This window comes from Alexandromys fortis, unplaced genomic scaffold (genome assembly GCF_014885135.2).
Source record: "Alexandromys fortis isolate MF-2015 unplaced genomic scaffold, M_Fortis_MF-2015_v1.1 scaffold_41, whole genome shotgun sequence".
NCBI classification, from domain to species: domain Eukaryota; kingdom Metazoa; phylum Chordata; class Mammalia; order Rodentia; family Cricetidae; genus Alexandromys; species Alexandromys fortis.
Window position 1 is genome coordinate 8,991,904 of NW_026067923.1, and position 144,179 is coordinate 9,136,082.

The following is a 144,179-nucleotide window of genomic DNA, read 5'->3' on the forward strand; positions in this document are numbered from 1 at the left end:
CATAAAAGAAAATAAATAATCTAAAAATGAAATAAATCTTGAAAAATCTGCTGTGTATGAATTCAGCAGCAACTTCAAATAAATTGATATGTATGATAGTTTTTTAAACAATAATTTGTTTAACTTTATTTTACATGCATTGGTGTGAAGGTGTCATATCCCCTGGAACTGGAGTTGGACGGTTATGAGATGCCATGTGGGTACTGGGACTTCAACGCTGGGTCCTCTGGAAGAGCAGCCGGTGCTCTTAACCACTGAGCCATCTCTCCAGCCCCAATGGTTTATTTTTTATTTTAAAACTATATTTCACTTGTGTGTCTGTGCACACTTTTGTCCACACCTAGCCATGTGTGAATGCCTGTACGTGCCACAGTGTATGTTAGAAGTCAAAGCACACCTTGTGGGAATCAGTTCTCCCCCTCCTCCTTTGTCTTCCTGGGACAGAACTGGGGGTCCTCCAGGCAGGCTTGGTGATGAGCACTGTTGCTTTTCTGGCCACAGTGCCCTCCCAGGGATAGCTCTGTATGTATTAGTGAAACAGTAGACACAAAGCTTGCAGTACATTATTCATCTTTGAAAAGTTGATGACGCTGTGTGTTCAGGTACACTTCTTGACTTCTGTGAGTCCGAGTAGAAGCTTGGTTACTTAAGTTAATTAAAATAATACATGGTGCAGCCCTAACAATGACAGACAGCAGAAGCAGCCAGCACAAAACCATCACTTTCTTCACGACCTAATGTGACTTCACCCTTATGGGAGAGAGAAAAGCTGAAGAAGTCAAAGTCAGATTTTTGAAAATATTCCAGAATTTTGCATTCATACTGCCAAACAACATTATCTGTAGGATCATCATAGTGCTGAAGATGAAATAATGAAAATAGAGTTGAATGTGTAGTTTTCTGCAAACATGTCTGAAGATGCTCCCGGCTAAAACATCACCCACTTGGAATACTTATAGTACTATTCTTATTTATTATTTAACAAATAAAGCATCCGTGAATATCAGAGAAGCAAAGCTAGCCACACCAGTCAGCTATACAAGCCAGGCAATGGTGGCACATACCTTTAATCCCAGTAGCTACACTAGGTTGTCATAGAAACTGGGCGGTGGTAGTGTACACCTTTAATTCCAGCACTAGAGAGGAATATATGGCAGGATGAGATAGGAACTCTCTCTCTTTTTAGTCTGAAGATTTCATAGAGGGAAGAGCTTTCTAGTAGTTGGCTGCTTTGCTTTTCCGCTCTTCAGCCAGAACCCTAATAGCTGTCTCTCGGTTTTTGTTAATCTGGCTACAAATACTGGCCACAGAAGGTGATAATCATTTTGGCTCTGGGAATGGATTTTCATCTTAGAACATTCCTCAGACCAGAAAAAGGGTGGAGCAGAATATTCAGTGGGAACCCAAGACTTGATGATGAAGAGGAAGGGTCAAGGAAAAAGTATTAAACGTTGAGTACCCAAGGTGTTCTGGGCTGATCTCTCAGAATAGCCATCTAATAAGGTTGTAACTATTTCTGTCTGTAGCTGAAGAAGGGCTGCCTGATGGAACTGCCAAGGGGAGTGAAAGCTGCACAAATAAACTCCCCGGAGGAGAGATCTTCACCATCTGGACCACATGGCAATGGGAGTCTTGGCTTAGGCACTAACTTAGAATAATAGGTGGAGAATCTCGGCAGCCCTGAAGGGTGGACTCGGCCTTAGCAACGGCACAGCTATTGTGCTGCAGACAAACAACACATAATACAGGGAGGACTGGGCCAAGGGAAAGGCTTTCTGAGCAGAGCCAAAAAGGGAGTAGGCCGAGTGAGAGGTGGCTGCAAGTCCTGAGAAGGTCAGGAGGAGCCCACTGTGGATTTCAATAGGAAAAATCAATAGAGAAGAAGCTAAAAACCCATGTCTCGCACATATTTGGAAATCTTTAAAACCATTAAAGATGAGTGACTATTTATTAAAGACCCCTTAGTCTTGCCTCGTGGACTTTTCCACTTGTATAAGTATGGGAAGAGAGCATAGTCAATAGGCATGAACGCCTCCTACCTTTTTAGTTCTTCCCTCCGTATGTCTTTTGCTTTTGGTTCTTTTTCTTTGAGACTTTGTCATTGTTCAGGACATCCTGTCTGCTTTTGAGAATTTGCTTTCTTTTTGTTCAAATCTATTAGGCAAACACTTTCACTACCTCTAATTAAAATCTCGACTAATATAGGGCAGCTTTTAGAAGCATTACGAACTGCTGAGAGATGCTATCAGATAAGGCAAGCTGCCTGAAAAAAGATGCTGATCTGCCAAGTCAAACTGCAGGGGAGAGGCTCCAGCTGAGCTGCCTGGGGGGGGGGGACACTCTCCTTCCTGGTGGGGACACTCTCCTTCCTGGTGGGGACACTCTCCTTCCTGGTGGGGACACTCTCCTTCCTGGTGGGGACACTCTCCTTCCTGATGGGGACACTCTTCTGCCTGGTGGGGACACTCGCCAGCCTGTTGGGGACACTCTCCTTCCTGGTGGGGACACTCTCCTTCCTGGTGGGGACACTCTCCTTCCTGATGGGGACACTCTTCTGCCTGGTGGGGACACTCGCCAGCCTGTTGTGCCGCCTGCAAGTTGTGCAGTGTGCTCTAGGTCCCCAGCTTCCGTGATCCATCACCCATGCTGTGGTGGGCTTTTGATGACACAGCTGTCTGAGTCATTTCTGCTCCTAAAAGTGACTACCTATCCATTTTTTTGTAAGTAGTGATTATAAATTTAATTGGTTCACCATGTTTGACTTCAGCGATAGCCTTACTTTGGTCTGTTATTAGTTCCCTATCTGGGGTGAGGACACATTTGTTCTTACGTCCCCAGGAATAGTGCCACTGAACAATGGAAGTACAGAGATTCCCCATGTGTCCCTTGACACTGTGTGTATAGTTTTCTCACTACCTGAACCCCTCACTAGAGAGTGGATTATTCACAGTTGATGACCCAATATTAAAATCTCACTGCCACTCAAAGGCCAGAGCTTGCATTTGACTTCATTCTTGGTGTTGTTCGTTCTATGACTTTAGACAGAGGTTTAAGAATCCTTTGTCTATTTTGGACAATAGCCTTTCATTGGCCTTGTCAACATTTTCTCTCCATCTTTGGCTTTTCTTCTTGTTCTCTTACCAGTGTTGATCACAGAACAGGCATTTTAATTTTCTTGAACTCAAGCTTATCCATCCATCTTTCTTCATGTATCCTGTTGTATTTCAGAAGTCATCACAAATCAAGACTGGGGGTAGGTCTCTTTCCTTGACTACTAAAAAGCCGAGATTCCAAGTTTAAGGCCAGACTGGGTACAAGGTGAATTCAAGGTCAGTCTGGGGCAATTTAGTGAGACTTCATCTCAGAATGAAAAGCAAAGAGAGGGTGGGGGATATAACTCACTGTAAAGCCCTTCTTAGTATGACCAGAAACCTAGCTTCCATACCTGTTTCTGTAAATTAATAACAACAACAACATTCTCATTCCACCCAATGGTATCTAGATTTTCCTCTCTATGGGTTTTAGAGTTTTGCATCCGACACTTTGGTTAGTAAAACATTTGAGGTGACTTTTGAGGAGGGTTTAAGATTTTTATATAGATAATTTTTATTTGTTCATCCATTTTGGTACATGGATAATGACCAGCTGTTCCAGCAATGCTTATTGAATAGATATATTTTTCATCATTGTCTAGTCTTAGCTCCTTTGACAAAACTCAGTTGACTACATGTTGGTGGCCCTATTCCTGGTGTTCTGTTAAGCTCCATTGATCTATGTGTGCCTCTTTTCAAAAATTCCATGCTGTCCTTAGCCTCCCAGTAAATCTGAAAGTCGGGTTTACTACCTTATTCTTCTTCAACATTGAATTGACTAATTTTTTTCTTTTCTTTTCATACATGATTTAGTTAGGTTGTTATTATAGACAATATAACTTCATAGAATTTTGACTGAGATTCTATCTAATATGTAGCTGAAGTTGGAGGGAACTTTTTTTTTTATAATATTAAGTGTACCTATCCACGAAAATAAAGCATCTGTCAATCTATTCAGTTTGATTCTTTCAGCAGAATTTTTCATCATATAGTCATATGCATGCATATATACACATGTATGTATGTATCTATCTCTCTATCTCTCATTTGTCTATCATCTATCTATCTATCTATCTATCGATTGATTTATCTACCATTTACCTAATTTTGGGCTTAAGAAATAGTTTAGCATTTAAGAACACTTATTGCTCTTTCAGAAGACCTGGGATCAGCTACCAGCGCCTCCAAGATATCTCACAAATATCTGTTACTTCAGTTCCAAAGGACCCGACACTCTCTGTTGGCCAGTCTAGGTGCCAGAAAAACAAATAATGTACATACATGCAGGCAGGTAAAGCACGCATTCATATAAAGTAAGTTTAAAATATTATTTCATTTGGGTGCTGTTGTGTTTTAGGTCACAAATTCTACTTCTCCATTTTTGGTGAGTTGTAAGGCAGTTAATTTTCATATATTAACCTTGTGTGCTACCATATTCTCAGAATTATTTGCTGATTCCTGAATTACTGTGATGATTCTTTCAGATTTTTCATAGACAATTATATCATCCACATAAAAAGAAGTATTTTTTCCTTTTCCAGTCTGTATTTATTTCATTTTTTATGTCTTATTCTATTAGCTATGGCTTCTAGTATGATGTTAAAAAATAGTCTTAGAGGATATATTTTTGCCTTGTCCTTAAGTTTCACTAGGAAATTTTTAGTTTCTCAGTAAATATTTTATATGAAAGAAATTTAATCATTGAAGCTTCTTGTGACATAATAAAGTATCTATTATCTATCTTCTATTTATCTATCATCTGTCTATCTATAACTATTAATCTATTTACCTTTAAAATTTTCACTAGGAAATTTTGAGTTTCTCAGTAGATATTTTAAATAAAAGGAATTTAATCATCGAAGCTTCATGTGAAGCTTCATAGTAAAGGATAGTTTCCAATTGAACTTCAAAAATATTTTAATTCTCTTACAAGTTACTGTGCATATGAAAGGATCAGCCCTGATGCTCTTGATCCATTTTACTTATAATAATTGAAATGGAAACCAGCAAACGAAGCCATTTTGACTTCTTAAAGAAAAAGAATTCCATTTCCTTCCTATATGACTGTGAGTGGTGTAAAGTCAAACTGATGAACAAAACTGATGTGTCCTTGAGGTACTAGGAAGCAGCCACTTACATTTTAACAATCGCCATGGCAAACATGAGCACACATTCTCAGACACAGAAGCTGTCCACCACGGGTCAGTAGCTGGTGGCTACTGACCGTGGAAGAAGAAGTATGCTGAATACACACCCACTTGGGTTATATTACCATTCAAAGGTTTCTTTTTGCTATTTCTGATAATTCATAGCATTTTCCCCCATAGCAGATGACAGCTGCGGGGAAGGCTTAATGGAAAGACCTGCTTGCTTTGTGAGACACCCACTTAAAAAGGGAAAGAGGATCAAATTTGGATAAGATTAAGTCATTTAAAGAGCTGTACATGCTTTGCTCTCTAGAGCAGAGACGCCATGCTCCTCTCTCCTGATAGCTCTGCTCTCTGAGGCACACGCTATGAAGCTCCGACCCAACATGGACATAGGTTAGAATCTTCCCGGTAAGCACACCTTGGGGTGCTTACACACATCACTAGAAATGGGCTAGTCCAGGTGCGAGAATTAGCCTGTAAGGGCTAGAGTTCATGGGCCAAGCAGTTCTTAAATGAAAAAAAAAAATAAAGAGCTGTACATTAGCTACAATGGCAAGGAAACTCTTTTGTCTGGGTTTAAGTTACCCACTTTTGCTAGTCTGAGTTATGATTCTGTAAGGATGGTATGTTCATATTCCCAGTTCAGTGATTGATTTTTGTTTCTAGAGAGGATCTTACTATGCAACCTGGGCTGGCCTAGGACATGCTGTACCCATCTCTGTCTCCAGAGTGGTGGGGTTAAAGGCATGGGGTGCCATATTTGGCTAGTGGTTGGCCTTGTAAAAACTGAGAATTGTTAATTTGAGCATGTGTGGGATTTCTCCAATTCTTAGACAATAGTTTTGCTTTTGTAAAGGCAGGTGGAAATGCAAGCAGGCACAGAGATTGCTGCAACAAATAAAACACCTTCTACATGCATGCCCCGAGAAGATAACACGTTTCTCCCAACCTACATGTTTGACTCCCTTAATGCTTACCATTAAGGAGAGTGTAAAGTCAGAGCCAAAGTTTGTGAGCATCGTTAGGAAAGGTGGCCAAAATAAAGATGACTTCTATTTGGATTCAATTTATGTTTACTAACTTAGAACTCAAAGGAGCTAAATGTTGGTTAGGTGGCAAGGACTCCTTCAATTGATTGCCACGTGTTCACCAACTTTCTAAGATGGCTAAATTCAACAGCACTCCAAAAGTAGAACACATGTAAAAGAACCTGACATAGAGGCGTCTCCAGTCTAACGGAATAATGAATATACATGAAAACACGCAACATCTGCTTTATCTCAATTACAACCTATCCATCTGCCTTCTCCAAGAAATTTATTCAAATCAGTTTGCCTTCTCCCCGTGGTATCTGTAACCTCCTGCTGTCTTCCCGCACCTTGCCTCAGTTCGGGAGCATGCTGAAAGTGTTGACGTCGAAAATCAGATGTCCACCTTTTTATTTCCTCTAGCTTCAGTTCGGTCCTTTTCCCGCCACGTGTGGGGATTCAAGAAACATCATCTTGTCCTAAAGCAACAGTGGTTCTTAACTCTAAAATTTAACAAAAGGCAGTTGGAATCAATGTTGTCTGGCTGTGGTACTGGCACCTGCTATGAACAATTTCCAGCCGTTATCTCAAGGTGGATGTTCACGTCATGCGCTAGCATGTTTTTCAAATGCTGTTCTGCTGTTCTATGAGCCTCCCTGGCCCTACCTCAGACCGTCTAGCTCCGGCTTTATTTACAACACCGTTTATTCTATGAATTTTATGGGCATGGGTGCTTTTTCTTCCCAACATGTTTTTGTTATTGTTGTTTTTAGATAATCTGATTCTTTCTCATGGTGTAGTTCACAATATATTCTTCTAGACTCTAGACGCGTGAGTGCACACAAACACACACACACAACTACACGAGAAGCCAAAGGTTGACTGTAGGTGCCATTCCTCAGGAGCTGTCCATTTGTCTGTATTGGGACAGGATCTCTGTCTGGGACCTGGGGCTCTCTGATGAGGCAAGGCCAGCTGGCTGGCAGTTCCAGAGTTCTGCCTGTCTTTACATTGCCAGCACCGGAATTATAATATTGAACCATTAATCTCTGCTCCTTGCATTGGTGCTGGGGATTGAGCTTAGGTTCTCATTCTTGTACTGCTTGCACTTTACTGAGTCATTGCTCCAGTGACCTGTTTTTTTTTTTTTTCACTTTTAAATGAGCAGGTTTCGTTGTGGAACTATTTTCTCTAGATTAGAATGTTCTCTTGTGGAGACAGATGGAGGTCTCATGAGGCACGTGAGAGTCACTTTGCCGTGGGGGGCTTTCCAAGAAAGAGGTTGTCTGAGCTGTAAGCAGTGGCTGAGGGAGGTGAGCCTTGTTAGTGGTGTAGCTGCCTGTAGGTAGCATGGGGGGGGTGTCCAGTGACACAGCTTTGGTGAATTGTCATTCATGCTGGGATGAGCCTTGTGGTGAGGCACCTGCCCAAGTCACCCCTCACTCATCTTCTTGTAAGGAACCCCAATAAATTCATTGGTTCAATGAACTGGAGTTGAAGAGAATCTTTCTCTCATCTGTCATTGCCTTCTTTATCTAAGAAGACTAGAGTCAGTTCCTGTAGGAAAAGTCACCACACACACACACACACACACACACACACACACGGGTTGCTTGTAGTTCAGGGTGTTATTAAATTTGCTATATAGCCCACTGATGGGGAATCTCTGTCAGTCAATGAACTATAAGGGGTGGGACCAAGTTAGGGTGTGACTTTTTGGGTACCCGGAGAAAAACACCGGGCAACCCAGGGTTTGTGCTCTCTCTCTGTGGTTCCTGTGCTACACAAGCTGAGCTTGGACTTCTCATTCCTGTTTCATGAGTTTTCCCCTTATAATATATATATCTGTTTTATCTTGTAACCAGACCAGCCTGGTATTTCTCGACCCCTGATAATTCAACAGCCCACAGCTAGCACTGACCTCGAGCTCTTGATCCACCTGCCTCAACTCAACTTTAAAGTGACTGATTGGGGGCTGGAGAGATGGCTCAGCAGTTAAGAGCATTGCCTGCTCTTCCAAAGGTCCTGAGTTTAATTCCCAGTAACCACATGGTGGCTCACAACCATCTGTAATGAGGTCGGGTGCCCTCTTCTGGCCTGAAAGCATATATTGTATACTAAATAAATAAATATTTAAAAAAAGTTTAAAAAATAATAAAGTGATTGATTGTCATGTGATCTGACTGGCCAACCTGCATCTGGATTGCTGGTAACACTGCTGTGGCTTCATAATATGAACAAGAGTTACAGACAATTTTTGGCAACCCCAGTGACAAGGAGGCAGTCTGGTTGGAAGCACAAGTGGTGATAATTTCATCTTGTCATGGAAATTGAATGTGACACAATTAAAACTGTGCGCCTGCTACACATACCAAACCCTGTGTCGAAGTAATGGTGCAAGTGTGAGGGCTGGAATGCTAAGCTTGCTTCGAGGGTATATAAGCCATATAAGCCCGGCAGACTGAATTCGATGTCCAGAACCCACATGAAAAGTTGGATGTGGTGGTGCACAGCTGTAGGAGGTGGAGGCAGGAGAATTGCCCATAGGCTTATAGGCCAGCTGGTCAGGAGTCCACCATATGGCAGAAACAACCAGAGATAAATGAAATAAAATGACAAACTACTTGCTGAACATTTTCCTCTGACTTTCACGTGCCCCGTAGATGCATGTTTGTGCAAACACATACACACACAGAATAGTAATAATAATAATGATGATAATAATAGCAAAAATAATGTGTAGTATTTGCTTCTAAAGGTTTGGGGACTGATCCAATGCCCTTTGGCTAGTATTGACATGCTTCTGGAATTTAGGAACTGCAACCGTGTTATATGGGAAGTGATGTCTTTGCCACCGACAGGATCGTGGTGGGTGGGGGACTGCATAGGGCTATTGTTAGCCTAACACCATCAGTGGACTAGGCCGAGGGATGATTCTCCCAGAAGCCTTTTGTGATTTCTGTAATTCTGCAGCTGGGTTGGCTTAGGTTAAGCTAATCTCAACCCTCATATCTTCCCTTGGGATACCAGATCTCTCATTTTTTAGAGTAAGATATAATTTCTATGTGGTATAATTTACTTCTTTTAGGAATGTGGATTGATGGGTCTCAGCTTGGCATGCAGCACCACCTTCAACATACAGACTCTTCCATGGCTCTAAGGGTTCCCTCCATGGCTCTTGGTGCTCGCCCTCTCTGTCCATCTCTATTCTGAACAACTACTGACCTGATTTATGCCAAGTCTAGAATGTCACATGTAAATGAAAACATATAGTATGAAGCCTTTGTAACTGTCTTTTTTTTCCATTTAACATCATGCTTTGAGATTTGTCCTTGCTGCAAGTATCAGAATTTCATGATTGGTTGAATCCCTTGTGCTGACACGTTCTTTATTCTTTCCCTAGTTGGAAGAACTTTCAGGTGGCTGTAGCTTTGGGAAGCTCACTGAATAAAGCTGTACTTATTTGTTTATTTATTTTCAGAGTACTGTGGTTGAGCCTAGAGTCTCACACACGCTAGGAAAATGAAAACCCCGAGACATAAACCTGCTTTAAGCATTTGTGTACAGGTCTGTATTTGGACCTCTGCTCACATTTCTTTCGGATGAACTCCTATAGAAGAGGCTGCTGGATCATACAATAAGCGAGCACTTAATTTCCTGAGGGAACTTAAGCTGGTGAGATGACTCAATGGTTGAGTATCTTCTGCTCTTCCAGGGACCTGGGCTTGGTCCACAGCACCTACACAATGGCTTGCACCCTTTTGTAACTATAATTCCATGGGACCTGACACCTCCTTCTGCCTGCAAGGGTACCAGGCATGTATGTGGTCATAAACATACATTACACACAGGCAAAATGCTCACACACATAAAATAAATTAAAAACTCAGACCTTTCCAAAGTGATTGTATAATTTCTCATTTCTTCCAGATATTATCCCCCTTCTGTTCCAAAGTTGAGGGTGCTTGGTGGCATCAGAGAACTGCTTCAATTTTTAATTTCTTGATAATTAGTGATCTATCTTTGTCACAGTTCATTGTGTACCTTCCAGCCTGTTGCTTTTGTTGCTTATTTTTATTTATTTATTTATCTATTTATTTTTGTTTTTTTTTTCGAGCAGGGTTTCTCTGTAGCTTTGGAGCCTGTCCTGGAACTAGCTCTATCAACTAGGTTGACCTCTAATTCACAGAGATCCTCCTATTTCTGCCTTCTGAGGGCTGGGATTAAAGGTGTGTACCACCACTGCCCGGTTTCTGCACTTATTTTTATTGTTGAATTCTCTGCCTTTCTTACCCTTTAAGAGTTCTTTGTAGTGTATGGATATAAGTCTTTCCTTCTGCTTGTGCATTGGAAATAGCTCAATCTGTACATTTTTGGCTTAAGCTGGAGAGATGACTCAATGGTTGGGTATCTTCTGTTCTTACAGGGACCTGGGTTTGGTCCACAGCACCTACACAATGGATTGCACCCTTTTGTAAACTAACAATGTGTTTACTATCTATTCACTTAGTGAGACAGATTTATTTACTTATTATTTACATAAGCCTCCATTTACTTAGTGGGACAAGCTTTTACTATGTAGTCCAGGCTAGGGTAGAACTTACTATGTAGCTCCCACTGGCCTTGAACTCATGATCCTCCTGTCTTCATACCTTGAATGCTGGGTTTCGCCACACCTCTGGATAACAGTGTATTATGATAAGCAGAGGCCTTCAAAAGTTTATCACATTCTTTTAGTTTTTTTTTTTTCCTTTGTGGTCTTGAATCCTTGTCCCCTTTCCTATAAACAGACTTGCTATAGATCTCAGGCAGGTGTTGGTCTTTTTGAGACATCCATCAACGCTGTGTATTATAATGAAATGGAAAGCGGGTTAGAACATTTGTTGCGCCCTTGTTGGCAAGTCACGGAAATGGACAAGCACGGGAGTTTATAATGCCTTTGAGTGGTAAAAGGTTCTGTAAAAGTTACATTATTAGCCATCAGTTAAGTTGAGAATGAGAATTGTGCTGGCAGTTCCGAGGACAGAGGTGATCGTCAGATTTTCATGGAGCAAGTGGAGCGTGTGCTTGCTGATGTCACTCTTGGAGGTGACATCTGGATAGATTAAAAGGAGGTGACTGTAGAGTGACTAGTCCACTCTCCTTTGACTTTGGAAACTCGCCCTTGGGGAAACACTGAGGTTCTCTTCCCTTTTCAGCGATCAATGTTCAGTTACCGTCATATCCTTTTGTTGAAACAAGTCCTTGCTCGGCAGCCCTGAGCGGACTTGAACTAGTGACCTTCCAGGTGCCAAGTGCTGAGATTCAGGTAACGCTGTCACACCTGGTGTATGAAGTCCTGGTCAGTACTGCCCCCATCCCTTCTCCGCCAGCCAACATACTATGTACGTAACTGAGGTGCTTATTGTGTTTAGAAAGGAATATCTCCACTCTGTTTCCGTGCCCTGTGCTCTAAGGCAAATAAGCCCAGCTTTCCATAGGACAGTTTCTTCGCTCAGAAAACACAGACTCCTGCTTCCCAGGGTTAGTTGAAAATGTAAACAGAGTGATGTTCACAAAGCAATTCGCATGTGTGAGGTACATGGAGGAGGGGGTGAGCGTTTTCATGCCCTTAACGTGAGCAAAGGCGTGGAGCAGGAAGGCAGAACACAGAGAGAGAAGTTCATAGACATAGACAGCGATGCAGCAGGGCAGACTCCCCCAGGCAGGGACTACCCTTCATTGTAGCTGCTGAAACCACTGCCTTCCCTCTTCTTCAGTTCAATGGATGTCAGTAAAAATCGGAAAATCCCACTGACACTTTGAATTTTAAGTCAGACTTAAAATGCTTCTGCTTAGCTATTTAAGTCGGTTCAAAGTTTTTAAGAGAAAAGAAAAAGAAGCTGAAGCTCTTGCTAGGTTCCCATGAACAGTTCCTACCAAAGCTCTCCAGCTGACTGCGTTAAATAATCAGACACCTGGCGGTGGTGGCGCACACCTTTAATCCCAGCACTCGGGAGGCAGAGGCAGGCGGATCTCTGTGAGTTCGAGGCCCAGCCAGGTCTACGGAGCGAGTTCCAGGACTTGCTCCAAAGCTAGAGAAAAAGGCGTCTTGAAAAAACCAAAAACAACCAAATAAAGAACCCCCCCCCCCAAAAAAAAACATTTTCTGAGAAAAACCTATTCAATTTGGATGTGTAATTGAAACAAGAAAACTGCAACGGTTTAAAAATTCTGAAACATACCGAGGAACAAATTGACAGTGTTCAGAAGGCTGTCCCGGAATGCAGTCATTTAAATTGAGCATTATTGCTAGTGATGCTCACCTGGTTTCAAATCATTTAAATGTATGTGAAAATACTGTGTCTAGCTAAAGATGCTCATGCATGAAAAATAGCAACATTTACGGATACGGAAACCACACGCTAGCATAAGGAATTCTCTGAGTGGGCTGATAAATGTAGACATTGTTATGCAGGAGCAACTGCAACTTCAACTCCTTCCACGGAGCTCCTGTAGTCAGAAAACAGTCAGCTGATACCTGTTCAGCAATGGGTGTGTACTTGTGATTTTGACCACGATTTCCATAAGGAGGAGGGGAAGGCAGAGAGTAGGTAGAGTGAGAGGGAAAGAGGAAGGGGAGAGAGGGAACGGGCATGCTTTTCCCTTTAAAAGCTCTGCAGTTCATGCTTACTGCCTGCAGAAACAGCGGGTGCAAACCTCTTGAGAAGAGCCTGTGGATTATAAACCTAAGACTGAGCGGAACGATGTGATGAGATTCCTTGTCTCTAAGATTCTTAACCAGCCTCTGTAGCGGGGAATCCAGCCTTGTCCACAAAGATGGTGCTTTTGGATGATGTATCTTGCGGCCCAGATCTCATTAGGAAAATAGAATCCGTGACTGTTCCCAGGCCTCTTGCAAAGCCACCAGTCTCTTCACCTGGCCAAACAGGGCTTGTGACGCAACAAGAGAGAGGGCAGCTGAGCATTTGCTGGCCTTGCTGCTAGTGTTGTGTGATTCTTAGTTCCCTCTGCTGAGAACCCTGTGAAATAGGAAGGGAAGTGACTGGCCACAGGGGAGTTTCTGAGTCTCTCTGCTCTCTAGGAAACCTGTTGCCATGTCACAAAAGGCAGCTCCTGGGGCTGGAGAGTGTCTAAGAGCTTTCTGCTCTTCCGGAGGATTTGGTTCAGTTCCCAGCATCTATGCAGAGTGACTTACAGCCATCTGTAACTCCACCTTCAGGAACTCTCACGACTCTGGCCTCCGCAGGCATCAGCATGCACCCACATGCAGACACACATCCACACATAATAATAAAAAACAATATTCTAGAACAAACACCCCGAGAAACCTTACTTAATGCCTCGCACGTCTTACAATTGAAAACTTAGCCAGAAAACAAGCAAGTGGACTGTTGTTAATTACCAAGAATTAACCATGGAAAAGTGACAGGGTTCAGGAAAATGACTGACGTACTATGCCGACTCTCTTCCTGAAAGCATTGTGAAGAACCAAGCACACCAAACTGTTTTTAAACATAAACACGTGCAGATCACAGAATTTAGAGACTATAAAAAAAAATGCAAACGGGTTCTGAAAGAGCATCCTTCTCTTATCTCTTTTATCTGTCTATAAGCTTCTAAATGCTAATAAAACAAACAGATCACCAAGTAGCGCTTTCCCGAAAGCATCCTCTATCCGTTACAGCATCCTGAAGAGACTCGTCTGGAGGTTATAGCTTTATAAAAAGGTCATTATTATCAGCTCAGCACCTTCACTGAGAAAAGCCTTTGGTCAGCAGGCTGTCCTTGTCTCAAGCTCAAAGTGGGCTGCAATGAAACACACAAGGCACTTTCAGGTACCAGAATGTTCCATCCAGCTATGAACTAGATGCTTCTCCTACATGGAAATTCCAGAAGACTCGAAACCAGCTTGGAAGTTAAACAGGTTCTTTTTTTTTTTTTTTTTTTTTTTTTGAAATAATGACGAGATTAATACTGAAAACACCAGCCAGAAAAAAGCCAGGGTCTAGCTCATTCCCCCAAGGTAGGAGAGGGGAAATTTCTAGGGAGATTGGGTTTCGTTTTTTGTGTAATTACACACCCCATTGAATTTAATTATCTTGTAGTTAAATTCCTACAAGACAAATGTCTCCTTGTTATATACCGTCATTTTCCTTGTGTAATCACATTTTTCTTGACTTTTTTTTCCTTCAGGAGAAATCGTGCTTTAGTTTGTTTTAAGAGCACTACCACTACTGCTCGCTCTCTCTCTCTCTCTCTCTCTCTCTCTCTCTTTCTCTCTCTCTCCTTTAGTCCTTTTCTCTTTTTTTTTTTTTTTTTTTTTTTTTTTTTTTTTTTTTTTTGTTTCTGTGTCACGGGCCACTATTCTCATCTCATCTAGCTTTCAGTGGCTACTGTTGGGCTGTTTCCAGCCTGGTTATTAGGTCCTTCCAAGGGTCAGCTCCTGCCCAAGCCACCCCACTGTGCTGGCTGTGCACGGGAAAGGAGGTGCAGCCTGCAAAGATTGAATCCAGGAGCAGGAGATTGCAACATATCTCGAGACATTCTGGAACTTTTCTCCACAGGCGTTTGACAACTTCATCTGTCTAAGTCAGGTCCTAAGTAGATTGTTGCCAAGTGTGGTCATGGGAAGAATGCTGCTAGGAGACCTGTTTTCTCTCTAGGTGCAGCTGGGCCACTAATTTGCTATGTGACACGAACATCCACTCAGCCTTTAGCAGCACGTAAAAGCCCTTCTCCTGTGTAGACTGATGACATGCTTCTTCATCTTCTTCTTCTTCTTCTTCTTCTTCTTCTTCTTCTTCTTCTTCTTCTTCTTCTTCTTCTTCTTCTTCTTCTTCTCCTTCTCCTCCTCCTCCTCCTCCTCCTCCTCCTCCTCCTCCTTCTCCTCCTCCTCCTCTTCTTGGAAAGAATTTTAGCTTGGTAGGCTTAAAACAAGTCTTTCTGAGTCACAGAAAGACTTTGATGCTCAGCTTCGTGATTAAAGAATTTGGTCATGTGCAGTTGCTTGCCCTTTTTGGGCCTCAGTTGTCTTATTTGCAAAATTTATACTTCCCAAATTTGATTGACACCTGTATGGGAAGTGAATGCAAAGCCCCGGGTGCAGTGCCCAGCCAGCTGCTGAGCGCCCTGTGTGGTATTGCTGCCCGGAGGCGAGAGTCCAGGGGCCAGTCCACATGATCACAGGATCTGTTCTCCTTCCTTAGTCTGTCTAGTCCTTGATAGTTGTCTTGAGGAAAGCAATTTACCTTTTTCCTCCTGCGCTTGTATCTCTACTGAGAAGGCTGGTCTTGCCTACCTCAGAGTTCTTTAGTGAATTAAAGTACATGGACGTGAAAGACCCCCTCCTCACATTCTCATGCGACAACACTAGAAAGATTGTTCTAGAATGCAGCATTGATGTGACCATTTGCCAGAGACTCCCAGTTTTCTTCAGCAACTGCTATTCATTAACATACATGTCGTGAGCTGTGAGCTCCGGTCTTTCCTAGGTTCAAACCAGCATTTCCACCCACCTTTTTCTGTCGCCAGTGGATTCACAGCACAGCCCCTTGAGTGTCCCCACCCCGCCCCAACAGTGTTTGGTTCTAGATCGATCCCAGTGACCTGCTCTGGTAAGCAGACACTCCAGCACTGAGCTTACCCTCAGTACTCACTCCAGTACTGAGCCCCCCTTCACCAGGTGGTGTGTGATTTGCTCTGAACTCACGAACTCTCTACAGTCCTACCTGGACGTCCAGTGCTGAGTTATCACTCTCTACTCTCCTCTGATGCAACAAACTGCTGATATCTTTATTCCAGAATGAACAAAAAACCTGGGTATGGTTATTACCAAGTATATTCTTTGAAGAAGAATAGACTTTTATCCATCTTTGCATCCCAAGATGCTAGCAAAATGCAATGTTCAGCATGTCTTTGATACTTAATAAGTTACCTTTAAGTTCATTTTATTTGTTTCATTATTCTGGTGCTAGTGAATGAGCCCCTTGTACATATGAACTCTCTGTTCTATTACGGAACCATTCTCCCAACCCCGTGATGAATTCTTTTTAAAAAGAAAGATGGAAAACATGTAAGTTATTATTTTCAAACTTCTTTCTTCCTTCCTTCCTTCCTTCCTTCCTTCCTTCCTTCCTCCCTCCCTCCCTCCCTCCCTCCCTCCCTCCCTCCCTCTCTCTCTCTCTCTCTCTCTCTCTTTCTTTCTTTCTTCTCTTTCTGTGTGTGCAGGTGCTTATATACGCATATGTGAGTGTGTGTGAATGTTAGAGGTCAATGCTGGTGGTCTTCTGTTGCTCTCTACCTTAGCTTTTGGGACAGGGTCTCTCAGTGAGCTTGGAGCTCACAGACTCAAGGGCCCTCCGGCCTTTGCTTTCTGACCTTCTAGGACAGTGGGTGTGTGCTGCCAGGTCTGGCTTTTTCCTGTTCCTGTGTGGGCCGAGGACCTGATCTCCGGTGTCCATGCTTGTACATAATGCTTTACTAATTAATTTCACCGTAACAGACAAGCCCATAGTTATTTCTGCAAAAATCAGAAAGAACAAAAGAAGCCAGCAGGGTCACAGCTGCTGGGAACATGCTGCTCTATAGGTTTACTATACCATGAGCTGATACTCAGGGTAAGAAGGGAGTCACTAAACTAAAGAATCAAACCACTGTGTATGAAGCACACCTATACACTATCAAAATAACCAAGTGGAGAGCTTTTTCTTTCTACTGGTGTGTATCAGGAATATGGAGATATTCCTGAGGAAAAATCGTTAACTAATTAAAAAATGAATTAAGCACGCCTGGGAAATCAATTTAAGGATTTTTCTTGGTTTGAATCTTAATGGAAAAACCATAACTGATTTTTTTTAATGATTTGAAAACCAACTTCAGTTAGCTGTCATGGAATTTCAATGTAAATGGCTAAAAAAGTAATTACCAACTTTTGATGAATGGGTGATTGATGGGAGGGGAGGGATGTGGCAGATGAAAAACAGAGCCAAGTTTTAGGGTTCGGAAACTTCTCCAACACGATAGGCAATGACACTCTGTCCTGACTTTGGTTCTTCTATAAGACTGAGCCATGTAAAGTCCTGTGATCATCACCACACCGGCTCTCTTTCTTGTCCGTTCTTCACAGCTCGAAATATTTCTGCTGCCTGATCCTTCAACTTTCTAAGTCTTAACTGGCCAGTGACCCAAGATGACCTAACTCCCTGGGATGTTTTTCCTCTGCATTCTCTTCTGGAGTTTTCATCAGCTCTCCAATAAAGCAAACTGCTAAACAAATCCACCCTAGGGTGCTGTCCTCACAGCAAGTGAACCAGGATGCATTTCTAAGGGGTAGAATTTCAGGCACTGCAAGGAGGTGAAGTGTGGAATTTCATGCCTTCTGCAAACAATGTCATCCTGGCTCCCTTTTCAGCAACCTCTCCACTGCACTTTGTTGCCTCGGGGTTTCTTGTCAGTCAGGACACAGAGAAAGATGGGGGAAACGTTGCCTGGAGACGTGCTGGGGGAAGACCCAGTAGCGAACAGTCACACACAGGAGGTAAAAATGGCTTCCTGCCAGCGAGACCAGAGCTGTTGCAGTAGATGCTAAAATCACTCAGAGAGTGCGCCTGAGCATTTTCCTCAACAGTTGTAATATTCCCGGAAGCCCAATATCAACACTACTGTCGTACACTTGAGAAACTTGCTCTTTTTACCTTTCCTTGTGACAGGCATAACGAAAACACACACTGAGCATTGGTTTGTTTGGTTGGCCGGCTGTAGAGGATCCTGTTTGGTCACTAAGCCATTACCATTCTCTTACTGGGGCACTTTAATTGCCGAGGGTTTTATGAAAGAAGGATGCAAAATCACCGTGAAGAAGAACTCCAGGCTAGGGTAGAACCATAGGTTTGAAGTTGAGGGTGCTCGAAGCAATGGGAAGCCAAGATAGAAGCAATCATTGTCTAGAGACCCAAGTAATCTCAATTATCCTCTAATCCTGGGTCTCGCTGTGTGTATGACCCTAGAGAAATCCTCTTCCGTAGGGATGAAGACCTGGCAGCTAGGAAGAAGTGTCACTAGTGGCACACTTTATTTTTCTAGTATTATTTGGAATATCGGACAGTTGCATGCCCAGATGCAAAACTCTGCTTTTGAAAGGAGAGAGAGAGGGAGGAGAGAATTGGTCGATACGGAACTGGATTTTTCACCAGACCATCTTGCTGAAGAAGCATGTGCTATCCTGGTGGCCACTGTCCCAGCCCTGCGCATTTGTTTTGTCTAGCCCAACCCTCTTGCTCCTCTCTCACCTGTGATGGTACCATGTCTGGCTGCGTTTTCTGATTCAGACATCTATATACATCAGTTTCATTATCTGTAAAAGAGAGAGTGAGCAGTATGGGAAACTAGCTCCCAAATACAATTCATTAAAAAAATAACTTAGAAATTCAATAAATACATTTTTTTTTTAGTTTCATTCATGTGGATTCAGATCCCCCACCCCCACCCCAGGGAGGATTAGAGTCCTGTTTATATCATTTTGAAATCCCAGGCTTTAACGTTCTACCAATTCAAGAAACCCTAGATTTTGAGCTTGAGAATTCATTTTCAGGTCAGTGGTTCTCAATGCATTTTTAACTTGTGGTGTAATTATTAAATCCAATTAGCTACTGGGTTAAATTAATTTCAACCAGACTTGGAGTATCGCCGTAACACCCCCCCCCCCCAGCCTCCAATCTGAATGGGAACAAAGGGAGCGGGGAATGACTAATTCCCGTCCATCACATCTACATTAAAGTGCCTGCTTCACGCAGCAGGTAAATATTCACCCAGCCTGGGCCCCAGAACTCTTCTACAGCCAGGCGGGGAAGAGAAGAAATTCTTATCGATGTGCTATTTGACTGTCAGTAACGGAAAGGGACCAGAAGGGCACACAAGGATCAAGGGCCTTCTGGTAACAGCTGCATTTTACATGGGCCTTTGAAACACACGTTAAATACACTTTCTTCGAAACATGAGACAGAAAATACAGGAAGGATTTAAATTTGATGCAGTAGGGTCTTGAACATTTTGGCGCAGGTCCTTTTGTTCTCTCGGCTCCCCCTTCAAGGTATCACAGTATGAGTGAAGGCAGGGGCCTGGCTCCCACTGCCTAACCCTACAAAAAACGCTGTTGACTGATGCTAGGGACAAGAGGCTTGGGGAGCTGAGCGGTTTCTATGGAGATGGGAATTAGGGAGGAAGTGCTTTCCTTCTCATTATTCTCCATCCTAATAGGGACAATTGCCACCATTTATCTTTTTCTCAAAGAATAAGGGCATCTTTGGGAACAATAGCAAGACCTTGATTGAAATTGTTCCTTGTTAAATACCCTGGAGCAGCCGCTTCCTGCTTTCTGCAAAGTAAATCATAAGTTCCCCGACCACCCCTCTGCTATAGCTAGCTGACTTTGAGTTTCGCCAGAGAACAGTCACAAAATCCATATTGATTTGGGTTATATTTTATGACATTTCACTTAACCTAATAATATTCTAGAGTTGAGACATACCCTAAATACTTATAACAATACCAAACAAAATTCATATTTAACATGTAGGCAAAAATACTTTTATTTATATCTAAAAAATATAACCTTCATTGCTATTTTTTCTGGTGGAGAAAGATGACTCTACACATTTGTGGTGAGCAAATGTGTGAATTCAAGTAATCTTTAAAAAATACAAATCTTCCAGCTTTCTCCTCTGTATTCCTTGTCAATTTTTTTTGCCTGATATATATAGTTAAATTAAATAAAAACAGGAAAGCAAAAAGATAAGAGTTATAGTAAATTTTACATCCCAGAGTTAATCACGGTTGTCATTGTGTTGATCTTTCTTCAGACTGTTCTTAACCTGTATGTATTTGCACAAAGACGAGTGGATGGTTCATTTGTTATATTTCATAAGAATAAAGCAAGCTGTATAGTCATGGTCTTTTGTTGTTGTTTTGGGCAGTGACTGTTTGGTAATTCATTCATTATATCACTATACAATACTTGATTTAATCCTATTTTTCTTTTTAATTCTGGGTATTTTACTTGCCTTCCCTTCCCTGCTTTTTATGCTCCTTTCTCTCCCCCCCTTTCTTCTCCAACAACACTGCTGTAATTAGAAATTTGGTAAGTAATTTAGCAAGGACCAGCTTTCATTATAATCAAACATGTGTGAAGGCTCACTCCCAACATGCTGAAAATTCTGATGAGAGAAAAACCATCTTCTAATAATGATAGAGGAAAAAGCAGTAACTTCTGTTCCTAGTGGCTCCTCCTTGGGTCATTGCCAAGTTCAGTTGACAAACAGAGATAGATTTTCTTAAGTTTGCACCGAGAATTTTTTGAATGTTTCTAAGTGCTGCTTCAATGAAATCACATGTCCTGGAGGATTCTTTACGTTGTCAGTGCTGTTACAAGTTCCTTAGTGGGTCCAGCAAACCGGGAGACTTTGTTGCCCACTGCTCAGGAGGAACCGAGGCTCACAAGACTTCTGCCATCCTAGTGAGAGTCATCTTCCCTTTATCTTTGGAAATGAGACGTTGTAAAATGCGGAGCTGACAGTACCGAGCGGAGAGGAACTGACGTGTTCGTCCGCTGGTCCCGGCCTCGCTGTTGGCATCTGGCCTTTACGGTGTCTTTTGTACGTGTAGGCCAGTAACTCCTGGGAGTACAGTGAGACTCACGGTGGGCATGCTCCAGCCTTTACTGAGTGGGCGTGTCCCACCCGTGACTGAGAAGATAGCGCTGTCCTCTCTACTCAGAAGAGAACTTACTGCAGAGAAGGAAAGAAGGCAATGGTGCTTTAACAGCTACGGATGACCAGGGAACCCTGTGAGTGCTGATCTTACTCACTCATGCCACCTTTATACGGAGGAACAAAGGTAGTCCTCTCCTCTTTCGCATTCTTGCCATAAACTGAAAAGAGTTCATAAAATATTGAGATTAAAATATAAAAACAAATAATTTTTTTAAAAAAATGCTTTACTATTCTTGTGTGAGCTATTGTATGTGTGTGTGTGTTACATAGAAGGAAAGGCAAGAAAGGAAATATATGGAAATCAGAGGATGGTTTCGTGGAATAAATTATCTCTTTCCTCTCTTTCCCAGGCTTGAACTCAGGTCTCCTTGGCAAGTTCTTCTATACTGAGCCATCAATCATCCTGGCCCCAAGACCTCTAATTTAGGTTTGTGCAGTATTCCATTTCTCTGAACAAGTTCTTAGTGCAAATCGGGTCACTTTTTAGACTGACTATGTGTTAAATGATCTATTGTTTTTTTTTTTTTTTCTGGTGTCGGACAATATAAAAATGATAATCATGATAATTATTTAAGAGTTTAAAATTTTTTAATGATATCCTGGAATGAGAACATTATTAGAGAGTAAGTAAACATCCCATTGCTAGCTTGTTGTGGTGGTGCACACCTTTAGTCCAAGAGTGTGGGAGGTATAGGCAGACAGATCTCTGTGGGTTTGAGGCCAGCCTGGTTTACAGAGTGAGTTCTAGGCCAGCCAGAGTTGCATAGTGAGACTCTGTCTCAAGACAGGTATGAAAACAGCTGCGGCAAGGACAGCACACGGATGTGGAAGAAAGGAGACAGAATCACGCCTTAGCGTCCTTTGCTTCTGTGTTTGAACAGGAGGCTCCATATGGCGTATCCCAGTGTCCCCAGGAATTTACGTAACTAGCTGTGCCCGCATAGTCGCGTTTGAGAGACCCTGCATATATCCCCTTGGCTCTACCTGCTCACTGATGCCGCTGTGAACTCATTTGCTTGGGTTTTAATTTAACTCCCTTCTCTCCCCCAAGGCAGAGGCTTGAAATCTAAAACTGTGATGTGCGTAGACAAAAATACGCTCTTGTTGCTGTTGTTATAAGTATGTGATAGACTCCAAAATAACTCCATTTCTTTCTTTCTTTAGTTGTTATGGGTAGGATCGAATCCTGGGCCTTGTGCAAGGTACCCTACTTTTGAGCTACATTTCTGGTCCCAGACTGTATTTTAAAAATGATTATAGAATATCTTGTACCATTTTAACCAGTTATGAACTCATCAGGGACAGAATGGGACCAACGCCATTTATAGAGCCTATACTCCTCAGACTACCGAGCCGCTTAATCCGAAAGTTCAAAAAAGTACATATTTTTAAAAAAATTATTAATTAATTAATCGTGGTATGTAGGTCTACTCGTGCATGGAGTGCGCATGTGTATGCGAGTCAGGCTGCGCGCATGCGCATGGGGAGGCCATCTAACAACTATGCTGAGTCGCTTTTCTCCTTTCGCCATCGTGGGTTCAAGGGATCAAACTCATGTTGCCAGACTTGTTCTGTGTTCCAGATTGCTTCTCAGTGGCTGGGATAAAACTCTGACCAAAACCAACCTGGAAAGGGAAGGGTCTTTCTCCTCACACAGTTTTGTAGTCTATCAAGGAGGGAAGTCAAAGTCGGAGCTCCAAGGCAAGGGCTGGAAAAAGAAACCAAGGAGGAACGCTGCTTCCTGGCTTGTCTCCCTGGCTTGCTCAGCTACCTTTCTTGTACAAGCCAGGCCCACCTGCCCAGGCTTGCTGCCACCCACAGTGCTCTGGGCTCACCTCATCGATTAGCAGTAATCCAGAAAGTGCCCTAGTGGCATAATCAATAGGCCAGTCAGATGGAGGTAAGTCCTCGGTTTAGAGTCCCTTTCCCAGGTATGTTTAGGTTTGTGTCAAGTTGACAAGAAGTAGCCAGCACTGGCAGGAGGAGCCTTTGCTGACGGCAGCATCTCACCTACCCAGATGTGAGAGTTTAATATCTATGCCTACTCCCCGATATCTGTGTGCTTTCCCGCGAAATGCGAGCCACCACACCTTTAACTTTCGAACCATCTTTTTTCTTTCTTCATTTTATGAGTGTTCTTATCTGTCAATCTGTGTCTTAGAAGGGAAACGCTTTTTTCTTGGTGGCCGTTCTGAAGTTCCACGGCCTCTCACGGCCTCTCATGATGTGTCCTGGTGATCGCGCTAGAGCAGGCTTGGAGGAATATTTCTAAACAGAAAAGTTTGCTGCTCAGGTGGAAGTTTGTGGTGAGCCTGGGAATTCACAGGAGAAGCGCAGTTAGAATGCCTGGAGCCCGAGGAAGGGGATCCAGGAGGGAGTCTGGGGCTGACCCGCTTGTTCCACTCCTAGATCTGCAGCCGAGGCTGTCGGGGACTCCCCTTTGGTGGATCTGAGCCGGTTACCCCATCCAGTAGACCTGTATCTGGTTTGAAACTGACAACCCAGGTCGTAAGTGAAGGAGCTTGCTGGGGAGTGTCCTGCAAAGCGGGAGGTGATTTGTAAGAAAACAACCCAATCTGAGTGACTTTCGAAAGTCTCAGGTAACAAAGCTAACTTGTTTCTACAAGATTTCCTGGTCTGCCTGACCTCAGCTTCAGGAGCTAGAAGCTTGGGTGGGTGAAATTGGTACAGCAGGTGAAGGAAGGCCCTTGCTGCCAAACTGACAACCTGAAGCGGATCCTGGGACCTCTAAAAATTGTCCTTTGACCCCTGTATCAACTGTCCCCTACGTGCAAACAAGCAAACAAATGTGTACACAAGGGCAGGCGCTTTGTTAATATAGGTGCTTTGTTAATTTCCAAATGCTTCTATAGTTCAAGGACACTGCCTGGCTGTGTTCTCAGCTGGTAAAACTTGGGTTTTGATGTTACATAATCAGATCAAGCGGAGCCATTCCCCTAGAAACTAAAGAGATGAGGATTAGAGCTAGCTTATTTTCAAAACAGTCTTAGTGAGCATCAGAGACATGGATATTAATTTTTTTAAATGAAAAGTAGACTGTTTATCGCGCACAAAGGGTCATTTGTGTGGCTCAGATCTATGCTAATCTCCATTCCAAATCGCTTAGCAACTGTTACTTGGTTAGAGAGTCTCACAGTTCGGGGGAAGAAGGGAAACTTTCTGAACAGGCTGCAGCAGGATTTGCGTTGGGGATATTAAGTTACCCAAAGGAGAAAATAAAAAGTTACAAAATGATCCTTTGCAGCAAGTTGAATTATCTTTTAAATGACATGAATTCTTGTTGAGTTGTAGGAGTGTCTGTCTGTCGTGGGGAGAAGCAGAAAGTGCCGAACATGGATCTAGTTTATGTGCTAAGGAGGATTATAATTATGTGCTGGGAGAATTCAAATGTATGCGCTTAGAAGGAGGAGAATTATAATATTTTTATAGGATGGAAAATTTTATTTCACACATTTGAAAACTTAACTATGTTTATCTGTCTGTCTGCTGTTCTATTTATTTGCTGTTGAGTTAGATATATTTATCAAAACATCATATTCACTTTCTATACAATAACTATATAATTTATTTGTTTTTCTTTTACAGACAGGATTTCATCTATAATCCTAACTGTATTACTATTTCCCATGGGTCTGAGACTGGCCTTGAGTTCATGACAATTCTACCTTAATCTCTAGCTCTTCTTTATTAACTTAAATATTATATTAAAATGAGGACTACTGAGAACTCAAGAACAATGGCAATGGGTTTTTTGATCCTATTGCATGTAATGGCTTTGTGGGAGCCTAGGCAGTTTGGATGCTCACCTTACTAGACCTGGATGGAGGTGGGTGGTCCTTGGACTTCCCACAGGGCAGGGAACCCTGATTGCTCTTTGGGATGAAGAGGGAGGGGGACTAGGTAGGGGGAGGGGGAGGGAAATGGGAGGCAGTGGCAGGGAGGAGGCAGAAATCTTTAATAAATAAATAAATTTAAAAAAGAAAAAAAAGAAAATATCAAATATTAAAAAATGAATAAATTATAATTTTACTGTAATGAAGCAAAACATATCAGATATGCAATAATAAAAATCCTTAAAAACACTGGGAAATTTTTAGGAAACATATATCTTGCTAATATTAAACTAAGAGAAAGGAAACCATTAAATGCTTGATACTGTGGATTAAAAATATAATAGCAGAGGCTTGGGAAACAGCTCATTGGTTAAGAGCTTGTTGTACACACATGAGATCAGAGTTTAATCACTGGTACCCATGTTGAAAAAAGCCAGGCATGGTGGCATACACTTAATCCCGGCTCTGGGTAGTGGGAATGGGGAGGCCCCTGGGGCTTGGTGACTAGTTAGCCTCACCAAATTACCAAGCTTCAGGTTCAGTGCAAGGTCTTTTCTGAAAAAGTAAGGTGGTGTATGATTGAGGAAGACACTTGAAATAAATCTCAGGCCTTCATACAGAAGTGCACATACACACTGGAGCACCCATATATCCAGTAGCATGTGTGTAAATGTGTAATGCATGCACACACTCTCTATATAGTGTAGACATATCTCATATGTCATAGCATGTTCTAAGTAAATATTACTTAAATAAACAGATCATTGAATAAGATGGAAAAACAAAGGAGAAATTCTTCTAATCTTATCTTATGACATAGGAAAGGCTGGAGAGATGGCTCAGCATTTCAGAGCAGGACTGATTTTCCAGAGGACCTGAGTTCAATTCCCAGCAGCCACTCTGAGACTCACAAGTATTTCTAACTTTGGTTCCAGGGGATCTGATGCCTGCTTTTGGCCTCTGCAGGCACTATATGCACCGGGTTCATGGACATACCTGAAGGTAAAATGCCCATACATGTAAACTTATAAAATAAAACAAAAACCAGGTAGGAATATCACCGGGAAGGAATATTTTGATCTGATTATGCTTAGAGAATCGTTATTGGTATTAGATTCATATATGTGTATTTTTTATGTGAGCATTTATGTGACTATGTATATATGTATCATAATATATTATATATATGTATTATAATCATGATGGGTTTAGTACAAAAAGTGAAGATGCTTAACATTTACAACTTCTGTGTAACCCCACAAGTGCACAGTAAATGACATCAAGCCTTTGAGTGTCTCAGCAGGTGCAGAGCAGTCATCTGATAAAATCTTTCATTCTCTCACTATGAAAACCCTCAGAAACATTAAAATACATGACTTTTCTTTCCTTTAAATTGTGTTTACTTACTTCTTTACTCATTGTGTGTGTGTGTGTGTGTGTAGTGTGTGCGCATATGATTGCAGTGCCCAGTCTCACAGTACAGATATGGATGTCAGAAGACAGTTTGCAGAGATCCGTTCTGTCCTTCTACTCTGTGGGTTTTGGTGTTTCCCCTCCGGTCATCAGTCTTGGCAGCAAGCCCCTTGCCCAGTAAGCCACCTCACCAGCTTATCAGTGATTTATTTATTTTTTTACTTGATAAAAATAATTGAGAAAAGCTCTAAAAACAAGTCCTGTACTGGTGGTGAATAGAATTCCCTTTGCCTTCAGGAGCAGGAATCAAGAGCTCATCTGTTATCATACTGGAGGTACCGGGTACTTATGGTAAGACCAGAAAAAAGTCATCTGGATTAAAAAAAAAACACTCAGCGCATTATGATAGTTAGAATTTGCAACATTTATACATTTTTATATTTAAAATTTTAAACCCCAAGAAAATCTAAGAGAATCCAAGAGACTCGTTAGGGCCAATTAGAGAATTTAGTAAAGTGAAAACGAATTATCAGTATGCAAAGGTTCATTGTATTCATGTGCTGTAAAAAATGGAATATGATCTGGCAGGTTTTACCTTGTAACGGTAACACATATTATAATATACTCAGGAATAAATATAATCAAAGATATGGAATGAGGATTTCAGCCACTAGGGAAAAGACACAAATAACAAAGACGTCCCTTGTTTTGCTAAGATGTCTGTAGGCGCGTCGGGTAGCTCAGCAATGTCCACGATAACCTGCCCTTTGTACCTTTTTGTTCTGCCGCGGCAAGGCTGTCTTTGTGGACACACGATCTGTAAACTCACACAGGGCTCACACACCCCCAGAAGGACCCATTGCTTCACTGCTTTGCTGTGTCATTTCAAAGTCTTGGTAATTTCATTTTTCAACTCTGATTTAGTAAATGTAGTTAGAAGAGATGAGGAGACACATGTGAACAGAGGCACTATGTGTAGTGTGGGTATCCATCATTCCCTGCCACTTCATGTGTGTAGTCTTGGCCATGCCCCATGAGCACTGAGGTCTATTGGCCCCGGAGGCATGGAGCTAGCAAGACTCGGGGTGAGCCTGAGTCAGTGTGGTACTAATCTCAGTAAGGCTGGAGGTGACAGCCCTGGGAAGCTATACTTTTTATTTGGGACAGAACTTGCTTTGAACACACGAAAAATGTTTGAACACATGAGGAATGCCATTCTAAGAAATGTAAACAACCCAGGACACTTATCATGCCCTCCCTTTTTTCTTTTTAAAAGTTTATTAACTAATTATTTTATTTATTTTACATCCTGATCGCATATTCTGCTCCCTTCTCTGCTCCCGTTGCCCACCCATCATGCCTTCCTTCTACTTCCCGTCCCTCCACTCCCGTGCACCCCATTCACTCCTCCTCTGTCTCTGTTTAGAAAGGTCCAGGCCTCCTATGGGTATCAACAAAACAAGACTCATCAAGTTGAGGCAGTACAAAGCTATCCCCCTGCATCAAGGATGGACTATAGCCAGCATGGGGAATAACTTCCCCAAACTCAGATCAAGGGCTAGGGGCAGATACTGATCCCACTGCTGGGACCCCCAAAACAGACCAAATTCCACAACTGTTATGCATATACAGAGGGCTCGCCTGGTTCCATGCAGGTTTCTTAGCTGTTGGTCCAGAGTCCATGAGCTCCCAGGAGCTCAGGTGAGTTGCCTCTGTGGGTTCCCCTGTCATCACTGACCTTGGCACCCTCCCCAACCCCTGTCTCCTACAATCCCTCCTCCTTCTCTTCAAAAGGACTTCTGGAGCTCAGCCCAGTGCTTGGCGGTGGATCTCTGCATCTGCTTCCATCAGTAACTGGATGAAGGCTCTCTGATGACAATTGGAGTAGTAAATCACCAATCGAATTAGAGTAGAAGGCCAGTTTAGGCACATTCTCCACTATTGCTAGGAGTCTTACCTGGTGTCATCCTTGTGGATTCCTGGGAGTCTCCCTGGTACCAGGTTTCTCCATAACCCTGAAATATACCCCCGCCCCCTTCAGCCACCCCATCGAGACTTCTCTTCTTTACCTTCCCCCTCCATCCTGCTTCTCTTCTTTTATTTCATTTATGACACAGTGGGCTTCAGAGACTGCTCAGTCAGTATAAGCTCCTCCTGTCTTTCAAGTGAAAAGGTCTGATTTTGACTCCCCATAGCCTATAAAGATGCTGGACATGGCAGTGGGTCTTTGTAATCCCAAAGGATTACAAGGGAGATGGAGACAGAACTCCTGGGGCTCAATAGCCATCTAGCCTTGCCTAATTGTAGAAACACCATCTCTGAGTAGGTGGACGATACCTGAGATTTCCTCTGGCCTCCACTTGTGTGCACACAAGGACACATGCACCTATTCCCACCCCCACCCCCCATTAAAAAATGAGGAAAGGCAGGTCTAGGGTAACGATTGTTCCCTTTCTTTCCTGTCATTTCCATTTGTCAGGGATGTGAAGATAAAGGGTGTTGGCAGGATGTGTGCTCATCAAAACTTGAAACCGTGTGGGTGTGGTACAGTGTTTCCTCAGCTGGGTGAGAATGAAATAGGTGTGCACGCGTGAGCCGTGAGCTATCAGTAACACACCTTTGATTCTTCATATTCACCAAATCCTCTTCTACCATGTTTAGCAGTGGCACCAGGGGCCAGTGACAAGGCTCAACGGATAATGGCATTTGCTGCCAAGCCCGATGACTTGATTTGATCCTTGCATCCCACTTGGATCGTGGGTTAAAGCTGACTCAGGCAAATTGTCTTTTGATTTCCACATGTGTGTTGTTCACGCACACACATACACCAAAATAAATAAACATTAGAAAAAAACTACATAGTTAAAAAATTTTTTCCAAAGCCCAACAACTCGGGTCTGGGGCAGGAGATTTAGCTTCATGATAGAGTGACTGCCTCCATACCAAGGCCCTGGGTTCCATCTCCAGTATTGCAAAAACCAAACAACAAATAAAACACAAATCAAACCAAGAAACTGGTATTGCACAACACAGGGGAAACTGCTGAAATTTGTGCTAAAAATTGATACTTAATTTTTCTTTTCTGAAAATCTTACGTAGAAAATGAAGCACTATGACACACGAGGAAAGAATCTATAGGGGAAAAATGAAAAAGGTTTGTATCGTACTACTTTTAACTAAACTTCTTTCTTAGAGGCCCAGCATTTTCATTTTTGGATTGAGCAATTAGGTAGCCGACCCTGTCTGTTACCTCAGCTTATTGCTCGTCCTTGTGTCCTTCCTCTATTGCAGTCATTCTGAAATGGCAAGGGAGCTTTCTGACTGGAGGCCTCAAATCTTGTAGTTGAGGCATGAAAAGAGTAGGAGAACTGGTGACCGTGAGCTTTTGTGTTTTCACGGCCTTGGCCTTTCTGAAGAATTTCACAGCCTCTCCACAAGCAGTTCGCCAACTCTGGGCCCCACGGATGTTTTCAGCTGAGAAAAAGAACGGAACAGGAAGCATCTGGCAAAGGGAAATAGAACCAACCAATCCAACATCTGGCAGAAAATACCGTCTGAGCAGCTGGCCAGCTTTGTCCTTGGCAGGACCAGGTAGGCTTCGGTGGCTATCTATAGCCAGTGTCCGTCACAACCGATTTGCTCTGCTTTGGCTGTTTAAAGCAGATACAGACGTGTAAACAAATGAGTAGGGCTGTCCTCCAGTATATACTTGCCTTGTAAAAATAAGAAGTGGGTCAGACATGGCCCACGTTAAACACTTAGCTAATTCCTGGATTAGCTTTTGTATTGCTTTGATTAGAAATATCAGGCTAAGGGGAGATGGTACCCAAGTACAGCTATTCACTAAATGCTTACAGTGAAGCTAGGCAAGTTTGTTATCACGGAAGAAAGCAATTTGTTGGGGCATCTGATAGCAAATATGACATCACAATGAAATCTCGATTTAAAGGAAAAGGGCTAAAAATGTATAGATGATAAGCCTTACTGTAAAGCTAAAATTTCTCCCATATTTTACAAATCCTCTGCAATTTCAGTCAAAGTTCCTGTGGAATTTTTTTTCTGAAACTAATGTGGAATAACAACCAACAGGAAGGATTTTTAAAAAGTGTAGACAGTTTTAGAGATGTATGGTGGATACACCAGGGATCTTGACGCAGCTCATGGTGATACTGGTCATGAGGCAAAAACTAAGAGACTGACGTGAGTTCTGGTCTAGAACAAGGACTGATAAAACAGAAAAGAATCTTCAGGACTAGATGTGGCTGTATGTGTCAGAAGAGCTAGGGAAAAGGATAAATGTCACATTCCATCTTTCCAAACCTAAACAGTAAACACCAGGAGAATTAAAGACAAACACACGAAGAAGAAAAGAATAGGTGCTTTTCATAGAAATGTAAACTGGAATGTTAGTGCCACATGTGAGTTACTTCCTTAGGTTCTTTGGAGGTCTCAGAGAACCCAAATTAATATAGATTACTGCTATTTCTCTTGGTTGCCCACCAGAACAGAATGGTAAGATCCTATCTCTGAAGACACCACAGACATCCTGGTCACAGGATGTGGTGAAATCAAGCTGGTAATAATCAGGAATCTCCATTCCTATTGGCTAATATGAACCAAGAAGCTTCATCCCCATTGGCTGGTACTGACCAAAAAGCTTCATCTCTTGTAGGGCCGATGGGTCTACCCCTGCTCCTGGGTTCATTTTGAGGACAGTTTCTGGCCAGCCAGTGTTTCCTGTTTGTTCCTGTGCTCCCTCTGCCCTGCCTGGTGATTAGCTATAGGGCATTGTTTACTCCATCTTGGGTGTGGTTATTTCCCACCTGCCTGTGGGGTATTCCATTGTGCAGCAGCTAGGTATTTAAGGTTTTTCCTAAATTTGAATAAAGGGCATTTGGCTGATCTCCTTTCAAATGACCCAGGTCTCTTCTGTGTTCTTACAATCTCCAGGTCCTTGCCTGGCTCACAAATGGTACAGTGGTGCGTGAACTGTACTGAAAGTAATGCAGAAGTTACAATCTCTATTGGCTGGTACTGACCAAGAAGCTTTATCTCTATTGGCTAGTACTGACCAAGAAGCTTCATCCCTATTGGTTGGTATTGACCAAGAAACTTCATCCCTATTAGTGAGCTTTTATAGTTTTATCCAGTTGTGGACTCTCTGAGATACAATAACAACCGACCTGGCAAGAAACTCTAATTGATACAATCATAGCATGAATGTTTTGAGGTTAGTTACTTTGCTAGTGGACTTCAGGTCTGCTTCATAGTAGGGAACTCATCCTTGGTGCTATACATTTGGCCAAGAACCTGTGAAGGGGGAGGGGTGTCACAGGCCCTAGGGGAGAATGTACTCTAATTATTTTGCTAAGTAATGTATTATCAAACTTTAGATAATTAAAGAATTAAAGTGCGAATGCATTCCAGGGAGTGGGGGATATTAGTAAAGCATATAATGAAAAAACAATTCAATCTGGAATATATCAAAACCATTGGATAAAAGTGGGTGAATGTGAACCAGAGATTTTCAAAACCCAAAAGTCCCACAGCATGCAAAATTGATTTCTGTCTCTGCACTGTTGGGAACCAGAAACAGAGCAACCAACCGCATCCTGTTTTTATTCATCTCTGGTTTCCCAAGACAGAGTCTCACCCACTCGTGTGTGTGTGTGTGTGTGTGTGTGTGTGTGTGTGTGTGTGTGTGTGTGTGAAAATTCAGGAGTTATCAAGCATGTGGAATGACTGAAATTCTCATTCATTGCTGATATAATTTATAATAGCAAATACTTAGAAGCAATTTACCCAGCCAAATAACATTTTAAATCTCTATATCTGTCTTCAATCAGCCAATTATAAACCAATGAATCTATCTACTATCTACCACTTCCGCCTATCTACATATCTTTGTCTATACATATACTATAATGTATACATAGTGGTAATATTCATATAATGAAATTTCAGCTATTGAAATAATGAATTTGAGTTACAAATCAATCTAAAAATCATGTCTAAAATAAAAATATAATGTGGTAAGACAAATCGTTGCAGAGTGCTAAGGATCTTATGACATTTACATAGAAATGTAAAGTCTCATAACCATAATGTATTTGAATGTATTCTTCAGTGTTGTGCAGGAGTTTCCTCCAAGGTTAAAACCTTTCATCTTGCAGAGAAACTTTTTTGTTTTGTTTCGTTTTTGTTTTTAATTTTCGAAGTCAGGGTTTCTTTGTGTAGCTCTGACTGTCCAGGAACTAGCTCTCTATAGACCTAGCTGGCCTGGAACTCACAGAGATCCACCTGCCTCTGTCTCCTGAGTGCTGGGGTTAATTAAAGGCTACCACTGCCACACATAGAAAAACTTCTTAATATCATAAGATGTAATGGAAGTGAAACAACAGAATATTTTAGGACACAAGGTGTAGAAGGAGGTGGAAGCAATAGAAAATCCTGCGGCCGGAAGTGAGATGCTCCATCCTGCAGGGAAGCTCCATTAAGACAGGAAATAAACAATTCAGAATAGCTTAAGGAAGTTCCTGAAACTGACAAGATTCTGTAGGCTCCTTCCTCTTTCAAAAGTATATGAGCAGTAAAGACTGCTGAGAGACACTCTCAGATAAGCTGAGCTGCCTGGAAGAGGGTTAAGTCAACTGGGCTACCTGGACAGGATAGTCTCCAATCTGTTGATCTGCTTGCAGGTTGTACAGTGTGCCTCAGGTTTCTAGTTTCTGTGATCTGTCACTCATGCCGCGGTGGCCCTTAGTGATTCTCTTTTGAGTCCTTTATGTTCCTGAAGTAGCCCCTTACCCATATTTCTGTACATAACCCAATAAAACATACTGGTTTGTGGTCAGTTCCCTACCTGGGGTTGGTGTGGGAGAATTGTCTGTATTCTGTCAATCATGTTATAAATAAACGCTGACTGGCCAGGCAGGAAACATAGGTGGGAAAACAAGACAGGAAGTAGAAATGATGTAATGAGAACAGGAGAATTCTGGGAAGGAGGAAATTGATTCCTCCCGCTCCTGCCCAGACCACCGAAGCAGCAGAATGTGAGCTGCCTCACTGAAAAAAGGTACTGAGCCACATGGCTAACATATATCAGAAAAAATGGGTTAATCAAGATGTGAGAGTTAGCCAGTGAGAGGCTAGAGCTAATGGGCCAATCAGCTTTATAACTTATAGAGATCTATGTGTGATTTTCTTTGGGGTTAAACAGTTGTGGGATACCAGGTGGGGCAGAAACCCCAAACAACAAGCGGGCCTGCTCATGTTACATGGGGTCAGTAGATTCTTGTTCTTGGCCCCTGTAGGGAAAGTGGCACGCAACAATCTGCATTTGTACAGTGTAGAAAAAAATTCTCCACTGAAAGAGGAAATGCAATTGTTGACTAGGGTTATGAAATGGGCTGGGAGCAGAAATTTGTTCCATTCTGTAATGTTTATTTCTGAAACATAAAAGATTGAATGCAAATATTGCAGAATACCAGATTTGATCAAGCTAATTGGAAAGTACAGAGGTGTGTGTGTGTGTGTGTGTGTGTGTGTTTGAAAACACTCCATAATATAAATTTTAACTGGTCTCTGATGGCTGCCTTTGTTGAGTTTTATTTTTTTTATAAATTTTATGTTTTGCTATTTCCTTACATGCAAAACTATGCAGATGTGAGCCTTTTTTTTTTTCTTCAGGCATTAATCCTTGCTGGGACTGCAATGTTCTCAAAGCTCATATTGGCAAACGTGTATTAATTGCTTTTCTTGCCTTAGTGACCTGACCAGAGGCAATGTAGGGAAGGAAGAGTTTATGCCTCCATCATGGCGGGAAGGCCCCGTGTAGGAGCGGGAGGTAGCCTTATATGTTGCACCTGCATTCAGGAAGCAAAGAGTAGACAAGAAGTTGCACCAGGCTAAGAAGACTTTGCTAGCCATTGATTCCTTCCTCCAGGGAAGCTCTACCACCTAAAGGTGTCTGTATTCTTAATCAGCACCATTAGTTGGGGACCAGTTGTTCAAATGTGTGAACCTTTTGGGGACATTGTGTGTAGAAACTATAATACTAAATGACTAGTGTACCAAGAATCCTATCACTCCCAATAATTCAGTAATATGGACATGTTTTTTGCCTTAAGCCACAAGAGGGATTCTGGTGGGACCAAGGAGCAATGACAAGGGCTCTGATACTCTGAGCACTGCTTTAAGACAACCATGTCCCAAATCTTTGTTTTCTTGACCAGACCCCACTTTTGTAATTTCTGTTCTCCAGATTCCACATGGCTCTGCACTAACCCTGAGGCTTTCCTAGAGCGGCAAGTTTTACAGCCTCCACCTGAAGGCTCCTGCTCTCAGGCTCCACCTTTAAGTGAGGGCGCCTATACTACAAACTCAGTGTGGGTTGGCTCTGACTTTGTCATGTCCTTCAAACTTCTTCAGCAGGCTGTAGCTTTGGAATTGACTTGTATTTGTTCCCAGCATGCTCCACAGCATGAATGTCAGGGCCATTCTTGTGCATGTCTTTTGTGCTATCATGATTTTCCTGTTTATAACTACCCCAGGGAGGATGATGAATCATGGACTCACTTTTACGTACACCTCTAAAGAAAGCGCTTGAGTAGACAGCACCAGAAACAGCTACAGCAAAGATCCAAGGTGTGATGGGGAGATTAGGCAACTAATTACTTAATAAGGAAAATCAAAACAAACTCATGCCTGATAAGCGATCTTTTCAAAGGGAGCTTGAGTCTGGGGATGCTGCTCAGTTGATTGAGAGCTGGCCTAATGTGCTTGAATTCCTGAGTTCAATCCTCGCCATGACTCAAAAGTGGCCATAATGGTACATGCCTGTAATCCTAGAACTGGGAAAGTAGAGGCAGGAAGATCAGGAGTTCAAGAGCAATGTGGGCTGCACAAGACTGAGTGTCAAAAAACAATATATAAAACTCAACGAAGATAGTAGCCAGGGTTCTTCAGTATAATTTCCTGTTAGAATAATAACCTCAAGGTAAGGTTGCATTGGGGGAGCAGTAAAAGCTCAATTATTCTGAAGAATTTTAAAAGGTTGTACAGAGATTGGAATGTCTTTATTTTTTTTTATACAAGAACTATTAGTTGTGAGATAACTTATTACCTGATAGTTAAGACAACCACTGTGTTCAATGTTACTTTGTTTTATAAGCTAGAACGGTTAAGGTCCATGGAGCAAGCATCCCACAAAACAAAAAAAGTCACTCACAAATGCAGTCAGCAAGAGTGCTGTTTATACCAGCAAGCTGGGGTCCACCAGTCAGACAACAAAATGGCTGTCACCCCGAACAGAGCCCACAGGCTGCTTTTCTAGGCAGCCAGGAGGGGACTAGGTCATCCTGAACCTGGTTGACTTGGGTTCTTCTTCCTGCTTTAACAGAATACAGAAACTGAAAGAGAAACTAAAGGGAAACTCAGGCCTTAATAGAGCCTGGGACCAGGAGAAGCCTGGCCTTGGAGCTAATGAGGCCTCTCAGAACAAATTGCAGTTCTTGTGATTTTTACATAGTTACTTGTCTTATACTGTACTTTATAGTTTGATTATGGAATTGCACGTAGTAATTTTGTTTTATTCATTGCTAAGAAATGAACCCAGGGCCTTATGTGTGTAGACAAGTACATTACTACTGAGATACCTGCTCAGTGCTTTTAATTTTGTTACAACTCATGGTTCACTACATTGTCAAGTCTAGACTTGCTTGTCACCTCACTTCAGTCTCCCTCAAGACATTGTTTAGTATAGACTTGATTTCACCTTACCTCAGTCTCCCAACCTGTCACCCCACCTCAGTCTCCCTCACTCATTGTCTAGGCTAGACTTGACTTGTCACCTCACCTCAGTCCCCTAAGTACCTGGAATTATAAGCAAGCACTTCTGCCCATGTCCAACTACAGCTGGAAGCTCTGTTCTACTAAGTGTTTGGTCTAATGTACTTGGAATCACCATGGACAGTATTGTTTTAGACACACCCTAAATTGATTTTACTAAAAAATCCATCAGATTGCATCTCATCCGTGACTAAAACTCACCATTTCGACCATTTCCCTCCCTGGTATGAGCCACTACTACAGTCTCCAGAATAACTACAGTACCCACTCCCTAAGTACCTCATTGCCTTTGCCCACAATCTTCTAGAACTATTAACTACACAGTAGCCAGACAGAAGAGATCACATCACTCCTTGTTGCAAACATACCACCAGATTATTATCTTACCATTAAAGGAAATCTTAACATCATCTCCTTCCAGGCTACTCTGGGAGACCGGCTTCCTTGTTCTTTGTCAACCATGTGAAGCTTCTGCCGGTAATCACAGTTCCTCAGCTATCTGGATGGCTGCTTCCTAACTTTCTGCAGGTGTTTTCTGAAATGTTGCACTGTCATCAAGTGTGTCCATGGGGAATTAGTTATCTAACAGCATATCACTTCTTACTCTCCCTCCACAGAATTCTATAACCCCCACCATGTTTTACATTTAATAACACTCCCATCTCTTGGCAAATTATGTGTTGTAGTGGTCTTTATTTATCGTAAGAGAGAGAGCAGAACCCCATATGACTAGAGTGGGAGGTCAGTGAACCATGTGAAATATTAGCTGTATTGTCAAGTCATTTCTCTCATTCCCTACTAAAAACATTTTGTGTGTGTGTGTGTGTGTGTGTGTGTGTACGCACGCGCGTGTGTGCACGCGTGTGCAGTCCAATAGTAGAAGTTGTTCTGTGGCACGTATTGTTTGGGCCTTGGGAAACCCATGGCTCTTTTCCTCATTAGTTGGCAGCGAAGAAGGTGGATTTATTGGCTCTGAAGGCAGCAAGCTGATTGTCCTTCCTGCCACTCCCACTGAAATCTCTGGGAAGCATAAAAATTGATGCAGTGATCCAACAACGCTGAACAACAGGGCTGTCAAATCATAGATTGCTAGACACACAGAACTTCGCTAACCACAACACAGATGGGGCCAGGTCAACAAGCCATTAGTGGCTGACACATACTTTGAAATTGCTGAAATAGAACAGCAGGACCAGACAGGAAAAGGTTAGGGCGCCCAGGTGTCTTGCTTGGAAGCTGACTCTAAGAGCTTTTTTGCCAATAAAATAAAGATGAAATATAAAAAATGAGCATTTCCAAAGATTAAGACCATTTTATTACATGACTTAACACTCGGTTCCAGGCAACATACTCTTTCATTTTATCAAATATCTTTGTCTGTAAGGTGAACTTATAATTTGAAATGAGTATTTTATGTAGTAGATGTAATAGAAGTGGCTTCTTAAATGAATTTTAAGTCTTTATATTCTCTGGGTATATTCTGGCTTACAACCTTGTATCAGCTATGTTTGGTACTTTTGCTGAAGTTGTGTGAGAATCTTAAGATGAGAAGAGATTTCCCATGACACCAAGACTTTGGACTAATTCAGAGGGGAGGCTTGCTAGAGAAGGCTTCCTATCTGTGTGGCCAACATTTCTTGTGGTTGGTCATGTCTGTCTCCAGAACAACTCCCTGGAGGAAACTCCTGTGTGGATACATGGAGTCTCATGCCTAAGAACAATTGGTCTGGTGATTTCTCATTACCCTCTTGCAAGTCTTAATAAAAACTTTACTGATGTTTTCTAAGTGTAGCCTGAGAGGCTTTTCAAAGGTGCATAAATGTGAGATAAGGATATATATACATATATATGTATATATGTGTATGTATATATATACACATATATACATGTATACACACACACACACACACACACACACACACACACATATATATATATATATATATATATATATATGATGTAAGTGCCTATTGCTCATTCACAGTCTTGCAGCATTTGCACTTAGGCTAAGCCAATCCCAGAACATGCTTATCTTCTACCCAGGGTCTTGTTCTCAGAAGAACTTTTATTTGTTTTAATGTTCTGCTGCCTCAGTCTTAAGAGCTGTACATGTGGGAAGTTGGTTGTTTTCCATGTGAAGTCTGATACCCACAGAACCCTAGCATGATTGGGCATATGTGATAGGTAAACTGTATACTCACCTGAATACAGTCTTAGTTAATGCTCCATGAGTACAGAGGCCCAATGGAACCCATTGCGTGAGAGTTAGTGAGACTCGGAATACAAGTGTGTTCTGTTTACAGCTGAGCCTACAGACAATATGGCAACTCCAAGAAGCCATTCTGAAAAGTGTGACCAACTGGGAAACACTAGTGTATCCCTTCTTACTGTTGTGAACTGGATCGTGCTTCCCTAAAGCTATATGTTGAAATATATATATTTCACGCCCCACCAGTACTTCTGGATATGGAGACAGTATTAGTAGAAATAGCTGAGCTGCATGAGACAGTTAGGTTGATTGATGGCTACTATCACTATATGAAGAGAAGGTGAACTAACAGATGGTAACTGCTGAAGAGAGGGGTAAGGTTACTTCCAAAACAAGGACAGCAGCCTACAAAGAAAGCATACCTGTCAGTATCTTGGTATAGACTAGAAGCCTCCAGAACTCTGGGAAGTAAGGGCCCCTTATTTCAGCCCCTGAATTTACAGTGCTTTGTCACGCCAGTGTAGCAAACTGACACACTTACCACGTCGGGTCTCAGTATCGGCCGGTTGCTTACTGCAAATGGCCACACACTGTGTATGAGTTCATGCTCTGAAACTCGGATGAACTACCTGAGGCTGGATGTTGAGGTTTATTCAGCTCTTGTTTCTAGTGAGATCTCAGGGAGTCTGGCAACACTGGCAGGAGCACGTGCAGGAGGGAGTCCTCTCATATCATGACAGGAGTCCAGAGAGACGTGCCACGTGAGGACTACACTAATCTCTTCCAAAAACACACTCCCAATGGGCTAATGTCTGTCTCCTGGTTGAAACTACCTCTTGACATCACTACACAGTGAAACAAGATTCCAACATGAGCTTCAGGGGAACAAAGTGCAAAAAAGAGGAAACTACAAAACCAAAGAAAAGGGAAGCAGAATTTTCTAGTATTTCTTCCTCTCTTATTTGCAAGATGAAGGTTGAGAGCATGATTGGAATGTATACGATCAAGAAACAAAATGGAATCAGCTGCACTGGTCTAATATGGCCTGTCCACTGCTTTGGGAAGAACAAACTATTACTCATTTGTTGGTTTTCAGAAAAAAAAATCACAATCTCTAAATGATGTAACAAATGTAAGCTTATCCCTTAGCAAGCCCTTACAGCTGTGGATGACCGACTATTTTAATTTAAGGTTACATTTATATAATACAAAGGAGGGAACCCTGACTGCTCTTTGGGCTGACGAGGGAGGGGGACTTGATTGGGGGAGGGGGAGGGAAAGGGGAGGCGGCGGTGGGGAAGAGACAGAAATCTTTAATAAATAAATAAATAAATAAAAATAAAAAAAAAAGAAAATCCCCCTTAAAGCAAAGAGTACTGTAAGCAGAGACTACTCATTGTGTCCTGGCTGCCCGACCCGAAATAATCACTCAAAACTTTATTAATTAGAGTACTGTTTGGCCAATAGCTTAAACATATTTCTAGCTAGCTCTTACATCTTAAATTAAACCATTTCTATTAACCTGTGTACCGCCATGTGGCTGTGTTTTACCAGTAAGATTCCATCTGGTGTCTGCCTCCTGCAGTGGCTACATGGCATCTCTCTGACTCTGATTCTTTCTTCCTCTATCTGATTGGAATTCCCGCCTTATTCTATTGTGCCTTATTAACCAATAAAAGCAATAGATATACAGAAGGACTTCCCACATCAGAGTACCATGCTAAAGAAAGCAATCTTCGTGAATGAATATTTGGAAGTTAATAGAAGACGAGTGGAAAAAAGGAAGCGTCTCAAGTTGCTCTTTGGTGATGAGACTTAGCTGCAAAACAGAGAGAATTTTACTTTATTTCTGTGATGTGCTTCTGGTGACTTTTCTAAGCGATGTACTTTGCCTTCCTGTAGAGATATCTTGTTTGTACTCTAATCAATAAAGCTTGCCTGAAGATCAGAGAGTGGAGCCAGCCACTAGTAAACCACAGAAATCTGGAGGTCTGTATAAATAGCCTTGTACAGACAGACAGGACGTAATATGCCTGGAAGGAGAGTGGAAATGATAAGGTGGGGTGGAGAGAGGAGCTGGGTCTCTTTTTAGACAGAGAGTCATAGAGGTAAGATCTCTAGTGGATGGCTGTTCTGCTTCTCTGATCTTTCAGCTTTTATCCTCTAATATCTGTCTTCAGGTTTTTATTATTAATACCAATTAGAACTTGTGCAACCCTTTTCTTTCTTATAAGTTCATAAACAGTACCCTCTCTGCTGCATTGTTTATGTTAGCAGATGCCTCTACCTTGTGATTCATGCTAAAAGGCCATAAGGACAGAAGTGAAGCAAGCTCTCTTGGAATCTGTTGTATTTATCTGTTAAGGGGGCTCTTCTACCTCTACCTTTGACCTCTGAGGCAGTTCAGTATCTGGTTCCATGTCACCTCTGTCTCTTTTTCACTTCTCTCACATCTTTACTTCCTTTTGTTGGCTTGGTTTTCTCTCTACATGATTCTAGGCAACACCAGGACATTGGAGAGCATCTGAAAGTTGTTTATCTGCACACTGTAACATTCTGTCTAGGCTGGGACTGGCATCTAACCAGTGCTGGCCAACTTTGCCAGTACATCTTGAAGGCATATCAAGGACAGCCTGTTCAATGCCAAATATTATTTCTACTGTTAGCCCTACTCTTCCTCTTCTAGTCATCTTTGCAGCTAGGAAGCACTGAGGTAAGTGTTATGGCTCTGAGGGGAAAGGTATCCCCAACACATGCAGTGATACCTTCGTGGAAAGGAAAAGGCTTCTGCAGGGAAAGATTTCCTGGCAGTTGGGAACCAAGAGATATCACAAAGTCACACTGCACAACAAACCTCACACAAGAGTTTCTTTCCGTCCAATCTTAGGCTTATCTTTTCCTTCCACTTAATTTCTCTTGAAAGTAATGAGATATTTCAGTCATCTCCTTGTCCTCCAGTTATCATCATCATCATCATCATCATCATCATCATCATCATCATCACTATCATTACCGCCCCCTCTTCCTCCAGCATCATCATCACCATCATCATCACCATCACCACTGCCCTCTAGTCCTCCAATCATTCTCATCATCACCATCATCACCACTGCCTCTTTCCCTAATCATCATCATCATCATCATCATCATCATCATCATCATCACCATCATCATCATCACCCCCTTCTCCAGTCATCACCATCACCACTGCCCTCTCATCTTCCAATCATTAGCATCATCACAACCACCCTCTCCTTATTTTCTTCTCTTCTGCAGTAAAGAGTCTTTCCTCTGGCACCTCTTATACCTTGGCTCTATCTTCAGATGGGTCTTCCCTAGGCATGCCTTAGTGCCTCTAGAACTCATTGCTCTGTTGAGATTCCATGGTGATTAGCATAGAAAGCCCATTACTTCCTTCTAACCTATTCAGTACTTATGTGTCTCTTCCTGGAAAGTTCCTGTGCATCGACTGTTATTTTGCTCTATCACACTTTTAGTCTGGCATTGAAAATAAAATAAACAAGTATATTGGTAAGTAGTTTCTAAAATTGAACTGCTATGTAGAGAAATGTACAATGCTGCGTGTATATTTATTCAATAGAGAAAATTGCTAAGAAACATGTTCAAGATAGTAAAGTATAGGAAATAAAAACAAGGACAAGCGAGAACATAGAGTAAAAAAAATTAGATCTGTAGCAACATGTTATTCATCACAACAACCAAAAGCATGTTTAATCATTCAACTGAGAGTCAAGCGAGAAAGAATTTAAGTAACTACTAATATTTTATGTGGGATCCCATGTGTGACTCAGTTTCCATATGGAATCCATTCTGACTTATAAGTCATTTGTGTTCAAGCTTGCCTGCTCTGCTTTTTCCAATAAACTTGAGGGCTGTGAGAGACTTCTTATTTAGCTCATGGGAAAGAGCATTTTGCCCATGAGAAAAGAACACACTATCTAGTAGAAAGAATACGGCTGACGCCAAACTTCAGGAACATCCAGATAGAAAGCAAGGCTGCTTCTGAGCTGCAAGCGTGTGTTAGAGAGGAGGCTGCTCACTCAAGGACAGGAATGGCCTTGTGGTTAGATACTGACTGACTGTGCTGTGCTTTGTTCTGCTTTTGTATATGAGCAAGCTCTGAAATGAAGTCGAGACTCATCAGAATAAGCTGGCAGTTCCCTGAATCCATTCTGTGTTTTCTGCCTCAGTTTCTCTCAGTCTAAGGTTTCTTTAGCTTCAATGTCCCATCCCAGACACCCCCTGCTGATTTCTGTCGGAGCAGGCTCCAATGATTTTGATTATGAGATATATATAAACTATATGGCATGTGTGAATTTAACTTTTATTTAGATCATAAGTCTCATTGTAGATATTTTAAAAATGACTAAAGAGTAATTATTCTATGAATTATGCCTTTCAAATAAATGTTATCAAGTTTTACTTGCTATCGAGTTTTATCTTAAAAGTATGGGAAGCTATGAGGCTGTGAGCATGGTAAGAGAGAGAAGGCTTAAATCCAGACCCTTTTTTGTTTGCTTGCTTGTTTGCTTTGCTTTTTGAAACAGGTCCTTGCAATGTAATCCAGGCTTGTCTCAGACTTGCCGTACCTCCTAGGCTAGCCAAAAACTCACCTGCTCTTTCGGAATTTACCTTCTGCCTGTTGGGATTACAGGTATGTGCCACCACACCTGAGCCAAAAATGATGCTAACGCATAAGGATGAGTCTGGCTTCAAAGTTCTATCTGCTGCTTGTGAGTGGGCAAACTGTCCCTTTTTCCTGGACATTCACTCAAATAGCTGAGGGGGACCTTCCATAAATGTCAAGTCCCTGGCTCTGGTAAAAGTCTTGAAGTAATGTTTTAGTTCTCTGTTACCATAACAAAATACTCGGGGCTGGGTATTTTGAGGAAAACAAAGAAGCAAACACAAAACAGGTGTGTGTGTGTGTGTGTGTGTGTGTGTGCACGTGCGTGCGTGTGCAAGCCAGAGGTCAACCTCAGGTGTCATTTCTCAGAAGCTGTCTGCCTTGTCTTTGAGACAGGTTCCTTCCTTGGCCTTGTGCTCAGATTAGGTTAGCCTGCCAAGTCAGCGAATCCCAGAGATCTTCTGCTTTCTGCGCCAATGCTGGGTTTACAAACATATGTACCATCATGTCTGTCTAAAAAGACTTGTTTAGGAAACAGTTACAGACTTGAAGTCCAAGGTTGAGCATCCTGTCTGTTTGTGTTGGGCAAGGGTCTCTGGCTTCATCAAAACATGGCAGATAGCATTGAAGTATGAGGGTACATGTAAGGACCACATGGAAGATAGGAACCCTGAGGGACCAGGGACCATGCTAACCCTTCTATCAATTCACTGTCTTGGATGCTGACAGAGGCCTTTAAGAATCACATTAATCACGTTTTGGATAGTACTCCCAGGGTACCATTCACTAGTCTCCACATCTTAAAGGCCCCACCTCCTCTACACATTACAATTGGGGTTCAGAGTTCCAGTGCATGAACCTTTGGGGGATGTTGAAATAGGAGCGGCAGGGCTGCGTCCCTGGCACCCGGCCGCCCACATGGCTAGCTTATGCCCGAAATAATTACATGGAAACTGTATTCTTTCAAACACTGCCTGGCCCGGCTAGTTCCAGCTTCTTATTGGCTAGCTCTTACATATTGTTCTAACCCATTTCTAATATTCTGTGTAGCCCATGAGGTGGCTTACCAGGGAGGATCTTAACCTGCGTCTGTCTGGAGCGGGAGAATCATGGCGACTCCTCACTCAGCTTCTTTCTCCCAGAATTCTGTTCTGCTTTCTCCACCTACCTAAGGGTTGGCCTATCAAATGGGCCTAGGCAGTTTCTTTATTAGTAAGAAATCACTCCCACATCAGGGGGAAGCATTCAAACCATATCCTAACCACACCAGATACAATGCAACCCTTCCCGCTGGTGTTGCCTTACTTCTGTGAGGATCCAGAGGGAGCACTCGTGTCAACTCCTAAGCAAGAGATAGACCTTGGAAGCTTCTTAGATTTAGGCTGCTTCTCTTTCCCTTACCTTTCTGCTAAACTAATACAATCCCTAACCTTTTACCCACACTCTGACTAGGGATTCTATTATGCCACAAGATTCATGGGCAGGGGCTGGCAGTCAGTCCGCCTCCTCCTACAAAAAGAAGTTGATTTTAGCTTTAAAAAGAGTGCCTCTTGCTCATCTCTCTGAAAGGCTATAACCCAGTCCCAGGAGCTCTGGATCTACTAGGTTAGACCCAAGAGAAGGCAGCGTCATCCTTCAGTTAGCCATAACTGGTTCACGTTGGCAACCCCAACGAGGTATAAAGAGGGTTCCTGAATGTGGAGGGAGGAAAGTGTTAGTTCTCAAAGAAACCAGAAACAAATGGCTAACTGAGGCATCTATTTAACAAATCAAAGTGGATACTGGCAGCTGGGCTCTCAGCCCCATAAATATGTGTACCAGAGTCATCATGGCTGGCACCACCCTGCCCCCACCCTGAATCTCCCCAGCTCCAGAGCTTCATTTCCCTTCCCAAGCTTCTCTGACTCCTATATAACCCAGCCATTTTGGCTATACATCCTGGTCTCTTGGTCTCCTAGATCCCCCACCTCCACTCCAACTCTTCTTCCAGCCTGGCCCCTAACTAATGCCTCTGGCTCTGCTTCTCCTCAACAAATCCTTAAGCAGTCAGGTTCTTTCTTTCTTTCTTTCTTTCTTTCTTTCTTTCTTTCTTTCTTCCTTCCTTCCTTCCTTCCTTCCTTCCTTCCTTCCTTCCTTCCTTTCTTTTTCTGTTTGGAGAAACGGAGACAGAGGCAGATAGAGAATCAGGGAAATGCAGTGGAGAACACCTTGTTTGTTCTGACTTTGAAGACTGAGGGACATAAGCCAAGGACTGGGAATGGGCTCTCAAAGCTGAAAGAGAAACCAAGGAAGTCCATCTCTATCGAGTCTTCATTACAGAAGGAATTTAGCTCTAGTAACTGTCACATGGAAGTTCTTATTGTTTCAAGTCCCAAGTCTCTAAGGTTGTTGTGCTGGCTAGTTTTTTGTTGTTGTTATTTTTTGTTTGTTTCTATTTTTTGAGACAGAGATTCTCTCTGTAGCCCGGGACATCTGGGAAGTAGAGCAGGCTGACCTTGAACTCACAGAGATCTGCTTGCCTCTGCTTCCCAAGTGCTGGGATTACAGGCATGTGTAACCAATGCCTGGCAATTGGCTAGTTTTTTTTTTTTGAACAAATATTTATTTATTGCATTTACCAATAATGTTGTTATGGAAAATAAATGGCCTAGTGTATTATTCTTGCCAGGCAATTTTACAATTTTCTCTGTATGACTAGTGTTTGAAATTGTAAAAATTCTAGCAAGTAACCTTCTTCTAAAGCTTTAAAAATTCTTATTACATCACCTTCTCATTTTCCTTTTTCCCTCTAGAATTGGCTAGTTTTATGTCAACCTGACACAAACTAGAATCATCTGACAGGAAGGAGCCTCAGTTAAGATGTCTCTATAAGATCAGGCTGTACGCAAGCCTGTAGGATATTTTAAGTAGGGTGATTGATGGGTGAGGGTCCAGCCCATTGTGGGTGGTACCATCCCTGCTCTGGTGGTTCTGGGATCTATAAGGAAGCAGGCTGAGCAAGCTAGTAATCAGTACTCATCCACTGTCTCTGCATCAGCTCCTGCTTCTAGGTTCCTGCTTGAGTTCCTGTCCTGACTTCCTTCAGTGGTGGGCTACGATATAGAAGTGTAAGCCAAATAAACCCTTCCCTCCCTAACTTGCTTTTGGCCATGGTGTTTTATCACAGCAACGATAACCCTAAGATATGTATGGCAATTTCTTACTACAGCAATGCACACACACAATCCACATATAACCTGGATTAGAAATGGTTCACTTTCGTAAGAACCCTCTGTGTAGCTTCCCACAGTGAAAGTCTACATTGAAGTTTCTCACACAGCATAGATAGCTAACCATCTTACAGAGATGGATCTGTTCTCATTTTCTTTTCAAGAACTGCAATTCCATGGAAGAGTTTCTCTGTTTGATGTCTCACGCCTTGATTCTCTGTACAGCTGGGAGCAATAAATTGAGGCAATTTTTCTGCAGGCTTCAGAGGTCACCTGGTGTCTTTAATGTCCACTTGGTGTCTCTTGAAATTTGAGGGGGAGAAAAAAAAGAGTTACTTTTTGAATGGTGAACACAAACACTACTGGTATATGTATTTGATTTTATTTCTAATTAGTCTCCTGAAGGACTGGGGAAAAAATGAAGGGAACAGATGTCCTGCAAACTTTTTCTGGAGAATGTAATACATGCATTTAATTTGGAGAGTAAGAGAGGACACTGGAGAGCCATCCCCCCCAGGACCACACCTGACTTGTGGAGCAGCTGCAGCTTCGGTTTGAAGAACTCCGCAGACAAAGGTCACAGGGGCCCTCTTGGTCAGTAGATAGATTCTATCCCATGGTGCCGTTTCTGCCCCAACATGTGTGAGTAAACATGTCTCAGAATGTTCCTCAGCATCATTATTTATTGTCCGGGGGCGCTGCCACAAAAAAGGTCACCGTAATGAGAGAAGTGCAGGCATGCCAATCATGTGGCCTGCCAGAACAGGAAACTCACCTGTGACTTAGCAAAAAAACAGTCTGAAAGCTATGCTTGCAGCCACAGCACATTCTTCTGCTTCCAGAACTGTGAATGACCTGTGGGAAGGTGTTCGCCTGAGTCTCAGCTCTTTAGCTTCCCATCCAGAGATGTCAGCATCCAGCAGCAGGTACCGTTCCCAAACGCTTCAATGGTGGTTTCTTCCCAGCTTAGCCTTGACTCTGCAGCTAGTGGGCCTCCGTTCTTGTGCTGCTCCTGCCCAGGCAGGGTCCGTAGGAGAGCAATAACAGTCCTTTCCCTAAGTCTGCATTGATGCTGTTGAACCTGTGGCTTACTCTCGGCCTGATTCTTGCTGCTTGGGCTTGGTGACTGACCACTTGTGTTCCCTCCTATTTCCTTTAGGTCAACACATTTGTCCTGGATTCTGCATCTGTGTCTTTTGTTTAACTGTCCTACTCCAGAGGTCACCATGTGCTGGATTTTGTAGTAGACAAATGAAGAATATTATGGCATAGTCTAGCTCTCTTGGTAATGATACTATCCGGTCGTTGTGAACGGTGCCAGGTTCACTAGTATGTCAGGTTGCTATAACTGAGTTCCATAGATGGGTGCCTTAAGCAATAGAAATGATATTTTTCTCACAATTCAGCCTGTTGGAAAGGCAAGGAATAAAGTTATAGCTGACTCAGTGTCTGCCAGGTCTGCCTTCTCAAGGCCTGTCCCCTGAGCATTTGTGGAGAAAAAGAGAGAATAAACTCCCTGATGACTCTTCTAATAAGGACACCATGGTAATTAGAATGTAATGGCCCCCCATAAACTCACGGGAGTGGTATTATTAGGAGGTAGACTTTGTTGAAGTGGGTGTGGCCTTGTTGAAGGAAGTATGTCACTGTGAAGGCAGGCTTTGAGGTTTCATACCTGCTCATGCCACACCGGTATCTCAGACCATTTCGTCTTCTCTGTTGATGAAGATGTAGGACCATTTTATTTTGTGATATTTTACAGTTTATAATTTTTGAATGTTTATGTTATTTGAGCCATTACAAAACTGTGAAATAGAATTATTATTATCACTATTTAATTGAAAATTTACATACCAATTCCCACTCCCTCCCCTCCTCCTGCTCTTTCTCCATCTTCCTCCCACCCCCCATCCACTCCTCAGAGGGGGTAAGGCTTCCCATGTGGAATCAACAAAGTCTAGCACATGGCTTTGAGGCAGGACCAAGGCCACTATTTTTAGGCTGAGCAAGGTATTCCTCCAAAGAGAACCGGGTCCAAAAAATCAGTTCCAGCAGTAGGGATAAATCCTGGTCCCACTGCCAATGGTCTCACTGTCCCAAGTCATATAACTGTCACCTACATTCAGAGGGTCTAGTGTGGTCCTATGCTGGTTCCCCCACTGTCAGGCTGGAGTCAGTGAGCTCCCATTAGCTCAGCTCAGCTGTTTCAGTGGGTGTCCCCATCATAGTCTTGACCCCTTTGCTCATAATATTGCTCCTCCCTCTCTTTGACTGGATTTGGGGAGCTCAGCCCAGTGCTTCACTGAGTATCTCTGCATCTGCTTCCATCTGTTGCTAGATGAAGGTTCTATGATGACAATTTAGGTAGTGACCAGTCTGGTTGCAGGGGAAGGCCAGTTCAGGCACCCTTTTCACTATTGCTTAGCGTCTTCTCTGAGATCATCCTTGTGTATTCCTGGGAATTTTCCCAGGTTTCCTGCTAGACCCATAATGGCTCTCTGGATCAAGATATCTCTTTCTTTGCTTTCCCTCTCTCTCCTTCCCCCATCTCTACCATCTCGTTCCCTCATATTCTCTTCTTACCCTCTCCTCTTCTCCCTTCCTCCTTTCCTTCTGCCCTCCCTTCTCTCCCTTTCCTATGCTCCTAATTTTCTCAGGAGATCTTGTCTATTTCCCCTTCCCAGGGGGATCCATGTATGTTTCTTTTAGGGTTCTCCTTGTTACCTAGTTTCTCTGGGATTGTGGACTACAGACTTGTTATCCTTTGCTTTATGTCTAATATCCACTTATGAGTGAGCACATACCATGTTGTCTTTCTGGGTCTCGGTTACCTCATTCAGGATGTTTTTTTCTAGTTTCGTTCATTTACATGCAAATTTCAAGATGTTATTGTTTTCCAATGGCTGAATAGTACTCTATTATGTAATTGTACCATGTTTTTTTTTTATCCATTCTTCAGTTGAAAGTCATCTAGGTTGTTGCTAGGTTCTGGCTATTACAAATAATGCTGGTATGAACATAGTCAAGCAAACATTCTTGTAGTATGGTTGAGTATCTTTTGGGTATATGCCCAAGAGTGGTATTGCTAGGTCTTAAGGTTGGTTGATTTCCAGTTTTCTGAGGAATCACCATACTGGTTTCCAAAGTGACTGTACAATTTTATACTTCCACCAGCAATGGATGAGTGTTCCCCTTACTTCACATGCTCTCTAGTATAAGCTATCATTTTTTTTTTTTGATCTTAGCCATTCTGACAGGTGTAAGATGGTATCTCAAAGTTCTTTTCATTTGCATTTCCCTGATGGCTAAGGATGTTGAGCAGTTCCTTAAGTGTCTTTTGGCCATTTGAGATTCTTCTGTTGAGAATTCTCTCTTTAGTTCTGTATTCCATTTTTAAATTGGATTATTTGGTATTTTGATCTCTATTTTCTTGAGTTCTTTATGTATATTTAAGATCACTTCTCTGTCTGATGTGGGATTGGTGAAGATCTTTTTCCATTCAGTAGGCTTCTTTTTTGTCTTATTGACCATGTCCTTTGCTTGCAGGAGCTTCTCAGTTTTTATTTTATTGTTGCTCTCAGTGTCTGTGCTACTAGTGTTGTATTTAGGAAGTTCAAGGCTACTTCCCACTTTCTCTTAGACGAGGTTCAGTGTGGATGGACTATTGAGGTCTTTGATCCATTTGGACTCTTCGTACATGGGGATAGATATGGATCTTTTTGCGTTCTTTTGCATGTTGATATCCAGTTATACCAGCACCATTTATGAATATGAGTTCTTTTTTTCCATTGTATAAGTTTAGTTCCTTTGTCAAAAATTAGGTGTTCATAGGTGTGTGGATTAATACCATGGTATTTGATTTGATTTCATTGGTCCACCTATCTGTTTTTATGCCAATACCAAGCTGTTTGCATTACTGTAGCTTTATAATAGGTCTTTATGTCAGGGATGGTGAGGCCTTTGAAAGTTTCTGTATTGTATAGGATTGTTTGCTGTCCTAGGTTTTTTGTTTTTCCATATGAAGTTGAGTATTGTTCTTTTGAGATCTGTGTTGGGATTTTGATGGGGATTGCAGTGAATCTGTAGATTGCTTTAGGTAGAACAGCCACTTTTATTGTGTTGATCCTACCTATCCAAGAGCATGTGAATCTTTTCATTGTCTGGTGTCTTCTTCAATTTCTTTCTTCAAAGACTTAAAGTTTTTTTTTTTGCCATACAGGACTTTCATTTCCTTGTTAGTGTTGCCCCAAGGTATTTTATGTTATCTGTGGCTATTGTAAATGGTAATGTTTCTCTGATTTCTTTCTCAGTCTCTTTATCACTTGTGTATAGGAGAACTACTGAGTTTTTGAATTGATCTTGTATTCTGCCACATTACTGAAGGTGTTTACAGCTGTAGGAGTTCCCTTGTAGAATTTTTGAGGTCACTTATGTATACTCTCATATAATTTACAAATAGCGAAAGTTTAACTTCTTCCTTTTCAATTTATATCCCCTTGATCTCCTTTTGTTTTTTTATTTTTTAATTTATTTATTAAAGATTTCTGTCTCTTCCCCGCACCACCTCCCATTTCCCTCTCCCTCCCCCAATCAAGTCCCCTTCCCTCCTCAGCCCAAAGAGCGATCAGGGTTCCCTGCCCTGTGGGAAGTCCAAAGACCACCCACCTCCATGTTGTCTTATTTCTCTAGCTAGAACTTTGAGTACTATGTTGAATAAATACAGAGAGAGTCTTGTTCCTGATTTTAGTGGAATCGCCTTTTCTTTCCATTTAATTTGATGTTGGTTGTCGGCTTACTGTATATTGCTTTTATTTTGTATAGATACATTCCTTGTATCCCTGATCTCTCTGAGACTTTTATCATGAAGTGGTGTTAGATTTTGTTAAATGCTTTTTCAGCGTCTAATGACTTGATCATATGTTTTTTTTCTTTCAGTTTTTTTTATGGTGGATTACATTGATAGATTTTTATATATTGAATCATCCCTGCATCTCTGGGATAAAGCCAACTTGATTTTGGTGGATGATTTTTTTGATGTGTTCCTGGGTTCAGTTTGCCAGCATTTTATTGAGTGTTTTTGCAGCAATGTTCATAAGGGAGGCTGGTCTGTAATTTTCATTCTTAGTTGAATCTTTGTGTGGTTTGGTTATCAGGGTAACTGTAGCTTCATGAAAAGAGTTTTGCAATGTTCCTTCTGTATCCATTACGTGGAACAATTTGAGGAGTGTAGGTATTAGCTCTTCCTTGAAGTTCTGATAGAATTCTCACTGAAACCATTAGGACTTGCACTTTTTTTGGTTGGGAGATTTTTGATGACTCCTTCTATTTTCTTAGGGATTATAGGCTAATTTAAATTGTTCATCTTGTCTTGATTTAATTTTGGTATGTGGTACCTCTCAAAAAATTGTCCATTTCTTTTAGATTTTCCAATTTTGTGGGGTACAGGTTTTCAAAGTGTGACCTAGTGATTCTCAGAATTTCCTCAGTGTCTGTTGTTATGACCTCCTTTTCATTTTCTAATTTTGTTAATTTGGATGTTCTCTCTCTTCCTTTTGATTAGTTTAGATAAGGGTTTGTCTATCTTGTTGATTTTCTCAAAGAATCAACTTTTTGTTCCATTGATTTTTTTGTATTGTTTCCTTTGTTTCTATTTTATTGATTTCAGCCCGCAATTTGATTATTTCCTGTCATCTACTCCCCATGGGTGAGTCTGGATCTTTTTGTTCTAGAGCTTTCAGGTGTGCTGTTGAGTCACTAGTGTGAGATTTCTTCACTTGCTTTATGTAGGCACTTAGTGCTATGAACTTTCCTTTTAGAACTGCTTTCATAGTGTCCCATAGGTTTGGGTATGTCATGCATTCATTTTCGGTGAATCCTAGGAAGTCTGTAACTTCTGTTTTATTTCTTCCTTGACCCAGGGGTGATTCAAATGAGCACTGTTCAGTTTCCATGAGTTTGTAGTGCTACAAGCGACAAGATTGTACAGTAATTGCTCAGCCACCTTTTCACAAGTGGCTTATTAGAACCATGGGACTTGGTGAAGGTTCAACCAAAAGACAAGGCTTTTTGCCATTATTACTTTGTGAATAAGTGGCTGTTTTTTACTGGAGATTTTTCACTGTAGCTGACTTCCCTTCTGTTACATATTTGGGAATTAACTCCCTAGTTCAGAACAGTTTCCCATGGCCAGGCCTTGTTACCTCTCTCCTAGGTAAGCACAGAGATCTGCCTTCCTGCAATTATCTTTATCAGCAGGTATCTGGTCAATGCTTGGGGTAGAGTATTCCATTTAAGATAGTCACAGGTATCCATGGACACAGAATTACTACCTGCCCACGCTGCTGTTCCAGTTTTACCTCACTGAAAAGATTCTTAACTCCTTACACGCACTTTCACCTCAGTTCTCTGATGATATCAATTCAGGAAATCTACGACTTTTCTTTTACTCTCAAGGACAGCAGTAAAGGTAACTACAGCGTGGCAATGGGGCTGAACTGAATGAAAATCTATTAGACTGTCATAGACTTTTATTTCTGTTATTTCCTTCCTAAGTCTAAGAATGTCTAAGCCTCAGACTGACAGACATGATTTTGTTGTTGTCATTACTTTCAGATAGAACTCACTCTAGCTCAGGCCAACCTGAAGCTTACCATAGTCCACGTTAGCCTCCAGCATTTCACACCTGCCTCAGTCCTTTCGCTTCTGCCGCTCCAAAGTTGGGATTTCTGACATGAGACAGACATGATATAAATTCAGAAACAAGTGAAGAGCCCGTGTGTTCTGCATAAAGAACAACTTTTGAAGAGATGCAGAAGACAGGAAGGCCACAGATGTGAAGGACTTTGACATAGTGGTGCTTTGGAAGATTTGAAAATTTTCTTCCTTTTTTCCTTTCCTTTGTTTGTTTGTTTGTTTTGCCCCATGGTCTTACTATATACTCTTGGTTGGACTAGAACTTGATATGTAGACTGGAATGAGTGTGAACTCACAGGAATAGACCTACCTTTGCTCCCAGAGTGCTGAGATTAATGGTGTGCTCCATGCCAGGCTAGTCTGTCTGTCTCCCTTCCTCCCTCCCTCCCTTCTCATTTCTGTTCTAAATGCTGGGGTTACAAGCATGTGCTCCTCTAGCTGGGGTTACAGAATGTACTTTACCTCCTGGTTTGAGATAATATCTTTTGCCTAGAGAGAATTTTGTTTTTATTTAGATGAAGTTTGCTTTTCTGGTGTACATTTGTTTGAATGAGTTTTGTGTATCATAGTGTCTTGGATATTTGTTGTTTCCTCTGTTACTAAATGAAATGGAAGGACTTGCCACACAAGCAGAATCTTGAAGCTGCTTATTGCCGAACCCCAAGACTACCACAGTTAACACAATTCCTTCACCATAGGGTAGAAGACCAAGCTCACTAGCATTCATGTTTGGTTGGTAAATTAAATAATTCTTTGTGGAATTAAAGAAATCTAAATAAACACATTTAAAAGTGTATTAATAAAGTTTTGTGAGTCATTTTTAATCTTAATCTTAACTCCCCTGTTACTAAAAGGGTCTCTGTAATTGAAACAAATGTTTCCCTAGAGTTTATGGATATTAACTGGCAGACAAGAATCCTCTTCTTGAATTATTCCTGTCTGTGGATGAAAATGTGACCTCCCCTCCACTTCCTGCTCCCACAACCTGCTTCTTTGTCTTTCCTGCCATTATGGACTGTGGTCTGCGGGAACCTAAGCTACAATAAAGCTCTTCATCCTTAAGTTACTGTTGGTCATGGTAGCTTTTCACAGCCACAGAAAAGTGACTGCCATACCATTGGCCACAATGAACACAGGCAATGCTATTGCTCTGATTTTCATCACAGCCATAAATATGCTCTGAAATAAGCAGAAAATAGATAAGAAAATGATAAAAATCCAAGAAGTTAGACCTGAAAATAATCTTTTTTAGTGAAGTTGAACACTTGCTGATTCCACAAGTGAGAGTGCACACACAGTACGTAGGAGCTCACACAATTTTCTAATAAAATGTCTGGGCCAGACTGCAGAGGAATTTTTCACGTTTGGTTTCTAAAGTTGTATTTGTTATTATATGTTTATGGATTCATAAGAACAAATCTGAAAAGATGCTGTCATATATTTGGGATAGACAGAAAGACGGTTGCACAATTGCTTGGAAAATATTAAAGACTATTTACCAGTTCTGTTTGTGTATGTATCTATTTATATTTAGCCTCATTCTAAAAATAATATGAGGTGGTAATTAGAAGATTGCCATTAAGTCAGTTCAACTGAATGACCGGTTAAAATAGAAATGGTATATTATACGAAGAAAACCACGCAAGGCACAAATGTGAAGCCGTGTGCTTCATTTGGGCCGAGAGTCACTGAATATTCCTTAGAAAAATGACATCTAAATGCTGATGACGTTTCTATATTAACAAAGCTTCCCTAGCTTTGAAATGGTCAAATTTAACACAAGGCAGAGTTCTGAAATACAATTAAATTAAGTCCCGAAGCTGCAAATATCGAAGCATTATAAAGTTTTCAGTGTCCACGACCATCATATGAGTGAGATTTCAATATCCCAATTTTTTTGTGAAAAAGAAGTATTTTTTTTCTCTCCTCAAAAAAGAACTTACCTAACAAAAAAGAGAAAGTGTTAGTCACCATTTCATTTTTGTAACAGGTTCTTGAGTTACATCAGCCTATAAAGAGGGTATGCTTATTTTTGCCCCAAATTGGAGGTTTAGTCTACGGTCAGCAGTGGGGCTGTTTATGGGGCCTGTGGGAAGGCAACCCTTCTGGGCGATGAACATGATGGAGGATGCTGCTTACCACTTGGTATCTAAGAAGCTGAGAGGAAGAACCCGAGGTCTCACTATCGCCTTTAGGGCACCTCTTGGTGTTTCTACCACATCCCAGTAGATCAAGCCCCGGACCAAGCCATTAACATAAGGCCTCGAGTAACTAATGAGAGCAAGGAACACAGGAGTGTATATGTTAGAGATGTATGACCTCTTCAATACACAAACCAATAAACAAAACAGTTTAGAAATCTTATTTGTCTTATTAGTAGATGCTTCGTGGAAGACATCGTGGCAAGTTTTGGGAAATGTTAAGATGGGGGAAAAAAAAGAGAAAATGTTTCCCAGAGATACTGGAAGTAAAACCAAGTACTGACAATGGGCGGGTAGATCCTCCCAAGGGGAAGCATGTGCCACCAGTCCCAGGAAATCACACTGTGTTTTGATGCTGACTTCATTTGCAGATATGAAGGTAAAGTAGTAGGCATGTGGATCTGAATCCTTCAGGCAGTTCACTGCCTTGCCAGCAGTTAATGCTAGCAGAATAATTGTGAGGAACATCTGTTTGGATAGGAAGCCTGGCAATGAATTCTTTATGGGGTAACTGCAGATTAATTCTCTTCCTGGTGAGATTTCCTGAGACTGATTCTGTACATGAGCTCAAAACAGTCTACTGTTTGACCAAATGCTCTGTTATTACTCATTCATCAGCAAGCCAGGATTTGTTTGGGAAATTGAAATTTGTTTTAATTCTCCAAATATGTAAAACATTTAAAAATCATTTTGTGTTAGTCAAATACTAAACCTGAGCCACTGTTTTTTTAAATTGTGCCCCATGGTCAAGTGAATTTGGTAAACATTCAGTATAACCCATCCTTCTACCTTCATAGTCACAAAGCATGCATTAAAATACAGAATGCTGTTAGGAGTGTTGAGTTTTTGACCCTGCTTACCATGAGGTTTCTCAAGTTTACTGAAGAGACAACTTTCAAAGTCCAGCTATTAACATGCTACAGGATGCCGAGCTTCTGCGGAGTAGTAGGAGCCCCTCTCCAGGGACAAACGTTGTGAAACAGCAGGATCAATTCATAAATTATATGTATTACAAAGTCTTAGGTAGGTGACCTCTATCGCACATGCTGTCTTGGGTCTCAGGATCTCCTTTCCTTCATGGTAGTGGTTGTGGAAACTTCTCTGGACACAGAGTACACAATCAAAACAAGCTTCTCTGTAACAAGAAGGCTGTTGGAGGTCAGTGGACACAATTTCTTCGGGGGTGGGGTGGGGATAAGGGACACCCCCTATATCTGACTATGGTAAAGGCGAAAGGTGAACTGCTTTGGATTGTCCTTAGGGAACAATTCATAAACCTAAGACTTTTGTTTTGAGAGCGAAAGGGACACCATTCTTTTTTTTTTTTTTTTTAGATTTACTTATGTAGTGGCATTTCATTTGTATTTTGATAAATACAGCTTGTCTGAAGATCAGAGAGTAAAACAGCCCCACTGATCAGCCTTCCAGACCTTGCAATGGGGCAACACACACCTTTAATCCCAGTAGCCACACTAGTTGCCATAGAAACTGGGCCGTGTACGCCTTTAATCCCACAAGTAGAGAGGATTATAAAATGGGAGGAGACAGCTCTCAGGAACAGTCTCATGCGATTCCTGGGGTCAGGATCGCCATTTCTGACTGAGGTTGAGGTAAGAGCCAGTAGTTTGCTGCTTTGCTTTTCTGGTCTTCAGGTTGAACCCTAATATCTATCTTTGAGTCTTTATTAAGCATGTCTCATAGTTATTTATTATGTATACAGTGTTCTGCCTCCATGTATCCCTGCAGGCCAGAAGAAGGCAAAAGAATGCTTTATAGATGGTTGTGAACCACCATGTGATTGCTGGGAATTGAACTCATGACCTCTGAAAAGCAGCCAGTGCTCTTAATTTTTGAGCCATCCCTCCAGCCCCTGGGATACTATTCTTAAATGGGACCAGGAATGCCCTGTATAAGATGGAAGATGAGGCCCACACCTCCTCTCTGTGTGTTCTGGACCACTCAGGGTTGTCTATGGAAGAAGGGATGGCTGTAGCTCTCCTGGCTACCTCAGATAATAACAAATATAAACAAAAAAACCTGTAGATACAAAAAAGGTGCATTCTGGGATAGGGCAGACAGCATTCTGGATAGTGCTAAGTCCTATACTATGGCACTGGTCAGCTGGAAAACTGTTGGAAAGACAATGCTGGCTGGTTAGAGGTCGCAGTCCATCGCAACTTTCCCTAAGATCAACAATATGGAAACTCCCTCCCTCCCCAGCAAGCATCTCTGCTCTAAACCAGATGCCTGTTTCTTCTTTAGCTTGACCCCAGGAAGATGGTCCATATAGAAGTCCCGAAAGGCAGGGGCTCTGGTACTGGGAGACAGGAGAGGACAGATGCTCCAGGCATTGTTTTCCTCCTTTTTCTTCTCTGTTCATTTTGGGTCTCTGTGAGGTTGAGTGGTGCCCACACTAGAGAGGGCAGAGATTCTTCAGTCGGTCCAGCCTCACCCCACAGATCCAGAGAGCATATTGACCCACACCCATTTGCCCCTTCAAGTTGACACTTGAAGCTTATCCATCACATTCAGGGACAACTCTTTTTTTAATTTAATTAATTTTTTTGATTTTGAAACAGTGTCTTATTATCCTGCTCTGTGATTGAAGTCATTATTTCCCCCTCTCACCCTCCCCTTAAAAGACAGCTATTTTAGATGAAGGATTTGAATGAGGCACGATGCTCTTAAGATAAATGGAAAGATTAACTGCTATCAGAGGAACAATGCCTAAGGCCTAAAGCCCATTTTAAAATAGAAAATAAAGTCAGGAAACAGAGTTCCCAAGAGGCCCTAACTTGAAAGATGGTCTGAATTTTCAAATGTGGTATAAAGGTGGGAAGAGTAGAAATTAGAAGCTAGCCTGGTCATGTGGTTTTATCCAAATCACCTTTTCTAACTTCTGTTTCCTCAGGCACGTGGAGCGTTTTTTTGGGGGAAGCTGACTGGGTTTCATTGATTATCCAATGCAACAATGTCTACTCAGGGACGCCAAGGTTTGGAAAGATTCTCTGTGTGTGATTGTGACCAGAACCTAGAATTGTATGCCAAGGAATATTGGCACTCCTACAGATTGATTGCTGCTGTGAAGTGAGAAGAGATGCAGGACACCTCAGCCTGAGCTCTACAGCTCTGCTCCTCCTCACTCTAGGAGAGGGACATCTTTTGTCTGTGTCTGGAGGCTCGAGACAATCTGCTGAAACTAGACTACGGTGGGGAGCAAGAGAAGCCAACAAACCGAGAAGTAAGCTGTAATTGCTAGGGACAGCCATATCCCAGACTATGTCCCGACAGTTCCATTCTGACTTACGTGTGGTACTGTTTCAAGAAGCTCCACTCCTGGTGGCAACATTGAACTCTTTCTTGGCCAAGACTTTTCCACCCACTGTGGACGTTACTCATGTCTTTGCCTTAAGTACTTGATCAACAGCATTAGTGACCGCTTTAAGTTGATAGACTCTGTCTCAGTTACGTTTCGATTGCTGTAATAAAACACAAAATTTTATTTTATGAAAGCAAAGCAACTTATAAAGAAACACATTAAGTTGGCTTATGGTTTCAGAGCGTTAGAGTCTAGGATGTCAAGAAGAAGGAACAGCTGAGAGCCCCCATCTTGATCCACAATCACGAGGCTGAGAGAGAAACACCAGGACTGACATGAATCGTTTGGAACCCCGAGGCCTGCCCCAGTGACACATCTCTAACAAGGCCACTCCTCCCAATCCTTCTAGAACAGTCCCACCACCTTGGTACGAATTAGAATCTAGTAAGATTTAATATCCAAGTTTCAGCAGTTAAGTGGATACATCTGTAACCTAACGAACAACCTGTTTCCTACTCTGCCCTTCCCTATTCTCCAACGCCACTCTCTTCTCCCCCTCCCGAACACAGACCCTTCCTATTTTTCTCACTTATTTGATCATTTTCTACTCATCTTTTGCTTTTGTTGGGATCCTGACTGATATCCTGTATCTAGCATTTGTCGACTCCTTGATAAAGCTGCCTGTCTGTGCAGAGGGATGAGCGAGGACTGAGAGTAACTGCCTTGACTCCTGTGCTTGACTCTGGAAGGAACGACCATGTTGGGCACGGCTGCAGTGCACCATCAAATCTAAAGAGCACAAAGGAGTCATCTCAGGTCAAGATGTGGGAAAATGCTAGGACGCCCAAAGCATAGTAGCTGGTTTTCAAAAGTTCCTTGTTACCAAATAGGGAAATTCTGTCTGATAGCGGTTTACAGTCGCCAACTGTATGCACACAGAGTGGTGCGTAATAAGATGTTGACAAAAATTATTTTATTTGCCTTGTGTTTAGTTTACTACCGGCCTCAGGTTCTATTGTTCCTATATTTCCAAAGGGAATGATCTTTTCCCAAAGGATTGTTTTTATATTAGAAGACTGAAAAATTTCAGTTAAATTCTGCAGACTGTGTGAATTTGAGATGTAGAAATAGGGATTCCTTTTTTATTTTTTAAAACAAGTGTTTCTGGACTGCTTCAGGTCAGATCCCATTCCATAGTCAACACTTTGGCCACACCGCCAGACTTGGCTGTTTCAGCTTCCTGCAGTACAGATACAGCAGAACACACATCTTTGAGGTGTTGACGTCGTCCAATGCCTGAAATGTACCAGATGCTAGACTCTGAGGTTAAGGGGTAGAGCACATTTCCTGTCTTCCATGAACCAATATCTAATTACTTTTTAACATTGGACTCTGAAGATGTGTTTTGTGATTGCCCACAGAGACTGCACACTGGAGAGAGAAACTCAGAAAGCGGTGTGGTCCAGTGTATGCTGGCTGCTACTGCCTGCGATGCCTGGACACCCAGGCTCACAATGAGGGTGTGTGTGTACAGATTTGCTATTCTTATTGTTATTTTCAGATCAGGTATTTTAGATTGAAGAAGATTTATTCAAATAATTGATCTAGGATAGCTGAAATTTGAACCTGGGCCTGTTAAGAAAATCCAGTGTGGAGTTGAAATTATTATTTTTTTCCTGCAAAGAGAAGCGCTGGAAATCTGGAGCTCTCATGAAGGTATAAACATTGCTAACTGCTTGCAAAGTCCCTAATTTGATTTTAACTACCAAAATATTCTTGGTGAAAAAAACCTAGAAGACTGTATCTATAGTTTGGTTTTAGTCAATAACTAGGCTTTAATCACTTGAGAGCAGAAAAAAGTGATTTTTTTCTTATCGAATCCTATTTGTATTTATAATCAAATATTTTCACAATAATTGGCAGTTAACAACATTTTACTACAGAAGACTGACTTGTCCCTTGGCATAGCAAATATAATATGGAATGTGGCATTGAAAAGCAATTTCATACATAGACAATTAAATAAAAATATCCAACTAAATAGCACTTCCAGAGATTTAAAGTTATTAAACAAACTTTAACCTAGTCAATAAAATGTGTTCTAGCTTTCTATTTTCAAAAATAGGATCTAATTGAGTAAAGTAAAATCGATAGGCAAAACTGTACCACTAGTGTTATTGAAATTGTGAGCTGCCAAAGATAATTGAATTTTTTCTGGGGTTTGCATAAATGTTCTCCTAACAGGCTCTGGTGATATGGTTGAAGGTTCAGATGAAAACACACAATTCCTAAAGTATTTAAAGGCCAAAACTTTCTTTTCCTTTTGAAAAGTCACTAATTTATCTTATTTTTGCTTTAGTTATGAAGGTTCCTTATGTAAGACTTTATTGCATCACCCCCCTTTTCCCAATATGATTCTTTCGTACTTTCCCTTTTGGGTACAAGGAGATGCTTATGGCATTAATTGCCATCCTAACTTGTTATAAAACCTGATGGATACTGGACAGGTCACAGTGATGTTAGTGAAAAAGAAGAATTTATTTCATCAAGACTGGCAAGGAGAAAGGATTTGACAAATAAATCAGTTTGTCCTTCCTTCCTTCCTTCCTTCCTTCCTTCCTTCCTTCCTTCCTTCCTTCCTTCCTTCCTTCCTTTCTTTTTTTCCTACAGTGTTCTACCAATTAAATCTTTTCCTAACTCCAAACTATTTCTGAGCTATCAGGTATCTAACTGGTATAGCATGTGGTGATGGTCGCCTTTCGTTTAGTGGACATGGGGCAAGAGGTAGCAAGATGACTAACAGCGTCAGTCACAGGGCGGGCTGTGTGGGAGCCAGCCCTAACGGGGGCATCTTTTTTAACTCTGAGGTTATGACAGTACCTTGGGAGCATGGAGCAGACAGCAGTGGGGGAGTTGCATCTAGGTAATCAGCACAGGCTCCCTCCCACCCTGGCCTGTGTTCTTACCCTTCCACACCCACTAGTTAGACCCTGTAGAGTGTATGGGATTCTGAGCGCTCCAGCACCCTGCTCCATCAGTCCTGTGGTCTGTGCATAGGCTGCGGGGCAGAGCCCTTTCAGACCCTGGATCCTCTGGCCTGGTCTCAGGGTGGCACAGACACTACACTGTCCTTTTAGAAACTGTGGCTTTCTGTTATGCTTCAAATGAGAAGCAGAGTTAGATGATTTCTTTCTTTCCACAGGAGAGTCCCCCTCTTTGTCTCGTTTGGTTCATTCTATAAGTAAATAAAGCAAAGTGTTGGCAAGCACCTAGGGAAGGAGGTATCCCTTTCTTAGGCTAAATTGATACAATGTATGAGTCTGGTTCTTCTTTTTCATGGTTAAGAGCATTTTATGTTATGAACAGTGATCCAGTCAGAAAAATGAAATGTTTCAGGGTAAAAATGTCTAAAGAAGTGGTATGTGCACATGTGTGTGTGTGTGTGTGTGCGCGCGCGCACGTGTGGGTACGAGCAAACATGTGGGTATGTGTGTTGCTAAAACTTAATCCAGTCCTTAAGTTTTAGAAAGATAGATTTTAGCCTCAAAAAGAACAATATCAATAACAAGCTGGGATGGCCTAAAAAATTCAGGACTGTCAGAATAACTTTGTTCAATTATGTGGATATGATATGCAAAAAATGAAAACGCTCACCGGGTAATCTTTGCTCTAGATAGTCTACAAAGGACGGACAGGCTTAAGTTGCCAGGAACTGAGCACGGTAATTAAGCAGCCAATTTATAAAGCGGGGAAGGAATTCTCGTAACTATTCAACAAAAAGCAGATCTTCCAATACAAAATGATTTCCATCTTGCTCCTTACATGACAGCGTGCTTAGTCCAGAGCCCTGCCAACTCATGCAGCATGTTTGCCTCTTTCCCTCCGATGTGAGCAGGTTTGTGATCTAATCTAGAGCTTTATGAAAATACGATCCTCAACGTCCGTGGGCCCGTGCTGCCTCTCGCAATCAGGTACTATATCCACTTCTCCCCGAATGAATCCAGCGGAGTTGATTAAACATGCTCCTCATATTGCGTCATCAGCACTCGTGAGTTCATTCGGTTATGAATGGTTTCGTGCGTATTCTGTTCACAGAAAGCCTGGCTAAAATTATGCACTGTACTCAAAAATTGGATTTGAAGTGAGTGCTTTCTGGACTTTGGGCTGGAGGTCTGTTTTCTTAGTTGCGTGGAAAGCCGTAGCGGCTTCATGCACAGCAGGGCAGGGGAACTTGTGAGGAGCACAGACACTTAGAAATACAACAGAACACCCGTCTGTCCCCTGGTTCCCCACTGCGGGAAAGAACAAGGGACTATTTGCAATGTTCAGGAAATTCTTTCTGATGCCTCTTTGGTCATGCTTCTGTCTAGAGTTTCAGTCATTTTCCTGTAAATGACTTGAGTTAGTGACAGGGGAAGGACTCTGCCATGGACTACAAGCCACTGATTACCCTCCAAGGTCCCCAGGTGGCATCTCACAGGACTCCTTCCCGCCTCTGTCATGTCTCTCCTAAGGTGGGGCGACAGGGACTGGAGCCAACTATTTTTGCATGACCCATCCCTGTTAGCCTCTCAAAAGGGAGCACAGGTCCCCAGCAGGGACCTGCATGGAACGTACCACGTGTGAAGAGGGAGGCTATCACAGATTCATTCCACTGTCCACTACTTGGCGTTGGCAGCTCACGGGCAACATTTCCCTGGCAGCCTTTCTAGCACCGATTTTATGCTAGAGCTGAGACGGAGATGGCGGCAGGTGTAAGCAATTCAACCGGAATGAGAAAGGAAGGAGGTGGTGAGGTGAAGGCAGAAGGCCAGTGGGTAGGAGAACAATCACAAATGGAGAGCTTAAGCTATCATTTCAGGATCTGGAGAAGTGCCTTTTCCTAGATACACCACTCCTGGGCATATGCCCAGAGGATTGTCCATCCTATCTCAGAGATACGTGCACACCCATATTTATCACTGCTCTGTTCACAATAGCGAGGACATGGATTAAGAGTAGATGCCCATCAATAGAAGAATGGATAATGAGAATGTGGTACTTAAGCAGAATTGAATTTTATTCAGCTGCAAAGAAAAATTAAGCTGTGGGATGGATGTAACTAGAAAATGTATTAAGTGTGATAACTCAGCTTTAAAAAGACAAGTAACACATGTTCTCTGCTATGAAAGTTCTAGTTTCTAATACACACACACACACACACATACACACACGAGAATGTGTGTAAGTCGAGAGCAGGAAGCTAGAAAGAGTCCCATGACAGCAGTGTGGAAGGCTTCAAGGGAGAGAGGAGGACAATGGAGCACATGGAACACTAAAGTAGGAAGGAAAATACTGGAAAGAGGATAGGTGAGGAGAGGGTCAGGGTCATGAGGAGAGCAGTAAGTTCTATTTGTATCAAATCAAGACTCAGAAGGTATGGGAATTCTACAAGAGAACCTCTTAGTTTGTGTGCTAATTTCAAGTAGAATTTAAGTAGCTCTGGGATTCTCTTCAAACACCTCAGCAGAGCCACAGAAAGTAAATCACTGCGGGGTGTCACACAGAGTTACTGCTTGTATACCTCCACTGTCACGTGTCTGTCAGAAGATCCCTGGACACATGCTCAGTCTACGGTGGGGTTTAATCTTATCTGCCTAACACCGTGGCTTTTTAAAAATCAGGCACTAGTTTGCAGCTCCTAGTGAAGCTATTGTATCAGAACCTTTACTGTTTATTGCATGCTCTGTGACTGGCGTCTTCACTTCCCGACTTCAGCTTGAGCTCTGAGCTACTTATGCTAACCATTTTGGGGCTCTTGGTTTCCAACTAAGGTTGCCCAACAAACCTTAATCATGACCATGAAAATCAACCAAATAGACCAACTGTGCAGTTATCTATTGTATCTTCCAGAAGATTTTGGATCCGTTAAGATATACTCGCCTAGTTACCCTACACTCCATTAGACATCTCAGAGGCAATGGATGAGATGATCTCTGTGAGGTCTCAAAAGATCTTAAAACTTTACTAAATGAACGTTGCCAAGAAAGGCATTAAGAGTTAGGGGAAGGGCTGAGCCGTGATGGTGCATGCCTTTAATCCCAGCACTCGGGAGGCAGAGGCAGGCAGATCTCTGTGAGTTTGAGGCCAGCCTGGTCTACAAGAGCTAGCTCTAGGACAGGCTCCTAAGCTACAGAGAAACCCTGCTTTGAAAAACTAAACCAAAACAACAACAAACAAGCAAAAAAAAATTAGGAGAAAAGGTCAATAAGACAGCTCAGTGGATAATAGCTGTTGATGCCAAGCCTGATGACTCAATGTATGTCTTACAGGCATGTGCTTAGACATGCATGCTCTTATACATAAATAAACAAACAAAAAATAAATAAATGTGTTAGGAAGAAACAAGGTAGATTTTTGTATTCACTCAAACAGGAGAAACTGGCAGTTTCTTTTGCAAGAAATAATATCAAAAAAAAGTATATGATCTGTCTTTTAGTAATACCGAGTACTACTAATGTGAATGCTTAAATATAGACAGTACCAATTATGAATGTTAATGGGAGACTCTACTTACTCTTTATTCATTAGAAGTTTTATTGTGTTATTATTTTATTTATTTTTGAGGCAGGAGAGAAGGGAGGGCTTCAGTGAGACAAGAGGATGTGAGACAGTGAGGAGGGATGAGAAGGATAAAAGTTCATCATGTACCTGTGTGAAATGACAACTAACTGAATAGAAATATGAAAAGGGTGGGGTTCAGTGGAAGGTGGCTGGGTTGTAGGAGTTCATTCCCATGAATGGAATAGTGGCGTGTCTTGGACAGCTTGAGTGGGACTGGAATAGGCACCATGTGGATGGATTATTATCAAGTGAAGTTTTCTGCCCTTCTCTTCTTTGTATCCTTCCCCATTCCCCACCCCATCTAGAGACCTTTAACAGAGCTGAACATATGCCTAAACCATTCTCTGGTTTTCTGAACTATGAGCTAAATAAGCCTTACATTTAAATGTGGTACTCTGTTAAACAATATTAAGGAGATTAAGACCATTTTACAACTTTTATTTCCCATGGATCACGAAGGCAAGCCATAGCTTTCGAATCTAATATTTAAGTTATTCCCATTGTGACAAGTGCTTTCATTCCCTCTGTGTAGGCAGGACAATGGCCATTAAAAATGCGCACACCCTTGACCCTGGAACCAGTTGGTGTGTTATGTTACGTGGCAAAGTGCTCTTTATTGATGCGAACTAAGAAGGTACACCTCAGTGGAGAGATTCTCTGGTGGGCTTTGAAAAGTAGAGCAGAAGAAAAGAGAAGTCAACCAGAGCTATGCAATGGAAGAAAGGGAAGGGCCATTCAGGGTCCCAGAAGACGTGACGTGCCACTGCTGGCTTTGGAGATGGAAAGAAAACTCCATGATCAAAGAATGCAGGCAGCTTTTAGAAGCTGGAGAAGACAAGACAATGGAATGCTCCCAAACGCTCAGAATAAGCATAATCCTTCTGACACTGTGAAGCAAAGGATACCAGCCCACAGACACACCTGCATTTCCCCGCTCCCTTCATCTCTTTGGTTTTCAGATTGGTTTCTAAGCATTGTTACCTCATCACCATTGTCCTGGTCATTGTCATCTGCCCTGTGATCATCATTGTTGACACAATCATATTCTTCATGGATTGCTGTAGACTTCATTTGTCGGGCCTCCTACCTCAGTGTTCTACAACAATTGGCCAGGTGTGCACCACTAGCATCTCTTGCCAAAGCCAGTAACCGAGTTCTGGAACAGGAAGTTGTTTTCCCAGCCCACTTACATAAGGGCAGGATCTTCTTTGGGCGAAAAAAGTGGTTTCAACTTTTTCAGTTGGCAGACACTATAATAGCATATTGTTTAGTTCCATATAATTTTTTTTTATTATGGATCTAAAAAGACTAAGAAGAAGAAACCCTCTCTTTCCAATGATGGGCTTGGGCATGCATAAGTGGTTATTAGCAGAGTGAGCAAGAGAGAAGGCAAGCTATTTATTTAAATGGAAATTTAAAAAGTACTCTAGTTCTGTGCATCCAAGTGTACACGCACCATGACATGAGTGACCTCGTCTTATTGTCGTACAACGCGCCATTCTCTTGCTCAGAGGTTATTAAGATTCTCTGTCTGATTTTGCATCCAAAAGCTTTTGTTGCTTTGATGAAAGCGTTTAAAAATTTTTTTCTTAATTGTTTCAAGATCAAGTTCAAATTATCTAGACATACAGTGAGCTTCCATCATCTAGAAAAATTGGCTGAAAACACATACTCTGATCTTAGAGCACTGCAGTCATTAAAATTTCCCAGGGAATACGCTTACTGGGTACTGTGTCCTACTGGTTCCAAATGTGTAGATTCTGCAAGGCCTGGAGACTTGGGAGGCCATGGTGATGTCACAATGCTAGGTAACGTGCTTGGGAGAAATCCAAAAGGCATGGCCATGGTGTGGAAGCTTTGAAAGGTGACCCATGGAACAATCTAGAAACTCAGAAAACTGCAGGTTAAAGAAAATCCTATGGCAAGAAAGAAACATAAAGAAAGAAAATCACTAGGTACAGACAGACACAACAAAAGAGAGACTGGAGAGAATCAAAGTACCGCTTTTGAGAAAAAGAGACGATACAGTACACAATAAAAATGATAAAGTCACATTTGCTGTTTAAGGTGTATGTTTAGGATGAGCTAAGCTAAACTTAAAGCGGATGCTGGGCTGGGGCTGCCCGAGTGTGGATGCTGCACTTTGCTAATGTCCTCCCTCCTCACAGCCACCACACCACCACCAGCCTCAACATACTGCAGAAAATGTCAGGACTAGAAGGGCCAACTAAGAAATAAAGGCTGTGGATGGAAAATGTGCTGTTCCTATTGACTCACTATCCAAACAGCTTGGAGACATTTCCATAGTGCAAATACCTCTCACTTTCAAACTTTTGTTTCACCCAGTAGGGAAAAAAAAATTACATTCAAGGATCCAGGAACCATAGTTTCTTGGCAGGAATTTTCAGCTCATTATGCGATAATTAATACTAATCTGTAGGTTAAAAAAACAAAAGAGCAAATCCTTTTCTTTTCTTCCAACTTTTAGATTGCTGCTCTGCCAAATAGCCAATAAAATAAAACAGCATCTTTGCTTATTTTTTGAGGCTATAAGGCAAATAAAAAATTTCACACCTCCACTAAGCAGGTCTATACATTTTTTGGTTCCTGATGATAAATATTTATTACTGTTGGTAAAATTGCTGACATCACTAAAACACATTGCAACAACTGGAGCCCCCTCAACCTAGAAAAAACAATGCAGATGGTTTTAAGTACTGGAAAGCTCTTAAAAATGTACACTCTTTGTAGCTTCGTCCTGATTGGTTTATTTAACAGTGTGACCTCACTAGCAGAGGGGATACTTTGTTTCATTTCTGACCTCCGATATGCCAGACTCATTGTCCATCTCTGTAGCAACTACTTTTCTTCTCTCTGTGAGGATCGTTTGGCAAGAAACAACTGAAGGTAAGGTTAGTCGGCTCTCCATTGCCACTGTCAGGTCCCGTGCCCCATGGCAGGAAGGCAGGGACAGCAGGGGTGTTCTCCCCCTGCCCCTGGAGTCAGGAAGCATGAGATAAATGTGAGCACTCTCCGGAAGCTAAACCAGCATATGCAATGTGAACAGCATAGTCTTCCCCAGCTCTGGGCATCCTTCTTGGGAATCCCTGAAACTGAGGGTGCTCCTGAGGGTCCCCGAATACAAATAACCACTTGAATAGATTGCCATTCCCTTCATTGAGGTCGGGAACATGCGAGGAAAAACAGATCTGGGGGAAGAGAAACTGTCACTTGTGAATGCGTTGAGATGAGGTGCTTGGGAAATATCCAGTAGAGTTGTCCAATAAGTCTGTAAAACCATGATTGCTGGCTCGTGCCTGTAAACCAACACAAGGGAGGCTAAAGTTATGAGGATAATGAGTTCAAGGCCAGTCTGATGAAATGGAGACACTGTCCCCCCCACCAACACCAAAAAGAAAAAAACAACAAAACAAAAACAAAAGGCTCAGGGTGTGGGGAGGAACGGCAGGAGAGTTGGCATGGAGACCTCAGAGGTTAGAAGCACTTGCTGTTCTTCCAGAGGTCCTGGCTTTGATTCCCAGGACTAACGTGGTGGCTCGCTGCTGTCTGTAACTCCAGTTCTATGGTTCTGGCCTTCTTCTGACCTCCTTGAGTTCCTGTACACATGTATTGTATGTGCAAACACTGAGTCATATACAGTAAATACATGTCATTCTAAAAAGCGAGGGTGAGGCTGTATCTTTGTGTAGACTATTTGCCTAGGATTTGGGTTTATTTTCTATTAACACACACACACACACAAGCACACACACACAGAGACAGAGACAGGGAGACACAGAGAGAATATGGAGGAGAGAGGGCTAAGCCAGAGTTATGAATCTGGGAATTGGGACTATTAAATAACTAGAGAGGTTATTTAAACCTGTGTGTAAAGATGATGCTATTCAGAGAATTAAAAAAAAAAAAAAAGAGGATGTACTACCTACCCATGGACCCAGCAATACCACTCTTGGGAATATACCCAAGAGAGGCCTTATCACACAACAAAAGTATATGCTCTACTATGTTTATAGCAGCATTGTTTGTAATAGCCAGAACCTGGAAACAACCTAGATGCCCTTCAATTGAAGAATGGATGAAGAAAGTATGGAATATATACATATTAGAGTACTACTCAGCAGTAAAAAACAAGGACTTCTTGAAGTTTGCAGGCAAATGGATGGAAATAGAAAACACCATCCTGAGTGAGGTAAGCCAGACCCAAAAAGAGGAACATGGGATGTTCTCACTCATATTTGGTTTCTAGCCATAAATAAAGGACATTGAACCTATAATTCGGGTTCTTAGAGAAGCTAAATAAGAAGGAGAACCCAAAGAAAATCATATAGGCATCCTCCTGAATATTAACCTTCATCAGGCGATGAAAGGAGACAGAGACAGAGACCCACATTGGAGCACCGGACTGAAATCTCAAGGTCCAAATCAGGAGCAGAAGGAGAGCAAACATGAGCAAGGAACTCAGGACCGCGAGGGGTGCACCCATACACTGAGACAATGGGGATGTTCTATCAGGAACTCACCAAGGCCAGCTGGCCTGGGTCTGAAGAAGCCTGGGTCAAAACTGGTCTCGCTGAACATAGCGGACAAAGAGGACTACTGAGACCTCAAGAACAATGGCAATGGGTTTTTGATCCTACTGAACCTATTGGTTTCGTGGGAGCCTAGGCAGTTTCGTGGATGCTCACCTTACTAGACCTGGATGGAGGTGGGTGGTCCTTGGACTTCCCACAGGGCAGAGAACCCTGATTGCTTTTTGGGCTGAAGAGGGAGGGGGACTTGATTGGGGAAGGGGGAGGGAAAGGGGAGGCGGCGGTGGGGAAGAGACAGAAATCTTTAATAAATAAATAAATTAATTAAAAAAAAAGAGGATGTAGGAAGAGTGTTCCAGAGAACCCCCATCTTTAAAGGTAGGAGAATCCACTCTCTGAAAACCTGAATGACAACAAGAAAGTAATAGCACCTCAAGAGCCACTCAGGGAGGAGTATTCTGAGAAGGCGGTACTACCTACCAATAACCAAAGTTACAGAAAGACTAAATCAAGTTTGCTTTAAAAATAAGGGCTTTGGGAGGTGGGGTGGTGGCCTGGTTGGTGAAGGGCTTGCTCTACAAACATGAGTGCCTGGGTTTGGATCATCAGCACCTACAGGGGAAAGTCCCTGAAATCCCAGTGCTGGGAGGATGTGCGTGTGTGTGTGTGAGGAGATAGACAGGATGGTCCCAGAGGATCTACCACTTAGTGAGTTCCAGGCTCAGCCAAAGACCCGGTTTCAGAAATAAGGTAGAAAGTGACCAGGATGGTATTTGAAGAAGAGCCCTGAATCCTCATGCTTGTATACATGTGTTTATAAATACCCTTTCACCACACACACACACACACACACACACGAGAGAGAGAGAGAGAGAGAGAGAGAGAGAGAGAGAGAGAGAGAGAGAGAGGCAGACAGACAGACAGAGAGGCATACACAGACCCTATCATCTCTAATTTATAGATAAAATAAATTAGAGGCACAAGGAATTATGGTTATTTGGCAGAGGTAACACAAGCAGAGTGTGGACATCCCAAGCTATTCTTATTGAAGCTCAGACCTTGCCTGTCTTGATTCTTCCTGGCACCTCTCTACGTGTCTACATCACCACACCAGCTCTCGTGGCTCCCTGACTCGCCTCTACATACCACACCAACTCCCATGGCTCCCTGACAAGTTCCTTTATCAAATTCACTATGCACAGGTCTGCTTTCGTGGTCCCTGCAATCTCTCTCAGAAAGATGCTTGCGTTTGGCAGGGAGTTATGTTACAAAGGACAGCTGTAGGAAGCTATGAGTTACTTCTTTCTTCTCGCGATGTTGTTTTATGTACAAAGAGCGAAGTCTCATTGCAGGGAGCATGTATTCTGTAAGAGAATAAAGAAGCAATCTGTAGTGTTTTTATTATAGCTCCAATCTGTAGGTTATGTAGGTTATGATGACAGGACTTTTTTTCTTCCAGATGCAAGCAGGATGACAGAGTTAGACAAAACTGGAAAGCACATGAGTGTCGGAGCTCTGCCTCTGTCCCCTGTGGGAGGAGTGGTTGAAAGATTTACGGGAAGCTAATTTGAGAGGAAGGAAGTTCATGGGATGATTCGGGTGGGATCCTCAGCAAAAGAAAAGCTTTAAAATAAGAAGGTGGTGAAATGATGGGTGTCTCCCGTGGGCTCAGAGGAGGAATTGGTTTCTGGGAAAGAAAGCATTTTTAGGGGGCAAGTTTGGTTCTACTGGACAAGTCAACATTGCTGGACCTAGCTGGCAAAGATTCCCACGTTAGGAATTCAGGTGCTGCTTGGAAGTGGCTTCCAGGATTGGCATATATATATTTCAGTTCTAATGACTGTTGATGAAGTTCTCTGGGTACTTACAATATGGTAGAGACTGTAAAGCTCATGACCGCACTAATGGTGTGGGCAAGGAAAACAAACATTTCCTAAAACTGGCCACCTGGCTTCCGTGAAATCATTATTTCTGGTATCAGATATGAAAACTCTATATTTAAGCATATTAATCCATTCAAGTCGTATCTTTTCTCAAAATATACTTACAAGTATTTCTGAGGAAAAAGAGATAATTTGAACCATTAAAACAATTTAAAACAGTTCCAAGGCGGTTCTATGGTAGAGCATACCTTTAATCAAACACTCAGGAGGCAGAAGCAGGTAAATCTCAGTATATTTGAGGCGAGCTTGGTTTGCAAACTGATTTCCAAACCAGACGGGCTACACAGTGAGACCCTGTTTCCAAATGTTCCAGGAATCTGTGACTTCTTATGAAAATATTGGGCAACTTACAACTAACTTATCAATGATGCAGTCAGACTTCCTAGAATTGAGAGCATCCACCTCTGAAAAAGACTTACTGGCTTGAATTTCACCATTGCTAATTATTTTGTAGCATTAGGAGATGAATTCCCACTGAAATTTCCCAGAAGATAGTAAGGTAATTAAGGAACGGGGACATTCTTCTCTGGTGAACTGGCAGTGCAGAATGAGACCCACGCAGCCCAAATCCATGTCGAGCTGCCCACAGATTTCAGAGAGCTCCTTCTTTGATGTCTGTTGCTAAAGTGAGGTGGAATAGCAATGACTCAGTGCACAGAGTAATATTCTGATGCGATGGGCTTTCTTCAGGATCTTCTTTCTTAGTAATGCAGTTGACAAGGCGTTCAAAACTCTTCTGAGGTGTAGGGTCTGTAGTTCGGTGGCTAGAGCTTCTGTCTAGCCTTCCCAAGGGCCTGGGTTCTACTTTTTACCGCAAAAATCGCTGAATAAACTCTTTTTCTTTTTGTTTTTATTTTTGAAGACAGGGTTTCTCTGTAGCTTTGGAGCCTGTCCTGGAGCTAGCTCTTGTAGACCAGGCTAGCCTTGAACTTAAAGATCCACCTGTCTCTGTCTCTGAGTGTTGGGGTTAAAGGTGTGTGACACCACCACCCAGCTTGCTGAGTAAACTCTTATTTGTTCTAAACATTTAATACTATAGATACAAATTTTAATTATTTTTTGAGACAAGGTTTCTCCATGTAGCCGTGACTGTTTTTGAACTTACTCTGTGATAGGCTAGCCTTGAACTCAGAGATCCACCTGCCTCTTTCTCCTGAGTGCCGGGATTAAAGTACTGCTATCATTGCATGGTTAAATTTTAGTTCTTAATTGTAAGATATACAAATAAGCAATGAATTAAAGTATTATATAACAAACCGTGTGTCCAGCAAACATGATGTCTTGTGTGTCTGTGCTAACCATCGTCTGCAAGCACACCTGTTTCTTTGTAGGTAGAGTCTTAGCTTTCAATCACTGTGACAAAATACTTGATATAAGCAATTAAATGAATTTGGGTCCTAGTTTCAATCTGTGGGTTCACGGATTCTTTGCACTGGGCTGGAGTAGTGCACCATGTCATGGCTGAGGCATGTGTTTTAGGACTGCTTCACTTATGGCCACCAGAAGCAAGGAGAAGGAAAGGAAGGAGATGATCTTATAATATACACCGCCAAGAGCAAACGTCCAGACTCTACCTTCCTTCTAATCAGTTTTTACTCCTGGGGGTTCTCCCATCTTCTAACAGTGCCATATGCTGCTGAGCAAGCCTTTGTGAGAGAGCCAAGGTCAAGATCCAAACTACAGCAGGTCTTACCCTGTAAGTTAAACGTGCAAGTAGTAGATGGGATGGAAACAGAGTCATCATATTTCCTTATTTATCATAGAAACACGATGTTCATCTTTCTTTCTTACAATGGAAGGGTGTTAACATCTTTCACTATTCTTTTCTTGTTAATTCATTATGTTACATTAGTCAATGTTATTTTTAAATTTTTAACAAATATTTTTTTAACAAAGACTTATTTATTTTGAGAAAGGGTTTTCAAGAATCGGGTTGATTATAAAAGTAATCCATAGTATCAATTTTATATTTTAGTTGTGAGTCTATTCATTAATGCATGACCTATCTGTCTAGTCCTCCAGTGTCAATTTTAGACAGCATATATTCAGACAACAAATATTTTTCTAGAGGATACATTTGCCATGCCAGATCTTATGCTTAACAGTGCCTTGTTACATATGTTTTGGAGCCCCTCACAGTACTCTTGAGTAGGCTGTAACACAGACCTCTGACCCTAAGCATCTCTCAAATGGCTACAGAGACTGCCTTTTGACCAGGGAAACAAATACTGAAGCCACATATAAAGGTGTCGTCCATGCACAGCAAGACAGTATTTTGGTGTCACATATCTTTTTTCATTGCTGTGTCATGAAGGCGTATGAAAATTAAAAGCAAATATTATAGAGTAAGAATTTATAAAAACAGCTAGGAGTGTGGAAAGAAGTGGAAATGGCAGGCAGTTGTGTGTCTGCTGACAGGAATTAATGACTCAGATCGGGCAAACAGGGAATGGTGCTGAAGACAGTAAGGGATGGATCTTAGACAAACTCTAGCTGGGGAAATAAGGTGATAAGATTTCCAGACCCACTATATGCCCAAGAGTCACATTCTTCCTCTTCAGCTTCTTTCTCACTATTGCTGTCTTCATCGTCCTCTCCTTCCTCGGTCTCTTCCGTCATTCTTCCAAGATTCCAACCGAGGGAAACAGACACCAGAAGGGTGGAGCTTGTCCCCGCTTCCTTGCCCCATATCTTCCTTCTGTCTCCCATTTCCTATAGTTCTAGCCTGGTCACCCATATGTTCATTGTCACCATCTTTAGTCCTCCCGTCCTCTGTTGTCATCTTCGCTCCCTGAAGACTACCTTCACAGCGATCTCTCCTCTCCTCACAGAGCTGCTGCTGGCTCTTCTTTGGGTGTATTGTTGTTTCTATCTCCTGTTTGTTATAGTATTTTTCAATTTTTTTTCCCAGAAGAGAATCTTGTTTTTGTTATAACATCCTTCTTAATTGTTTTAAAGTCATATATCTAAGGCTGCGATGATCTTCAGTGTCCATGCTTAAACTTGAAGCCTCTTTTGTCCTTTCATGTGGGTGCTTCCCCATACACAAAGGTGTTTAGAAGGTACCACAGACTGAGCAGAAGGAGGAGGAAGGGGTGGAGAGGGGACGGTAAGGGAAAGGAGGCTAATGTCTAACAGCCAGCCCACAGTCAACAGTGCCGTCCTCTTTGTTAGGCATTTCTCTTGCTACCTTACTGAGCAATGCAGTTTTGCCATACTATGAGATTGCTTTCACACTGGACTTTTAAAACAAAACTTTTCTGGCTATGTGTATGATGTGTGTGCACATTTGTGTGTGTGTGTGTGTGTGTGTGTGTAAATCAGAGGACAACCTCAGATGTATGTTTAGTCTTCCACCTTTCTTGGGACAGGGCCTCTTTGTTGTTCAGTGTGTACACCAGGCTAGATGACCTCAGAGATTCCAGAGCATCTCCTGTCTCAGGCACCAATCTTGTCACAGGGTCACTGGGATTCTAGAGGTGCATTATGGTGCCCTGCTCTGTGCTAGTCCTGGGGGTTCAGATTTGGGTCCTTGTGCTTATATGAGAAGAGCTTTACACAGTGTGCTATCTTGAGGGTTCTTCATCAGGTTTCTTGACCACAACAGCATTGAGATTTCCAGTGAATATACAGGAGCTCATGAAGCAAGGGTCTGTCTGGTCAGTCACATTGCTGTATCCTCGACAAAGCTGGAAAATACACCCAAAGATTAAAAAAAATATTATTCAAGCAATGTTTCATTAGCTTATGGATTTCAATTAATTTGCAAGCAAGTATAAGAAGAAGAGCTTCCCCTCCCAGAACCACGGGGAGCTCATGGCCGCAGTCTGGCATTTCCAGCACAGCCGTCATTCTTCCCCAGAGCCACAGAAAGCTCACGGCCGCAGCCTGGTGGTGCCAGAGCATGCTTCATTCTTCCTCTCTACAGAGTCACGCAGTTTACATGGACAGATTCACCAGTTACCTCCAAAACTTTGTCTTCTTTTCACTTTTGGAAGAAAAAGGTGATATCCTTCTTGTCTGCCTTGCTATCCACATAGCAATAGCATATTGCTATTACTTTGCTGTGCTGTGAGTTTTCTACCTGGATGAAGGCAGGCCGACAGACGTGTGTGTCTCAGCCAACGTATCTCAAGTTTAGTGTTGTTGTGGAATATCATTTTAACTAGGCAAAGATGTGTTACATTTTTTTACACTGCATTTGTTAATGATGTAAGGATGTGTGATTAATCATGTAAAGATGTGTTGCATCTGTTTCACTTTGCCTGCCTAAGGCACCTGATTGGTTTAATAAAACCCTGAATGGCCTGCACCCTTCTCAATTGCCCCATGTGACAGGATCCTTCTGTTCCACTACATCACTTGACAGATTGCCTAATTTCTGTGTCCCTTGCTAAGACAGTCCCTTGGCTCTTTATCACTATGGGGTCCTATTCCTATGTGTTTCCTTAGACCTATTTCTGGAGCAGAAGCAGGAGAACTTCTGTGGAGCTAAGGAGAGACGGTGGAGCTTTGAGGTAACAGGCAGTATGGAGCAAAGAAGTGGCAGCATTGAGGTTAAATTTAGAGGTAGGAGCCATGGATCTCGCTGGAGGTCTATATATGGGAGGGGAGGGGCATAGAATGATTGTGAGGAATTCCTAGGTTTGGGTCTGGGTGACTGGGAAAAATGTGATGATTTTTTTCCCCTTAAATTCACTAGACTTTTTTTTTTTTTAAAATACCAATCCAAATTCCCACTCCCTCTCCTCCTCCCACTCCCTCCACATACCCTCCCACCCCACCCCCATCCAATCCCAAGAGAGGGTGAGGCACACGCCTTGTGAAAGGTCCAATGCCCTCCCAACTACATGTAGGCTGAGCAAGGCATACATCCCAAGAGAAAAGGATCCTAAAAAGCCAGTGCATGCAACAGAGACAAATCCCTGTGCCACTGCCACTGGCACCCATATGCCCCAGCCACAAAACCGTCAACCACATTCAGAGGGACCAGTTGGTCCCATGCTTGTTCTGTTGTAATATATGTGGCGGGTCTGCGTCCCCGGCACCCGACCGCCCGCACGGCTAGCTTTACCCGAAATAATTACATGGAAACTGTATGCTTTAAACACTGCCTGGCCCATTAGTTCCAGCCTCTTATTGGCTAGCTCTTACATATTGATCTAACCCATTTCTACTAATCTGTGTAGCCCAAGAGCTGGCTTACCAGGGAAGATCTTAACCTGTGCCTGCCTGGAGTGGGAGAATCATGGCGACTCCTGACTAAGCTTCTTTCTCCCAGCATTCTGTTCTGTTTTCTCCGCCTACCTAAGGGTTGGCCTATCAAATGGGCCTAGGCAGTTTCTTTATTAATAAGAAATCACTCCCACATCATTGTTTCTTCCCAGTCCAGCCAGAGCTGGTGAGCTCCCATCAGTCCAGGCAAACTGCTTCAGTGGATGAGCCCTTGATGCTCCCGACCTCCCCACTCACACTCTCATTCCCTTCACTCTTCATCTGAACTTTGGGGGCTCAATCCAGTGCTCCGATGTGGGTCTCTGCCTCTGTTTCCATCTGCTGTTGGGTGAAGTTTCTATGGGGATAATCAGCAGTCTGACTACAGGGCAAGGCCAGTTTGGGCACCCTCTCCTCTACTGCTTAGGATCTTAGCCGGGGTCATCCTTGTGGATTCCTGGGAATTTTTCTAGAGCCAGGTTTCTTGCTAACCCTATAATGGTTCCCTCAATCAGGATATCTCATTCCTTGCTCTCATCTATCTTTCCTCCACCCCGACTATTCCATTCCTTTAAGTTCTCCTCAACCCTCCCCTTCTCCCCTCCTCTTCCCCTTATCCCCTTCTTTCTACCCCGTGCCCCTATGCTTCCAATTTTGTCAGGTGATCTTTTCTGTTCCCAATTTTCAGGTGTATCTATATATAATTTTCTTTGGGTTCACCTTATTACTTAGCATCTCTAGGATCATGAACTATAGACTCAATGTCCTTTGTTTATAGTTAATATCCACTTATGAGTGAGTACATACCATGTTCATCTTTTTGGGTCTGGGTTATCTCACTCAGAATTGTGTTTTCTAATTCCATCCATTTACATGCAAAATTTAAGATGTCATTATTTTTTTACCGTTGAGTAGTACTCTAATGTGTAAATGTGTCACATTTTCTTTATCCATTCTTCAGTTGAGGGGCATCTGGGTTGTTTCCAGGTTTGCATTCCCACCAGCAATGGATGAGTGTTCCCCTTACTCCACATCTTCTCCAGCATATGCTATCATTAGTGTTTTTGATCTTAGCCATTCTGACAGGTATAAGATGGTATCTCAGAGTTGTTTTGATTTGCATTTCTCTGATAGCTAAGGATGTTGAACATTTCCTTAAGTATCTTTTGGCCATTTGAGATTCTTCTTTTGAGAATTCTCTGTTTAGTTACATACCCCATTTTTTTAATTGGGTTATTTAGAATTTTACTGTCTAATTTCTTGAGTTCTTTATATATTTTGGAGATCAGTAATTTGTCTGATGTGGGGTAAATGTGGTGATTTTTAACTAGCTAGGGAAAGCCAAGATGGCGAGAGTTTCATTTTTATTTATTTATATCTGGTATGCAGTGAGGTGGAGAATCAAAAGCAGAATTTGGACATCATTTTGAGAAGCATGCCACATTAGACACAGGAGGTCAGGCAGGCCACTCAGCACACCTGTTTGGAAGCCAGGTAAGGACTCCCAGTGGGAGACAATGACATTGAAATTCATTCGCTCACTCATGACTTGAAGAGGTCCAGGGCTGTTGGCTTCAGCTGTGAATCCTCTAACGCCCCTTCCACTGGGAGAGAGACACAGATGGAGAGGAACTGGCTTCAGAAAAAGTCCCAGGAAGCTCCAAACTATTGCTGTTTGTTATCGGTTGTTTCCAACATATTTCTTACGCTTAGCTGGTCACTTTTCAAAGGATGAAGCTTCTATTTTCTGGAATTCTCAGTCTCAGAGAGTTTGGGATTATATATCCCATGCAATTTAATACTGGTGTGCAGTGATTTTTTTGCCACTGCTTTCTGAGAAGCTTTAAGCATCTTAAGAGACCCATAATTTTCCTTTTAACTTCTGATGTGAGAAGTCTGTTGATAAGTCTTAATCTGCTAATTACTATAGCTTTATTCTGGTTTCAACATGCTGGAAAATGCTTAAATTTGGTGCCATTAAGGGAAATGCTTGTCGTGTCTTTTTATGCCCCTCTGTTCTCAAGGCCTTTATAACACAGCAGCGACGGCTTCTCATCCAGGGACGAGCACGGACTCTGTTAAATGGGGTCTGATTTGGCTTTCCAGCCTACTGTCCCTTCTCTCCAGCTGTCAGCCATGCCCAGGGCACCAAGCCTTCCCCAGCATGCTCACATCTTGTTGAAATGTGGGAATGTAACAGGCAGAAAGTGTGACATGCGAGAGAGAGAGAGAGAGAGAGAGAGAGAGAGAGAGAGAGAGAGAGAGAAGGGGGGNAGAGAGAGAGAGAGAGAGAGAGAGAGAGAGAGAGAGAATTCATAGGTGACTGTGATGTTTAGTTATTTGTGACTTAAGGGGGCAGCTAAGTAGTGGAATTCATAATTACTCAGGGACCCGGGATCAACCTTCAGGACTTCAGGACTTCAAAACAGCTCTCCAAATGGCAGGATTTTGTAGGGAGTTTTCTTCCACACGGATTTATTTAAGATCCTGCTCTCTTTCTTTCAGTCTCTCTCTTTCTTTCAGTCTCTCTCTCTCTCTCTCTCTCTCTCTCTCTCTCTCTCTCTCACACACACACACACACACACCTCTGTATACTTGGGTTAGTCATTCTGTTTGCTGTGTTTGCCTTTCCCCTCTCCATATGATACATTTATAAAATATCTAGAGAAAAGAGCAAAACTTAGTTGATAACCTTGGAGCAACTCCTTCTTTGGAAAGCACCCACACTCCTTGACACCAGAAATAAGTGGAGGAAGAGAAACCCAGCTCTAACTCCCCTTGTCCTCCGCCAACACCAAAGAGACAGCACTGAGCTGTGCCAGCAGTGAAGGCCTGGCTGGGGCTTAGCTGGTGCTGTTGGCTCCCACTATGAATCCTCTAATGCCCCAGAATGCTTCATTTTCCACTTTCCTCCCGATTGTCTTCCCACTGAGATTTAGCAGAGAAACCCACACATTGCCAGAGGATCCTCTACAATTACTGGATTTATGGGGTGCGAATGCAGTCCCTGGGCCAGGCCATGAAAGGAAGAGGGCTATTCAGCTATTTTAGAGTTTGTGGGTCTGCAGAAGGAAATGGTCTAAATGGCAATTGTTTACTACCAAGTTGAAACAATTTCAGCAGGGACTGGGACGGAGTACTGGCTTCATGAGGGATACAGGACTTACCCAGTGAGGGTGATTTAGGGTTTGCCTCTCACTGCATGGCTTTCTAAGACGCCCAGTGAAATCACGGCCCCTGATCTGCTGATGAAGAGAGGTCCTTTTTCCTGCCTCATATTTCCTACTTGGGAGAAGATGTGAATTAAACTCAGATGTTTAGAAATATAAAAATCTCATCTGCTGAGAGGACTTTGTCTGGGACAAAAGCCAGTGGGATCTCTAATTCTGCTTTGTATTTGCATTGTTTACTGAGGGGCTTTTGGGGTAAGGATATAAAAATTTATTGAAGAACATTTCTGATATATGTTTAGGAAAAATTTCTTCTCCCCCCCACTTCCCTCCCCAGTGAAATGGAAAAATTGTGCTGTTCTTCACTAAGTCTGAAGCTGTCTAAATTCGCAGATCAGAATCCATAGTCACAAGAGATTGCTCTACTTCGATATCAGACAGTGCAACTGTCACACAAGGAGGTGAGCTGAGCTTGTCATTTGTCTACCTCTCCTGGTTCATCCCAGTTATGAAGAACCGAGTCATGTAAGCAAGCACCGTAACGTGGAAGCATGTCGCAGTCTTGCAAAGACTTCTCTTTAAGTGTTGGGGGCAGTTGCGTTCACTGTTGGAACCCTGTCATTTACATAGGCTTGGAGTATGTAAAATCTTACAGGTTTTGTTGCATGCCACAAGTCAATGCAGTAGTCCCCTGGGATGTGTGATCACACTCCACTCCACTCCACTCCACTCCACTCCACTCCACTCCACTCCACTCCACTCCACTCCACTCCGCGGTCTCCTTTTCTATAAGGCTTCCTGAAGATGACCCAGGGAGGGGACATTGGGGGGAGAGTAAGGCATCACCGTACATCCACGACACATGTGGAATAACACTCACAGAGCACTATATTTAGAAGGGATAATAAACAATACGCCAGTCTTCACCCTGTTTTTTTTTTTGTGTGTGTGTGTGTGTATTTAAGCCAGATATCTCCATTCGACAAGATATCTGAATATATTTTTCATCAAAATTCTAGGCAAAAGATTATTTAAAATATTCGCCTGTAAAAGCAATGCAACATCTCCAAGGAGTAGAATACCAAAGACAATTGTTGTATGTCCCGTCCAAAGGAAATATGATGTCCAAGAGGTTCTTGAATATATCTCACTGTGACCCTCCACAGTTCTTCCCAGTTGTTGGCTTGGCTAGTGGTGGAAGGTGGCTGGACCAGAATGCAAAACTGCAGGTGCTGGTTTGTGTGCTCCCCCAGGGCCATTAGCATCTGCCAAAGTCTGGGAGTCAAAGGAATGGGGATAGCTTTTCGTGTAACTCCTATTATTTCAAAAAAAAAAAATGTTCTTGCTTCTGCCAGTTCCCGAGCTTTTTAGACAGCTGTTAGAAAAGTAGCCGAAACTTGTTCTTTTGTTTCCCATTCAGTTCAGGCGCACACACACACACACACACACACACACACACACACACACAATTATCAGTTCCTATTCAGAGTGGGCAGTTCTCCCAAGAACTTGCAACAGTGTCTCAAGCACACTGCTACCGCAGTGGCTCTCATTAACTAATTATCAAGACTCCTGTTTTGCCCCTAGGCAGTGCTGTACTGAGTAGATGCTGTCCTCTCGCTACTTTTTACAGAGAAGATGATGCTTAGTGAAGTCGCAGAGAGCATCCAGGCTTGCCCTGCTGGAAAACGGCCATCTATTTTCATATTCTCATCTCTGGGCCATATGGTCTCCAGCACTCTATGGAAGAACCTTCTTCTGGACGGTCCATCTAATGCCTGGCTTCTTCAAGATCTGCTGTCTGTCCCTCATGCAAGATGCCACTGAGAAAACTAAGTGCCAAAATATGAATATAGCTAGATGATTTAGGTAAACAAAACGAGATATTTAAATCTCAAATTTACCAAATCTCAATTAGATTTTTGTTTGTTTAGTTTTCCATATGGTTCTCTTGACTCATGGCTCAGTTTATTCTGTAGTAGGACTGTAAAACAGCAACTGCTTCCCTCGAGGGTGTGCTGCGGTTAGCTGGGGATTCATAATTTTCACAACAGATTGCTATTAATTAATGCCTGTTGGTTCTTCATGAGGGATATTTTTGGATGTCAAAGATGTACTCCAAAGGCAGCTTCCCCCTCCTCTCCTCTGCTGTATAGCAGTGGTCCAGGACACGCCCTCCTAACATGCTGCCCTTGGAGTTCCTGCTGAACATAACTGTGTGAAGGGATGGCTACGGCTCCCTCTGGGTCCCCTGGAGCAGGAACAAGGCAGCCATTATCTCTGTCGCTCCCACTCTAAAGCTGGTGAAGAGTTTCGGATGAAAGACATCCAGATGGCAGCTCTCTGCCAAGGAAAACAAACGCAGTCCCTCTCTTATGGGTTCGTTTGGCCAGACTCCAGAAGGAAGACCGGTTTAATACAGTGTCTTTTACATGAAATTTTCAAACACCGCTGGAATTAAGGCAATCATAAAGTTTTCCATTTCTCGGCAATGCATACATTGTTCAGGTGATGTGTGAGGAGACGTCAGGAGACTTTTCTGTAAGAATCTCAGTTTCACAGGCCGCGCAGGCGCAGGTCCCTCTTCTGATACACCCCTCCCTCCATCGACGCTTATGGAGCAGGGCTTTCCAATAGGGTTATAAAGCCAAATGGTTTCAGCAAGATTTGGACAAATGTTTTAGGTTTACCATGGACAAATTTTTATTTAATTTTGGTATCTTAGTTTGATTCTTTTAATTGTATTTCTTTAAACCAGTGAGATTTTAAGGATTCATAGTCTCTCTGATAATTTTCAAGATTTTTTTTTCACTATGTAATTATCTATATGAAACAGATCAGTAAAATCTTTCGGCCTAAATGCATGCTGGATGAACAATAAGAGGACATGATAGATGTCTATAATAAAGGCGAATGTGCTGGTAGCTGACAACCTATGTGACGTGAAATTATTGCACAAATCTTATTGAAGGGTACTTTTGTTTTAAAGAGCATAGACATTTTCATAATACTAAACTATGGTCACAAGTAGGTCAGATTCATAAAAAAAAAATCGAGAATTCCAATGACTTCTATATGTCTGCATTTGAAAGATCAGGAATCAAGAGTGTACAGCAGGGCCCGGAGAGATCACTTAGCAGTTAAGAGCGCTTGTGTTAGCATGAAGGACAGACCTTTTTCTTTTAACTCTTCCTTCCTTCCCCCTTCCTTCCTTCCTTCCTTCCTTCCCCCTTCCTTCCTTCCTTCCTTCCTTCCTTCCTTTCTTTCTTTCTTTCTTTCTCTCTTTCTTTCTTTTTTCTTTTTTGTATTTTGAGACAGGGTTTCTCTCTAGCTTTGGTGCCTGTCTTGTAACTAGCTCTTGTAAACCAGGCTGGTGTCGAACTCATAGAGATCCTCTTGCCTCTGCCTCCAGAGTGCTGGATTAAAGGTGTGCACCACCACTACCTGGCTTTATTTTCAATTTTTAAGAAATTGAAAATAAAGCCATTTTTATATACTATATTCTGATTACATTTCCCTTCCTCATCTCTTCCCAGATCCTCACCACTTCCAACTCCACACCTTCTTTTTCTCTCCCATAGGAAAACACACAGGCAAATAAAAAGACAAACAAGGATAAAATAAAATGAACAAACTAATAAACAAAGCAACAAAAAAGAAACAAATAGAGCATGAGAAACAGCACACACACACTGTAAAAGCACAACATTGGAAATTATAATATACAAGCAAAACCAGTAAAGAATATGAGACAAAAATATCTTCAAAAATATACTGTTGAGTTCGTTTTGTGTTGGTCAGCTATTGCTGGGCGTGCAGCCTACCCTTAACTATGCTCTGTATGCTTAGTGAGATTCTCTTGGAGAAACTATATTTAGCTTTGCAAGCAGTTAATTGGAGACCCCTTCCAGGTTAGGGATAGGGGAGGGGGCTCATACTCACTTCCCCTCACAGTGCTGGGAGCCTGTCTGGATGGGGCCTCTGCTGGACCTGCAAGCTGTCATAGTCTCTGAGTTCTTATGTGTGTCTATCCAGTTGTGTCTTGAAATAGTTGTCCATCTCCTATGGATCTTCCAATCTCTTTGCCTCCTCTTCCACATAGTTTCCTGAGCCCTGAGAGAAGGGATTTGATGAAGGCCTCCTATGTAGGACAGAGTGTGCCAAGGTCTCTCTACACATTGGAGGATCGGAGTTGGAATCCCAGTACCTACTTAATAAGCGAGTCGTGGTCCTGTGCCTGTCTAGAACCCCAGTGCTGAGGGAAACAGAGACAGGTGTGTGTCTGGGCTTGCTGGCTTCCGTCCTAGGTATAGGATCAGCAAGTGGCCTTGTATCAAAAGCAAAAGGGTGGCAATTGATACAGGAAGATACTTGACACCCTCTTGTGGCTTTCACATGTGTGTATACACTATTTCAAACATCAATTTCGTAAGTTTGAAGAGTAATTACAAATTGGAGGTGTGGGAAAGTAAAAAGTAATCTAGGTAGTTTTTTTCCCCTCCAAAAGTCAAGTAAGTTTGCATCCTAGAGACATACAGTGAAGAACTGGGTATAAAATATGGGTTTTTAGGACTTCCCTATCAAATCATGAGTTAAAATTTGCAAGCAAGAGATTATCAGGCTCAAAGGTCAGGGTTAGCCAAGACAGTTGAGAGCGGCCATTGTATTAGAACAATTTGTTCTCCTTTGCCTTGTGCAGTGGAAAACACTGTGACCAGAAGCACCTCCGGGAGACAAGATTTATTCTAAGAGGCTATAGTCCATTATGGGGGGAAGCCACAGGAGGAACTCTAGGCAGGAGCTTGTGTGGTAAAGACTTCTGCTTTGGCATATATTCCTAAGGTGAGTAAGTGCTAAGGAATGAGTACCCGGACCACATGATAGGACCGTGTCTTAGTGAGTGGCTGTGTTCTTTGGCCCTGAGCAAGACCCTCTGCCTCTCCATTTCCCTTTCAAAACAAACACGTTCAGGGTTTTGGAAGCTGGCCTTCCAAACTAGCAAGTGTATTTATGGTATCACTTTGCTATTCTAATTTCTGTTTTCCTGGTGACATATGCTGTGGGGTGTTTTCATATGCTTTGTCTGTATATTTTCTTTAGTGTCTGTTTAAGCCTTTGACCTAGTTTCTAATTGGGTTGCTCATTTTCTTAGAGTGAAGTTTTCGGAATTCTTTGTGTGTTTGGTATCATAGTACTTTATCGGATGTGCCTTTTCTCCCTCCCAGCCTGTGGGTTGTCTTCTCATTTTCTCAAAATTACCTTTCATGGAACAGTAGTTTTAAATTTTATTTAAATCAAGTAGATCAATTAAAAAAAGATTTATTTTATTTTTGAGCATGCTGTGTGTGTATGGTCATTCATGGAGGCCAGAAGAGGGCGCTGGACCTCCCTGGTGCTGCAGTTGTAAGCGGTTATGAGCAGCCCCAGATGGGTGCTGGAAACTGACCTCAGATCCTCTGGAAAAGCAGCAGTTGCTCTGATCTGCTGTGCACCTCTCCAGGCCCCATCAATTTTGTTTTCCTAGATCATACCATTGATTTTCTACCTGAAGAACTCACCAAGTCATCATCTTGGTGATCTCTCCTCCTTCCCCCTCTCCTCTGTTTTCCTCTCTCCTCTCTTCCTATAATTTGTTGTCCCCTTCTCTTCCTTCACACTTCTCCTTTCCATCCGTATATACTTTCTTTATGCCCAGTGCCCTGGCCCATCAATGCATACCTTCTGTTCCATCACCCTGAGCCATGAGTTACAATTCTGCAACCTCCTCTCCAGGTGTATAAAACTATATATAGACTAGTATATAAAACTCTTGTGTGTTTACTTCTCAAGTTTTCCAAGCCCAGAAAATGGCCCACTGTTCTCTTGTACACAAAGCAGGCATCTTCTAATTCATCTCCCCAGTCATTTTCTCAGTTTAATGCAATCACCCGGTGGCCCTCTAGTATACCTCCTGGTTTGGAGCCTCTGCTCAGCACGTGGGGCTCAACAGTTTCTTCCTTGTTAACTTAGCGGCTATTGTGTCTTTATGCCTTCACCCCACTGAGGTGAGATGTCTGACTTCCTCATTTGCTGTAGCATAGTTATTTCTCCATGTTTGCCTCCAAGCAGATGCTCAGCGCTGGCTTCTTGAGCCTCTCATTGCCAGGCTTCTTGAGCCTTCATATTCATACCCAGGGAAAGGTGAATGTGCTATCCATCCATCCCGCAGCCCAAAATGCAGGATGCTTGTTCTGCAGCCCCATGTAGGACAATCAGATGTAATAGGGAACTGAGTCAAAGCAGGAACTCAGTTTGTTACTGTGATCATCAGCTTATATAGGTTAAGTGCCACCATGTGATATGGTGGTACCTCTAGCCAATGAGAGGCAGCCAAACCCTCCCTCTGACTGGAGGGGCATCTACATAGATTTTGCTTTCTCATCTTCACTCAAACTTGAGCCAGGCTTTTCTCTGTCCTATAGGCCTCAAAGTACAAGCCCTGAACTCAAGCCAGGCCTTTTATTCCATCCTATAGCCCTTGAGGTACAGGCCCTGAGAATGTTGGCCAAACACTTAGAAACTACTTATTAGAATTCTGGGCAAAGTTAATAGCCTCTGAAAAGTATAAGTCAATGATGTTCTTCTCTAGAGTCACGCCATCCAATGAATGGTGTCCTGTTGCATATACAGTCAAATTCAGACTTCTTACTGTCATCTACAAAATCCTGCAGAAACTGAGTCCTCACCAGCTATGCATTTGACCTCACTGTCTGTCATTTCCCCTGTGCACCGTTCTCTAGGCTGTTGGCTTTTATTCACTGAGCAGTAAGCTTCTTTCTGTCTATTGACACTGACACAACCTCCTCTGGTTCTTCACATCTCTGACTTTTCTTTATTCTCCAGCTTTTTTAAAAATGAATTCTCACTCAGGTTATTGTAGTCAGGCAGTCACTGTCTAGCACATTGGATTCTGGGCGTGGATTCTCTGTCCAGAATTCCTTGTTACTCAGTAGCTTCTTAGCTGTTCGCTAAGTTGTTATTGTCTCCCTTTGGGATGGGATATTGCCTGATTTCTTTCTTTATTGTAGCACAGTTATCTATCACAGTACCTGTCTCCATGAAGACACTCACAAACTATTTATTAGAATCTTGGGCAAATTTTATAACTCTTTATTGAGCCTCCTGTGTTTGAAGTGTCTAGTTGAAAGCTATGATTTAAAAGTTATCAAAACCCAGTTCCTGCCCTCAAAAAAAAATCTAGAGTGACCCACAAGAGGGAGGGAAGTGATCAAGAAATAAGGACATGTTGTAGAAGCTGTAACAGAAGCAGCAAGTGTTTGGGCAACGTAATAAAAGATACATGGATTACCCTAGCTTAAGCAGAAGGGTGGTCTGAGACACTGCTTCAGATGGCAAGACATGTTACAATAAGTCCTGGGGAAAGTGTAAAAACACCACAGTAACCAGAGGGGGAAAACAGCCTTAAGAGGTTCAGGAAAGGCCCCAAAATAAAGCTGTCCTCTGTGATCTCAGTCTCTCAAGACAGCATCAAACTAATTCAGACCAGACCAGACCTGACCAATCCTTAGCATTTCTGAATGTGTCTTTGGTATGCACTAGGTCTTGGACAGTATGTATTTGTTACAGAATGAGTTAAAAAAAAACAACACTTCATTTAATTTGCTCAGCAATTAACAAAGGAAGCGGAAGGCTCATAGCGCATGCATTTTAAACTTTGGGTCAACAAGTTTGAATCGTATTGATTTCACTATTAGTTATTAGTCACATCCTCTCAAAGAGCTTCACTTCTTTCAGTTTATCTTGCCATGAAAACCTTTTGTTCCTTTAATTCTCTCTCTTTTTTTCCATGATTGTTTAAGGTTTTCTCTTTGCATTCTTTCTACCTAACACGATTAAATATATTAGTCCAGTTTTCCTACCTTGAAAAGTGTTAAGACTAATTTTCTCCTACTCAACAAGAGTGTTTTCTCAGGTCGTCTGTTTACAACCATCCATCTCTTTCCATTCATCTCTCATTCACTGCAGCCCAGTTAACCATCACAGTGCCAGGCTCCACATAGACACTCTTTAGCTTTATATACATATGGCCAAATCTTTGGTCTTTTTTTCCCCTATTGCTCGTACAAATAGTACCCATGTACTATAGCTTTTAAGTAAACATGATGTCTTAAGCCATCATTGTCATACTGTGCATATGATGGAGAATATATTTCCCTAAATGAATTATTTTGCTCATTTGGAAGTTTTCTTACATCATTTCCCCTCTCTCAAGGTGTCCTGGGCTGCCTTTTTTTTCTGATATAATAAAAATGTAATTCTCAGTTTTGATTATACAGCAGAATCACATGGAAAGATTAAAAAACATACTTCTGTCTATTTTCCATCACAAATAATTCTAAATTAAATTCTGTGGGGCACAGTTTTCTACTTTTGAACTCCCTAACCAACTTTATTATGTTAGAGCGATTGTTCTAATGCTCTTGTTCCTAAGTGGAAGAACTTGGGTCCATCAGCACCCAATCACTTCAGCATCCAGAGCTCATCTGGACCCAACAAATCAGAGCAGATTACCAAGGCTACCTTTTCCCAGAGTGGTTCCATGTTTACTCTATGTTTCACAGTGAAATTTCTCCCCCAAACTGTTTGCTGAAATGATCAAGAGGATCCCCATCATCTGCCTTCAGGAGCCCCAATGGTTCACATTTCTCACCAAGTTCTGTTCTTCATCTGTCCATGAGTTTTCACTTATGAAGTACATAGAAGTGTCTTCTCCCAAGACCAACAAGAAAGATGTAGAAATCATTAGATCAACAGTAGTCAAGGTGTTCTTCAATAATCTTAACCTCAGAAGGAGTAATTATTTTACACATTTTTTTTTCATTTTTCAAACCCATATGCTCAATCACACCAATCAGAAAATATCCCACCACCAAGGTACAATCAAAAGACCTTCCTGTGTTCATCCAAATGTCCTCTGCAGGTTGCTTCTCTGATTCCAGAGGGAACTCAGAAAGACCTTTTTGGAATGGATGACTTTCCTCCCAGACATGTGGATTTTCAGATACAGCAAGAAACACTTGAGAGAATGGTTCAAACACACAGACTCAAGCAAAGGATGTTGAATATTCCTAGGAAAATGATCAGTAATGGGACTGTTAAATATACCTCCAGAAACCCTGCCTGCCTTCCAAAGCCTTAGGGAGGAAATCAAAACTACATCTCATACCCATAGTGAAAGTTAGCCGGGAAAAGCACCTGGCCCCAGCCATGCTATGGCGGAGCTCATAAAAGCCGTGGGCAGTTATGCAGCTCGTACCCCGTAAAATCTGTCAGTGCACATGGAAAACTGGAGGGGTTGCCAGAGGCCTGGCACAAATCAACGACATTCAGACTGCTAAATAAGGGAGAACCGAGCAAGGAGACACTGCAGATCAGGCCCGGGAAAGCTCCCTCGTTGCCATCAATCCAGCCACATGCCTCAAATGCTCCAATAAATTATTTTAAGCTCAAGACGTCCCGAGAGGCAGAAGACATAGGGGACATTTTCAGAGAGAAAGCCACGTTAGTTAAGTGCGGCAGTTTGGCAGCGAAGGAGTCGTCACTTGGAGCCCTCCGGGGACAGTCCAGCGTTACTGCCCTCACTCCTTTCCGTCTCCTACAACTGACTGGCACATTTGTGGATCGAGATGAATGCTATGATTTCACATTGCTTGTATCTGTCAGCATTATAATATGGGGATGGGATTCTTTGTTATTTGTCATGGCTCGCTGCGAGGACCGAGAAAGTGACCAAAGAAGAAGAAGAAAAGCAGAACTTGGAACTAGGACCCTGCGGGAAAGTAACACATCCAATTGATTGCAGTCCAGGCATGGCCACGCTTACTGTAATTTCTCTGTCTGGGAGGCCTACTCTATGCCTTTCCTGGCTCCCCGTGAGTCTTAGCTGTGTGATGCTAATCACACTGTTTTCATCTCGTCAGGGAACAGTAGACTTGTTTTTTGATCTCCACGTTTTGTTGGCACAGAAAGCACACTGATTCTTTTCCACTTGTAAGTCCACTCGTATCCCTTTCCTGGAGAACCTCTTGTTCTGTCCTTTCCTTCGCTGTCGTGAAATGCCTGAAAGGGTCAACTTAAAAGCTAAAATGTTTACTTGGCTCATGGTTTTGGAGTTTCAAACCAGGGCTGCTTGGTTTGTTGCCTTGGACCTGTGGTACCATAGAAGATCATGCAGTGTCGTACATGGCAGAGCTGCTTGCTTCCACAAGGAAGCAGGGGAGATAGGAAGCAGCCAGGGCCCCGGTATCATGCCTCGCTCATCAGAACCTTATTTGTTGCTAATAGGCCCCACTTCTTGAAGGTTCCATCACCTCCGCATAGACCACACTTTGACTAAGGGACCTGGTGGAGGCCTTCCAGATCCAAGCTACTCACAGCTTTCTACTTTTATACCTTGTACAGACTTGGAAAGGGAGGCACAAACATTCATGTCTATGTCATTCCTGGAGGTTCCAAACTTTTTCTTCTGCGTTTGTTGTTTTGCCTGCAAGGCCCCTTGTCTCCCTTCCTTCTCTTTGTTCAGATATCTCCTCCCATATTTCTGGTCCCCTAGACTATTAGACCTTGAAGTTTCCATCCACCTCACAACCTATGTCTTAATCAGTGTTCTGTTACCGTGAAGACACACCATGCCCACTGCAGCTCCTATAGAAGATAGCATTTAACTAGGGATTGCTTAGTCCATTATCAGTATGGCTAGAAGCTTAATGGTACATAGGCAGGCATGGTGCTGGAGAGGGAACTGAGAAGTCTAGATATGTAGGGAGCAGGAAGAGAGAGACCCTGGGCCTGGCCTGAACATTTGAAACCCCAAAGTTCACCCCCCAGTGACACACTTCCTTCAAGAAAGTCATACCTAGTCCTCCAACAAGGCCACAACTCCTAATCACTGTCAAGCTGAAAATTGCCCTAATGACCAAGCATTCAAATCTGTGAGCCTACGGGGGCCATTCTTATTCAAACCATCACATTTCACTCCCTGGTCCCCATAAGTGTGTAGTCATGTCATACTGCAAAAATGTATTCAGTCTTAACTTCGAAAGTCCCCATAGAGGGCTGGAGAGATGGCTCAGACTGCTCTTCCAGAGGTCCCGAGTTTAATTCCCAGCAACCACATGGTGGCTCACGGCCATCTATAATGAGATCTGGTGCCCTCTTCTGGCATGTGAGCACACATGGAAGGAATGTTGTATACATAATAAATAAATAAATAAATAAATATATATATATATATTTTTTTTTTTTTTAAAAGAAAGTCCCCATTGCCTGTAATTGTCCCAACACTGTTTGCAATTCCAAAATTCAAGTCTCTTCTGAAACTCAGGTACTCTCTTAACTGTAATCCACTGTAAGAGCAAAATAAAAAAGCACATCACATACTTTCAACATACAATGGAGCAGAATACATTACCATTCCACAGGGGAGTAAAGGGAGTGTAGTGAGAATTTTTGGACCAAAGAAAGACCAAAAACCAACTGGGCAAACTCCAAATCTGCATCTCCACGTCTGATGACAAAATGTTCTTCAGATCTCCAACTCCTTTCAGCTTTGTTGACCGCATCATATTCCTCTCTCTTGGGCTGGTTCCACTCCCTGTTAACATTTCTTTTTGGCAGGAATCCACAACTTTGGCATCTCCAACATCTCGGTGTTTCAGAGGCTCTCCAGGCTTCACCTTCACAGCTTCACTGGAAGGCTTCTCTGCGTCTCCATTCAAGGACACTCTTGCCACATCTTTAGCCTCGGTAGCTTTCCTTACTTAGTTTCTCATAGTTTCAGAAGGTTGGCATGTGACCATCATGATGGGGAGCATGGCAGCAGGGAGCAGGCAGCAGGCAGCAGGAAGTCTAGCACGGTGCTGGGGCAGTAGCTGGGAACATACTTTTTGAGACAACTGCAAGGCAGAGAGAGAGAGAGAGAGAGAGAGAGAGAGAGACTGGGAATGACTTGGGCTTCTGAAGCATTGAAGTCTGCCCTCCCTCTAATAAGAGTACACCTTCTAATCCTTCCCACACCTTTCTACTAACTGGGAACCACACATTCAAATATATGAACCCAGAGAGGTCATTGTCATCCAGACCATCATAATGTGTATGAATGTTTGCAAGCATGTATGCTGTGTACCTGTACTACCTGAATACCTGATGCCCATAGAGGTCAGAAGAGGGCACCAGATTTCCTGGAACTGGACTTATAGATAATTGTGAACTCTCTGTGGGTGCTTGGAATGGAACCCCCATGCACTGTAAGAACAAGTGCTCTCAATTGCAGCGTCATTTTTCTAGCCCCCAAGGTGCTCCTTATCTTTTGCCCTCTGATGCATCTTGTATTCCTTGAGTCTTGATTTAAATATCATTAACTCAAGGACATCTTTTTGCTGCTCATTTCCTATGTAAATTTTGTTTTCACTTTTTTATATCTGATGGATATCTTGTTCTATCATGTGGTATGATTTTTTTGAATACTGTTTGTGTAATTATTTGTAGATTGTCATTGCCCTCAGATTTTATGCTCTAGGGCCTGCATTGCTGATCACTCTACTTATTTGTTCTAAAAACAGTTCCTGGCACAATTTATTGTCTAACTGAATAAGATTAATCAACTTCTTTCTGTGCCTTGAGATTATTTCATATTTTACACTATCATAATTAATGCAGCCACAATTATATCTTGAATTCCTTTCTCCCCACATTTAAGTTTTGATTCAAGAATAACTTCTAAAGGGTAAGTTTACAAATTAAAAGGTGTTAGTCTTTTTGAAATCTTTTGCTAACTTTCCCTCAGCCCGTGTCTTTAATGGTTGTCTCCCAAAGTCAGAGATTTCCTTCTCCTGTGCATCCTTGTAAATACTGCACACATAAATATTGGAAAAAGCATTTTCTTTCATAAAAATGAATATTATTCTATTTTAATATTAATTTTCTGTGGTGGTTTGAATAAGATTGATCCTCTAGGACTAGAGAGATGGTTCAACCATTAAAGGGAGGCTAACAACCATAATATAAGAATGACCCCCTCATAGATTTGAATGCTTCATCACCAGGGAGTGGCGGTGTTTGAAAACCTAAGGAGGTGTGGCCTTGTCAGCATAGAAGGTGTGGCCTTGTTGGAGGAAGTGTATCACTGGTAGGGGAGGGGTTTGAGGTTTCAAGAAGCCATGCCAGGCCCAGTGGCTCCTTCCCCTTGATGTTTTCAGATCCGGAAGTAGACCTCTCACCTACCATGTCTGCCTGCATGCTGCCATGCTTCTTGTCATGAGGATAATATACTAAGCCTCTAAAACTGTAAGCTAGCCCCAGCTAAATGCTGTCTTTTTATAAGAGTTGGCATGGTGATGGTGTCTCTTCACAATGCACACCTCCCCATACCAGTGTGTACATACAAACAGATTAAGTCTGAAGTAATTTACTATTTGTGAAGGTGAATGCCTAGTTGACTCTAAGTTAGCAAAGTTGCTGGTGGATCCAACTCTAAATTTTTTTCTTGAGGTGAACAATGTCTGTGACTGAAATAAATATAAACCAGAATGCAAGTAGGAACCGAGGTTAGAACACATTTAGTGTCAGATAACCCTGTATCCTGGTTTGCAATTGTTTAGTTTTGATTTGATTCCCCACTTCCCTGGAACGTGAGTTGACCTTGAACTCACAGTTATCTACCTGCTACTGCCTACTGAGTGTTGGGGTTAGAGGCATGTGCCCGGACACCAAGCCTGGTTTGAATTTTTTGCTGCTGTGTAAACACATGACCAAACACAACTTGGGAAGGAAAGGGTTTACTGGCTTATACCTTAAGATAATAGTCTGTCACTGAGAAATGTTGGGGACAAACTCAGGGCAGGAACTATGAACAGAAACCACGGAGAAATGCCATTTACTGGGTGAATGGGACCCAGAAAATGGGACCTCCAGCACCCTCATTAAAAAGCTGTCCATGACAGGAGGTACCTGTATAATCTTAGCACCTAGGGCAGAGACAATCCTATCTTGGTTGCTCTCTGGCCAGTCAGTGTAGCCAAGTGCGAGACTACATCTCAAAAAGAGAGGCAGATGAAGACACCCAATGCTGACCAGAACTGCTTAGCCATGGATAGCTCTGGCCTTCTGCCTAAACCTTCGTGCCACGAGCCTAAAGATGGACTTGGGAGACAACTCCACTGCTTTGTTCATCTTCCTGAGTAAATCTGATGAGATATATGCTTAGTCATTTTCAGTCTGCTCCCTATCTAGGGTGAGGCTAGAGCAATCACCTTGTACGCATGCTTAGCTGGGGATGATGCGCATGCTGTAATCCCAGCTCTGGGGAAGGGGAGACAGGATGAGAGTTGCTGGTTTAAGGATGTCTTCTATTTTAATTATATGTCAAATGAATTGAGTTATGAATAGGTTAGAAACTTGTACATGGCCAAAACAAAAACAAATAAAGAGTATTTGGAAGCACATAAAAACTCCAATGCTAACTGTTGGGAAATTCGGTTTTTAGCATGTTTCCTTTCCAGGGTTCTTTATGAGCATATGCAGACAGAGGATGTAAAACACTACAGATGTTTGACGCTGGCTCCCACATGCTGTTTTTATTGTACCCCGCTTCTTCACTTTATATCCTCATACTTGTAAATGATTGCATTTTAAATGTATAATCTTTATTAACTGAATGATTATATTGTTTGCTTGCATGTTCTTTTCCTTTCCCCAGACATTGGGACCATGTCTCAGCTTCTGATTCATTGTTATATAGAAGGTGGTTGGCTAACATCGTGCTGTACAACATAATCATCTTACGTTCAGAACAACTCCAGATGGCTAAGTCGTTTTCCAGGTAAACCATTCACTTAGCAGCTCAGGAGAACTCCAGCCACGGGACTCTGTCACTGACTATGTTGACATAGAAACCTTCATTCCTTAGTGTATCCAAGGTATCACCTGGCTTGCCAGGGCTGCACTTTTAAGATAATAATAGGCTTGAGTTTTTTTTTTTTTTTTGTTACTTCCAAAACTCCTCCCTATTATTTTTGCAAGCTAATAACTTGACCTCATCTACTTTCTAGCTGTGGTGGTTTGGTGATTGACTGAACTCTATGAGTGGGACTGGGTTCTTTGGTGGTAGCTGGTCTATCTGAGGTTGAAGCCAGGCTTCACACATGCCATCCATGTGCTCAGAATACGCTGGAGCACAGCCTGGAGCTGGGTCTTTTAACTATATCAGTTAATTACATCAATGAACATTGCCAGGCTGTGGTGGTGCACCTTTAATCCTAGCACTCGGGAGGCAGAGGCAGATAAATCTCTGAGTTCGAGGCCAGCCTGGTCTACAGAGTGAGTGAGTTCCGGGACAGCCAGGACTATACAGAGAAACATTATCTAGAAAAATTCCAGCCAAATGAACAAAAAACAAAAAAGAAAGAAAGAAAGAAACGTTATATTATGGCAAAGAGTTCCCCAATTTCCCACTTAGGATTCTTTTTAGATTTAACTTTTGATATGTAGATATTTAAAATGGATAGATAAATAATCAAATGTGTTATTTCTCTCCCCTAAAATTTATTATTTTTATGCCTCCAAATTTTCTTTTCATTTAGAAGAAAGGTAAATATTAATACGAATTTTCTCTCAGAGGTTTAAAATTTGTATTTCCTTTCTTTCCATTTATATAGTATAAAAAATGTGAGTTCGAGGCCAGCCTGGTCTACAAGAGTTAGTTCCAGAACAGGCACCAAATCCACAGAGAAACCTTGTCTCAAAAACAAAACCAAAACCAAAAATGTTTAAGCTGATTTCAAAAACACAGCTTTTCCAGCAGTTATTAGACAGTAGTTTCTGGGCTGAGGAGACAGCGTGGTTGGTAAGCTACTTTTCCCACAAGCACAAAGGCCCGAGTTCTTCCCTCAACACCCTTCTAAAAAGCCCAATGTCCGGACACAACCTTGTAATCCCAGTGCTGGCGAGGCAGAGACAGGAGGCTCACTGGGGTGCTGGCCAGCCCATCTAGCCCAATTCGTGAGCTTTAGACCAATGAGAGATGCTGTCTCAAAAGCAGAGTGATGGCTAAAGAGGTACCCAAGGCTTCTGGAAGTCTTATGCATGCACATTCACATGCACCCATGTGAACAGGAAAACACACACACACACACACACACACATATATATACATGTGCAGTTATTTTCTTTCCCTTTTGATTTTTTGTTCTTTAAGTTATAAATAATTATAACTAAAAATTGATTATAATTAAAGTCAATTTCTGGGCCTTTGGTTACTAAATTATTCAACACAGTATTGTACTTACATAAGAAAAAAATGTTTAAAGATTCACATTTAATTTCTCCAAACTAATTATTTCTCTTTAGTCTTAATACTTTTTTTGTTTTTTCTTCAGAAAAATTTTGTGCATGCAAAAATAGAAAAGTAGAATTTTGATTAGAATTTTGTGAGCTTAAGAATTACTTGTGACATATGACTATCTTCTTGGTATTTATATTTCCTTCTATACTACCCTTTACTCTCCTATGTCCTTCAGTAGCATTTTGTCATTTCTTTTGTGTAGACTCTACACAGTAAAACTTCTTTTTTCCCCCTAATTGTTTTACAGTCTTCCTTTTGATTGTGGATGGAAGAATGAGTTTGATGGGCTACCACTGAGCTCTGCCTCCAGACCCCTAACCTATATTTATTTTGTCAATTTTATTGACTTTTAATTGATACATAATGATTGCACATTGTACAAGCACAGTGTATAATAAAATAACTTGTTAAATTATTTTAAATTATGTGTATGTATATGTTTGTATACATGAATTCAGGAGCTGTGGAACCAGGACCATCAGATCTCCTGGAGCTGGAGTTACAGGCGGTTGTGAGCCTTGGGAGCCACCAGATGTGATGGCTGGGAACTGAACTCAGGTTGCCTGTAAAAGCAATATGTGCCCTTGACGACTGAGCCATCTCTCCAGCCTTTATTTTGCTACATTTTATAATGCTACTATCCCATCCTTTGCTATCCATGAGAAACAGTTACACTGATAATTAAAAAAATCTAGGCATCAAATATAAAGTAAACATATCAAATCCATACTACCACTAGAAATGGTATAGCTCATTTCTTTTTTTAAGGAAAATCGAGTTAATTAGATTTATTGTTTTCAGCCGCTAGTGATTTGGCTGCCTGAATTTGAATTTCTATCATATGGAAAGTTTTATACTCATTACATAAAAGCACCACAGATTTTTCCATTCCCAGCATCGTCCCATGGTAGCTATATGCCACTCCTGGATAATAAACCTTTAAGTTAGGAACACATAGCAATATTACAGAATCCCCCCAGCAGTATATATGGAGTGATAAACAGAACATGCAGGAAGGAGTCAAGGGCAAAGGATGGGAGAGCCTGTGCACAAAGCATGTCCTGGTGACCTAATGCATTATGAATACAGCTTCAGGCAGTGTCGTGTGGCTCCCTGCACAGGTCAAAAAATTGTCCAAGGTGATATGTACTGATGCATGCATAAAGACACACATTATTCTCGTTTCCCCAGAGCCAGCTGTTGGCTCATGCATGGTAGCCATGTGTTTATCCTGTGGTTCTTGGTCCTGGTCTTCTAGGTACCAAGGAAGGTTTTGTGGGGACTCCCTGAGACAGAGTTTCCTATGTGTGTAAACTTACCTTTTATTTCCAGTGTATTCATCAGCTGGAGAAACTTGGTTTAATTCAATGTGTCAACCCAAATTGCAGAATGGAGTTTCTGGTTCAACTCAAGATTATATGACACAGTTTTGAGAGAGAAGGCTGTAAACTGATATTTGGTTAAATTCCTCAGGTGACTCCAATGTACAGTCAAAGCAGTGATTCTTGAGACCCTCTATACTTCTTTCTTAAGCAACAACCAAGAAAGATAATATTGCTGCTGTTTGTGGTGGAAATCCCCCAGGAAACAGGAAATCATCTCCTGCTGTAACTGGAAGCTTCTTGCTACTTTCTAGATGATTTATCTCAAAAAAAGAATGAGGGCTTAGAATGTCGCCAAAGTGTGGATTCTGGTAGGACGAGATTGGGCTGCTGCACTCAGCTGACACTGTACCTATGCAGGACTAAGACCCATGCTTTTGAAGGGCTTGCAAAAGCAGGGCCTAGGAACCTGCATGCCCCCACCTCCCGCTGGGCTATGGGGCAGGTTCACTTTGTGTCTCATCCTCCTTATTTGTTTTCTTACTAAAGGAAGGGGAAGAGAAAACAAAGTATATACTTAGCGAGACAGTGCTTGACATTAGGGCCTAAGACACTGATTTTAAATCTGGGTCCAGCTAACTATGGTTAAATAAAGCCTGCAGTCCTGACAGCCGAAGAAGCTTGACAGATGTCAACTGTGATGTTTGGCTAGGAAAAGCATGACAAAACATTTTGTGAAACTCACCTTCACTAAGCAGCAGGCGAGCGTCACCTACTTACATGGTCAATGCCGCCATGAAGCCCAGGGCTTGCCCTTGCTTGTCAGTCTGCTTGGCTTCCTGATATTTCAGTTTTCCTGCCTTTGTGCTTATTTTAAGATCCATTCTGCAATAATTCAAGTGCAGTGCGTTTCTGTGCGCGCGTGTGTGCGCATGCACGCACTCACGCATGCACACACGTGCACACACACGATAGGAGACATATCACAGGCATCTTTTCCCATATGGTGCTAGCTAGCAGTTTGGATTTAGTGGCAGTTTTTATAACTTTCAGCTTACCACTGAAATGTCAGAACCCAGGAGAATAAAGCAACTTCTATTTTAGGTTTCAGATTCATTTGCTCTGATCTCTCAAGCAGAGAAGAGTGGGCTCCAAAGGCCCCTTTATGCTGAATATATTTAACTTTCCGCTCCCCGCTACCTTTTCGGTTTACTAGGGGCAGGGGTGTCCCAGTATCTCTCTCTTTGTTCACTTACTGACATTTATTGAGCATGTGCCACAAGGGAGAAGCTGTCACCAGCCTTAACAAACTGACCTTTCTGGCAGTGGAAACCAGAGTAAGAGAAACCACATTAAAAACAAAAAAAAATCACATTGCTCCAAGACTAGGTCTTTAACTGGTGCAGAGACTCACCTCATTTTTAACCAGCTCAAGAAATCTGAGCACAACGCAGTGCAGATTAACTTGCTCCAAGAAAATTAATAAATTTGCCTCAGTACTAGCTTTTAAGTCAGAACTACATTTTATAATCCCCGCGTGACTTTGAAAGGCCTGAAAAAGCTCCCTGGAAATGCTTAGCTTTCGATCCTTTTCACAAGTCAATACTTACTGCTTTCAGACATGGTGTGTCTCTTTCCCCACAGCTCCCTTGGTCTACCAAGGAGCTGAATAGCTTCCTTCTGTTCATACCTCATTTAAACAGAGAACTAATTCTGTGGCAGTTGTTCTACAAGGGTAGCTCATATCAAATGTTGACCTGTTGGATTATCGCTAGTCTGAATAAAGAATATTACTGAGATGTTATTTCGGTGGAATTTATTTAGTAAGAGGTGGAATGTCACTCTCAAATGATCGTTAAAATACACACAGATTTACAATACTACAGACTTTTTTCAAGTCAATGGTATTTTAATGTAATTTAGGGACCAGCTAGTAAGGTTTTGGGGAATATTTCATTATTGATTTGGCTGGCTGGAAGGACTCTTTTTGGTAAAAGAGACGCAACCTTGCATGTAGATTTTAGTAGACTGGAAGACAATTTGGGCCCGTTGGAAACCATGGCTTGGTTGGCTGTGATGAATCTCATGACCAGGCAGCAAGGCTGAGCGACACCGAAGGGCTCCATTCTTTTTACAGAAGGGCCATAAAGCAGCTTATCTTTAACTGTACGTCATTTGCCTAAACTGGAATTATTTGCAGTTATTTTAATTTCATGGTGTGGATTCACAAGCCCAGAATTGAGGTATTAGTTTGTGCCAAACTTTAATCAAAAGACAGCTACCTGTAGATTGAAGGTTAATGGTGTTTCACGGAAATGAGTCTTCTTATTTTGTCAAGTATGTTCATGGTATGCATGAGGCAAATTCAGCCATCTACAGTCTAGCCATAATCTATTTTTCAGAGTTCAGAAAAACAGAAGTTATCGTAAATTATTCTCAGTCTCAGTGACACGGACATGAGCAAAGATCTTTGGGGTTTTAGCTGAATTTTCATCTTAGTGATTTGGAGTTCATGCAGATTCTATGTATCCATCCACCAAAGGCATCATAACTTTCTCTCTCTCTTCCCTTCCACCCTGACCTAACTAATTCATGAAAGTGCTTATAATGTTCACTATGCCTCAACTCACGGAGTGAATTCTCCTTTCATTTGTAGTTCATTTTTCAGAAATATTCCCATCCTGGTTTTGTTGGCGATCTCTGACTCATACTACCCAGCGTAAGGTTAAAAACCAAAAAGGAAAGAGAAAAAGGTCCTTTCCTCTATTTTTGTTTCTGTGTAGCTCACAATGGATGTCTTTATCCACTTTCACTTCTCTCCACCTGGCAGATGACTTTCCATTCTCCTCCTGGTCCAACTGTCTTTTCCATGAACATCGACTCTGTGCACTTCATCTCCTTGTCGGTAGCTAGAGGAGGCTATTAAGCAAGTGAAATATAGCTTGTCCAAAAAAAAAAAATAAGAACTCAGAAAAAACTTTTTGTCTACATTCTGAAATAATAGCATCTTAGATACATTAGTTAAATATATTACTAAAATTGGGTTAAAAATTGAATGTGGATATTGGAAAATTTGATATTACTTAACTACTACATTTGTCTCTTGCCTCATATTTTCATTGTAGTACTTTCCAATATAGACTTTGTTTCCTTGAAAGAACTTAAATCTGTAGAAATTTAAAGACATATTCTAGGCCAGATGTAATAACTTTGAGGCCAGTCTGGGCCACTATAGAAGGACCCAGGCTTAAGTCAACCAATCAACAAAATAAAGAAACAAAAAGATGTCAGCCAAACAAAAATAACAGAGAACTTCAATTTTTCTTAGTTACAATGAAATACTCTAAAAACAATACTTGTGTTTGCCAATCTCTCTCTCTCTCTCCTCTCTCTCTCTCTCTCTCTCTCTCTCTCTCTCTCTCTCTCTCTCTCTCTCTGTATGTCTATCTCTGTGTGTGTGAGACAGAGACAGAGAGACAGTGTTATGTTGAAGGTAGAACCCAGCGCTCTGTGCATTATGGCTGAGCTACCTCTCTAGTCCAAGACCACAATGTCTATTTGTTCATACTTCTGATAGTCACTGAGTATCCAGTGTGTGTTTGACATTAGGTATATGTGATTGTGAAGACCCAGGCTTTGTCCTTTAGGGGTTCTCATTGAGCACTGTGCTATAAATGTCCCTAAAGGGTCAACTATAAGGGTGGCAGAGAGGATGACAGTAAAATACTAAGTCTAGACAAGTGGAAGGGGAGACTCAGAGGAGACCATGTACCATCTTCCTGAGAGAAGCCACCATATTCCTTATTTTAAGAGGCAGACGTTTTTTATTTTAGCCATTCTGACAGGTATAAGATGGTATCTTAAAGTTGTCTTGATTTGCATTTCCCTGATCGCTAAGGAAGTTGAGCATGACCTTAGGTGTCTTTTGGCCATTTGAACTTCTTCTGTTGAGAGATCTCTGTTCAGCTTAGTGCCCCATTTTATAATTGGGTTGATTAGCCTTTTACGGTCTAGTTTCTTGAGTTCTTTATATATTTTGGAGATCAGACCTTTGTCAGTTGCGGGGTTGGTGAAGATCTTCTCCCAGTCAGTGGGTTGTCTCTGTGTCTTAGTGACAGTGTCCTTTGCTTTACAGAAGCTTCTCAGTCTCAGGAGGTCCCATTTATTCAATGTTGCCCTTAATGTCTGTGTTGCTGGGGTTATACGTAGGAAGTGGTCTCCTGTGCCCATGTGTTGTAGAGTACTTCCCACTTTCTCTTCTATCAGGTTCAGTGTGTTCGGACTGATATTGAGGTCTTTAATCCATTTGGACTTGAGTTTTGTGCATGGTGATAGATATGGATCTATTTTCAGTCTTCTACAGGTTGACATCCAGTTTTGCCAGCACAATTTGTTGAAGAGGCTCTCTTTTTTCCATTGTATACTTTGTGCACCCACACACTGAGAAAATGGGGATGTTCTATCGGGAACTCACCAAGGCCAGCTGGCCTGGATCTGAAAAAGCCTAGGATAAAACCAGACTCGCTGAACATAGCAAACAAAGAGGACTACTGAGAACTCAAGAACAATGGCAGTGGGTTTTTGATCCTACTGCACGTACTGGCTTTGTGGGAGCCTAGGCAGTTTGGATGCTCACCTTACGAGACCTGGATGGAGGTGGGTGGTCCTTGGACTTCCCACAGGGCAGGGAACCCTGATATCTCTTTGGGCTGACGAGCGAGGGGGATTTGATTGGGGGAGGGGAAGGGACATGGGAGGCAGTGGCGGGGAAGAGACAGAAATCTTTAATAAATAAATAAATGGAAAAAAAAATAAAAAAAGTGGCAGAAGTTCTCATTCCTGTCTGCATTAAATTAACTCAATTTTACAAAAACAAACAAACAAACAAACAAAAAACACCTGGAATTCAAACATCCAAATATCCATACTCAGTAATCCCTGAAAGCTCCCAAGAATAAATAAAGATAAGAAGTTCATGTACTGTCTGACATTTTCCACAGTATGAAGCATGACATATTGTAAGAACAGCTGGATTAATACCCCCTCTGAAATCCTTAATTTTTATGGCTCAATTAATAATGGAAACACTTCCAAACAGAGAAGTTACCTGGCAGTTCTGACAGACTAGCTGAGAATCATCTGTTAATCCTGACTATTAGTGGCAAGGTGGTGTACCAGTAGAAGGACGGACTCCTGGATCACACAGGGCTTGCATCTTCTAGGAGTGAAGTCTCAGTCAGTCTCTTCATTGGCAAAGTCACCAATTTGTGAGGATCAAATGGTGAAATGCATACAATGTTGGACGCAGTGTTGGTGCACAGAAAATGATGACGAGACAAGAAGCATAGTCATAACCTGGAAAATAGAATTATTGGAAAGCAAATGCATTTAGCAAGAGTCCAGTAGACAGAATATAAAGATATATAACCCTGCTCAGAAAAGGAATAAGAGCATAAGAAGAAGAATGTGTCAATCATTCTTGTGCTGAGGGTCTGGGAGTGCACAGAAAGAGATGTATATTTTAATAAAAAAATTTGTAAGAGCAATATGTTTAAAGTTGCTCTCTCCTTCTTTAGCCCCTTGGTCCTGGACTTTTTTGGTGGGGAGATTTATAATAACTGTTTCTATTTCCTCAGAGGCTGTAGGTATAAGTTGTTTATCTGATCTTGATTTACCTTAGTGTTATCTATAAAGAAAATTTTCTATTTTTTTTTTTTTTTTGGTTTTCCAATTTTATGATGTGTAGGTTTTTAAAGTATGATCTAATGATTCTTTGGATTTCCTCAGTGTCTGGTGTTATGTTCTTCTTTTCATTTCTGACTTTGTTAATTTAGATAGTCTTTCTGTGTCTTTTAGTTAGTCTGAATTAAGGTTTCTATATCTTGCTGATTTTCTCAGAGAACCAATTCTTTGTTTCATTGATTCTTTGTATTGTTCTCTTTGTTTCTGTGATATTGATTTAAACCCCCATTTTGGTTATTTCTTGCTGTTTACTACTCTTGGGTATGTTTCTTTCTTTTTGTTCTAGAGTTTTAGGGTTTAATGTTAAGTTGCTAGTATGAGATCCTTCTAAATTCTTTCTGTAATCACTTAGTACTATGAACTTTCCTTTTAACACTATTTTCAGTGTTCTGTAAATTTGGGTATGTTGTGCATTCATTTTCAGTGAATTCAAGAAGTCTTTGATTTCTTTCTGACCCAGTAGTCATTCAGTAGAAGTTGTTCAGTTTCCATGAATTTGTAGATTTTCTGTTGCTTCTGTTGTTGAAATGCAGCTTTAGTCCATAGTGAATTGATAAGATACAAATGGTTATTTCGATTTTATTTCATCGGTTGACACTTTCATTGTGACCAAAGATGGGGTCAATTTTGGAGAAAGTTCTGTGAGGTTCAGAGAATAAGGTATATTCGTTTGTGTTAGGTAAAATGTTCTGTAAATATCTATGTGTTAGGTACACTTAGTTCATAACATCTGTTAATTACAGTATTTTTTGTTTAGTTTTTGTTCGGATAACCAGTTCATTGATTATTGAAGTTTCTCACTATCAATGTGTGAGGTGTGATTTTACTTTTAATAATTTGTTTTTACAAGTGTGGGTGCCCTTGTGTTTGGGGCAAAGAAATTAAGAATTATAAAATCATCTTGGTGGACTTTTCCTTTAATGAATATACCTTCCTTCCTTGTCTCTTTTGATTAATTTTGGTTTGAATTCTGTTTTGTTTGGTATTTGAATGATTACACCAGCTTGCTTCTTAGGTTCATTTGCTTGGAAAAAATTTTCCAACCCTTTACTCTGAGGCAATGTCTATCTTTGATGCTAAGGTGTGTTTCTTTTATGCAGCAGAAGGATGGATCTTGTTTTCATGTTCATTCTGTTATCCAGTGTCTTTTCTATTGGGGAATTGAGTCCATTGATATGGAAAGATATTAATAACTACTGATTATTAATTTTTGTTATTTTGTTGTTGTTGTCTAGATTTGTAGATAGATGTTGTTCAAACTTGGCTTTATCATAGAATATTTTTCTTTCTCCATCTATGGTGACTGAAAATTTTGCTGGGTGTAGTAATTCGGGCTGGCATCTGTGTTCTCTTAGAGTCCTTAGGACATCTGTCCAGTCCCTTCCAGCTTTTAGAATCTTCATTGAGATATCAGGTGTAATTCTAAAAAAATCTACATTTATATGTTACGTGCTGTTTTTCCCCTTGCAGATTCAGATTTTAATATTCTTTTTCTGTTTTGTATTTTTACTGTTTTGATTACTATGTGGTGAGGGGATTTTTTTTGTCCAATGTACCTGGTGTTTCGTATGCTTCTTACATCTTTATAGGCATCCACTTCTTTAGGTTAGGAAAGTTTCCCTCGATGATCTTGTTGAAAATATTTTGGGGGCCTTTCATCTGAGATTTTTCTCCTATTTCTATTATTCTTAAGTTTGATCTTTGCGTAGTGTCCCAAATTTCCCGGATGCTTTCTGTCAGAAACTTTTTAGATTTAACATTTTCTTTGAACAATATATCTATTTCTTCTATTGTGTCTTCAAAAGCTGGTATTTTCTCTTCCATCTCTTGTATTCTGTTGGCGATGCTTATGTTTCTATTTCCTGTTCACTTACCTAGATTTTCCATTTCCAGAATTCCTTCAGTTTGTTTTGTCTTGACTACTTCTATTTCTATTGTCAGATTTTAAATAGTTTTATTTGTGTCCTTTACCTGTTTTTTTTTTTTTTTTTTTTTTTTTTTTTTTTTTTTTTTTTTTTTTTTTTTTTTTTTTTTTTTTTTTTTTTTTTTTTTTTTTTTTTTTAAGGGGATTTATTCATTTCGTCTTTAAGGATTTCTATCATTTTCATAGGGTTGGTTTTAAGGTTTTTTTTTTCCTTTTGATTCAGCTGTGTTGGAATTTTCAGGGCTTGCTGTACTAGGGGACATATTGCCCTGGTTGTTGTTATTATATTCTTATGCTGGTGTCTATGCATCTGGGTTTGGGGTGATTGTAGGTCTAGCTATTGATTTCTGAGTTAGTCTTTGTTGGATGGGTATTTTGTTCCTTGGTTATTTTGAATTTCTGGCCTTTTTGGCATGGAGTTCCGGCAGCTAGCTTGGCCTTTGGTTCAGCAGGGGGGGCATGAGTTGGGGCATGGGACATGTGATGAAAAGGGATACTAAGAGAGTGGAGGAAGTCCAAGGGTGGACTTCCCATCTGGAGTTCTGGTGGCCAATTTGGTCTCTGGTCCAGCAGTGAGTCTTTGCTTGAATTTACCTACCTGTTCTTCATGTTCTACCATGGCCCAAAGCTGAGCTGTAGATATCCCATAATTTTGCTTTTTCAATGTCAGTTATTTATTAATGCATGGATTATTTAGAGGCATGTTACTTTATTTTTTTGTCTTTCTAATTGATTTACTTTTTTTTTGTTTGTTTGTTTTTGAGACAGGGTTTCTCTGTAGCTTTGGAGCCTGTTATGGAGCTAGCTCTTGTAGATCAGGCTGGCCTCGAACTATGAACTATCTCAGCATCTTGTTGATAATTCTTTTTATTAAAATTGGCTTTGTCTAATTCAGGTATCTTCAATTTTTAAAAAGTGTGTTTTACATTTATTTCTTTATTTTTGTGTATGGATTGTATATGTGTGTGGGCATACACACTGGGGTTCTTGTATGGAGGTCAGCAGACAAAGTTAGAAAATCATTTTCATTTATGTGGATCTAGGGGCCAAACTCAAGTTTTTAGAACTGGGGAATCATAGACTTCTGTCATCTTACCAATCCCCTGTCTTTCTTATGATTATTTTTGATAAAGTATATTTAATTTTTTAGTTTCAATCTTGTCAATCTCATATTTAAACTATATTTTGAAAAATATCTTACATTTTTATCTTTTAAAAAATAAGTTTTTCCATAAAGATTAGCCCATTTACATTTAAAATTGTTGTGACTCAGACTGAATTTAAGTCATCTTCCTGATGTTTCTTTGGGTCTGCTGGTGATATATCCAAGTTTTCATTGTCAAAATTGACTTTGTTTTGTTCTTTCTTTTGTGAAAGATACTTTTCTTGAGCAGAAAATTCAAAGCAAATGGATCTTTCTTTTTCTTTTAGCATGTCAAATTTGTTTTCCATGTCTTTGGTTTTCATTACTTCCCTCTGCCCCCAAGATTCCCACCATCATTACTAATGTTGTTTTCGTAAGTGCAATGTGTGGGAAAGTATTGGAATATACTGGAACGCAGCATTATGTTGGAAAAATTAGAAAACCCCCTTTCCCACAATCTTCAGATTTTCCTTCATCTCGATCTCCAGTAGTTTGACTTTGAGATAGCTGTGGTCATGGCTTTGTAGATGACCTTTCAGAGACTTATTGAGCATGCTGTATCAGCAAACAGATAGCCCTTCTCAGTTTGGGGAATTTTTCACTTTTATGTCTTCAAATAGCACCACATTCTCATCTGTTTTTTTTTCTGATTACATATACACATTAGTTCAGACATAAGGTGGTCATTGGATTTGTTATTTTACATATTATTCTTTCAAAGCCTAAATTTCTTTTTAAGGAGTTTCTTTTTTTCCCCATCAAAATTCTCCATTAATTTCTTCTTCTAGGCTGTTTTCATATTGATGGTAATAATTTCAAAGTCTGAGACTGCTAATTTGAACATGTAGGCAATCACTAAATATTCTTTTGTTAGCAAATTTTTATTGGTTTTGGGTCATATTTTCTTCACATTTTGGTTATGTACTAGACATCAAATATAAACCAAAGAGAAACTGAAATAGATATTAATTTATCTCAGAAAATCTTTGCTTTGTTTTCTCTCCCTCTCTCTTTGTTCAACTAGAGTCTAGAGCAGTGCTTCTCAATCTTCCTAATCCTGTGACCGTTTTAATACAGTTCTTCATGTGGTAGTAACCCCAACCATAAAATTGTTTCATTGCTACTTCATAAATATACTTCCACTACTATTATGTATTGTAACATAATAATATCTGATATGCAGGATAGCTGATATGTGATCACAAAAGGATTGCGACCCACAGGTTGAGAACCAGAGATCTCAAGTGAGACAGGTTGCCTTTAGCCTAATGAGAAATATATCATACACAGCTAAGCTCCTTGCTTTGTGGTCACATCTATCTTTAAGTATTTGATGACTGCAGGTAGATGTTCTATATGTTTGTTTGCTCAGCATTTAGCTCACAGAACCAAAAGACCTTGTCTTCTTTTCTCTAATTTGCTGCCACTTTCAATGATGCTGCATATTCAGGACAACTCCCAAGGTGAGCATTCATAGGTGGGTGTCTTAAATGTTTGGACTCATCAGATTTCAGTCTTACTTGCCAACACACATGTGGCGGTTGAGACTCTTAATCAGTCTGTCTTTTCCCAGCCAGAGTTTCAACTTTTACTGGTCTCATGCCTCCCTGCAATCCCCTAGACTATGCCAAAGTCCTTAGAAATAAAGTGAGTAAAACTTTCTCCTCGCTTAGGGAGGACTAATTATTTTCTGGAATATTATTTACTTTGATTTATTTGCATCCAAGCATTTTTAATTGATGTAAAGACATATATATATATATATATGTATACACACACACACTTCTCTATCATTTTATGATTTTTTGATTTCTATCATTAAAGTGGGAGCAATAAATTTAGAGGGGGAACTTCTACATCTTAAAGGAAAGAATAAGAAAAATCTTTAGTTTTCTTGATGCAATTATCAAGTTTTTGAAATCCGAGCTTAGGTTTCTTTTTGAAGTTTAAAAATTACATTTACTATTTGTGCCTTTTTGTGTGTGTGTCTGTAAATATATTTGTATGCCTGTGTACATGTGTGTGTGTGCCCCAGTCCACTGTTGGTTTTTGCTTGCTTGTTTAACAAAAAGGTTTCACTATGCAGCCCTGGATGGCCTAGAACTCACTCTATCGAATAAGCTGGTCTCTAATTCTCAGAAATTAGGTTGCCTCTGTATCTTCAATGTTGAGATTAAAGTCAGGTGCCCTCACACCTAGCCAAAATCTTGGATTCTTACCCATAGTAACCATATATAAATTTTTTTCATTACCCTATTTAGCCTGGAAACTGCTCAATTTTCCATTGAAAAATGTATTTATAAAGCAGTAAAATTATATTTGTTGGACTGAAATATTATGCACATATAAATAATATGTTCCAGCAATGATTATTTTTTTAAACCTGAAGATTAATTGTCCAACAGGTCATACACTGAGTGAGCCTATGAATGGCCACACACGGTCTAATTTATGAGCGATAGTCCTTGAACTGAGCACTGCGACCCACAAAGTCATTTTGAGAACACAGACTTACCACACATAGAGTGCCTAGAATAAGTAAGGAGTAAATAAACATCTTTCTGAAGTTAACACAAACATTTGACCACAATTGCAGTAAAATGCTATTTCAAATTTTATTTTAGGGTTTGGGAGGATGTCTCTGCCAGTAAAGTTCTTCGAGTGCAGGTATGAGTAGCTAAGTTTGATTCTCTGAATCCTTAAAAAAAATACTAAGCCTAGTGGAGGAGGAAACAGAAGAATTCCTGGAACCTCCTGGCTACCAGCCTAGTGTACTAGGCCAGGGAGAGACACTGCCTCAAAAAACAAAGTGGTTGGCTCCTGAGGAGTAAAACCTGAGAGAGACCTCTACCCTCTCACACATTTTCACACATGTACTTTATACACACATGTAATTTCACACATGCCTGTTTATATACATTCCATTTCCTTTAAGCCACTGAAATATTTTCATGCTCATACTACTATCTATATATAAATGTAAATGTATATTATTAAACACAAATGATATAATGTTAGTTTGACCAGTTAAACTGTTTTATTTTATTTTGTTTTATTTCTTTATTTTGGTAATGTGGCTGAAGTCATTTTAGTTTTGAGCACTCTGAAAATGGGGATTTTTAGACGAGGGTACTTCAGGGATATATCAAATGATAAAGTTTGTCCCATAAATTCTTTCTAGATATTCATCATATATTGTGCAGCGGTCGGATTAATAAATCACCAGTAATTGATATTTAAACAAATTTAATAACAAAACCAGACTCACGAAACCAAGGTTCCAGCGGAGTAGCCAGCGGAAACAGGGGAGCGCGGAAGGGGCGCGCAGCACAATATATATCAGTAAACATACGCCTGAGGGCAGCCCGCCCCCAAGGGGAGGGCTTATCCCTACAATATTGTATTTGAAAATAATCCTAGAACATAAATTCATTTGAAGTTTTGGTCTATAATACCATTAGAGACACTTTTAAACAAAATGTCCAGAAGATTTTTAAACATTCTCTCTTTTAATTTCTTACCAAGAAAGTCAACACTGTAAGAAAAGACAAAGGGCATGTCTTTGTTATTGTCCTATTACTATAAAGAGGCATCATGACCAAGACAACATACAAAAGACAGCATGTAGGTGGGGGCAGCTTACAGTTTCTGAGGTTGAGTCCATGACAACTATTGTGGGGAACATGGCAACAGGCAGGCGTGGCACTAGAGCAGGAGCTGAGAGCCTACATCTCATCAGCAGAGAGAAAAAGGCTGGACATGGTGTGGGCTTTTGAAACTTAAAAACCCATCTCCAACACTCCTCCTCCAACAAGATCACACCTCCTAATTCTTGTCAAACAGTTCCACCAACTGAGGACCAAGCATTCAAATCTACGCACGTATGGGACCACTCTCATCCAAGCCACGGTATGATGTCACACTCACAAGTGTCTACATCCTCCATCATTGACCTAGAGTAGCTCAGTGGAGACTAACTTCAACAGTGAAATGGGACCTCACTCACATGGTGGAGTTGGCATTTTTTTTGGGGGCGGCCACTAAGCTCCCAAATAAAGAAACAGAGACATTAATTATGAATGCTCGGCCTTAGCTTAGGCTTCCCACTAGCTCTTTTAACTTAATTTAACCTGTTTCTATTCCTCTACATTTCACCTCTGAATGTCCCTACTCTTCTGCTTCGTTTGCATTTTGGCTAGCAGGCCCCCAGATGGTTGGCTGACTCCCTTTTTCTCTCTGGCCACCCATCCCTCCTCTGCCTAGCTACTTATCATTCAGCTTTTTCTTAGACCAATCAGATGCCTTAGGCAAAAGAGGAACACCTCTTTACATAGTTAAGCCTATGCAGCATTAGCGAATGCAATGTATCTTTATATAGGTAAACAATTATTCTGCAACACAAACAAACATAACAGATCTTTACATAGTTAAACAAATATTCTATACCACAACAACATGGTGTGTGTTTATCTTCTTCTTTTAGATATGAAAAAACAACAAGAATTTTGAAAGGTAACTAATATATCCCAAGACATGCAAGTTACCAGCAAAGATATAATTGAAACCCATTTTCAAAGCTCAAAACATAATCTTAATTCATGCAATAGGAACAGTCTAGAACATTGTGCTTGAAGTATACTCATCATTTCAATCATCAAAACGTCAATAGCTTCAAGTAGTTAAATTTGAGAATGACACACATGGCTTGATTTTCATCAGTTTGGATCTGATATGTAGTTTGGCCTGTATAGGCACCAGGTATGTTTTAGTCTGAGGGAATGAATAGACTTGTTATTTGTACTTTCAATCATTTATGCAGGAATTATTTTCATCTTTTTAGATATAAAATGCTATAACTAAGAGTTTTCAAAGTGTGATTCAGAATTGAAGCAGTTTCCAGAAGTTTCTTTGTCTTGGGGAAAAATATAGGTTAAAGACCAACAAAAGAAGAAACACTTCTTTGTTGGGGTAAAGACACATAGTATATGTATATATTATATATATTTGGGCCAGGTTTTTATATATACATATATATGGGTCATATTGATACACACACACACACATATATATTTATTTGGTATATTGGAAACCATGCACATATATATTATGTGTTCATTTGCTACAGGGATATATTATTTTTTTTTATCATTTCTTGTTATTCCCACAAACTAAATTATGAATATTGAAATCATTTTTCTTTTTAACTTTTTCTTTATTTTTGAGACATGTGTGTAAACTGGAAATACTTTTTCTTACTCTAAGAAGCTGTAATGTCTTTGGGCAAAGTTTATCTCCACTAGAGAGATATCATCATTAAGATCATGCCCTAAATTCGGAAGCATGTATCTGCTTGGAAGTGACATCCGCGGTGTGTGTGTAGGGTTAATAGAGCGAGTTCAGTGTGCATCACAGACTCATGGGAAAATTTCCTATGCAGCCCTGTGCCATGTACAGAGAATATGAACGGGGAACATTTTTAAAAATCCACATTTTATTGACCCATAGAGAAAGCCCTGGCCATAACAAGTTCTTAAGTAAATGTTTTGGAACTAATAATGTGTTTTGAAGGGGTAAGTAAACTCAAAACACAACACTCCTTCACAGGCGCACTGCTAGACGTCGGGGAAATATTGCAGTGTGGGAATACTCTGCACACAGGTGTAGATGAGTCTCAGATTCCTGCTGCGCTGGGTAGGAGAGCGGGAGAGGAGTCAGGGAGGTTTCTGGAATATGAGAGCAAGCTTCTTGGAGATGATAGTTTCCAGATGAAAGAATAGGAAAGTAGGTATGGACCCAGGTACAGAAGACTAAAGAAGCAGGGTGCCATCGGGGTGAGGACGATGGTTGGTGCGGCTCAGCATCCTACAGGGAACCCAAGAGCTAGAGACACGGCTGCAAAGAATGGTAGGAAAGCAACAGCCAGATGCTGGAGGTTCTGTGTGCTCTGGAAACAGTTCTGCCATAACCTTGGTGAAGTGCTCCTGGAGGATTCCAAGCAGGGGAGCTCCGTGATAAGCCCGCATTTCTGAGATTGCTTACAGGGGAGTGTGGTGAGTTCCTGTACCCAGCAACACCTGCGAGTTCAGCGTGGAGCGTCCTCCATGTCCAGAGGAAGAACATTGATTAAAGAGGAGTAATTATTCTAAGGAAGAGCTCAGATGAGGTGGGGTCCTCTAGAGAGGAGATTCCTCCTGCAGTGTGACAGAGATATATGTAGAAATGTGTGTGTGTGTGTGTGTGTGTGAAGAGGGTGTTGTTATTGTTTGTAGAAATGTGTGTCTCTGTGTATGTGTGTGGGGGGTGTTGTTGTTATCGTTTGTTGCATTTTTGTCTGTTGATGTAGCTGAAGATAGCCTTGAACTTAAGATCCTCCTCCTTCTGCCTCTTTATGACTGGAGTTGGTGATGTGACCACGTCTAGTGTGTGCGGAGCTGGGGGTGGAATCAAGTCCTCCAGCAAGCTGGATAAGCACTCTACCAAGCAATTCCCAGCCTCAGAATGGTGTTCTGTGAGTCTGGAGTAACTAGAAAATGTATCCATGGATAAGGAAGTCTATAAAATACCTTAAAAATGTATAGCATACATGAGGAGAAGGGGTAAAGTGGAAAAGAAATGAGCAGTAGAATAAATGAAGAGACTATATTCTTGAATGAAAAGATACAATCTCTAAATATTTCAAATATGGCCCAGACTAACCTTTAGTTCTAAAGCAGTACAAGTAAGACCCAGAGAGAGATCTTAAAGAAACATAATAAGGGAATAAGGGGGAAATGGGTAAAATTATCAAGTTAATTTTGAAATATAACTTCACAACTTGTGGTAAAGATGTGATATGTCCAACAGTGAAGTCTGAGATGAGACACAGTGAAAGAGCTCTTGCTGGGCAAACACAGGGCCCTCAGTCTGACTCCTAGAAAGGCAAACCCCAAACATGGCAGTTATGCAGAAATAACAAATCAGTGGAGCAGTACAACAAATTTGGCAATATTCCTTGGTATAGATGAACTTGGAATAATAGGACGCACTTCACTTAGAACCAAATGGAGTTTCTAAGGTACAATGTTGTGACAGTTAGGTAAAATAATGGAAATAACCTGTCACATACAGTTGGAAATGTAAATTACAACTGAGGTAAAGCCTTCCCTGGAATGTGTACCCCAGAGGTATACATGTTGGTGTGCATTACATAGAGACAAATGCAGGTTTTAGCTTAAGTCAAGGTTTTCTTTCTATATGAAACAGGCCTATAACACAAGGCAAAACCCTCACAAGGCTGAGCAAAGCCACCCAGGAGAAGAAAAAGGATTGCATGAGCAAGCAAAACAGTCAGAGAAACACCCACTCCCACTGTTAGGAGTCCCACAAAGAATACCAAGTCAAGAGCTCCAACATATGCAGAGGTTCATTTGTCTCTTGGAGGCCTACTCTTTCCTGAAAAGGAAATAGGGGAGAGTTGATCTGGGGGAAAAGAGAGGGGTTGGTGGGGCACTGGGAGGGGTAGAGGAGGGGAAACTGTGGTCCTGATGCATTGTGGGAGAGAAGAATCTATGTTCAATAAAAATGCATTTTAATATTTTATTTAAAATAAACAAAGACTGGCAGTGGCGCCTCATGCCTGTAATCCCAACACTTGGGAGGCAGAGGAGGGTAGATTTCTATGAGTTTAAGTCCAGTCTGGTCTACAAAGGAAGTTCCAAAACAGCTAGACCTGTTATACAGAGAAACCCTGTCTAGAAAAAGTAATAATAAAATAAGAAAATAAAAAAGAAACAGGTATGGTGAAAAGATTAATATAATATCTGTCAGAATTAAGCACCTTAAATTTCATACCACTATCAACCTAAACAAGGTTAAGAGTCTGCTATTAGAAAGAGAGGAAAATGAAGGAAAAGTAATATTAGAAATATTCAAAGGATGTGTTTCCATGACCTAGCTACCACTGGCCAATAGGAAAGAGAATATTCCCAAAGAAAAATGGGCCAAAGATATAAATGACATTTTATCGTGAGAAGTACCTACTTGCTTAAGAGTTGAGGAGGCCATCATGCTGAGAATCAGGGACAGGCAACTCAACGCAATGCCAGTTCTCACCGATTGGGACAGTGGAATGGGTCAGGTTTTACTGACAGTTTCAAAGAACAACTACTCTTACACATCAATAGAGATTGCACATTGTACTAAACTTTATAAGAACAATAGTTTGGCAATGGGAGAGAAATTTAAGACATGAGAGAGGTGGCAGGGGTGTGTTGGGGGAATAGATGGAAGTTTCTGTCCTGCCTGGTCCTGCAGTCACTCAGTCCCAATGAAACACACAGGAGCTTATATTGATTATAAAGTGCCATGTTTGGGGTTTGCCTTTCTAGGAGTCAGACTGAGGGCCCTGTGTTTGCCCAGCAAGAGCTCTTTCGCTGTGCCTCATCTCAGACTTCACTGTTGGACATATCACATCTTTATCACAAGTTGTGGTAACAAGCCTATTGCTTAGGCTTATTATTAACTAGCTCTTATAACTTAAATTAACCCATAATTTTTTATCTATGTTTAGCCATGTGGCTTCTTACCTTTTCTCAGCAAGGCATTCTCATCTTGCTTCTTCTTTGTCTGGATGGTGACTGCATCTCTGCCTTTCCTCTTCCCAGAATTCTCCTAGTCTGTTTGTCACACCTATATTTCCTGTCTGGCTACTGGCCAATCAGCATTTTATTAAACCAATATGAGTGACAAATATTTATAATGTTCAAGAGCATTATCCCACAGCAGATAGAGAATTGTTTCAGAACTACGGAGCAGAGTTTATGTAAAAACTCAACTACACAAAGATATATTTCAAATATATTGATACAGAAAATATGGTTTTAAGACACAGACAAAAAAATTAAAAACAATTTCTCTGAGGCAGAAATCATGAATGGGCTTGGATCTTTAAGTAAATGTTTGCTTTTCTGGTAGAATTGAGTGGATCTAAAATACTGATTTATGATAATGAGATGCAAGTCGTTCCTATTGTGATATTTTATTTATTTTCTTAATAAGTAAAGCTTGCCTGAAGGTCAGAAGGTAAACTAAGTCACTAGTGACCAGGCAGTGCTGTCACATACCTTTAATCTCAAGATTTGGGAGTCAGAGGCAGAAGAATGTCTGTGAGTTCAAGGTCAAAGCAGAAATAGATCCAGGTGGTGGTGGCTCACAGTTTTAATCCCAGTACTAGGGAGTCACATGCCTTTAATCCCAGCACTAAAGGGGACTATAACACAGGAGAAGATAGAGGTTCAGACTTAGCCTGTAGTCACCCAGCCTTGGTAGAGGTTAAGACTTGGCTGTTTTGCTTTTTGTTTTGTTTTGATTTTCAGCTTGAACCCCAATATCTGTCTCTGGGTTTTTCTTATTTGTGCTATGCATTCCCACCTAGTCACTGAAAATTTCTGTGCCTCAACAAAAGTATAGCATAGGGACTGGAAATGAATATCATTAGTCCTGTGATAAAAGTTTTGAATAGTTTCTGTGGGACTCGAGGCCCAACCTGAAGTTAAAAGACTTCAGTTTGAAGAATGGACACCAAGTCCCAAGGTTTTATAATTGTACCCAGAAGCCATCCATAGGAAGTGGTGAACTGGAGAAAAAGATAGATGGATTACTACAAGATGTGGTGACTCAGAGCAGACAGAGGGGAGAGTTTAGGGACTCAAGTGAGAGAATGGAAAGGTCTTAAATTATGGGGTGAGGAAGACGGATTTAAAGAAAAAGAAACAGTCAAGTAACTGAAGGTCTTTTGAGGTCTTTCTAAATTGCCTGTTTAAGTAAGTTTCTCATTTTCTCTCAGTGGTTTGACCTTTTCTCATTGAGTTATGAGGTATTAATCCTTTCCTGTATGTCTTGGGAATACTCTTGCACTGTGAGTGAAGGAATGAGACAGTGGAAGGAGGAAACTTATAGTCAGAGAACTTGAACTTTGGACTAAAACCTCAGCTCAGGGAACGGCTTGCAAATGAGGTTAAAAGATGATGTTCATGGATCAGAAGAAGAGCAAGGGATTTTGTGACCAGGGAGTCAGGTCAGCAGTAGCTATGACATCTGAAGTCCTTTGTGATGGAATTTTATCTATGGGATCAGATGATGATAGGACAGATGTCAAAGTCTCAGACTTGCTAGGAGTGGCGGTGAGGGGGATGGGAGGAAGGGTATGCAGGACTCTTATCCCTAAATGGAAAGAGGGATAAATAAAAGAAGGACTACTATCAAAATGGAGGAATGGTGGCCTAGGAAGGAAAATGGAAAACAAGGAGAAGTGAATTCACAAAAAGCCCGTCCTGTCGCCCTAGGGGGGAAAAAAAAGCCATTTCATTGGAAGACTCTGCTTCAAGGGTCCGGTAGGTAAGTTTCAGTCATTGTTTTGTAAAACCTCTGTGCAGTCATAATTGTGCCAGGGAGAGGCGTTAAAATGGAGCAGCCACCCTTCAGATGTCTTTGATGAACTATGAGCCGCAGGAGGACACATCTAAAATCCATCTCAGGCTCATTATGTTTCAGATGTATCACTAGATTATTTAGTTGTATTGAATCACAATCTTCTTTTATATATTTATGCAGATGATGTGTTCTCTTTCTGATTGCCAGTTGGGTGATGTTTTAATCAGGGAAAGGAGAAAAATCAAACCTGCTTTGTTGCCAGCATACCGTATAATGATCAATTTGAGAACAAGGCACAGATTGAAAGGTCATTACTCGAAATGTTACATCATAGGATTTTAGATCCACCCAGCTAAGTGTTTCATTAAATCTCTTCCCCGTGGTGGCTCCATTTTGAGTCTTGGCCCTTCTTCCAGCATCCACTCTTTTAAGAAAACCTGCAGGTCTCACAAGTGTGGGGAACAGACATCTGGGCAGTCAGAGGGAAGGGAATATAATCCTATTTCTGAAGATAATTAAATAGCAGTTGATTGAGGTGCTTCCAGTTTTAGTTGTAGATTAATATGAAAATGAGCCAGGTTTATTTATAGTCATTTTTTTTAGTCAGAATATCCACGATAATTTCAAAAGGTTAGGTTCTTCTTATATTGGTATGATTTTAAATTATGGGTTAATAAGTCTGAACAAAAATCTCAGGTGAACAATATCAATAGCATAAGTTTTAAAAAAGTCAACAGGAAAATGAAATCAAAACATTTCATATAGTTAACAGGCAATATTTCAATCCACCTTTAGCTCATTGTAAAGCATTCACTTTAGGATTCTCTTCAGCGAAAACACCTGGGTTTTCTTTTTCTTTTTTACATGTAATGATATTGCCATCTGTCTGATATCTAGGCTGGAAGTTTGGTAGTCACATTAGACAAATGTTGTGGTTTCAGTGAATGTGTCCCTTAAAGTTCATATGTTGGAACCGAGACCCATCAGTAATGGGACTAATCTGGGAGCTGTTATGGGCGCGACAGACCAGGAATGCTTCCTATGGTGACTTAAAAGGAACAGATTCTCTCTGAGGCCCTTCTGCAAAGTGAGGATGTGGTGCCCAGTCTCTCTTCCATATGGAGATGAAGCAAAAGATTCTATAGAAAAAAAAAGAGCAACCTTCACCAGCACTGTACTTCAGACACCTTGATATTTGACTTCACAGCTTTGTAAATTTTAAGAAATGAATATCGGGGTTTTAAGAAAATTATGTATTAACTTTCTTGTTTAAGATGTTTTGTTACAGCAGCAGCAGTGGCTAAGACAATACCTTCCTTCCCTGTGATGCTATCTATCTATCTATCTATCTATCTATCTATCTATCTATCTATCTATCTATCTATCTATCTACTGGCTGAAACCATAGCAATAGCTCCCTTTAACATATTGTTGCTTTAAGGTTTTCTCTACTTTAGTTTATGTTTTTAATTTTTTTACAGATTCAGATACATATACATATTTATTTAGCTATTTTATGCCCCCCCCATTTCTCTTTCTGAAACAGGATCTCATGAAACTCAAGTTACCTTTCAGCTCTCTGTGTAGCCGAGAATGATCTTGAACTTTCCATCTTCTTGACTTCATCTCCCAAGTACTAAGATTGGAGATGTGTATCGCCACACTCAATTCTATGTGGTGGTAGGGATCAAAGCCAGGACCTTCTGCATGTTCATAACACCTAAGTAACAGTGCTACAGCCCCAGCCCAGGGCCGTGCTAAGTGAAGAACCACAGAGAAACAAACCCATGCAGCCTTGTCATTTCTTTTGCTCAGCTATTCATCCTGTTGTTATGAATATCAGCAAATTTTTGCTTTACTCACTAGGAACCTGCCACACATCTATGTATTTATTGGAGTGTTGGTATTCCCAGGTTTGAATTTGTGCTAATTTTATATTGCTGTGTGCCAGATCATTCCGAATTTAGCCTAAAACAATATACATTTGCTATCTCATCAGGCATGGTTAGTTGGGTCCTCTACCAAGGTGTTAGCCAAGGCTGGGTTCTCTTTGGAGGAAGGAGCTTCTTGCAGACTTACTCAGCTTGTTGCCAGAATTCACTTCCTGGAGGCTGTCGCAGGAGTTCTGACTGGTGGGTGTTTAGACGCCAGACGTGGAGAGCGAACACTTGGAGTAGAGCGCGTGCTGCCAGGATGTGGTCATACAACACGGTGCAGTCACAGAAGGGAATATATCCTACCAGTTAGAAACAACTTGCTGATCCATTCACACCCCGGAGAAGAGAATTTTTGGAGGGGCTTAGCTTCAAACCTAGAAGACCGTGACAGTGGGGGCTACCTCACTGTCCCTCACTTCGAGGCTATTAGACGTAAAGGTATTTACTGTGAATGCTTGTGTATAAGATTTTGTGGACATGTGTTTTTGTTTCTACAGTATAAACATTCAAGAATAGGAATGTTGGAAAATGTGGTTAAAAAATAACTTTTTAATTGCCCGCCATGCTATTTTTGCGACGAGCTTTACCATTTAAAATCCCTGCCTAAGTCTATAAGATTGCCATTTGTTCTGCGTTATCACCAGCATTCACTAGCATCCGTCCCTTTTAGCTTAGCCGTGAAGTGGATGCGCAGCAGTATCTTATTACAGATTTACTTCACATTTCCTCATGTGTTTATTGGCTATTCCTATACTTCCCTTGGTGAGTGTTTACTCAAATCTTTGGACCTTCTCTTTTATTTGGGTGTTTGGTTTTACATATTCTTGATATAAGCCGTGTTTCAGCTGGGTATACTCTGAATAGTTCAGTCCATTGCTTTATTTCATCAGTTTTCTTTTATAGTCTCTCTCTTTTATTAATTCATTCATTTTTTTTTCAGCTAGATCAGTTTCCCCTCCCCCCTCCGATCCTTCCAGTCCCACTCCCAACCTCATCTTTCCACAATCCATTCCTCTTCCGTTTTCTTCAGAAAAGTGCAGGCCTCCATGTACTTCTACAAGTCATGGCATATCAAGTTGCAGTAAGACCAGGCCCTTCCTCGCCTATTATGCTGATGTCGCAATCCAGTAAAAGGAAAGGATCCCAAAAGCAGGCAACAGAGTCAGAGACAGCCCCCCTCCCTGCTCCCACTCTTAGGAGTCCCATAAGAAGAACAAGCCACACAAGTGTCCCATATATACAGAGGGCCTAGGTCAGCCCCATGTCAGCTCTCTGGTTGGTATTTCAATCTCTGTGAGGCACCATTGTGAACCCAGGTTAGTTGATTCTGTGTGTCCTTGGCTTCTACAATCCTTCCCTCCCTTCTTCCACAGGATACCCCGAGCTCAGGAGAATACTTGGCTGTAGGGTTTTGCATCTGTTTCCATCAGTTGCTGCATGAAGCTTCCCTGATGACAACTGGGCTAGGCACCAATTTGTGAGTATAGTATTTTGTTGAATAGCTATGGAGAGAATGGACAGTCTTGTCTTGTCCCTGATTTTAGTGGAATTGCTTTGTGTTTCTTTGCATGTAATTTCAGTGATGGCTATTGACTTGCTATATACTGCCTTTATTATGTCTAGCTTTGTTCCTTGTATCCCTGATCTCTCCAAGAATTTTATCATGAAGGGGGTGCTGGATTTTGTCAAAGTGTTTTTCAGCATCTAATGTGGTTTTTTTTATTCTTTCATTTTGTTTATATGGTGGTTTACAGTGACAGGTTTTCATATGTTGAACCACCCTAGCATCTTTGAGATGAGTCAAACTTGATCATGGTGGATGATCTTTTGATGAGTTTTTGGATTCTTTTTGAGGGTATTTTATTGAATATTTTGACATAATGTTCATGAGGGAAATTGGTTTTTAATTTTTTCTTTGTTGAGTCTTTGTGTGGTTTGATTATCAGGTTGACTGTGGCCTTAGAAAATGAATTTGGTCATATTCTTTCTGTTTATTATTTTGCATTTTACCAAGCAATATTTTTTCTGAAATTCACAAAGCATTATTTTGAATTTTCCTTTATATGATAGATAACTGTAGCACAAATAATAAAACCTCAGCATCAGATATTGGGGTTCAGCCTTTAAAACAGAAAAGCAAAGCAGCCGAGCCACTAGAGAAGTCTTACCTCTACCAAAGCTGGGTGACAGCTGACTAAGCAGACTGAGCAGCTTAAGCAGCCTAAGCAGACAGAGCCTCTCTCTCCTCCCATTTTATATTCCCTATAGTGTTGGGATTAAGGATGTGTGACTCCCTAGCACTGGGATTAAAGGTGTGAACCACCACCACCTGGATTTGTTTCTGCACTGAACTTGTGTAGTAGTGCAGGGTGGCCTTGAACTCATAGAGATCTATCTGTCTCTGTCTCCAAAATCCTGGGATTAAATGTGTGTGCCATCACTGCCTGACCTCTAGTGGCTTAGTTTTGCCCTTCTGATATCCAGGCAAGCTTTATTTATTAAAACATAAGTAAAATATAACTATTGATAGTTTTATCTTTTATATTTGGTTATATAACTATGAGTTAATATAAATATAAGATGTAAAATAAGAGGGCATTTTCCCATATGAATATCTATCATATCGTTACAATACATTTTAAAATATAAAATTATTCTTTTTTTGGCTACCTAGGCACAAATCAATGCAGCATATATCCACAGGTCTTTGTATTCTGTTCCCTTGATCCTTATGACCGTATGCCATAAATGGCTACTATAATACAATTGTGTGGTGGTTTGAATAAAAATGGCTCCCATAGGCTCATATATTTGAATGCTTACAAATTAAAGAGTTAAACTATTTGAAAGAATTACAAAGAGTAAGAGGCGTGGCTTTGTTGGAGAAATTGTGTCACTGGGAGTGGGCTTTGAGGTTACAAAACCCTTGCCAAGTTCAGTATCTCTCTGCCTGTGGATCAGGATGTAGCTCTCAGCTACTGCTCCAGCACCATGCCTGCATGTTGTCATGCTCCCCACCATGATGATAATGAACTAAACCTTTGCAAATATAAGCAGGCTCCCAATTAAATGATTTCTTTCTACGAGTTACCTTGGTCCTAGTGTCTCTTCACAACAGTAGAAGAGTGACTAAGACAAGAAATGTTTAAATGAAGTGCTCTTTGTAACCACTGACTGTGATTTCATTTCTCAGTCACCCAGACCTGAATAATCACACAAAACTATATTAATTATAACACTGCTTGGCAAACTGCTCAGGTATATTTCTAGCTAGCTCTTACATCTTAAATTAACACATTTTTATTATTTTGTATTTTACCACAAGGTTTGTGGTTTACCGGTAAGTTTCTGGCGTCTTCCTGTTTTGGCAGCTACATGGCGTCTGCCTGATTCTGCCTTCTTTCCTTCTTTGTCTCTGCTTGGATTTACTGTTTTGCTATCTTCTGCCCTGCCATAGGCCAAAGCAGTTTCTTTATTAACCAATGGCGATAAAACATATTCACAGCATACAGAAGGGAATCCTATTTCAGCTCTGAGTCTCCTGATTTTATTTTTCATCTTTTGGATACATTAGACATTCTTGGTTCTTTTTTGTTTGTTTGTTTTGTTTTTTAATTTAATGATAAGTTTAAAAATCAATTTATCAGTCTTCCAAAAAGAGTGACTTTGATTTTATTGAAATTATATTGAATAAAAAATTTATTAATATGGTTGTCCTACTTTGCTGTCTATTGCCATCATGAACATCATGACCAAAACCAACATGGGGGAGGAAACAGTTCATTATGAAGGGAAGTCTGGGCAGGAACTCAAGGCAGAAACCTGGAGACAGGAACTAAAGCTGAGACCATGGCTCACTCAGCTTGCTTTGCCTTAAAACCCAGAACCAGCTGCCTAAGAGTGGTATTGGTTCACAGTGTGCTGAACCCTCAAGAAAATGCCCCCACAAACTTGCCTACATTTTAGTCTAATGGAGACAGTTTTTCAATGGGCAGTCTCTACCTAACTGATTCTAATTTGTGCCAAGATGACAAAAAACAAAACAAAAACAAAACAAAACAAAACAAAAAAACCCCTAACCATCACAATGATCTATACTGGTATCCAAAATTTTAATTGAAAGTTAAGAGAGTAATTAATATGGTTCCTTAAGTTAATAATTTTGATAACTCCTATTTAAAAATAATTTTTTGTTTTGCCATTAAAATTTTCTTTTAGATTCATTTATTTTATTTTATGAGTGTTTTGGCTGCATGCACATGTGTACCATGTACACGCTTGGTGCCCATGGAGGTCAAAAAGGGATGTCATGACTACTGACTTGGAGTCATGGATGGTTGTGAGCAGCCATGTTGGTGCTGGGGAGTAAACTCAGATCCTCAGCAAGAGCGACAGTACTCTTAACTACTGAGACATGTCTCCAATGCTCTGTCTTGTCATTTTATTGCTCTCTGCTCACTATTAATTTATTTCTTCCCCTGACCACTCATTCTACTTAACTCTATTTGTTCCCAAAAGCCAAAGCACAGAACAAGCTGCTGACCTTTCCCTCAGAGTAGCATCTATTAGTAGTCCATGTTCAGTCAGTCACAATGAATGCTCTGAATCTACCCTGACATCATGGTTGCGAGTCTAGACTTGAATGACTGAGATAGATCTCCAGCCCTCTGTATCAGTTCCACATCATCTTTTAGACAGAATGTTGTGTTAACTCTTGTTTGGATGAGGTTGGTGATCTTCCTGGAGGCATACCGATTTTATGTGACTGTATTTGTGCTAGCCTGTCAGCTTTTCCTACAAAGCCAAAGCTCTGTTATTAGGTACATAAACATTCGAGATCATTTTGTCTTCTTTAAAAAGCGTTGTTTTTTTTTTTTAAATTTTGTGTGTTTGTATATGCCTGCTTGTCTGTTTGTACAGCACATATGCACAGATGCCTATGAATACAGGTAGAGTGGGCTGTCCAATATGGGTTCTAGGAGACAAACCCTGGTCCTCTGCAAGAGCCAAGCCTTAACCTGTGAGCCATCTTTCCAGCCCCTGGTTTGTATCCTTGATGAATTATAAAGTGTCCCTCGTCCTTGCCTTTGAAAAACTTCCTCATTCTGAAGTTCACTGTGTTATACAGCACTCCAATCTCCCTCCTGTCACCAGGCCAACATCCCTGAGATAGACAGCTCAAGGGGAAGAAGGTCTATCTTGGCTTACTGCTTCTGCAGTTCTCGTTCATGGTGTGCTCAGGTTGTGGCGACACTGCACATTGTGGCAGAACCACTCGGCAGCAGGACTGACAGCCTCGTAATGACAGGAAGTGAAGGAGGCAGAAAGGGGTAGGGTCCCACTGTCCCCTTCAAGTGCATATCCTTACTGACCTGACTCCTTTCACTATGCCCTTCTTCTTAAAGGATCGACTACCTCCAAATAGCGCCCTTATCTGGTGATCAAGCTTCTAACACGTGGGCCTTTGGGGGAAGTTTATCCAACTAACAGCAGATATTAGTATTGACCTAAAACGGTTGGCATTAGCTTCACAATATGTACTTTGCAATTTTCAATTTAGCTGCCTCTTATTTTGATAGTTACAATATTTTTTGATGGGTTGGGGATATAGTTCAGTGGTGGAATGTTTGCTTAGTATGACTGATTATGAGGCCTTCTGTTTCATTCCCAGCAATGCACACATGTTCACACACAAACATGATTAATTTTTTATAGATTATATATTAGTTCATTTTTTATTCCAATAACAAAATAATTGTGTCTGGGTAGTCTTGGATGACAAATGGTTTGTTCAGTTTAGAATTTTGGAGGCAAAATGTCCAAGATCAGGTGGCTTTATCTGTTTAGTCTCTGCAGTGGGTCAAAGGGTAAGTGACGTCACAGCAGAAGTATGAAAAAATTCCATGGCAAGACAGAGAGCCAGGAAGTGTGTAGGGGACCACGTTTTCTTTTGTAAATTCTCTCTCTCCTTAAGATGGGCCACAGCTTCATCCAAGGGCACCACCTTCATGGTCCTGCTACCTCACACTAAACCTTATGTCTTATGTCTTTAAGTGTCCACCCCTCCCTACTGTGCTCAGTGGTGGACAAGTTTCCAGTGCATTGAAGCCGTGTTCAAGCCACTTCCAAACTACAGCAGATAGAACATTCTGGATTTATTCTTTGTCCACCTTTAAAGCTCTTTCCATTTTTGTTAAAGTCATGCAAAGCCATCATTAGAATAGTTTGATTTTAATACTGTGGTTGCTCTATTTGTTCTCATCCCCTTTCCTCCTCATATGTAGCATATTTTAAAAATCTGAATTTCTGCATTGTTGCTTAGAAGACTTTTTGTTTATGAATGGTTTCAAGTAATTTGATCGTGATATACTTTAATATGTTCTTAATTGTTTGTCGTTTGGCTTATGCAACTTGAAGTTTCTTGAGCTTATCTAGACTGTATATTTGGTAATTTATTTGAATTATAAACAGTTTACCTATTGTTTCTTTAAAAATTTGGTTATTTTTTATTTTCTGATGGAACTTTGATTGCACAAATACATATTGTGTTATAGTATGTACCAAAAGCTACTAACTTTAGATTTGTTTGTTTTTTTTTTGCTGTTTACTATTTTCCTAAATTAATGTGCTTATTTATTTACAAATTTGATTTTCTTTTCCATTGTTGTTCATTTGTATTTTTATCATGCAAGCATGTGCATGACTCTCCCGCCTCCCGTGTGTGTGTCTGTAGGTGCCCATGGAGCTGGAGTTAGAGGTGGTACTACACTGGGGACTTAACTCTGGTCCTCTGCAAGAGCATCAAGCTCTCTTAACTGTGGAGCCATCCCTCCAGCTCCATCATTTTGTTTGAAGTACCTGAATTCCTATAAATTCTGTTCAGTAATTTTGGCGTGGGGTATTTCAAGACTGGGTTTCTCTGTGTAGCCCTGGCTGCCCCAGAACTTGTATTCCAGACCAGATTGGCCTTGAACTCAGAGATCTGCTTGCCTCCACCTCCCACAGGCAGGAATTAAAGGCATCTGCTACTGCTGCCCAGCCCATTCAATAAAATTTTTACATAGATATTTTACTTTTCAGTTCCATTACTTTCTGTTGGCATTGGCCTGACATTCCTTAAATATTTGGGCATAACTGTATTATGAATCTTTAATAATATCTGTACAGCATAAATGATAACAGGTTCAATGGGAGGAATCTAAGGTTAACCATACCAAACACTGAGAGGTGTACCTGACAATAAAGTTGGGCTGTTTTCAGTCAAGGAGGACAAAATTCACAGGAACTTCATGGTTCTTTTCGGGCACCAGGGCTTAAAACTTTCATTTGTCTTTTTAAAATTTTCTTCCTTGGGCTTGGATGTCAAATCCTCATAGATGTGAAAGTTATTTATTTATTTATTTGTTTTGTGTGTGTAGTACAGGGGGTTGAACCTAGGACTATCATATCAGGTATGTTCCTTCCAACCCTGAGCTGACTCCCCAGTCATTTTTATAGACCTCTCCTTAGAGGTCAAAATCAAAGTTTCCCATTTGTGATTTTTCATAAGAAAGGATGTAGAAGTGAAAGCTGAAAGTCAGGTGTTAACTCTGGCATTCCATTTTATGCAACCGAATCTCCTGTCATTAATTTTATTAAAATGCAATCCCCTGTGACAATAGTCCCTGCACCTACAGCAAACTTACAAAGACTCCGGGCCTCATGTTCCTGAAAGCGCTGGAGAAAGAACCTTAAAAAGTTCTGTAACTATATTGTCCTGAGGTCGTCATAGAGGTAAACTCTGGGCTGAGGGGCCAGGGAGAGCTTTCAAAGCCTGGTTCACACACTAGAGCTATAAACTGAACTTGAGTGTTTTCACAGGTGGGAACCGTCTGCCTACAGTTGCTGTCGCTTGGCCCAATGCAAGGTCCAGCTAAATAAAGGGCTCTGCCATTCTCAAGGCTTATCTGTGGTCACGACATTCCCCTAAGTAAAATATAAATGGCATTAGGGTGCTTTGACATCCACCCCACCTGGAACAACAAGAAAAAGTAAAACAATAACATCAGCAAAAACAAAAACAAAACAAAAACCACAGCCTGAGTAGAAACTGAGTATTTCTGTTACGCTCGATGGCTTTCCTCTAACACGCTTGCCTTCATAGTGTGAATGGATTTTAATGTATCCTTATCTTTACAAAGCCTTTTCACGTCTTAAAAAAAAAAAAAAAGGAGGGCCATTAAGGAAACCAAACAAGAGTGGGGGGGGGGTGGCTGGCTAAAGAATCTGACAGCTTCAGGTGTCTGTCATTTTCCCTGTGCCTGTGTAGGCTTTCTTAAATGTGTTCTTTAAAAACCTGGCTCTGGAGCAAGCATCCAAATCTCTGTCACACAGACAGATATCCTGACTTCTAATCCCTAACTACAACACTTAGAAGAGGGAGTTTGCACATTTCTCCCTGATTTTTATTCTTTTATAATCCATTTGTATTAAATGCACTCACTATTCCTGTTAGTTAGCCAGAGAATATATACTATCCTAAGTCTGTGATTAACTTTACATGCTTTCTATATCATTCACGCTTCTGGCTGTTTAGTAACCGCTGTTTGTCTTTTGCGTTTTTCTCTAGTATGCTATTTATATTTATATATATTTTGTACACAAAACCCTTTATATAAATCTCCTCCCCCCCCCCCCCTTTATCCTCACCTCCCTCTACCTCTATTTTCTGGAGCTTGTATTCTTAAGCCAGAGTGAACAGCTTGGGGGGAAGAGGCAGTTAATGAGTTAATTGGGCAAATTACAGCTCTATTAAATCGCAGCCCACACATATAACACCCTCCTTTAATAGCCCTACTCTTTAATAGATCCATTAACTGTTGGTTCTGTGAAGTGCCAGGAGGGAAAGCAGGGAAGAGGGCTACGTGCACCCAGCTAGAGAACACAACCGAGGAGGGTAAAGTGCAAATAAATTTTGATTTTAATGTTCTTTAATTCTTTTAGTACCCCAGAGAGGGTGCATTGAGTTCAACAAAAGGATCTTGTGTGAAGCCCTCCAGAGCTGGCCCGAGACAGCTGGCAGCGGGGCAGAAGGGCTTGTAAGGCCTGGAGAGACAAGGCTGCGGGCTGCCTGATCATCAGCTAGGAGGGGTTAACCATCTTTATCTGATCTTCCGTTATTTTACTGAACAATTAACGACCCACAGTCTGCAGAAGTTCAAAGCTGGAAGGGATGTCAGGGCTCCTCAAGATTCCATCTGGCATTAAATGACAAGGACTAATTCAGAGGCCAGACAAAGCTGTTACTATGAGCCATTGGCAAGGGAGAAAATGAAATTTCTAAAAAGGGGGTAAAAACCCAAAAAGACAGAATGGAAAACACAATTTAGGAGCAGTTTTGTAAGCACAAATTCACTGGTTTTCCAATGAATCCAGCATGGTTCTAACTCTGTTAGCTGCTGTCACCCAGCTCATCTGACAAAGTTTCAGTTACAGGCACTTTTAGCTGCTCATAGACATTCTGATGCATGGCACTGCCCATGGAAAGTTGCTTGTCACTGCAAAATGAAAAGGGGTAACAATTATTTTTTTTCATTAACTTCTCATTTCAAGCCCAGAGCCTGCAATGTTTAGAGATTAAATCCTTTGGAAATTGTATGAACTGTTATTTCAGCAATAAAAAAATGAAATAAAAGAACACTGATGTGTTTTGTTGCTGTCTTACTAGCAAAAGAATCTAATCACATAGGATTTGTTAACGACACTTGGAATTACCAAGCTTGCAAAAGATAAAATTGGTGAGTTTACACATTAGTGTTAAATCAGTTTTATTGAGAGAAATAAAAAGTCTCTAAAAACCAAAGGATCATAAAACACTTATCTAAATTTTATATTCCAATATTATTAAGGGTGAGATATTTCTTCTGTTGAATCTGAAAGTCTAACATGAAAGAGTAGCAACTATGCCTTGCTGGGTTGGAGCACAAACAAGATACAAGTAAGTTAGTGTAGACAGAGAAAGTCTGTGCTGGAAGTCTTGGGTAGTAGATCGGGGGGATGGCTCAGTTGGTAAACTGTTTACACACGAGCACGGCAACCTGGGATTCATTCCTGGGTCAGGAGACAGCTTAGCTGGTGAAGTGTTTACACAGAAGCATGGGGGACTGGGTTTGATTCCTAGAATCCATCTAACTAGCTTTGTGTGATGATGTCACTACAGCTCAGTGACCTACTTCTCCCGAGAGGCACCTTCTACATATTCAGTGCTTCTCAATAATCTATTCAAAATCGGATCCCTTTGGTTGGTTCATCCGTGGATGAAGGCAGAGTCCTCATGATCTAGTTATGTCCCAGAAGACTCATCCTTGCACCTTGTTTAAACTGGAGAACAAAGGTGTGCAGGCTTCATATTCAAGCCACAAAGAGTTCACCTATGACCACAGTTCATTTTTTTCCTTTTTAGTTTAATCCAATATCCCAGCCCCAAGCATGGTTTTGCTTATATTTTAGGTGGGTCATCTAACTCAGTTAAACCTTTCTGGAAATGCATTCAATCCTGTAAGCTGTAAATTTAGATTAATCATCACAGTGACTAATACAGTTTCACAAGTCTCAGTAAACGAAATTTAGGATATAGAGGCCACTCCTTGATAGTCCTGGAGGCGAACGTACCTAAGAAGATAGATAGAATTAAACAATGATAAGCCAAGACTTGAGTGGATAAGAAAGCTTGAATGTATGTTAAACATGACAACTATGTTCATTTTAAAATGAAGAGAAAATGATATGGTCATACTTTGATGGACCTGGCATGCTGAAATCTTCTGGGTTAGACCGAATGCCTGTGCAATGGAATGTAATTAGAGGTTTTGACTTATCTGTTCCTAGGGATGTTTATGTAATAATCCTTTTGAGACCATAAAAAAGGGGCTCAGGCTTACAAGACATTTTAGCACTTGTTAAAAGGGAATCATCAGTTATGGTTTTCCCCATAACTTAATCTCCAAGCCCAAGATTGCCTTGCACAAAATCCCTGTAGTAAATCTTAGGTCCCATAGTGATCATTAAAATTGATGACTTAAAAATTGTTTCTTGTGGGGTGGGGATAGCATTAGAAATTTGAAATTGTTGACTGTTGATTTTATGTCCTAGTATATACAGTGCCAAAATTTCCCAGAATACAATTTGATGATTACCTATGTTGCTAAGTGATAGGGTATGACTGTAAATCTTCTGGAAGGTCTCTCGCTCACTAACTACAATTAACAAGTCATTTTCTATAGGTGAAAGTTTAAATCACTGAGCTGGTATATGTTACTTGTCACCCAGTTAAGCCCAAGGTAGACTGGATGGCCATTTCTTATCCGTCCGTGATGAATCACTTGAAACACTCTTCGATTTTCTACAGAGAAAAGGAAAAAAGATATTTGAAGACTGGGAGAAAATCTTCCTAAAGGAAGAAAGCCTGGTACCAGAAGGTAGATTTAAGTCACAGGATGCAGGGCTGGATTGGATGGAGGGTTATGTCTATTACTAGATTCTACATTATGTTGTCAAGACACTGAAAAAATGTTAGTTTTTCTTGTTGCTGTGACAAAATACAGGACAAAGGCCACTTCAGGAAAGCTTGGCTTAGAGTTTGAACCTGTAGTCCATCATGGTGGGGAAGCTGTGGAAGCAAGAGAAGCCCTCGCTGTGGCAACAGGAATGTGAGGAAGCTGGCCATACTGTGTCTGCATTCAGGATGGATGGAGAATGGAGGTGGGGTGATGTGGGAGTGATTTCTTATTAATAAAGAAACTGCCTCGGCCCTCATAGGACAGAAAATTAGGTAGGCGGAGTAAACAGAAGAGAATTCTGGGAGAAAGAAGCTTAGTGGAGGAGTCGCCATGATTCTCCCACTCCAGACAGAAGCAGGTTAAGATCCTCCCTGGTAAGCCAGCTCGTGGGCTACACAGAATATTAGAAATGGGTTAGAACAATATGTAAGCTAGCCAATAAGAAGCTGGAACTAGCCGGGCCAGGCAGTGTTTGAAAGAATACAGTTTCCCTGTAATTATTTCGGGGCATAAACTAACCATGCGGGCGGCCGGGTGCCGGGGGGACGCTCCTATTTCAACAGTGGGGAGAGGGGTAGGGAGTGGGAAGGGGGAAAAGGGGAGGGAGACTGGTTATTGTAACTTGAATGTGGTTGGCCCTCATAAGCTCATAGGGAGTGGCATTATTAGGAGGTGCGACTTCGTTGGAGTAGGTGTGGTCTTGTTGGAGAAAATGTGTCATTGTGTAGGCAAGCTTTGAGGTCTCATATGTGTTTAAGCCACATCCAAAATTCCAGACCACTTCCTGTTGCCTGCACAAGATGTAGAATCTCAACTATCTCTCCAGCACCATGTCTGCCTACACAGCACCATGTCTTACCATGATGATAATGGACTGAACCTCTAAACTGTGACCTACCACACTTAAATACTTTTCCTTTACAAGAGTTTCCATGGGCATGGTGTCTCTCCACAGCCAAAGAAACCCTAACTAAGATACTGGTACTCTGGTTGCTTCTGTGAGTTTTCCTTCTGTATATGTGTTGCTTTTATTGGTTGATGAATAAAGCTCTTTTGGTCAATGGCTTAGTGTGTATGGGGGAGAGTAGGCCAAATCAAAGAGACACAATGTAGCTGGCTAGAAAAGAAAGATGCCAGAATATTGCAGGTAAGTCACAGCTTCATGGCGATAAATAGATGAATAGAAATGGGTTAATTTAAAATATAAGAGCTATCTAGGAATATGTCTGAGCCTTTGGTCAAACAGTGTTATAAGTAATATAGTTTCTGTTTGATTGTTTGGGTCTGGGGAGCTGTAAACAAAAGCCCAGTCTCTGTCTGCAGGTTGCTTTCTATTTTTGTTCAGTCTGTGGTGGGTCTTGCCTCCTCAGTTAAATCTGTGTGGAATTACCCTCAAAAAATGCCTCAAAAGTATCTAGTAGGTGATTCTAAATGTAGTCACATTGGCCATGAAAATCAAATATCACACACATAAGGGCTATTTTTAAAATATTACAGGGGTTTTACAAACTTGGTTCCTAAGGGTTTGGTGTGAGACTCATTTAGAAAAGAGGAAAGGAAGATGACTTGTATGTTTGTTTTGTTCTTGAGTTGGTGTTTCCCTGAGCACAGTGATAGTGTGACAACAATAGAGTAACTGATGACAGTAACCCACACAGAATAATGTGACCTGGAGACATGATGGCAACCATAAGTGGTGTATCCTGAAAGCAAATATTGCCCTCTAAATTGGTCACAGTGTTGGACAAATGCACACAGCCTTGGGAAAGAGAAGAAAACGAGTGTAAAGAGCTATAAAAAGAAATCATTTAAAAAATCAATGTCTTTAAAGAGACAGCGTACAGACAGTCATAGATTAAAGCAATAAAGAAAAATAAGCCATATAAAGATAGAAAATACACAGAGAGTCTGGATTATGTATATTATTGTGTTTTCTTTGAATTTTTTGACTGTGAAGGAGCTAAGTACAGAGAGACATCTCATTGTATGGGCTGCTAAGATAAACCAACATAAAGGTACCTTAAATTCAGAATTTGGGTCTAGGGATATGTTCCTTTGAAAAAGAGGTTCTGCTTTTGTTTCCACAGGGGTTGAGAACCTGTTGATTTCTTCCAGACTAATGTGGTTTGATGGACCAAGACCCCTGAAAGGTTGCCATGAACACCCCCAAAAATTACTTTGCCCAATAAATAGCAGGAAGTAGTTTAGAGAGAACTATGCCCATATTTCCAAATATTGTTTATATATGTTTGCTTGCATTTAAAAAGAGATATGCTATAGAGATTTGCATTGGTATGGATCTTGGTTTATTGGTAAAAATTTAAGGTCAGTTTGCTCTTGATTAAGGTATTGTGTTTGTGCAGCTCATTTAAAAATGTAATGGATAATTAAGAAATACAGATTATTATATAGTCATCTATAATAGTCAAGCTTGCTTGTAGCTTTGTTACTTAGGTTTTTTGAGATGTACAGAGATATATTTCAGATGGATAGTTATTCTTTAAACCTCTCAAAGACTAACAGAATATGACATTTAAAATTTTTAAGGACTTAAAACTTTTCATGACAGTGAGACACATCTGCTCCTGGTAGCACCAATCTACTTCAAGAAGAAAATGGGCATCAAGGAGGCTCCTTATGGAGTTGGTTAGCTATTTGGGTAAGAAACTACTCTTGCCTGGACTGCTTGATGTTATGCTGCATGAACTAGACATGCAGGACCCACAGAAAAATGACTGCTAAAGTTGCCTAAAGAAGGTGAGTCAAGTTTTTGGAGTCCTTGCTTCATGAAAGAGACTGCCAGACATTATGCAGGATACAGAAGAAAGTGGCTGACAAACTGCCAATATAGGCTGAACTATCTTTGAAATTTCCTGCTTCATTGAAATGTTTGTCAGATACTGTAGGCCTGTAGGCTGAAGATGGATGCTATAATGTTACAGAAGAATTTTGGGTGACTGTCCAGGCAGCGAGATGTCTCTATCAATTCAAGAGTTTTGGAAGTTGCTTACAATGTACTTTCTGTTTACTTAGGTAATATATCCTTCTTGGGTCTTTGATGGAGTTGAAGAATAGATAGTTATAGTTTTCCTTAGTTATGAGAAAAGATAAAGTAGATATAAATGTTGTAACTTTAATTCCTTCTTGATACCTGTTTTGTTATATGTAATTTTACTATGTTAAAGTTAAAACTTTTCATTTAAACAGAAAAAGGGAAATTATGTGGGAGGTCCTTCTGCATATGTGTTTCTTTTATTGGTTAATGAATAAAGAATCTGCCTTAGCCTGTGATAGGATAGAGTAGAGCTAGGAGGGGAAAACTAAACTGATTACTGGGAGAAAGAAGGCAGAGTTGTAATATACCATGTAGCTGCCACTGGGAACAGATGAGCGGGAACCTTGCCAGCAAGCCACAGCCACGTGGCAATACATAGATTAATAGAAATGGGTTAAATTAAGATGTAAGAGCTAGCCACTAAGAAGCTAGAGCTAATGGGCCAAGCAGTGATTTAATTAATACAGATTCTGTGTGGTTATTTCAAGTCTGGGCAGCTGGGAATGAACAAGTGCTTGCTTTTTCCATGTTACCAAGCACATTCATGATTCTTAATAGCAATCCCACCACACCACTACCAGTTGTCTCAGTTAGAGTTACAATGGCTATGATAAAACACCATGACCAAAACAAGTTGGGGAGGAGAGGGCTTTTTGGCTTACTCTTCCAGGTTGTTTTTTTTTTTTTTTTTTTTTATCACTGAAAGAAATCAGGACAGGAATACAAGCAGGGCTAGAACCTGGAGAAAGGAGCTGAGGCCATGGAGGGGTGTCACTTACTGGCTTGCTTCCCATGTCTTGCTCAGCCTGTTTTCATATAGAAAACAGACCACCACCACGGAGACCTTCCCCCATTAATCACTAATTAAGAAAATTCCTTACTGTTGGATCTTATGGAGACATTTTCTCATTTGAGGTTTCCTTCTCTTTGGTGACTCTTATGTCAAGCTGACATAAAACCAGCCAGTATACCAATACTTTACTATGAGAAAGCAGCCTGGGGTATTAAGTACAAAGGTCCTGGTCTCTTTCTGGAGGTATTAAAAACACATCTTAGTTTTCTGGAGATCACCCTGGATCTACAAAGCTCATGACCAGGGTCATGACAGTGGATCTACACTAGGCTTTAACTATCCCTGGCTTTACCCACTGTTGTTTCTGTGGATTGGTACCCCATCAAGCTGCTTGATGCAATTAGTACATAATGGTGCAAGGAGGGACTCCATCAAGAGATGGGGGAAGGCATTCCAGGCATAGCTTCTGTCCTGGGAATGCGCTGGACTCCTGGAAGTTGCCACATGAATGGCCTTCTCATGGCATAGTGAGGTACTTATTTTATGAAAATATTCTCCGACGATGGGGAGCCATCTTCCAGAACATTCTATACCTTAAGTCGTCAACTCTCATGTGATTATTTTGCTGTTTACAAGGTGAGAATAAAAGGTGTCTATTCAAGGTGAGAAACTGAGGGTTTAAAGCAGGAATGACTACTTGTGTAATTTTCTATTGCTGATGCAATGCAATGCCAAAATAAACAAATGAATAAATGAAGTAGTGGCTTAAAGCGATTCCTATCGTTTATTTACGTTATTACTCTATAGACGTCTGGTGGGCTCATCTTGCTCTCTAACCAGGTCTTACAAAGCTGAAATGCAGGTCCTGTGCATCTTTCTGGAGGCTCTAGGGATGAATCCCTATGCAAGCTCATGTACACTGAAGGCTAAATTTAGTACTTTGCACATTTGAACTTCCTAGTTTGTGGAAGAAGGTCTCTCTGATTTATTGCTGCCCATGGACTGGGCCAGATCTTTTCTCCTATAGGTGTTCTGCAATCTCTCCCACACCTCCATCTTACCCACTCCAGAAGCAGTGGCCAAACCCCATTCAAATTAGATAAGTATTTTCTGTTTTTAAGGGTTTATGTGATTAGATTGGCTCCTTCCCAATTAATCTAGAGTAATCTCTTTATATCTTCTAACTATAATGGTTATCTTTGAAGTCTCTTTAATTGAATCTATCAAGTTTCTTTTGTTACACCACAATGACTGGTTTCAGGATGTGAACATAGAGGTCCCTCTGATTTGAATTCATGGGCGACTGCCTCTCACGATGAGATTCTGGGGGAATGAATGCCTCCTGTCCTAGAAACTGTGAGTCTTGTGGGTCCCAGGCTAAACAGGACAAACACTTCTACAAGGGGACATAGCCAAAGTCTCATCTCTATCATACAGGAATTAACAATTAATTATAGAATGCTCTGGCTGAAGGAATGACCTTGATCTAATGAGCTACAAAGCTCAGAGATCCGCAACAACAAAAACTTGTAAATTGTTGACCCTGTAAGCACTACTGTATTGTGGGCAAAGTTTTCTAACTTCTGAAGTCAGGGGCTGGGGCAAGGAACTCCTGCTTTTTCAGTTATTTGGAGGGAGGATGAGAAGAAGGTGTGATCTGATAAGCTCCCTAAATGGTGCAAGGAGGGACTCCATCAAGAGATGGGGGAAGGCATTCCAGGCATAGCTTCTGTCCTGGGAATGCGCTGATGAAAGGGCTGACCTGTCTCCCTATCTAGGTGAAGAGCCTTTGCGGGGTGAGGCAGGAAGAGATAGGAAGGGAGTATCCTGAGAACTGAACCCAACTGTGAACTCCAAGATGCAGCACTGGGCATGATGTAGTAGGAGAATGAAAAGATACTTCAGGATTTCCGTAATGGGTGGAAAATGATCAAAGTGGTGGGGAGGGAAGATAATTTGGATCAAATCCTTATAACTGTCCTTGGGAGAAATATATAGTCATGTTTTACTGGAATATTTTCCCATCTGGTTAAACAACTGAGAAATGGAACTGGGAGCATGAACTGGGAGCATTAGGAAGGAAAGCAAGCTAAGATAACTGAGGAAAGTCGTGTGAAGCCTAGTTTCATATCAGAGCCTAAACACTGAAGAAGTAAAGAATTTCTTTTACCCAAAGTCCTAACTCAAAAGTTATATTTTATTTGCCTGGAGATGATTTCTCTGCTTCTACAGCAGTAAAATTTTCTTTATTGTTCAAAGGAGCACATTAATAAAGTAAAATTATTTAGTAGCATTTGTAGTAACTTGTCTTAGAGTTTCAGAAGGCATCAACGATGCCATTAAAACTTTCTTCTACACAACTTTAAATTCAGCCTAGTATCTAAGTTCTTTTATGAAAAGAAGTGGTTTGTAAAGGCCTCATCCCTTCAGTTGCAAAGAAAATGAAAAAAAATATTTAAATGTGGTATGAACAACACATAACATTGAGGGAAATTTATAGCATATAGTATCATCTCAATACATGTAAAACAAATCATCCTTTTAGGGGATTTATTTTGTGTATATGAGTGTTTTGTATTCATGTATGTATGTATGTGCACAACTGCTCATTAAGGTCAGAAGAAGCCATCTGAGACCTTGGAACTGTGGTGTAAGAGGTTCTTCTGTTCATATGTTGCTTTCATTGGGTAATGAATAAAGAAACTGCTTTGGGCCTGATAGGGCAGAACTTAGGTAGGTGGAGAAGACAGAACTGAATGCTGGAAAGAAGGGCAGAGTGAGAGACACCATGGATCTTCTGCCTGAGGCAGATGCTGGTTAGAATCTTGCCGGTAAGCCACAGTCACGTGACAATACACAGATTAGTAGGAATGGGTTAAATTAAGATGTAAGAATTAGCCAATAAGAAACTAGAGCTAATGGGCCAAGTAGTGTTTTAATGAGTACAGTTTCTGTGTGGTTATTTCAGGGGCAAAGCTAGCTGGGTGGCTGGGAAGAACAAAGGGGCCCTCCTTGTAACAGAACTGGAGTTGCATAAGGTCATAAACTGTTATGTGGGTGCTGGGAACATAACTAAGGTCCTCAGCAAGAGCAAAAAGTGCTCTTAACTTGTGAGCCATCTCTCCAGCCTCCAGTTTGAAATTCTGTATTTGCAAAATTAAAAAGCAAATTGATCTTTGATAGGTGGAATACTCCCCCTTTCAAGTTCTTAGATGCTCACAAGTATGGGGCTATTTCTTCAACATCACGATTTCTGTGCCTGGGTACATAACTGCTTATTCTTTCTGATATGAACAATGAGGAAAATGACTCTCAAAGTAATCATAAAAGATGCATCATATCCGTTTTCCAAAACCAAGCTAATTTCTGAGAGTACATTTCATTCTCTGTAAACAGTCCATTGAAGAAGGATTAATCACCCAATTAGCTCTAAGTTTTGAGATTCCAAAATCAGACATGGGAGGCACATGACAATCTGCTTGGAGAATTCTGAAATAACCTCTAGATGCCTGACAACAACTTCTATGTGATGCAAATGGAAAGCCATTCACTTCTGATTTCTTGTCTATAGAGTCAACAATCAACATCATATTTCAAAATGAAAAGAAACAACAAACAACAAAGGCTTATAGAATAGACAAATCGTCTTGCTTTTAAACCCAAGGATGCCATTTATGTTAGTGTTAGTTTCCAAACACTGAGTCCCTTCTGTGTCTGAGAAGCAGTTTCATGCTATGATATGTCCTCTGTCTGTGTGGCTGTCCCCATCCCTATCAATTCCGAGTGGAGGGTAAGAACTTCTTAAAAATCGTAGCTTTCAAAGATGGAAATTTTTAGTGGTCAATCAAAAAATAGTCTAAAACTCTTCAAGAAACTTACTAGTTGAGAACTGTTTAGATTTTGGACTTGGTGTTCAACCAAAAGAATAAAATAGCATTTGAAACAAAAAAGGTCCTTTTTTTGGCCTTTATTTGATCATCAGTGACAGCTCCCATGAATTAAAAATGCATTTCAGAAACTTAAAACTGAAGTCAAGATTTCATAAAAATGAACAGTAGAAGAGACACAAGCCAGTAGCTGAAAGAGTTCAGACACTTTTTTTATATTGCTTTTTGTTCTGCATTTTGCTTCATGGCACTAGTAGGAGCTGTAAAACAAACCATTAAGGAAAGAAGGGATGGGGGCAAGATTGCCCAGTCACTAATATTGCCTGTTATCAAGCTTGGCACCCTGTTTGATTTCTGGGGCCCACAAGGTGGAAGGTAAGAGCTGACTTGCACAAAGTGTCCTCTGACCTTCACACATGTGCTGTGCATGTATAAACTACACCACAAACAAACAAACACACGCTAAAACAAAGAGGGTGCACCAGGGACAATGGTAGATGTTGCTTTTTGAACTCTCTCTTTGTGCTAAAAACACATTAATGTCTTATATGTGTTATTTCACTTATTTTTGGAAACCACACTAAAGTTTAGTTTCCAAAGAGCAGAGATAATTTTACCTGTTCTGATCATTCAAATATACTTGTCATTTGCAATGGTCTAGGTTCATGAGAAGCATTTGCCAAATATGGATAAACATAAAATCTCACAAGAGGGGTGTTATTAAATCCCTCCATTTCAGATGAAGAAACAATACCAGGGAAATGATTTGTGGTCTCAGAGGGTAACTGGGAGAACAAAGAGCTTGCCTTCTTCCCCATTGTCTTATATTGTCATCCACAAACAAGCAGAAAGTGTCCAATAGTGACAGATGATGTTCACTGTCATATTCAATATTAACTTCATTATCAGTGGGGGTTATAACTTATATTTCACTTTGTAAAGGGTGACTTTTCTTTCTTTGTTTCAGTTTAAGACCTTCAGAAAACGTTGAGTATTTTCAATTATTATTGACTAAAACTCACTGAACACAACTAGGGGTATGGAATTTTGTCTTGAACCTCACAGTATCATGGGATAGCCAGCAAGGTAGAGGCCCTTGTGCAAATTTTCTGACTTCAATGCATGAACTAACGTGGGCTAGTTTCCTTGGCCTTCATGTAGTTCCTCAGGATTTGGTTTCATGAGAATGACATTAAAAAGTCTCAGAAGAACTGTTAAAACGATGATTAATGTTTTGAAATCATTGTGCGCACCTTTTCAAAGGGCAATGAAAAGAAAATGCTTCTTCCTCCATTGCACTGAGCAACTCCATACAAACCAGGAGGCAAATGCATTGAGTAAGGACATTTTTGATTTCTGATTCGTATGTGAATAAGTGCTTGTACTGATGACCTTTCTCAGTCTTAAATTTCAACAGTTCATCAAACAGACTGCACTTTCCAAATGTCTCACGAATCAAAATGTTGCTAGACACTTGTGTTTAGCCAAAAATACAGGATAGGTCTGAGGTTTGTAAGTAAAACAGCCCCAGTTCCAACCATTCTAAGCCAATTCATTCATCTTTGCGGTAGATGTGACCCATATTTGTCCTATTGCTCTGGCTAGGGGAGGCTAATCGGCATCTCGGGCTTCTCTGCTCGTCTGTGGAATGCCACCCCTTTGGAAGAAGATCCTGGTGGTTTTCACTGAAGTGGAACAGACCAGAATTTGCTTGTCTAATGTCCCTAATGAAGAATTTGGCACCCGACCAAGACCCACAAAGCAGATGCACTTTCCTTGAGATTGGATTGGAAGCAGCTGACAGGTTGGCACGAAGGGGTGGATACCAAAGAATTGTGTCAGGAAACTATGACCAGGGCTATGTCTGGTTTTCAGAGACCCAGTGACTACTGCTTAATAGTTATGTGGAAGGCAAATCTCTCTGCTTCTGTTGTTAGTCAATTTGGCACAAGAAGTGGAAAAGCAGAGGAGGTTTCAAAAAACCAAAGCCTTTGATGTCCAGGGTGGTTGGCAAAAGTCAGTTTATTGGTGTAGCCTCCTAATCCATGTTTAGAAGTTGCTAGTTTGGTTCAGTTTGGTCTAAAGAGTTTCCCCACATCTGCCTATCTCACCTTTATATTCACCTTCTATTCTTTGGGCACACAAGGCTACATTCCTTTCTTTAGTCTCCATCAAGGAGACTTGATCTTAGCCAGGCCATTGGTGGGAATGCCATAATTTGTACCATGACAAGCCCTGGCAGTTCAAACATTCCATACATGTTCTATCTTTTGTCTATTTAACCAATAAATTTCAGGAAATAGGCACAAGACCCAAAGCTCCAGTTCAGCCCTCATAAAAACAAAAACTAACCTTGCATTGTGTTAATTCACAGAGACACTGGGATTTTTCTGTTAATGTGGCTAGGATTACTTTAGCCAACATCAAAACTGGTACCAGAAGAGGTATGTTGTCTTGGAAAATAAGAACATGTCTTGGGCTTAGCTATAAGAAGCGAGTATAAGAGAAATGGAAACTTGGAGATACACAGTGGCAGAACTTTGACAAAGTTCTTGTGGGAAAGCTTGGAGGACCTCATGAGTGTCTATTGGTCTGGTGGTCTGATAAATGCTTATAAAATATCTGTATCAAAGTATAAGTTGATTAATTTACTATTATTATTACCATCATTATTGTTATTGTTGTTGTGTATGTGTCTGTATGCATAAATGTATTATGACTTATGTAAGTTCAGAGGACCACTTCTAGGAGTTTATTTCCTTCTTCCATCATATTGGTGCAAGAGAGAACTTAGGTCACCAGGCTTAGTGGCCAGTACCTTAACCCTCTAAGCTATCTTACTGGTTCAGATGTCTTTTTTTTGCTTCGCGTTTTTCAGTTGTCCTTATAAGAAAGGAATTCAGATCATGAAAACATTCTCTGGTTTGCATGTAGAAATAATAGTATTTGAAGATACATAGAATTTGAAAGTTTAAAGAATCTCTATTGATAGATCTAGACCAGAAAGGAAAACCCAGAAAACAAACAAACAAAAAAACCCCCCTAAAACAAAAGTCATGATGCCCAGTATTGTAGCAAAGGTCATTTTATTGGTGTGACCTTCCTACCCATGTCTAGAAGCTGGGAAAACCCACAAGGTGAGGTTCTAAGGTGAAAGGAAAAGCTTAGGCACACAGAAGCAAATACATGAAATTTGGTAATTCCTTTTAGAATAGATGGTGTCTGTGCTCATTGGCTAATAAAACTGACAAGGAGCAAAACGATAAGAGGTATTGAAATGATGCTTTTGCCACGGACTTCAGCAGCCAAAGCAAATAAATGGCACTCACATACATTTGAGAGATGTTCTTTCTCCTTGTGTCTCACCCTTGTCTTTGTTATTTCATGTGATTGGCGGAATGCTTAAAATTGTCAGGGCGAAAATATTAAGGATGGAAACTAAAATGAAAAATTACACTGACTTTTAGAAATCCCCACTGGAATGCTTTTGTCTACATTTCAAAATTACCAGGCTTCTTCTTCCGCACAGAAGCAAACAATTATTCTGTTTTCTAATTTAAGTTAAAAGGGACTCCAGTTATTTTCACTCATTAATTATTTATTTGCCATTATTTAATTAATTTTCTTTTGAAGTCCTGCTATATGTAGCTCTGTGAGCCAGTCATTCAAAGACATATCCATGTTATTAATGTAAGAAGAAGTATGTGCTTTGAATAATCAACCTATCTCATCTTTTAAAGTAGTTAGGATTGCAGTTCTTGGTCATTAAGTTGGATAATGTTAATTTCTTCCCAAGGCATCACAACTGAACCTAAAGAGATAAATCTGTGATGACTGAGATGCTTCAGTATGGAAGGGCACTTCTCACCGTCCTAATGACCTAGTTTGATCCCTGGGGCCCACGTGGGGAAAGGAGACTACTGACTTCCACAGGTTGTCCTCTGGCTTCCACACTTGTGCTATGGTACCCTCACAGCACCCCCATATGCAAATGCAAGAAATAAATGGAATAAAAGATAGATCTATTTAGAAAGACCATTAATACATCAGTTGAAAAGCATACATTTTTTTCCAGGTAAGACAACATCTTATGTGGACCAGTCATAGAGTTTTCTCTTGCTACTCCTATGTTATCCCAGTGGGAGCAGACATAGATAGAGGCTTCTGTTTCTTGGCCAACACAATAGAAAACTAATGACTCTAAGATACATGTATTTTTCAAGTGGAAAAAGATTATACCTTTAGGAAAAACAAAGATAAATTTAATAACTAAATTATTGTATTTGTGTAATTTGTTTATTGACTTTTATTGTGATTGGATCAGTTGCCACCTATAGAGATTCCTATTGATGTGCTGTCATATTGAATGTATGAAAATTCATAGAAGACATGTACATTCATTGGAGAAATTGTGGCATCTTCATTTGTTTATACTGTAGTGTTTATATAAATCCCTTTTCCTAGATCTTACCACAAATGAAGCCATTATAAAAATCCATGGTAAAAGTAGCCTTTGCAGAGCCCAGTGTCTTAATGGACTTGTTTAAATCAGGTCATGTGCTCATTCAGTATGGAAGAACTTATCTTAGGTCATATTATCATATTTAATTTAATTTGAACTAAAAATTATCTCCCCAAATTTCTTAAAAGTTACTAACAAAGCAATTGTAATTCATTGCTGGTGCTAGGGGAATGTGTAGGCTGCTGGCAGGATTCACTAGAAGGGTCATCTAAGTTGAGAAGCTAAGGTAATTTTGTTAAGTTCCCTCATTGCATAATTTATTTAATTTATTCTACATGCAGGTCTTTGTGTTACGTATAGAGAACTCTAGGAGTGGTAGGTTCTGTTCTTGCTTTGGAGTAAGAACAGAGTGAAGGTGCAAGTTGTAAAAAAAAGAGTCACACAAAAATGAGAGAAAGCAAGAGAAGACCAGGTGCAGAATCTCAAGAAACTCTCAGAGCAGGCAGCATTGGCCTGCAGAGACAGCAGGGTTTAGCATGCACAGATGACTGAGCAAAGTCATGTGAGTCTTCACATACAGAACTTATTTGGAAATCAGTGAGCAAGTCTGGTTTGTTGGAGTAAAGGGCAAACCAGCTTAGTAAATATACACTGCTAGCAGACCACAGAGGACCTTGAAGACAAACTAGAGTAATCCTGATTTTGTGTATAAGGAAGTGGAGAATCACTGAATATTCTGGATGTGGGATGATAGGCTTTAAATATTGATTCTGAAGATCTTTCTGGAAGTAACAAACAGGAGGCAATATCTAAAATTCTGAATTCAGGATGAGAGAGAGAGATGATGGGTATTATCTATCCATCTGTCAGTCTGTCTATCATCTCATTTATCTACTATCTATCTATCTATCATCTATTATCTGTTCTATCTGTCTGTCTATCTATATAATCTACCATCTATCTATCTATCTATCTATCTATCTATCTATCTATCTATCTATCTATCTATCTATCATCTATCTGTTATCTATTATCTGTTCTATATAATCTACCTTCTATCTATCTATCTATCTATCTATCTATCTATCTATCATCTATCTATCTAACATCTATCTCTATCTTGATGTAAATCTAGCATCTATAATTCACATTTCTAACTAGCTAATGCAGTATAGTTTTTGCAAACTATATTCAATTTATAGCCCACATAATAACTAATCTAGATGGAGTATTATAGATAAGACACAGCCTCCACTTTCTATGTCTCTGTCCTCTTTCCTTGTCCTCTATTGGATGACTGCATCTCTTTCAGTGTTTTTAAAATTTCTCCATGGGCTAAGACATTATTAGGTAGCTTCCTAACTATCTTTCTGACACATATTTATGGATATAATGATTCTTTTCTGTTTGTTTGTCTGTCTGTCTTTCTCTCATTTTAACACATAATTATTTCATTTTAGAAAAAGAGAGCCATTGTACGCACATTATCTCAGTTTTCCAGCTTTAGGATACTACCTCTTTTCAAGCTCGAGCCTCTTCAGCTAGGATGTAAAGGTATTGATACTGTTGGATACCTGTGGCCTTTCTGCATCTCCACATAAGGCGGTGGGAAATGAGGAGGTCCTCAAGCATTCATCTTTTATCTTCCAGGTCT

The 144,179-nt window shown here is 41.0% G+C and overlaps 1 long non-coding RNA gene across 1 annotated transcript; it reads left to right on the forward strand.

Moving 5' to 3' along the window:
- Positions 1-29,406: 29,406 nt before the first annotated feature.
- Positions 29,407-94,790, forward strand: LOC126501459 (uncharacterized). Its single transcript, XR_007591678.1, has 3 exons — positions 29,407-29,459; positions 29,597-29,896; positions 94,669-94,790. It is a non-coding gene; the product is annotated as an uncharacterized lncRNA (long non-coding RNA).
- Positions 94,791-144,179: the final 49,389 nt, after the last annotated feature.